The sequence below is a fragment of the Adiantum capillus-veneris genome, chromosome 7, assembly GCF_014529385.1.
Source record: "Adiantum capillus-veneris isolate H3 chromosome 7, ASM1452938v2, whole genome shotgun sequence".
In the NCBI taxonomy this organism is placed as follows: Eukaryota; Viridiplantae; Streptophyta; class Polypodiopsida; order Polypodiales; family Pteridaceae; genus Adiantum; species Adiantum capillus-veneris.
In genome coordinates this window covers 51,118,312-51,262,490 of record NC_140937.1, presented here as the reverse complement: position 1 = coordinate 51,262,490, position 144,179 = coordinate 51,118,312, and the positions used below count along the sequence as shown (strand labels likewise).

Below are 144,179 nucleotides of genomic sequence, written 5' to 3'. Positions count from 1 at the left end.
GGATCACAAAAGTGAGACTTAAGCCAGATTCTTAAAATCAGAGTCGAGGGACACAAAACAATTGATAAACTTGATCAGATTTTGTCCAAACTTCTTGAAACTTGTCCAGGGATTTTAACAGGTTGTATACCTGCCAAACCAAGCCAAAAAGTGCAAAAAACTAGCAAAATTAAATAATCACGATTATTTACTACTGCTACCCAGGGACATCAGTTTTGACTTTTGAACTTGTAAAGTGTTAGACCAGCATAATACAAAGCCACCGGGTAATTTTGGGTTCAATCGGATCCAAATTGGTACATGTTCACTCAGTTTCCAGGTTGAAGATTAATCCTTTGATTTTTTGCTAAAGTCGAATCTGAAAGTCAATTGCTGACTCTCATAGCTCAATTTGAAGTGATACATATAGACCAATCACGACAATTAGCAAAAACTCTATTGTCTTTATAGAAGAATAGCTAACTTGATCAAATTTGTACAGGAATCAGGTTGCAGACGAGGAATTGGCAATTCTGCAGAGGTTGCAATCAAATCAAGTGGAAATTGACGACAAGTTAATCCAAAGGTAAGTACTCTATCCAGGGCTTTACCAGTCTTTATGAACCTTAGATCTGGTCGTGTACTAGGAAATCAGGGCATACACGGAGAAACCTCCAGTAGAGTATCCACCGAAGAAAGCGTGAATCAAGGCAATTCCGTGCACACAATCCTTGAAGAAGTCTTAGACACTTTTTCAGATTCAACATCTGAAATGTCTTCTTACTCGACTCACTCAGAAACCAGAATGACAATGCGCTATAAGCATATACTCTCTTTTTATAGAACTAACCGCCATGGAGCCTAACAAGGAGTATGCTATTCGCATTGATGACCATGGTATTGAGTTCGAAGAAGAGATTAGGGCAAATAAACAAGAAAAAATGTACATGGATAGAAACGGAACTCAGTATGTACAAGTTGAAAACCCTTATGTGATAGACAAATGGGGGTTAGAAATAAACACCATAATCCCAGATATGTCAGCAAAAGAAGGACCACCAACTTTAGAATTCAAGGGATACGATCAAGTAGATTTGAAGCCTTTGAAACGGCTTAGTAGGGATAATCCTAAGATCGGAGTCTATTGTTGGGAGGATAGAAACATAAAAGATCTTCTGTGGACTTTGCATGCCAAATCAGGACAACTAACGGCCATGAAGATCATCTATATCTTCAAGATCAAAGATAAGGGATCAGCAAACCTAAAACCTAGCTGTTTAGGGATTGTTACAACAACTGTTGAAGATGATGAAACACGAAACAGAAGGAAGACAACAACTCAGAGTAGGAAGAAGATGGAGAAGGAGAAGACACAGAGCTTGCGTACGAGATCTATGTAGTCTATCTCTTTGTGTTGGAATAATAGAGTATATAAACTCATAGCTACAAAGCTTATATGAAACCCTAAGAGATAAGGTGTCCTTTCACACCAGATGTCCAGGGGAAAAACCCAGTGGGAGAAAAGTGCCCCTGGTGAAGCGCGTATACACACTAACACTACTACATGTCTACAAATCCCCCCTGTAGTGATAGTGTGAATCCGTATAAGGTAGCAGATCATCATGTGTATGAGAGTAAGCCCAAAGCTTTTCGGAAAGCTTCAAACTTTTCTCGTGATAACGCCTTCGTAAATAGATCTGCAATGTTATCCTGTGTAGGACAGTAAGTTAGTGTGATCTCCCGTGCATGTAGCCTTTCCCTGACATAGTGGTAGTGAACCTCTATGTGCTTTGTTCTTGCATGAAATACTGGATTCCTTGCAACTGCCATAGCACTCTGACTATCAGTGAAAATGGTAGTAGGTGCCTGTTGACACTCACAAAGATCTGCCAATAACCTGCGTATCCATACACAATCAGCTGTTGCCGTGAAATCTGCCCTGTACTCAGCTTCACAAGTTGATGTAGCCACTGTGGGTTGCTTCTTGCTTAGCCAAGATATACATGCATTTCCAAGAAAAAACAATTGCCACTTGTGGAATGTCGTGTGTCAAAATCACCATCCCAATCTGAATCGCTGTAACCAAGAAGCTGCATAGAACTGGGCTTTCCATACATATCCCCCCTTGGAAAGAACATGGCAAGATTAGGGGTACCTGAAAGGTAACGAAGTATGCGCTTCACAGCCTGCCAATGATGCATACCTGGGTTTGTGCATAAATCTGCTTGCTTGTGAAACCCCAAATTGAATGTCTGGACGAGTGTTGCTTGCCAAATATATCAAGCAACCAACGGCTGCTGCATAAGTATGTACATCAAAAGGTTCTCCAGCATCATGCATGCTCAAATTTGATCCAGTTTCTACGGGTGTAGAGATTGGCTTACAATTTTGCATACCAAACTTGTCCAAAATTTTATGCAAATATTTTGCCTGCAACATGTATATGCCATCCTCTGATTGCACAAACTGAATACCCAAGTAATAATGTAGCAAACCAAGATCAGACATCTCAAAGGTTTTTCTCAAAGCATCTTTAAACACTTCAATTTCATTTGCATTATTGCCTGTAAGAAGCATATCATCCACATAAAGTGTTAGCATAATGAGAACTCCATCTTCTTTTTGACATACAAAGTACTTTCTGTTGGACTATTCTGAAATCCCTGGCCAATCAAATAAGTATGTATCTTCTCATACCATGCTCTTGGAGCCTGTTTGAGACCATACAAAGCTTTACGCAATCTACATACCTTTTGCTCTTGACCTTTTACAACAAAACCACTTGGTTGACTTACATAAACTTCTTCCTGCAAATCACCATTCAAAAAAGCAGTTTTGATATCCAACTGATGCACTTTCCAACCATGATGAGCAGCAATTGCAACTAGTGATCTAACTGTGGACGCACGAGAAGTAGGAGCAAAGGTTTCATCATAATCTATGCCTTTCTGTTGCGCATAGCCTTTTGCCACAAGCCTTGCTTTGTACCTGTCAATAGTACCATCTTGTTTCCTTTTTACCTTAAAAACCCACTTTGTACCAATAGGCTTTTTACCTGTAGGCAAGTCCACTAGATCCCATGTATGATTCTTATGAATAGAATCAATTTCTTGCTGCATAGAATCTTTCCACTGAACACACTCTAAAGCTTGTCCAAATGAAGCAGGTTCATCTGCATCACAAAGAGTGCTAAAGCAAGCCAAATCTACTTGCTCTCTGCCAAAAGTAGTACCAGCACGTGTTTTTCGTGGCAACGGTGCATCCAACTTGTTATCCTGCAAAGTTTTCTGAACCCATTTAGGCAAGGTTCTTTCTTCCCTGAGAACTTCTTGCTCTTCACGCACAATTTCCTCTACATCATGAGGTGTCACATGCTGATCAAAAGATTGATCAAGATTATCAACCTGTTGTGATTCTTGATTCTCCACAAAAGAAGGAAGCAAACCTTCAAATACATCATGTGTCTGCATATGCGGTACATCAAAAGCAACCATAGGTTGAGCAGTAGTTTCTGCAAAATTACATCACGACTTTCAAAAATCTTGTTTGTAGCAGGATTGTAAAGTCTATAACCTTTACTTCCACTACTGTACCCCACAAATATACATTTGATTGCCTTATCATCAAGCTTCCCACGTAACTGCTGAGGGATGTGAGCATAAGCAAGACAACCAAAAACACAAAGATAACTACTTGAAGGTTTTCTGTCATACCAAGCTTCAAATGGAGTAATGGTCTTCAAGGCACGAGTAGGACACCTGTTCAAAACATGTGTTGCACAAGCAACTGCCTCCATCCATAGCTTATGAGGCAAACTCTTAGCCTTGAGCATACATCTAGCCGTCTCCATTAAAGACCTGTTCTTCCTTTCTGCAACACCATTCTGTTGTGGTGTGTATGGCATAGTGCATTGGTGTTTAATGCCTTTCTTTCCCAAAAAATCCTTAAATGCACCTGACATGTATTCAGCTCCTCGATCGGTACGAAGAGTCTGTACTTTGCAACCTGTTTCATTTTCAACCATGGCGACATAATGTTGAAAAACTGCAAACACATATGACTTTGCTTTGAGTGGATACACCCAACAAAACCTGGAAAAGTCATCAATGAAGGTCACAAAATAAAGGCTGTTTCCTATAGATGGCGTCCTCATAGGACCACATACATCACTGTGTACAAGCTGCAACTTTCATGTCGCTCTAACTGAACCATCCTGCGAAAATGCAAATCTGTGCATCTTTCCAAGAACGCAACCTTCACATACATGTCTTGGTGGCATCTCCAATAAAGACAAATCATGCACCATATTATGACTTTGTAAAGTCATCAAACTGCCATAACTAACATGCTCGAATCTAGCATGCCACAACTCAGCATCCTGCATGGCCTGAGTCTTTGTTTCTGCAATGCATACCTCAATCTGCTTTTCATAACGATCTAGCACAAATAGTCCATTTTCCAGCGTACCTGTAGTGATAAGAGAATAACCATTCTCTCGATCTCGTACAACACATCTGTCATCCTCAAAAATGACCCGAAGACCATTTTTTGCAAGAGAGGATACAGACAACAAATTCTTCTTGATCCCTGGAACATATAAGACATCTGGCAAGCATAAATCTGAACCATCTGAAATGGTAATCAAAATCTTACCAACGCCTTTGATTGGATAAGAAGCATTATTTGCACATGTCACCTTCTTTCCTGCTGGAGCTGCATCCAATGAACAAAACAAATCCTTCCTTGAAGTAATATGCCTGGATGCACCACTATCAAAGTACCAAATCATTTGTGTCTTGTCAACACTGTAAGCATAAAAATCTGAACATACTACGAAAGCATAAGAATCCTGCACAAAGTTTGCAGACTCTTCTTTAGCTGTAGAAGAATCACCAGAAGCTGAAACAACCAAACTTGACTCTTTCTTCTTTTCTTTAGCAATTCGCTTTTTACACTCACTAATGTAGTGACCAGGTTTCTTGCAGTAGTGACATTTACCTTTCTTCTTGGACTTGTTTGAATCACCTTTAGACTTCTCTGAAGATTGTCCTGCACTAGACTTGGAGTAATGAGCACTCTCTTTACCCTTGTTTTTGTTATGTACAACAAGAGCATGATCCATACCATCCACCTGTAAAGACTTGTTCTTACGTGATTGATCCTCCTGCAATAGCAAAGCCACTAACACTTCAAAATGAAGAGGCTCAGGATTAGCTCGCAAAGACAGAGTCAAAGAAGTCTAAAAAGTCAAATAAGATGGTGGTAGTGAATTGAGTGTTTTGGAAACCAAGTCCTTCTCTGGAATCACTTCATCAATGCTAAGCAATTGCTCTTTAAGATCCCTGATTTTTGTAAGATGCTCGACGATATCGTCACCTTCGTCCATCTGTATTTTGTCAAGTTGTTTCTTCAAAAACTCTATTCTGGCAACGTTTCTTCCTCCAAACATAGCTTGCAGAGTGTTCCAAGCATCCTCAGAAGTTCTGCAAGATCTGATATGTGGTGTGATTGTCCTCTTTATGGTTAAGGCAATCACAGCCATAGCTTGTGCATCTTTAGTATCCCATCTCTTTTGCTCTAGAGTGACTTGTGAGGGTCCTGCACCAACAGCTGCACCACGACCAGGCGTGGCAGGTGCAATGCTACCTGGACGAACTTCATCTCCAGATACATAATCCCACAATCCTTTACCAACCAAAACACTTTTGGCCATAAAAGACCAAAGAGAATAGTTGGTACCATCCAATTTGTCTTCGGATGTAAACGCACCAAAAATCTCTTTCTCCATAGATTGAGCCATACTATGAATGCACACAAGAGAGAAAAAGAACCTCCAAGAGATTCACAAATCTCCTATCCAATCCAAGCAAAAATCTACACAAAATCTCAGCACAAAGCTAAGACAAGCTGCTTCCCAAAAGAACTGTTTACCTGAAGAAAATCTATCAAAAAGCACACCCTCTTGATCTAAACGCCTCCAAAAAGTAACTTCTGCTACAGTGCTCAGAACAAAATTCTGAGGGCTCGAACGGCTTCGAAAGGGGGGTAAAACCGCAGGTCATCTGCTCAGAATACTCCCGGAACGTCGAGGATGCTCCCACGAGCAAATTTTCCGAAAACTGCCTGAAAACTGCGATTGCGCACGCGGACGCGAAAACGCAAGTAGAGGCTCTGGAAATCACCTCGCTCTGATACCAATTGTTGAAGATGATGAAACAGGAAACAGAAGGAAGACAACAACTCAGAGTAGGAAGAAGATGGAGACGAAGAAGACACAGAGCTTGCGTACGAGATCTCTGTAGTCTATCTCTCTGTATTGGAATAATAGAGTATATAAACTCATAGCTACAAAGCTTATATGAAACCCTAAGAGATAAGGTGTCCTTTCACACCAAATGTCCAGGGGGAAAAACCCAGTGGGAGAAAAGTGCCCCTGGTGAAGCGCGTATACACACTAACACTACTACATGTCTACAACAACAACTTTGTTATGATGACTCCTGAGGAGGTAGAACAAACCAAATACCAAGGGTATTCCATAAGGGATTGGATATTGGGACAAGGACCAGAAACAATTCCAAGAGATGAACACCGTGACATATCATCTCAGAGTAATGTTAAGAAACCAGAAACCACCTCATCACGTAGAAAACCGGGTGACACTAAGGCTAGTCTAGGGCTACATGAGTCACTATTTCCAACAGAGTGGTTTGAAGGACTCGGAACAGGACCAACTGCCAGGAGATCGGGAGTTGAACCAAACAGACGCGTCACACCAACTGATTTTCAGAAATGGGTCAGAAAATACAATAGATCAAGAGGTCCATACAACCACTTAGAAAGCTTTAAGCAAGTGCTAAGAGCAGAACATATATTCGATTTCCATACTCAATTCAAGGGGTTTGGAATGACATTAGAAGGAAAAGCATTGACATGGTTCCAAAACATTCCACCAAGGTCAATCATGGACTTGAACACATTAGCCCAAGGATTTGTAGCTGCGTGTTTCAAAACGGGGATCAAACATAATACGATAGCTCAAATCTACAACTTCAAACAGAAACATGGTGAGTCTGTTAGGGATTGTGCAACTCGAATGAAACAATACATTGCTAGATGCCGAAGGCTAGAGATACCTACAGAAGAATGACTCGTATCTTTGTTAGAGGGGTTGCTAAACAAAGAACTTGATGCTATACTTTATAGTAAAAATCATACAACCCTAGAAGAGTGTGTGTCTGATGCTATTGACTTAGGAGACAATTGTGATATTTTTAACGAAGAAGATGTCCCTAAACATAACCAAAGGAAGAAAACAGAATCCATTAAACCAACACAAGTGGGAATGGCTACTGCAGCACCACTTTCATCCATAGAAGATATGCTCAAAAGGATGAACGACATGATGAACAACATGCAAAAAGCACCTATGAGGGGACCAGGACAAGGGATACGTCAACAAGGACAACCAATTAGGTCACAAAAATAGTGTGCAATTGAGGGTAAATGGATCAACCATGAGACCCAGGAGTGCTACTTAGTATGATGAAAATGTTCAGTACGTGCCTATGAGGCCACAAGGACAACCCATGTACAGATATCAGCCTAATATGGTGCAAGCTCAAAGACCACCAATGGGTATGGAAAGACCTCAACCTGTGTTGGGTCAACAACCTCTGTACCCAGGACATAATGCAGTGCCTATAAAGTACATGCACTCCGAAGGAGTCAGATGAACAAGCATTAGTGCTTGTTACACCCTATGCGAAGCCTAGTCCATCCACAGTGATGGTAGAAGAAGATTGATATAATTCACATCCACCACCAATGGAAGAAACCGTGACTTATGCTCCACCAGAGCTCACACCAATGTATTATGTAGTTAATCAAGGTGTTAGACCTCCCATGGTAAGACCCATGATTAAGCCAAGAACAGAAAATTGTCACAACCATGGTGCAGATGATCCTTGAAAAAATGAATGTCCAGAGCCTGACAAAAACCTCAAGCCAGTTGAAGCCTATTGCATACAATGTTGCAAAAAGGGATGACACTTTTCGGAAGATTGTCCTAAAAATCCTTTAAACAAGGGTAAAACAGTAGTAAACGTAGTGCAAGTGATACCTAGTAGCTCATCAGAGAGTGAACCGATTGTTCCAATCAAGGTAATCACTAGAGCCCATGCCAAGAAAAAGAAACACAACTCCTCTGATGATTCGGAAAATACGAAAGTTTCCTCTCAAAGGATCAAAGAGAGCAGAAGCAAAAGGTATGAGATGAGAAAACAAAAACAACGGGTTGAAATCGAGGAGAAAGCAAAAAAGCTATTTCAGGAAAAGGTGAAAGAAACTGGAAGTGAAATCAAGGAAACAACCGTGAAATAGGGAGGATCCATTCTGGTTGATAAAATTTTGAGCCTATTAACGCAACCTTGGAAGCCTATCAAGCAAGACTTAAAGCAAGCCAAAACATGGAAAACAAATGGAAAGACTATCCTTCTCCAGACATGAAAGCAGCTAAGCTGGAAGCTTATCAAAATTTGCTAAGAATCGCGCAAGAAATGCTAGAAAAACAAAAAGCCAAGCTTGAAAGTATCGCAAAACCTGAAGAGCTTGTGATAAGAGACACTAAACATGGCGAGTCCTATGAAGGGCCTGAAAACGCTAAAAAGATAGACCTAGCTGAACCAGGAGAAGAGACTAGACTTGTTTACATTGCAAATGACCTAACAGAAGAAGAAGAAGAGCTCTTGCTAAGATTGCTAAAGGAATATCGAGTATCTTCGCTTGGTCTTACAAGCATCTCAAGGGTGTTGATCCAGAAATCTGTCAACATACCATTCCCATGAGAGATGATGCAAAACCAAGTAGACAAAGACCATACACGTATAATGAAACATTTTTTAGAAAGATAAAAGAAGAGATTGAAAAACTAAAGGAAGCTGAATTCATTTACGAAATTCAACACACAGGTTTGGTGTCTCCAATTGTGGTAGTACCCAAGAAGAATGGAAAATTACAAGTGTGTGTTAATCTCAAAAAGGCGAATGCAGCTACCATTAGAGACAACTTTCCTCTTCCAATCAATGAGCATGTTTTAGAACGAGTTGCAGGAGAAGAAGCTTACAGCTTCTTAGATGGCTTTTCGGAATACAATCAACTTTTGGTTGACCCAAAAGATCAGCATAAAACTGCTTTTGCAACAGAATGGGATATTTTTGCCTATTGGGTTATGCCGTTTGGGTTAACTAATGCTCCAACCACATTTCAAGGTTGATGAGCCATGCTTTTAAAGAATATCTTAAGAAATTCTTAGAAGTATATATGGATGATATATGTGTATATTCATCAATCCAGGATGATCATTTTGAACACCTCAAGAAGGTATTCAAAAAATGTAGAATTTATAGGATTTGCTTAAATCCTGAAAAGTGCACATTCATGGTGGGTAGACAAGGAAAAATTCTTGGACATATAGTTTCTAAAAATGGCATAGCTATGGATATTGAAAAAATTCATGTCATTGTTGAATTGCATAGACCAACAACAGTCAAGGGGATACAAGCCTTCATGGGTCATTGTGGATATTACCGACGATTCATCTACATGTACGCTATAATTGCAAAACCCATGTATAGCTTGATTATACACTTTGAGTGGACCGAGGCATGTGAAGAATTTTTCATGAAGCTTAAGCAAGCTCTCACCTCAGCTCAAATATTGAGAGCACCAGATTAGAATAAGATATTCCACATACATGTAGATGCTTCCAATTTTGCTATCGGTTGTATACTAGCTCAACCAGGAGACGAGAAAATTGACTTTCCTATTTCTTATGCTAGCGGACAGTTGAACATGGCGGAAAATAAGTACACCACCACTGAAAGGAAGGATTAGGAATGATCTATGCCATTAAAAAGTATAAACATTACCTATTGGCCAACAAGTTTGTGTTCTTTGTAGACCACCAAGCTTTGTTGTATTTGGTCAACAAGGCATGCAGCACAGGAAGAATAGAGAGATGGTTCATCATTCTTTTGGAATTTGATTTCACTGTGGTTGTAAAAAAGAGCACTACACATCAACGAGCAGATCATTTGTCAAGGATTATTTCAGGAGAATCACCTAAAGGGGTAGACGATGATGTACCAGATGTCTATTTGTTCTCCGTGGAAATGATACCTCGATGGTCAGAAAGCATGGTGTCATTGATGACAATAGCTCAAGTAGATTCACAAATACCACTTCCTATTACGATCGGATTGATCAAGCAATCGGCTATGTATCAATTACTAGCTAGTAGGCTATACAAAGGAAATCGAGATGGAATATTACTCTTATGCGTTAATCCTAAAGAAAAAGAACAGTACCTAAGTCAAGCACATGTTATTATAGTAGGACTTCACTTTGCGGAAGACCAAACTATGCAACAAATTTTGAGACTTGGAGTATTTTGGCCGACTATAAGGAGTGATGTTCGATCTTTTGTAAAGGATTGTCCTCGATGTCAAAAACAAACACCCATACCTCATGTAACATTGTTTCAAATGTCACCTGTCCCTAAGTGGAGTAACTATCTGTTTACTTACTTATCAAGCAGAACATTTCCTGAGGATATGAGTGAACGCCGTCAAAGAGCAATTGAAACTGAAGCAAGAGACTATAATCTTATTGGGAACCAATTGTATCAGAGAGGTAAATATCAACATTTGCGTCTTTGTGCAAATGAAGACGAGTATATTCAGATTATAGAACAAGCACATGTTGGATTAGCTGGAGGTCACTTTTCTAGTGAAACCACCACAAGAGCAATCTTGATAGCAGGCTTATGGTGGCCAACACTTTTTACAGATGCCAAAGAATATGTTCAAAGGTGTGATGCTTGTCAACGAGCAAAAATGCCAACATGTGTGGATAGAATGCCGTTAAGACCAATGATGGGGACTAGAGATTTCGCAAAATGAGGTATAGATTTTGTTGGGCCAATACAGTCACCTGCTTATAGAACCCAAGCTCAATATATCATTGTAGCTATGGACTATTTGACCAAGTGGGCTGAGGCTAAACCAACTCAAAAGAATGATGCCAGAACCACTGCTGCATTCTTATATGAGTATGTATTCACGTGATATGGATTGTCAATAGAAATTTTCAGTGATCGGGGAACTCATTTCCTCAATGAGGTAATCGAGTATTTGCTTAATGAGTTTATGGTCATCCATAACAAATCAGCTCCCTATCACCCACAAGCAAACGGACAAGCTGAGCATACGAACAAAATATTCTTAGCTCGGTGCTGACTAAAGTGGTTAGTTCAAGAAGGACAGACTGGGACATGAATCTCCATGATGCTCTATGGGCTTATCGAGTTTCATTCAAAACAGAATGCTACACCCTTTAACCTTGTTTATGGTCTTGATGCCATACTGCCAATAGAATTTCTATTGCCGACATTAAGGGTAGCACGGAATCTTGAGTGGACTGGACATGAATTGTCAGAAAGACTTGAAGATTTGGAAAAGCTGGATGAGCAAAGGCTAACTACTGTAGCTTACATCTATGCACAAAAGCGGAAACAAAAACAGTTTTTTGATTCCCATTTAGTCACAAAATTTTTCAAGAAAGGGGACTTAGTTTTAGTCTATTCCCTTAAGCAACACATTCCCAAGTTTAAGAAAAGGGAAAACGGACCGTTTATCATTGAAGATGTATTTCCAAGTGGAGCCATAAAATTGTCCACCCTAGATGGTGAACCAATGGCTAATTGGATTAGTGGATGTCGTTTAAAGAAATACAATTTTCCACTAACCAATGAATTGCTAGAAAGAATGCATGCATCCACGCAGAGGAGGATTAAACGACAACAAGTTATTGATGAAGCCCAAGGAAGCTCAGCTTCGGGTACTCAAACGGAAAGTTGCTCTCGGGAATCAACAGATACCGATTCCCATCAACACTCTGGAAATAGATGACCGACAATGGGAATTACCTAAAGATGCAATTTCAACAGATAATGATTGGTTAGAGGAATGGACCTGCGCATCAAAGTACAGCTCAACAATCATAGCACCAATGCTTTGGTCGACACAGGGGCTAGAGTAAATGCAGTCAGTTATTCCACATACAAGAAGGCAACAAGTCAAGCATTGATAGCAGGAATAGCGACAATCAAAGGATGCAACAAGAACCCAACCCCAACATTGGGAGTAGTAACTTGAACGTGATAGTACATGGATGTTCATGTCCTCATCAGTTTGTATGCTTACTAGATGAACATATGAATGAGACAATGATTCTTGGAATTCTCTGGATGCGGATATACAAAGCAGTACCAGATTGGGATACCAATCAGCTCAAGCTATCACCTAAAGGCGAGCAACTCATTGTTCCAATTGCACCAAGCAATCAGGAATGGAAAGGAAGCAATCAGCAGACCAAACCATGAAGTAATCAATCTTCTCTATCCCCTCAACAAGCATATGCTACAAGTAGCATGCAAGGAGTCAGGCAAATTTGGGTACCAAAAGCACAGCTTAAGGATAAGCCGATTCAAATCTGGGTGCCCAAAACTTCACCAACAAAACAAAATAAGGTTCCAAGGATAAAAACATAGAGACGAGCATCTCCGAGCAATGAACCTAACATGAAATTGATTTGGAAGAAAAAGAAGCACTTATCTTCTCCACAAACCGTAAGATCGATGAAGCAATGGCGAGTTAAGTCCCCAAAGACTCCACCACACCATACAACAACAAACAAACCAAGCTACCAATGACGAGAAAAATCTTGACAACAAACAAAAGTGCTACCAACAGCTCAAGGAATCAACGTGCTAAAGCATCCTGATGGTACAATCAAACAGAGAGCACACAAGCTACAAGATTTGCTCTTTGGAAGACAGTATCAGAAAGCCTCGACATCAGAAACCCTTGAGTTAATTACTCAAGACCCAGCTCACAGAAAACAATAAAGCTATGTTTTTCAATGGATTTTCTTAATTATTGGATTTTCACTTTACTTTTTTAGAGCATTTTGTTATTTTCTTTGATTTTCAATAAACAAGTCAAAAATTAATAATAAATAGCAAGGAAGCTCAGATGGAAAAATGGAAGACACGATGGTGATCAGAAAGACAAGGTGGACGAGCACAAAAATTTTCAATGAAATCAGAAGATGGAAGCGGGAAGCCTAAATTAGGCGGCCAGACCCACTTTTGCAAAATTCTTGCAGAATGAGCTACAGGAATCGGATCAAGGAAATTTTTGAGTCTAACATAGATTTCACGGTCTAGTAGGACTAACAAGGGTCTGGGGAAAATTGGTTCGGGAAGTCTGGGTATAGATATCCAAGGTATGCTAAAACCACCTCATTTTCAGTTGTGGAGTTTGTAGAGAGAGCTTTTCACACACAAGACATGAGGGTTAAGTTCTTTAGTCATCAATGATCCATTTTGTACGACCGGTAGCTAGTCTAAACTCTTAGAAAAAAACCCTAGAAATCGAGCAGTGCACGAAGACCTACGACCAAAAACTGACCATAGCGGCCTGTCAGCTCAACCAAATAAGGTGGGATTCGAACTGTCGCATGCCCTAACATAATAGAACCTTTCTATATCATTAGTTGACCATTCGGCAGGGGTCGAGGGGATCCCCAATAGAAAAGCTAGGTTTTTGGTAGATACCAAAATTTTGATCCGACTCCATAGACAGCTTGCCTACGAGGTTCATATACAATGTATATGATTGGTTTAGTGAAATCAATCAAGCAAAGCCCTCGAAAAGCAAAAAATGGCTCGAAGGCTACAAAGTGTCAAATTCGACATACGGGGTCAAACAGACTCCAAATGAGCAAGAATTGGATGAGTTGCTTCACGACTATGTTGCGGACAAGTCCAAAGCCTCAAAATTGACTGATCAACTCAACAGGCAGTGTAGTCATAGAAATCGGTGATTTCAGAGTCGACAAAGCACAAAGTGATGCCGGCAAGACCAAACTTGACCAAATTCAATTTAGGACTTGTTTTGAGTGTATAGAATGTTTTTAGGTCAAACTTTTTAAGTTTTGCAAAAAATTTATGATTGCTGTAAATAATCGTGATTATTTACTTTTGCACTATTTTTGCTTGAAAATTGTATCATCACCTCACCTATCATGTGTACACACCTATTACATGCCAAAATCCAAGTATGAGCCAAAATGAGCAGCTATAACTTGGAAAATTGTCGAAAAACGCAAAGAAGTCTTTGCAAGCCAATTTTTGGGTTATGGACCACATTTCTTGATCCAAATCACCTCATATCACATATACAAGGTCTACACAATGCCTAGAACCAATTTTACCAAAAAATGTTGATTTTGGTAGAAATGTTAATAATCACGATTATTTACTTTCTAGCCAAAATGGGGGAATTTTGAAATTTTGCCATCATACATCCAAAGTACATGATGTGTTAAGTCCACTAGCCAAGTTTGAACCAATTTGGAGCTCAAAATCTCAAATTTCCATTCTATCTACTGTTTAAGAGACCTAAAGCCAAAATCTAGTACCATTTTCACCCTATGCATCCAAATGAGCCCATATTTCACTCAGAGTATGTATTTGGTATATACTTCAAGCCTGTGATGCCAAGTTTGCAAAATGTTGAAAAAAATACTCAGTTGTAAATAATCGCAATTATTTACAAAATTTTGTTTGGACTTTACAATTTTGTTCCTTGCATGTTTTTATGCATCTATGCTTGTTCAAAAATTGATTTGAAGTAAATTGGACCAAAATTGCCATCATTTTAGACTAAAGGACATTTCAGAGAAAAATCCATCAAATCTGCTAACTTTGACACTCCATTCACTGCACATGAGCCATGCAAGCAGCAGAGAGGGCCAAGAAAAAGCTCAACCAGAAAGAAAAGTTGCAAGAGCTACCCACATACCAGCTAGATCCAGATTCAGTCAAAGCCGCCAACGTAGCCTATCTTTCAAAAGAACAGCTAGAAGAGCATCACACCACAGTGTTCACCGGCAGATTCAAGAGTGAGGAGGGACATCTGGTAGAGTTGCAACTCCTACCGAAAGAAGTGTATGATGTCGCCGCGAAGCCTGAGACCAAAGAAGCCAACCGCATGCTAGGACTAAGAGATTTCTATGAACAGGAGCCGTGCGGTGTGGATTTCCAAAAAGCTTACGAGCTTTTATCCACGATTAAAGAAGATTTCTGACCCTCAAGGGAATAAAGTTGAGGTGGTGATAACCAAGGAAATAGTGGCAGAAGTACTTAGATTGCCCACAGAAGGAATGACAATGAGGGCAGGGGACAGGAAAACAACAGGTACTTTCACCAAAGAAACCACCGCAGCCACCTTTGCAGACCTAATTCACATGCAGGCGGAAGAGCCAGCCAGGTTATACCACCAACATTTCCACTTCCTGGCTAAAAGGCCACCAAGGTGTACCACGCCAAAATCATGCGGTTGCCACCACTTTCACGCAAGTTCTCAAGTCAACAACCAGGCAACCGGTGGACCATGCACAATATGTCTTGACCAATTTGAAAGGCACAAAGAAAGAAGGCACAAAATCATGCGGTTGCCACCACTTTCACACAAGTTCTCAAGTCAACAACCAGGCAACCGGTGGACCATGCACAATATATCTTGACCAATTTGAAAGTCACAAAGAAGGAAAGATTACTTACGTGGGTGCACCAAAGGTATTGACAAGGATTGCATACCATGCCATCGGCATGGCCGACAACCTACCACCTGCCCCAAACCAAAACACTTAGATACTGTCAACTCAACCATCTCCTCAGGCTACAAGATTAGCCAAGAGATCCTATAAATCTGATGAAGAGTCGGCTCAAAGCTCACCGGAAAGGCACAACAGTGAAAGCTCAGATAATGAACAAAAGAGAGCACGAAGAGAGGAAATGAAGAGTGGCAGTGCACCAAGAAGAACCCGTGCAAAAGCAAGCCTGTTTTGAAAGAGAGAAACATGCATACCAACGCAGCCGACAAACACAAGGAAAGGACCCGTAAAAATGGATGCCGAGTGGACTTAAGGGACCAAGGACCAAGCATCACACCAGGAAAGAGGCTGAAGAACCCGCTGAACCACTGGAACATATGTACCAAGAAGCAGAAGCTTTAAAGCTAAAGAAAGCCAAAGAAGCGGCAAGGAAGGCAAAAGAGGAAGAAGAAAAAAAGAGAGCAGAGGCGATCACTGCAGAAGGAGAAGCACAACATGCCCAAGGTGATGTGTATCGTCTCATCTCTTCTCCTGTCTCTGAACACCAAGATCAACCCATGCCGAGCCCACCACCATCACCGGCAGTTAAAGACACCAGAAATGAGCCAACTAAAGAAGCTGAGCCTGAACAAGAGAAAGCAGTCGAAGCTACACAAGAGCCTGAACAGCAAAAGGCAGATGAATCTACACAATAAGCAACTGTAACTACTCAAGAGAAGCCAATAGAGAAGGAGCCAGAGACCAAAAAGGTAGCGAGTCCTGCACACAGAAGAGGACACCACACATTTTGAGCAGCCAAAGGAGCAAAAGGTAGAGGAATTACCCTCTACCTCCACGGAAAAAGAACAGCCACGGCTACAAGAATAACAACAACCAACCATCATGACACAGTCAAAAGACACACAGGAGGCTGCAGAAACATCAACCCAGTTGGCACAACATGAAGACTGGCAATCAAATGACGAAGTCATCCTGCAGGTTAACAAATATGCTAAGCAAATGCAGGAGGTGACTGAAAGACTTCGCTCAACAGCACTTGGCCGTAGCACAAGGGCCAAAGAGTTAGAGATGGTGATTGATGCACTCCAAGGGGAGTTAGACGATAGACTTAATGTCATCATCGATCTTCAGAGGCAAGTGCAGGAACTGAGAGCAGAAGCTGAACAACATCAGCTCGCTAGAGATAAGCAACAAAAAGAAATGGAAGAACTGGGTGAGCTACTTACCAAACTGTCAGATGCGTGCAAAGCCAAGGATGATCAGCTGACGGAAGTTACAAATGAACTCCTCACTACCACCCTGTTAGAAGCTGGACACACCCTACGGAAACTGACTTCTCGGCAGATTATCATTTTTTTGTAATTACTCATTTATTGAGAAAACTCGACATTTCACCTTGTAAATATTGGGGCTTACAGAAGTTTCCAGATTGTATCCGAGTTTTGATAGTTAGATTGAGTAGATGGTTGATTTGGAACTTTAGGGTTTGAGAATTGTAAGGTATTAATACCACTTTTTGACCTTAATGAAAAACCTTTTGTCATTTTTAAAACAAAGTTTTAAGTCTATGAGTGAGCGTACTGTGTACGTGAGAGAGTGTGAGCTTCATCTTGACGTTACGTGTGCACTGGTGGTCGGAATCGAGTGCAGAGAAGTGCAACGTGTTACCCTCGACGAGAGCTACGCGTCGATACCTACATTGCGCGCGTACGGTCCGGTTTTGCGAGCTCCTTGTACGAGCTTCATCTGGTGATTTGGTGAGCATACGTTGTCCGATTTTGTATTGCAGCATATCCACGCCTTCACATTGAGTAGAGCTAAACATTAGGCACTTTAGATTTCGAAAACGAAGACCTACAAATTTTGGCCAAACATCCTACGTGATTATGCAGCAGGTGTTTTGGGTTGGGGTTTTGGTTCATAGACCTTAGGGAGAGCGACCTATTGGTGTTAGTAGGGTCTCCTTCAAATTCTATGGTGTTTCGAGATTGTTTGATAGGTGTTCGGCTCTAGAAAGTGTTGTAGGAAGTTTCCTCTTATGCACTCTTGAAGGCTGTGACTTAGACATTAGGTAGAGACCTCTCTAGGAATTAGTTAGGAGTCGGGCGAGTGTAGGTTGACACCTTATGCTTGCTTCCACGTGCCTACGGGTCGAGCTTCGTCCTTAGCTGACAAATCTTGTTAGGTGAGTTCTCGCTGTGCTGACGTCCGTCGCGGCGTATCCGTCCAACATTGGCACCATTGTCGGGGACGAAAACCTTAGGTAGGTGACCAAGACGTCCTTGAGGATAGGGATTTTTGGCTTGCCAAGAATCTCATTTTTCATTTAGATAGGATCAGAGGGTGGAGGACTGTCTAGGTCTTAGAGGGAGTCTAGGAAGCGTGTGTCTCGCCTAGATCCTTCGACTTAGGTAGATTTAGGTAGACTGAGATAGTTTTAGGTATTAGTTGAGTTCTTGAATACGACTTGGAGTGGTAGAAGCGGTGAGAGGAGAGCTTGAGAGTCTGGAGAGGCCAGAAAGCAACCAAAACACCATTATCACCATTTCACATGATGAGTAGGAGTAGAGTAAGTAGGACATCATGATTCAGGATCTAGAGCACTTCATGCATGTATACTTGCTTGGTAAATTCATCACAAGGTTGTAAAAGACGCAAAAGCGTATTTGAAAGCTGAAGTGAAGTCCAAAAGTTACTGTGAGTGTTTCTGATAGAGCTGCAGAGCATCAGGAGCATTTCTGTCAGAAAAAAATTTAATTTTAAGCCAGGAGACATCCTATGCGTAGGATGTCTATAGGCTAATTTGGTGGGAATTTTGGGATTTTGAGTTGACCAGTGTGTTTAGAAGATGGGGTGTACCCTATTGTCAACTGGAAAGTGGAAATTTGACCATATCTTGGAAGGATAAGGCCAGATAGACTGAAATTGCCATACATCCTACCCAAATTGTACCAAAGCATTATTTTAAGACCAAAACCATATGATGGCTGCATGAGCATGAGCTGCATGATATATTGAGTGGGTGAGAGGGGTTTCATCTCATTTGGGTGAGAAAATTGGGTTCAAAGCAGACTTTAGCACTTTTGACTGAAAAAAGCAAGAACAGCTAAAATTGGGGACTTTTGAAATCCAAACCAAAATCTAAGCATACCACTGGGTTGCTGACATCAAGGGGAATCTGTGGATCAAGTCTGGGGTCAAACAGGCCAAAAACACATCCTACGCGTAGGATGTCTTCTGTGTGATTTTGCACTCCAAACCTAATTTTGAGCATACCAAAGTGATCAGCAAATCAAGGGGAGCCTGTGTTTTGAATTTGAAGCCATTCTGATGAAAAAGACATCCTACGCGTAGGATGTCTAAAGCAAGAAATTGAAGCCAAAAACTGACTGTGGGCATAGCAAGGTGTTGTATAACCTGAGGCAAGCCTCCTAGTCAATTTTGGTCCAAATTGGAGTTGATTAGATTGATCAAGATCAGCAACAGGCTGTCGGAACAGATTTTTGATCCATTGACCAGCTTATAGGTGTCCAAATCAAAAAGTAAAAACAGTTGTGGACTCAGCACATCAAGGGGAATCCATAGTGCAAAAATCCAGGCAAAACAAAGCAAGAGACATCCTGCGCGTAGGATGTCTATTGGGGCCTACTGAAGAGAAAATTTGATTGGGCTTAGATAGTGAGATTCCATTTGACTTAAGGGTTCCATAACTTCTTTCAGAAGTGAATTTGGACCTTGTTTGTCCGTTTGACGGAGCAAAGACTGAATTCAGACTTTTTCACATAAATTGACCAACATCCAAGGGGAGTACAGTTCCAGATTAGCAGACCTAATCCAGAACATCAGCAGTGTATAAAATACAGTAGTGGTTGAGATTAACTCTCCAGTTATACCAATTATTACTAAGATAAACTCTAGCAGATAAATGCTTTGATTCGATTGCCGAAATTAAACGCTTGTGTACAGGTATATTCTGCAGCAAAGCAAGAAGTTGTGCGAAGACTAATCCTTTTCTAGGTGAGTGGTTGGATTTTTGGTAAATTGCATTGATAAGTTTGATGAATTTAAGATTAGGAAGATACATTTTTAGAGACCAAAAGGTGGCAGGTGACCAAGGTAGCTTAGTGTCCACCGAGGAGAGTGTAACTCGGGCAAGGCTAGATCCACTAGCACCGATTATTGAGGAAGGTAGTGATATTGATACTTCGTCAGACAAATCTTTCTTCATGATGGATAGTCAACATCCAAGAGGTTTCACCTATGACGGACCAATTCCAGGAGGAAGCACCTCCCTAAATCCTTTGAATGATTCCAAGCTCACTGTGATCTTCTTAGAGGGAACAAACTCGAGGGGAGCCCTAGTCTATTCCAACTATCGAGGACACAAGTGCATTTGTATCGAAGAAAGGCCGGCTCAGAGATTGGAGATAATTCGAGTCTATGATGATGGAGATAGATTCCAAGACGAAAAGGGGAACCACTATCTGATAGTCAGTAACCCTGAAGATTACAACAGATATAGAGATAACGTGGCGAAAGGGAAAATGGTTTCAGAAGCTCAAGAACCGCCACCAAACATTGATCGACCTGGAGCAATTTTTATGTATGATAAGAAAACAACTAGGGTTTCAACTAATAATGAGAATGTGGGAATCTATAAGCATGAGAGTGAGGGAATAGTCGCTTATTTTCGCTGCAAAGAACTATACTTAAACGAGTTAAGCAAGGATAAGGTTCTTTACTTATTCTCTTATGAAACTGCTATGGGGAAGGGTATAGTTTTTGTTGATAGATACGGGCAAGAATACCAACGTATTCTCCCAGAGGAGGTAGAAAAGGCAATGGTTCCAGGAGCATCAACATATGTCCCAGCCGAAGTGCCAAGAACCACCTACACCCCTAGCAAGTCGACAAATCCCTTTTTAGAAGATTATGACGCTACCTCACATTCTACCCAACCGCAGATGTTCAACAATCAAAACCAACCAGCAACTCAACCATCATTGCAGGCATGGCTTTGACAGAGTGCAACATTGGAACAAGACCGAAACCGAGATAGTTATCAAGCCACACGAGGGCTAATTTAGGGATGCCTTTCGTACAGATTCCCCATCTTTTTGTTTGAATGTATGGATTTGTGAGACGGTATTATAAGCTATCCCCCTTTGTGAGAATTCCTCGATAAATTTGTTAAACACTTCCTCCATAGACTCAAAGTCTCTACGATCTACAGAGTCAAACCAAGTAGCAGCGTCATCCTCTAGGGTTAGTCCAAACCCTGCAAATTGGGTAAGGAAGTCTAACACCTCTTTAGCTCTAATTACACACACAAAGGTTGCTACATGATCTCTTGGATCTCTGTTTCTTGTGTATTTCTTGTTTACCCATTTTTGCACTTTAGAAGGTCTAATCCTAAGATGGTCTACAAATCTCATCATTGAATCTCCATGTCCTAATCGATATACCTCCTCAGGTCTTCTGTAGTAGGCTGGTTCCTCTCCCAGTGGTGCTCCTAAGCCATAATTTGTAACAGTTCTTGCCAGAGATGGTTCATCTCTTCGAAATCGTTCTATGGGTGGTCCTCCAGGCTCTGTTGATCCTTGAGTCTTTGGATTACTCTCTCCTTGATACCTTGAATAGAGTGGTGGTTCTTGCAAATCCCTTAGCCCTCGTGTGGCTTGATAACTATCTCGGTTTCGGTCTTGATACCTTGAATAGAGTGGTGGTCGTCCAGGCTCCATCTCTTCGAACTCGTTCTATGGGTGGTCCTCCAGGCTCTGTTGATCCTTGAGTCTTTGGCTTACTCTCTCCTTGATACCTTGAATAGAGTGGTGGTTCTTGCAGAATGTGATCTTACCCCCTATTGAAGAATTTGAGGCAAGGTCACAAATGAACTTTGAGATACATTCACAAGGGGGAGACCAGGGATCAATTAGTTCGGGGCACAGCCAACCAGACTCGCTGAAAACTTTACCCTCTTACCTAGGAGAGTATGAATCCAAGTCTGAAGTGAGAGCAATCCCATCTCAAAGACTTTCTTCTAACAAAGTGATGGATTCACAAGGGTTGATTGAGTTATTGTCCACCCCGGTGGCATGCACAATCACATTAGCCGAACTCCTAAGGTTACGACCAAACATGTAGGTAAATGCCTAGAAAAATTTGGAGTGAAAGACCCCACCTTGAGGCTTCAGGAAAGGATCATAGAGTTGGAAAGGCCTCAACTAAACACTAGGCCAGTACCATTAAACAAGGTTGGAGAGTATTGCGAGGGAGAAGATGGAAACACCACGCTACCAGTAGAATTCCAAGGAGTAGTTTCCAAAGCTATTCTTGACAGTGGAGCGGGAGTTGCTATCGCCACCAAGGAAATCTGGAAAAAATGGGGAAAACCAGCTTTAAGAGCTACCAGAATGAAATTGCAATTGGCAGATGGGTTCATGGAGAAGCCTCTAGGACTCTTAGAAAAAGTGATTGTCACTTCGTGTGGAATCGAGTATGAGCATACATTTGCAATAGTCGATTTTGACAAAAAGAACAATTATGAGATCATCTTGGAAAGACCATTCATGCGACAATTAAAGATTGTCCAAGATTGGGATTACAACCACATATACCTCAGACATGGCAAGACAACAACCAAAATACACCTGAAAGACCTTAGTTACAAGGATGTGAACCAAACACCTGTGGAAGAGTTTGATTCAGCTATAGTAGCAGGATCGGAACTCCCAGCATGGTTAGGGAAGCAAAAAGAGCTATGGATGTGCGGAGCTTCACATTGTGGAAGCTTAAGAAGGGAGGAATGCGTCTTAGAAAGAGCGATTGACAACAAGGAGTATATCCCGGAACCTTTCCCTGAAGATGCCTTGGAACCTCTAGAATGGGAACACATACTAGCAACATTGGATGTTTGTATCGTTACAGATAGCCCAACAACAAAATTTTGTGATAAGGATGGCTATGATGTGCTACCCTACTACATGGTAAGCATTATACCAGGAGGAGATAAGACGATAGAACCACCGGAAAGAGAAGAGTTTTATAACTCCTCTGAACATCTGGAAGTAAACAATGATGCAGATAATGAGTGTTCAGACAACTCAAGTGAGCGTGGAGGGAAAACAGAGAATAGCAAGTTTTATGATTTTGCTAATCAGCACCCTAGACGCCACGAACACTATTGGAGGAAACGAGCAGGAAACAAAGCGAGAGAGAACCTGATGCCGAGGATAAATGGTAAAACTCACTATTTGATGCTTGTAAAAGCAGAGGATTGTGTAAAAGATCAAATATCAGGAAGATTCTCAAAAGATCGAAGGGAAAGAACACGAGAGGAAATAAAAAATTTATGAAAAGCTAAAACAGAAACAAATCACAAAATCCTCAAAAATCAAAAAAAGAAACAACAAAAGACCAAAAGTGGACCAAACTGGAGCGTAAACAGAAATACCAAGAACTGAGATATGGACTACTGAAGAAGATAGTCATGGTAAAGGGGAGTCAGAGAAGGGAAACATGAATGTACCAGAAATTTACCATCCAGGGCAGAAAAATCATCATGACACCACCAGTCAGGGAAAGAACCAACCAAAAATCTTACGATGGGCCTGAAAATGCAATAAGTATAGACCTCACGGAACCTGGTGAAAAGCCTCAGCCGATCTATATAGCAAACGATTTAGAGCCTGAAGAAGAAGAACGGCTAACACAACTTCTCAAGAAGTATAAAGATGCGTTTGCATGGTCCTATAAAGACCTCAAAGGAGTTGATCCATCGATATGCCAGCATACAATTCCTTTGAAATCAGATGCAAAACCTAGCAAACAACTTCCTTATACATATAATGACACATTTGCTAAACGAATCAAAGAGGAGATTGACAAGCTGATGGAAGCTGAATTCATCTATGAAATTGAACATACAGATTGGGTGTCATCCATTGTGGTAGTTCCCAAAAAGAACGGAAAACTGTGAGTGTGTGTAAACCTCAAAAAGGTAAATGCAGCCACCATAAGGGATAATTATCCCTTGCCAATCACAGAACGTGTACTTGAGCGGATGGCCGGAAAACGGGCTTATTCCTTTCTGGACGGGTTTTCAGGATACAACCAACTGGCAATTGCAAGGGAGGATCAACACAAAACAGCGTTTGCCACAGAATGGGAAATTTATGTGTATTGAGTTATGCCGTTTGGCTTAACTAACGTCCCAGATACCTTCCAAAGGTTAATGACGCACGCGTTCAAAGAATACATGAGAATATTCTTAGAAATATACATGGATGATCTTTGTGTACACTCTCTTCTACGAGAGGAACATATTGACCATTTGCAAAAGGTATTTGAAAAATGCAGGACATATCGAATCTGTCTTAACCCGGAAAAGTGTATTTTTATGGTTAAGCAAGGCCGCATCTTAGGACACATTGTCTCAAGAAATGGCATAACCACTGACCTAGACAAGGTCAAAGTCATAGTAGACCTACCCAGGCCTACTAATGCGAAACAAGTGCAATCCTTCATGGGACACTGCAGATATTATCGAAGATTCATATACATGTATGCGGTCATCGCACAACCTCTGTATCGTTTGCTAGTCAATTTCGATTGGACCGAGGAGTGTGAAACTTCATTCCAAAAGCTGAAGGAAAACCTTGTATCAGCACATGTACTTAAAGCACCATATTGGGAAAAGATATTCCATGTTTACATTGATGCTTCTGCATATGCAATCGGGAGTATTCTGGCTCAACCTGGAGACGGAACAATGGATTTTCCAGTTTGTTATGCAAGCCGACAGTTAAACAGTGCGGAAAAGAACTACACAACCACCGAACGAGAACGGTTAGGAATGATTTATGCTGTAAAGAAATTTTGGCATTATTTGCTCGCAAACAAATATGTGTTCTTCACAGATCATCAAGCTCTTTTGTATCTGGTAAATAAACCATGCAATACAGGGAGAATTGTACGCCGCTTTATTATATTGCTAGAGTTTGATTTCACAATGGTGGTCAAAAAGGGTAAAACCCATCTACGAGCGGATCATCTTTCAAAGATACACAACGGGGAAGCTCTTGAAGAAGTAGATGATGACATATCAGATGCTTATCTTTTCAATATTGAAATGATACACAAATGGTCTCAGTAAATTGTTAGCATTCTTTCCTTAGGCAGTAGGTTTGATAATACGGAATACAGATCCAAACGACAAACAATTCGACAAACAAAAAACTTCCAGTTGATAGCAGGACAGCTGTATCATCTAGGATCGGACAAAATCCTACTATTATGTATAAATCCAGAAGAATTCGAGTGTTACCTTGAAGAAGCACATGTCCAGGATTGTGCATTTCATTGTTCAACAGTGAAAACACACCAGAGACCACGTCCGTATCCTTGGTAGAGGGCAGAAGCTTAGATTATCTCTGACGAATTTGGGTGCCTCTACCAGATGGATTAGGTATTGTGGATACTTAGTCAGCCATGCTTTTCTCCACCTAGGCTGGGAGTCGACTATTAACTTGGCCCCTTCAGGCTGGGAGATATCTGCTGTGTAGAGTGGCACTATTGGCTCTTCTCTAATCCTCTTGTTGATGGTGGCGGCTTCATATTTTAGCAAAGGATATGGGAGAGAGGGTTGTAGCCATTCGCGTCGGAGGTTGGTGGCGTCAATCTTCTGAATGGTCATGGATTCAAAAACCCTCTGCTCCCTTTCCAAGGCTTCCTTGGCCGTTTCTCTGATTTCTGCCTCTATGGCCTTGCGCAACTTCTCTTCCTCTTCTTGCGTCAGATCTTGTGGCTCTTGAGAGGGTCCTACTAGGATTTCCTCTTGCATGAGTGTGTCCACAGGATCTACCACATTCTCTAGGTCTATGCCTTCCATGGCTGCCGGCCATGTGCCTGCTTGCTCTTCTGCTTGTTGTCCTCTCAGCTCTTCTATCTGCTTTGGGAGCATTTGTTTCTCCACTTCGGCTTCTTCTCCCATGTTCACGAGGAGGTGATTCAATTCGGTGTTTACCTTTTTCGCCTCCTCGAGCTTTTTCTTGATAATTTCTAGCTCATCTTGCATTGCTTTCTGCTCTTCTCCCATGTGTGTTTGCATAACCACGGACCCCTCCGCCATCATTAACCTTTGCTTTTTCTCTAAAGTTAACTCTTTCTAAAGCTCTTTCATCTGTTCATCATAGATCTGGCTTTCTGTAGTGGTGTGAGTCGAGCTAGTAGCTCTGACTCTGGAAGGAGATGCCCATAGCTGTTGGATGGTTTGATCTTTAACTTTAAGCTGGTCCTTGAGCTCAAGGACCTCATCCTGGCTAGCCTCCTGGTCTATTTCTTCCTTTTCCTTGGCATTTCTCATGGCCTCTACTTCCTTGGACTCCTCAGCAAGTTGTAGGGTTAGGTTATCCCTTTCCCTCTCTGCATTTGTCAATGACTTGCTGAGTTGTCTATACTCCTCTTCGGCTCCTTGCAGTCTTTGGGTTGCTGCCTGATTTTCTCTTTCCATTTCCTGGCATCTTTGTAATGCCCTTGCCAGACTGGCTTGCAGCTCTGCTTCTCTCTCTATCTGCCTTTGGCTTTGCTTTTGTAAAGTGTCAACTTCCAGCTTTATCTGCACCTCAGTGGCTTTGAGAGTTTCCATTTCACTTTCTGAGGCCATTGACTGGGCTCTTATCTCGGTTAGCTTTGTCATCACTACATCCCAATCATTGGTGGGCGGGTGTAGGTCCACTGTATCAGTGGCCATCTCCTTTAGCTCTACTAATCGTATGCTTTGCATTTGCTCTTTGTTCCCCGTGCTTGACAAGTCGAATGCGACTGTGGAAGCCTCTTCTTTTGTGTATCCGGCCGCTAGCAGGTCTAGAAATGTGTTGTATGACTCATTTGGCTATGGTTGCCCACTTTTAGGCTTAGTCTTTTCCTTTGGTTCCTGCTCCTGGCTTTGCTCTTGCTTGGCCTCTTCTTGTTCTTCTGGTTTGTCTTGCTCCTCTTTGTCTTCTTGTGGAGGGCTACGAGGAGGTGGTGAAGGCGGTGGGCTGGACTCAAGGCTGGCCGGTGGAGTTGTCGGCTTTTTCTTGAAATCTCTGTCCGCCTGGGTCTTCCTTTCTCTCTCTTGGCCCTCCTGCTCTTCTAGCAGTTTCTGTCGGACTTGCTCCACTTCTTCTTCTATAAAGGGCACATGTGGGATATTCTCTGCTGTGGCATCAAGAATCTCAAAATTCTTAATGTTATCATCAAATCTGTCTCTGTGAACCCTTCGGGATGATCCCGACATTGCTTCTAGAGACGGCTTCCATAGCTCGTCTAAATCTCCTTTGAGGGCTCTTTCTGCCCTGAAGCTTTCCATCAGCCGCTCTAGTCGTGCAGCTTTCTGTGATTTCGTTTCTTTTGCTGGCACTTGGGCAGATTATTTATTTCCTTTCTTCTGCTCTGACTGCTCTTCTTGCATGGTTTCTAACCGGCGTTTCAAACGGGTTGCCACCCTTGGTGCTTTTGGTTGCTCGTCTTCTTTATCTTCTTTGAGCCTCAGCCAGTCGTTTTGTGATGGAGGGTCGGTCCATCTTCCCCTGGCGTGCAATGCCCCATAAATCACCTTCGTGATTAGCTCACCCGACACGATGTATGTGGGGTTCTTGTTGCCCATCTTCACCAAATTATCATGTGCATAAGCTGCATAATTGATGATCTTCGGCTTGCTTTTCTGCATTGCCCAGGTCAATGTTGTGGCAATTGCTGCAGGCGGCATCCTGTACTTTTGTGGCCACTTTGTACACATATGGAAATATTGATTGTACAGCTGGCTCATGATTGCCACTTTGGGGTTGGCAATATCTTCAAAGGTATAGTTGGATTTCTTTTTCAGTGTACACCTTTACTTCGTCTCTTCTTTTGGTTACACTATCCCCCTTGTTGGAGAGGTCTAGTGCAGCTGCTACCACTCTTTCTGTGATTAGAATCTCGGTGCCTGGCTTGCCCTGCAGATCTGTTACTCTGGCCACTCCATCTTCTTTTATTGTTGTCACAAATTCCTAGACTCTTTTTATGTCAATACCTGCCGGCACCGCTTCAAAGTAATTGTGGAGATCAATCTTCTCTAGATACTCTGCCATCTTGCTTCTGACGAACTCATTGAGTTCTCGCAGTAACATTGGTAGCTCTATCACGTTTCCATCGGTGTCTTTGAACACTCCTTGGTAAATCTTTAGATCATTGGATTCCAGAAGATCTTCTTGGATCCATGTGCTTGTTGGATTTAGAGTTCCTTCCGGTATGACGAAGGGCTCTACCTCTTCTAGGTAATATTTTATGGTCATTCTTTTCTTCTTTGCCGGTGACTTTGCGGCTGCCATAGATCCTGTTGCACTCTGTGGTCCGAAGTTAGCGTTTTTTCCATATTAGTTGAGAAACTGAGTTTTATCTATCCAAATGACTTGAAATTTGAAAATAAAGCTTAAAAGGAACTTGTGAACTATGCATGTGCTCACACTGCAATTTTGGCCAAAAATTTCCATTTAGACATCGTACGCGTAGGATGTCTTTTTCATCAGAATTGGGTGATACTTGACATTCTGGTAGTCCTTGGCCTGTGGAACATGGCTATGTGCTTGGATTTGGATTTGGGCATCAAAAAGTGGATTTTTGGGCTGATTCAGGCTTTAGGTCACAAATTGGGTAGAAAGTCCAGAACAGATAGCGAGTGATGTCCAAATGGGTTCAAAATTGATGTATGGGCTCATTGCACCATGGTATTGGCTCCCATGATGTCACTCTTTGCACAGAAGTTAAAAAATATGCTGGAGACATCCTACGCGTAGAATGTCTTTTTCATCAAAATGGCATGGGATTTGTTCTGTGGGTAGTCCTTGGCATATGGAACATGTCCATGCTCTTGGATTTTCATTTGGACAAGAATTGATGCTGGTAAAAGCTTGTGTAGTGTTTTTGGGCTCAAAAAGTGTATCCTGAAGGTGTTGGGGATCAAAAAATGATTAAAATGGCTTCAAACTTGGTATATGAGCTCTTGAAGATGATGTGATTGGATCTGGAATGGACAAACACCCTCTGTAGGCCAAAAATGTCAAATAGACATCCTACGCGTAGGATGTCTACTTCATCAATTTTTGCTTATGACCACACAGATTGGTTGGTTATGTGCTTGTGAATGTTTTGTGCAAGTTTCATGTGATTTGGACAAGTTTTGGTAGGTCTATGGCCCATTATTGCCATAGACCTACCAAAACTTGCATATGAGGTCAATTTTGGTCCAAATGTGATGAAACTTGGTGGCTAGCATGTAAAGGTCATTCAGAAAATGTGTGTGATGAAAAATGTTGGGATTTGTGCCCAGAAATGCCCTTGAGACATCCTACGCGTAGGATGTCTCCTGATGATTTTTTCATGGAATTTGTCACTAGTGCCTGCCCTTGGTTCCCCTGAGTCCCTTTTAAGCCCAATTTCAACAAAAAAATCAAATGGATAGAAAGTAACTCCCTGTGTGGATTTCAGAGCCTCCGAGCTGTTTTTTGACTTTTGGAGTGCTTTTTGGCGATGAAATTTCTTGATGTTGGTCTCCATAGCTTCCCGATCCCTTGGGGATCCTTGCGGTATAGTTTTTGTCGACTTTGGCTTCACCGGAGCTTCATTTGGCAATTTGTCGCTCTAGAAGCACCCGCGGTTGCGTTTATATGTCTTCGATGATTTGTGGTGGTCTACCACCATAGGATTTGGTTGTTGATGGTCCAGGAAAGCCGCTCATGAAGTTTGATGGCAAACGGACGTGGGGTTTGGCCGCGAGAGCTATTTGACGCTTTGTGTGTCTGATGCCGTTTCTGAAGTTTAGTGCCGCTTCGGGTCACCTTTTGGTCATGTGGGCTACATAGACTTTTCGAGAATGTCGGGATGCTCCTACCCATGAATTTTGGTAGCATTTGGGCGCCTTTTCGCCGATTTCCCATTTGGTGGCCTCTTGCGGGATTCTAGGAATTAGGTTTTTTCCCGATGGTTTCCTACTGCCTTTGGACATCCAAGACTGGTCTCCTATGCTAGAGTAAGCTGCCGATGAAGTCTCATTACTTTTGGGTTAGCCGTTAGGTGGCCGCTTCTACTTGTAGGTCTCTACTGTCCGCTTTGTGTGTGAACCCTACGCTAGTTTTCGCGACAAAACGACAAACATACGCGATAAGCTCAAGGTGGTGAGCCTCCCTCTCATGTCTGAAGCCCGTCGGGTAGTCGTGTGCGTTGTAGAAGCTGTTGGAAGTTCCGCTCGCTCTAGGTGGCAGAAGCTCTCTCTCAAATGTCAATAGTGAAAATGAGCTAAAAATGAGGTGAAAATTTCTTATATTGGAGGTCCCCGAACCACTTTTCATGAAATTTGACATGTGCTCCCAACTTCTTGCGAGATGCTGTTTAGGCTCAAAAATTTCTTGATTTGGACTCCATTTGCTCTATTTACCAGAAATTTGGCATTTCAGTCAAAATCTGGCTAAAACACGCTTTCCGCTCCAGTCTCATAATTGCACCCCCACTGTACCATAGGTTGTCCTATAGTCACTGATCATCCCTATATTTTTTGTTTTTCATTACAACCGTTTTTCACTTGCTTTTTGCATTTTTGAAGTTTTTCTGTCGAAAATTAGCAAAACTAAAAAGAAAATAGAAAATCAAACCCAGAAAATCCCCAAAAATCATAATAAATCACAAACATCACTGCAAAACATTATATACACTCACATGCAATTTTTATGGCCGGATTTTTCGATTTTACCAACATTTCGCACAAAGGCTATTTCTACTTATATACACACACCTAGGGGCTTGATTTGGCGTTTGGCCCCATATACCTATAGATACATGCTGTATAAGGGCATATGTACTTGGGTTAGTCCAGAAAATTTTGCAATCAATCAACAACCCTTAAAATAGTCAAAAATCATGCCCTTTTTTTGCGCTTCATGTATTGGTTCCGCATTTGAGAATGCCTCCCCTCCTCCTAGCCGGAGTCCTCCCGGATGACCAAGTATCGCCTCGGAGTATGTGCCATGCATAGGTTGAAAAACTTGTGCTAATGCTTGTCCGATTAATGTGGGCCTAATTTATGCATACTCGGTCAATGCATGAAAAAATTAATGCTGTGCAAGAGAAGGGTATAAGCAAGATAATTATTGGAATTCGTCATCGAGGTTTCCTGTTTTCTTTGCAAGTAACAGCTGTAACTCTACTGCTCTCTGTTTAATTGTCTTCCTTGCAAAAGGCAGTGTCTTTGCCGCTACTGTTGATATAGCCGTAGTTGTTTCTGTGGAGAGGATTGGCTTGGCCGGAATGGCCGTGGACCATATTTCTTTTGCTTTCCATTGGTAGCTTGTTTTTGCCGGTTTTTGTAGGAGTTTTTCTACTTCCTGTGTTGCCACTATTTGGTTGCTCATTGGCATCCACAGAAGTCAGTTGTCCTTTTGCAAATGCAATTGTCTGCCTTTTGATGTTGCTTGTACTGAAGGGAGTTCCTTTTGCTTTTGTTTCGGTATCCAAATGTGAGTAACATTTGGGTTATTACTGAGCATTTTCTTTGGGATCCATATCTATTTTATGCTCGTGGTCTTTGGTTGAACTATCTGCTTCGGTTGAATTCTTTCGTTGCATTGTTTTTGGTCTGCCATGTCATTTCTATCCTTCCACATCCATACTTGTTTCCCTTGTTTTGGTAACATAGATCTTTGCACTGCGGTCAGTGACTTCGTATGTGTGTAGTTAGGATGGTTGGCTTTTACCTGCTTGTTAGCCTTGGGTATCATGTTGTTCTTTAGTTGCAGTCTTGCTTTTGGCTCTTTTTCCTGTGATTGCATTGCTGACAGCTGATTATTCCGGTATTGCTGAGCAAAGGCTATTACCTGTTGTTCTTGTGCATGCTGAATTTTGACTGCATTCGCATTCCAATCTATCTGCACATTGTACTCTTTTTGCCAAGGTTGTCCCAACAACATTGGGTGTTGTGTGCTTTCATCATCGACTACATAAAATTTGTGTGGGTAAATATATTGATGTACTTGTACATGCAATATAGTCCAGCCCAATGTTTTCAACGAGTGTGATGTACTACTTTCCAGCATTTGAGGAGTAGGATGAAGATGACCTGTGGACTTGAGCTGTTGGTATAATCCGTAAGAGATCAAATTTGCTTGAGCTCCAGAATCAAGCAATGCCGTCGATTCAAATTGATTGCTCCCCATTTTGACTGCAATTATGGGCTCTACTATGTCTTCATCCAACGTCATTAGTCGAATGGCATTGATTCGCAATGGTGCTTCACCTTGTTGTTGTTGTCGTAGAAGTATTTGTTTTGCAATACGTTCTTTTGCTTCCGCTTGAGCTTCTTCTCGTACTCTCTGTTTCTCCTTCATTTGTTTTTTTCCTTGATGGATTTGTTGAAGCATCTCCTGTGTGAGTGGTAAATGATATTTCTTCAATCGACATCCACTAATCCAATTGGGCATTTCTTCACCTGCTAATGTAGCAAGCTTGACAGCTCCGCTTTGCGATAGATCATTAATCACAAAGGGTCCCATCCCTCGCTTTTTAAGTTTCTTGCCATGTTGCTTCAAAGTATAAACAAGTACATAATCACCTGTTTGGAACTCTTTAGTGCGCACATGCTTGTCAAAAAACTCTTTTTGTCTTCTCTTTTTAGCATAGATCGAAGCTACAGCTCTCAAGCGGAGTTCATCTAGCTTTTCAAGATCATCTATTCTTGAAGAGAGCTCATGCCCTGTCGATTCTAAGCGTTTCGCTACCCGTAGAGTTGGAATTAAAAACTCTATGGGTAATATAGCATTTAGGCCAAACACCATGTTGTATGGTGTCGTTCTTATTGATGTTTTGTAAGCTACCCTGTATGCCCATAGTGTTGAGTGTAGCTAATGATCCCAATCTGTTCTTCACTCTGACACAATTTTAGTGAGAACCGTGCATAGTGTTTTATTTGTGGCCTCAGCTTGTCCATTTGCCTGCGGATGGTATGGAGCAGATTTCCTATGTATGACCATGAATTCCTCTAGCAAATATTCAATGACTTCATTAAGAAAATGTGTTCCACGATCACTGACAATTTCTATTGGTAAACCGTATCATACAAAAAGATTCTCATACAAAAATTGTACAGTGGTCCGTGCATCTGCTTTTTGCGTTGCCTTGGCTTCCGCCCATTTTGTGAGATAGTCTGTAGCCACAATGATATATTGGGTATGGGTGCGATATGCAGTGGGTGAAATAGGTCCCACAAAATCAATGCCCTATTTTGTAAATTCCCTTGCTCCCATCATTGGCCGTAGTGGCCTCTCATCTTTCTTTATCGGCACCTTGGTGCGATGACATGCGTCACAACGCTTTACAAACTCTTCAGCATCCATATGCAATGTAGGCCACTATATTCCTACGGCGGTTAAGATAATTTTTGCCGTCTTATTGCCCGAAAAATGGCCTCCACTTATTCCGCTATGTGCATGTTCTAGAATCAGCAGGTATTCAGTTTCACTTACACAAATTCTAAGTTGATTGTCCTTTCCTCGCTCATAGAGTTGGTTCCCAATTAACTGGAAGTCGCGAGCCTCCAGCTCTATGGCCCTTTTGCGTGCTCTTGTTATGTTCTCAGGAAACGTCCTGGTGGTTAAGAAATCAATGATATATTGACTCCATGCAGGTGCAATGTTTACCTGAAACAATGTGGGGGTGATCCACTAGTCGTTTGACACTACATAATTGGGAACATAAGAATGTGTGTCCGCATACATAGTTGGCCAATAAACCATGCAAGTCGAGGGCGTAGATAAAGACCACCCGAAGTGGAGGTTGAGCTGGCTGAACAAAAATCCAAGATACTTGATTCTGTTCATGAGAGCACTTGCGGCCCTGCAAAAAGATCCAAATTTTTGTCATGTACCACGAGTGAGGACCTGTATAACACATGAGGCACTACTCAAGAAGCAACCAACTTGGCTAAACTACCCCAGATTGCCTATTTCAGAAAAGGGACCAAGAACTGAAAAATACATGGTGAAAACCCTAAAGGGCACCATGTCATTCTTTAAAAGTCTACCTAATTTGTCATGTGCTATGCCATATAAGATCTGTTGAATGCTGCTCACATGCATCGAAGTGTTCAATGAGCCAAAGCAAGCAGGCGCCCCTTGGATGTCTTTCCTCAAGGGTAATAAAGGTTTGTGCTATGATTTTAGTGGCCAACCTTTCGAAGAAGTCCTCTATGGCTTCTACGCCAGATGCATGTTTCTACCTTCACACAATATGCTGGCGTTCGAGGAAGCATTCTACACGGGATTCTTCACTTAGCGAACAAAGATATTTGTGCCAGTAATCAACAACCTCACATCAAGGTTTGTAGGCTACTCAACAGTGGAGCTGAAAAACAGAGTAACTATGCAATTTTTGCAAGTGCCAGATAAAGAAAGGAAAATCAGATACCAAAAGGCAGTGAATGCGCTTAAAGACCGCCTCTCCAAACGCCAGGCCGAAGACTACTTCAGCCCATAAAGCTGTGTCAAGGGACGACATAGGCGAGGAGGGGGAGAATGTTAGCACCAAGCTAACACGGATACCATTTTTCGGAGTTCTCATTGTAAAACACTTATTATTTTGATAAATCGAGAATATTGTAACTCCTATTTTCTTGGATAAACTTTGTAATCAATGAGCCGAGGCTACAAGCTTCCACATTGTATCAACCCGTCATTACCCATCTTTGGTAGAACTCCCAGATTATTAGTTTTGACCACCAAAAACCTTGGCTAAGGTATAAAAGCCTATTTTTTTAAGTTATTCTTAAGTTTTGGATAATGAAATACACAGCGTGAGCTAACGGCGCTCATTCCTCTCCTTCTCACCCTTCGTACTCCCTCCCCGATTGTCACATTGCAGTTGCGTTTGTTGCATTGCAACCGCAGGTAAGAGCTCTACATATTGACGCAAACACATCACAGTATTTTGTAGCTTTTGGCATCGCTGACCCGCGACTTTATTTCATTACAACTAGGAATTTATACTTTTAAATCAAAAACTAAGCATAGGCGGGGTATTGGGACACATTGCTAAGCATTTAGATGCATTCTGGGTCAAAAACGACTAGGTCAAAAATCCACTGCTGTTAATAATCGCGATTTTGAAACTTCAGCTAAAGTGGGTTTGAGACCATAAACATGTGTGCTTAGGTCTTATAAACATGTCCAAGAAGTTTCGTTACGTTTGGATGTCATTTGATGCTGTAACGGATGTGATTTGTTTATCGATGAGCGATTGGCTTTTGGTGATTTCAGCCACTTGAGTGTAGCTTGAGTTAGATGCGAGTTATTAGTTGTTTTTCGAGAAATTGACAACCTCTTGTAGCCTCTATGCACTAGGTGAGCCAGCTTCATCCCATGGATTGCCAATTTAATCTGGTTCTCACTAATACTGCAATAAGCTAGGATGGTGAGGTTAGGCATGCGTCCCACATCTGAAATGCTTGCTTCATCTATAAACCTTGGTAGATATAAGCCTTTATGAGTTTAAGACTTTCAAAAAATCAACGTGATCTTCACACTAAAAGTATGTAGTGCTAAAGTGACACCCAAAATATCAGTAATGGCAAGACTCTTGCTCGTCTAGTAACGTCGATGGGTACTCAACTGGATAGAATTGTCCGATCTTAATAGCAATCACTGATAGAATATAAAGAGATGGCTCTTAGCCATTCAGAATTACCCTTCTAAAAGAGATGGCTCTTAGCCGTTCGTTTTACCATACCAACTTAGAAAGATTTTTGTAAAATCATGCCTAATTTCACTATCTTGCCAGAGAATTTGGAAAGAAAAAGAGAGACAGAATGCTGGGCTGAGGAAAATTCCTTATTCAAGTGTGGTGTGTACCCCCTGCGTATGATTTTGTGGATACAATATCTGACTCGTAGCTTATCTTATAAGCATACAATAGTGTGCTTGTGCAACACTCTCTCATAGAGATGCAACAAAAAACATAAGTCACAGCTTGACCCACCGACCCTTGGCAGTGATCATACTTTTGTGCTTCGTCTTTGAATGAAGTTCGTTTGATTGAATGGTTTTAAAAATTCAATATTTGAATGTATCTTGGACAGACTGGTTGGTTTCATAGAGGAAGCGTAAACAATGATGAGGTGAAATTAAATCCACCATACTGACACGCCATGCATGCCAAGAAAAAAATAAATGATAAGCCCTTCGCTAGAGTGACGGTCTCAATAGAGTGAGCCAAAACAGTAAGTGCTATACACAATCTGGAGTGGCTTGGATAAATCATAGTTCAATGTTATCCTATGGATAATGTGAACTTATCTCTTGATTGCTAAAATCCAAATCGGCACGGGCTAGAAGCCTTGCTTCACGTGAAACTCTTAAAGCACTTTGCTTTGGACAACATAAAATATTTTCCAAAGTAAAGGTTTAAACTTGAAAAAACAATAAAATCTTTATTTTAACTGACCTTGTCATTGTGCTGTGGCCAGTTGTCTCCTGAAATTTTGAGAAAAAAACTATTTTTGAGAGCGAGTTGCAGCCTAAGTTTGTTGTTTGTGCTAGAACTTGGCTCTTAGCCAAATCTTCTGCTAGAGTGAGAGCTGTCATATTTACCATGTATGCTCTCGTTGTTTGTGTGAGACTGACACTTAATAAAATAATTAGCATACACATTGTCCCCCAAGTTCGTATGCTAACGGCATATTCCAAACTTTGGAAGCCGCTATGCAATATGTCTGAAGTAGAATCAGTGCTTCGCATAACAAAAAATCGACCTTGTTTAGTAGTACCTTAAAGTAAACCTTTCTTGGTAAGGGCAACCTTTGTGTTTCGAGTAAATCACTGTCCTATACAAGCCATGCTTGTATTGGATTTTATTAGGAACATGCCTTACAGAAGCCTTGCTTGTGTTGCTTGTGCTGATATCCACCAACCATGCTGGTGCCTTATCGGCTTGAATTGCATAAACATTCAAAAATTTTCATGGTTTCGGACATGACTAGTCCATGGCATAGCCATTCCGGATGTTCTAGAAATTGCAAACAAAAAATAAAAATTTTATTGCATACCTCATCAACTATCTGAAGCAACTTGTTAGGTCGACCCATGATCAATGTGCTTGAGCTTCCTTAATCTTTAAACCGATCATCAAGGTCGTCTTTGCCTAGGAGCCTTGCCCCAACAAAAATTCAAATCCCAGGTGTGGAAGATGGAGAGAGAGAGAGAGAGATTCATGTTGGTGGCTTGAATGGTAACACATAGGCGACCATGCCAAGCATCTGTGCACTATTGCTCAAGGCAAACAATAGGCCTTGCCTTGCAAACAGTTCCAAGTATCCATGATCTTCCTAGAGGGAGATCTATTTTTAGCGAGATGAAAGCATATAAAAAGCTAAAAAACTCATGAAAAACATGAATCTCAAACCTTAAGATCATGTGTTGTCGATGTTCTCTGCTTGATGTCAAGTATGGGAGAAGCCGCATAAACGGTGGATCTACCACCATATTGGCTTGTAGCCGTGCCAAAAACAAATCTGATGGCAATGTCGATCTTCTTTGGATAGCAATTGAAAACTCAAAGAATTCCCTTTAGAGGACTATTTCCTCATCAAGATTGCTTTGAAGCGGTCATTGAAACGACCCTTGCCATATTCATGAGGCCGTATCTTGGATTACTCCCTTATTCTCAATGCATAATCCTCTTTGTAATTTGTAGAGAAACCCCCTTTGGTAGTCTTCGACAAGGTGGCCCTTGCTTCCTTGCCAAAACCGTGTTGCATACAGCACCTTCCTTGCATGTGGCTCCTGCAAGCGGGTGGGGAAGGCCCCCTTGAAAGGGGATGGACAACCACCCAAGCCCCAAAGGGCAACCAATTGGTGAAAAAAAGAAAAAAAGTGAATTCACCTCATCGCCCACAGCGGCAGAGTGATGGCGGCTTGCGTGCGCCGAGCAAAGCAAGAGAGTGAGAGCGTCGGGTTGCTCTACTTTAGCTGTTGCAAAAACAAAAAACGCTTCATGTGCCATGACAATCTCATCTAGGCCAACCCCACCCAATTTGGTGGCGGTAAAAAATGGCACCCCTTGTGTACAAGAGGTCTCTCCCACAGCCTTCACAATCGTCTCAGCCTCCGTCTTCAAGGGGCCATGCCCATGCCTCCTCCTTCATAGCCCAAGCCCGCCCACATAGAGAGAGAGAGAGAGAGAGAGAGAGAGAGAGAGAGAGAGAGAGAGAGAGAGAGAGAGAGAGAGAGAGAGAGAGAGAGAGAGAGAGAGAGACATGCATGCAAAGCCACGCAAGGCAACAACTTTTCCCTTCCTCCATAGCTTCCCCCACCCCTGAGCTCTGATATTAATGTGAGAACTGGGGACTAGAGCATGCAACCCTCCACCCGACTATGCCCTATATAGGCTTAACTTGCTAATAATAGGGCGTCCTTGACTGCATGTTTGTCCTGGCCCTTGGCTTGCCTGGTCTTACCCTAGGCCTGACCAATGGCCTTTTTTTCAAGAGGTAAGTCACAAAGATCTTTTCCCATTCTTCACAATATCATCATACTAAAATTGTATACTAACCAACCAATTTTTTAAATTATGTGCTTTATCAAATGACAAAAGCTCCTCTTTATCGTACATACTAAATACAATCAAAACATAACAATCTTATGCGTAAGTGGCATACTCGAAACAGATTATAGAACTTGCAACCGTTGCTTTCTAGAATGTACTAATAAAAAATACATTTCATAGCCTTTTCATCTAATTTTTAACCATGTTTCTCAAGCATCAAAGCATAAGCCAAGCAACGAAACACATGCAAGTGACCAATAAATGACTTCTTGTCATGCCAAGCCTCATACAGAGTGATAGAGTGCAATGCTATATTGGGACATCTATCTAGTACATATACAACACACATGACATTCTCAAGCCAAAATGTTCGTTACAAAGCTTGAATTTTCACCATACATTGTGATGTCTCCATACGTGGCTTGTTTTTTCTCATCAACGTCATTTTGTACAGGATTATATAGCAATGTACATTGGTGTTTTACCTCATGACTCAATAGAAATGCATTGAGTTCTTTAGAGACAAATGCTCTTGCCTGTCGATCATAATGGAGGTGGTCACACTATAGCCAAAATACACTTTCAGCAATAAACAAAAGATTCTTGAAGCTCATTAACTTCAGAATTTGCCTTAAGCGCATACATTCATGTATGCTTAGAGTAACAATCAATAAAAGTCATGAAGTACAAACAATCTCCAAAAGTTATAGTATGCATTGGACCACATATGTCACTCTAAACAAGCTGCAATTGTACCTAGCCCACATAAAATTATCCGTGGGAAATTTAGAATGTTGCAATTTTCCCCATACACCCTTCATCAACGAAGAGAGTAGGGAAAAGAACAAGAAGCTCCCCATGCACGGAGAATAGCTTGCATCTCACATAGTAAATTCACAAAATTTAGATGACCAAAACGTGCATGCCAAATTTTTGCATATGAAAATGGAGGGCGAATAAATTTTAATGCCACTTCTTGCCATAGAAAGGAAAAGAAAGAGAGAGAATAGTGGAGGGTGAATAAAGTACATAAATGGACACAAGAGGGCACAAAAATAACTTTCAATGCCCCAACTAGATTGAGAACAAGCAGAAACCATGAATTATGCTATTAAAGATAAGTACATTGTACTATTGTACCTTGAAAACTAAAAACAAAATCACGAGAGCAATAGACCCTGTGTGGGATCAACCAATCCAGTTGTCCACTCGCTCTGCTGCTGCCGGCAAAGAGAATCTCACTTAGTCCGAAGCGAGCTAGAACACCTATGTCCCACGTCCCATTGCAAACAAAGCCGCTTCACTTGTCTCCATGAGCTCGAGCTTTGAAAGGATTCCAAAACACTTTTCTGGTGGTAGGAAACCAACACAAACTAGTCAAGTTTAAGTGCCATTCCTCTTTTATGCTACACCAGTTACCAGCACATCAGACCCTCAAACATGTTTGAGCCGTACTATTTGCCACAGATCTTCAATGCCAACCCAACAGTGCAATTCCATTGGAAATCTTTTTAACATGGACACAACGGAGTCAACTCTCAAGGCCTTTTCTTTGTTGTTGTGCAGTATGGATTGCTAGCAATGATGCTGTCTATCAACATAAACACAAGCCCTCTTTGTGCAACACCCATATGCATCAAATAGTTCCTTCCAAAACAACCAATCATGTTGGGTCTCTACCCTTAATTCATTAACCACATGTATGGATCTCACAACTCATAACATCAAATACCATCTCGGCTACTTCAAAGTGACAACAATCATCAACCATACTTTTTGATCAAAAGACTATCACACATCACGTAGATTATTATTCCACCCCTCTTTGACCGATGTGTAGCCAACCATGCAAAGCCACTTTATCACACCATAAGGATGCTGAAATTTAGACAACATCTCTTTTAAAAAAACAAAGAGCCATACTTTGCTAACACAACCATGACCATAACGATTACTATAACCATATGGAAAATCCTCATCCCATAACATAAACCAAATCTCTCTTGAAACATGACTCTTAGACTTAGAGATCAGATGCGCCCACTCTTAGCAGATTTACAATGCACACATGGAAAGATCCATACTTCGCTAACACAACTATGACCATAACCATAACCATATGGAAAATCATCAGTGTGACGTCCCTAGACATCAGGATGGGCACTTGTAGTATGTCCAGCCAGTGTGAACTTGGCCCATAGGTTATAAAGTCCTATAAAGAGGACTTGGGTCTCATTTGTGAGACATCTTGTGTGATCATCACACTTGGACTCTTGGCCCTTGGCAATTCTGTCTGTACACTCGTACTGGTGTGGGCTTGGCGGTATGGGACACCGACCCTTGTGGTAGAGGCTAGCTTGCTTGGTTGAAGGCTCCCAGGCTTAGGGATCACCATGTATTGTCTTTAAGACTGGGAGGTGAGCATGATGTTCACTTACTACATATGTCTAGGTGTGAGTTTGGCTCGTGTCATGTCATGCCATGCATGATGGATCTGACAAGGGACTAACATTGGTATCAGAGCTCCTCTCTACTTGTATACACAACATGGAAATGTGCACAAAACTACTAGATCTCATGGGCTCGTGATGGCCCAGCCTGACGGGCTCTCCCAACTCTTGTATAGGGTGGTATGGGACACTACTAGCAAGCAAGGAGGGCAAAGGGAGCTCATGTCAGTCGGTGGTGGGAATCTGGTGGATTATTTTTATGGATTCTTGTGTGTGGAATTTTATTTGTCAATGGTAGTCACATGGATGCCTTGGTGTGTCTTTTTAGTCTCTCCAAAAATTGAATGTACTTGAGGGTGTCCTCAAGAGCTGTTACTCTGAGGGCATGGAAGCACCCTCCATAGGTATATCACGGTGAGAGTGTTTTGCTCATTTGGATTATGTTTTGCATAGATGGAGGGGTGGGGAATTTGTTTTAGTCTTATCCACCTGTGAGCTTGGTATTTTTTCTTGCACATTAACATTGCCTACATGAGGCTCATCTCAAGCTGCATGGATGATGAGCATCGAACCCTCCACTAGCAACTTGATATGGTGTGTAGGGGTGGCCATCCAAGGTGCTGCTTGAGGCTGTGTACAAGGATGACCAGCCAGGGTGCTATCTCAAGCAGTGTGCAGGGGCAACGTGGCCAAGCACACCTCGTGCGATCGGTTAGCAAGTTACTTTGAAATTTATCTTTCTTGAGTCGGAAGACTCGGCCTCCCTTTTCGCTATGCAAAGGATTTCTTTTTTCTTTTCATGTCATTGTGTCATTTTTTAAGTGCAACCATCCAAACTCTTTATTAAAGTGTGAATAAGTCATCTTATTTTAAAAAAACCCTTGGTCACTAAAGTGTGAAACGTGTCACACTCCTTTTTGCGCACAAGCTCTTAGAATCCTCATGGGACACTTCACCGTTTGAGGCAGTTGAGCCCCTAAGGTAGTTAGTCTTCCCCAAATCCTCTATTTAAATGCACCGACAAGATTGAGCATGATTTCAATGTCACCATAAGATCTCTTGGGCATTTTCCCCAAGAATACTCCTACTACATACTCTCGTATTCTTCTACATATCTATGCACCATTGTATCATTCGAGCTCACGCGACCTGCTCCCAGTGGGTCTCGCTCGCTCTTACCAAGGGTCTCGTTTTCTCTTCTCCTTGTCGGTCGCCTGCTTTTGGGCCTCTTCTTGTCTTGGTACAATATCTTCTTTTGAGCATAGGCTTTTAGTCCAATCGAAAACGGAAAAACTCATCACTTTTGATTCCCTCTCATTATGATCTTCCTATCTATGCTTAACTTGCTTAGTGTATTTGTCTACAGGCACATATGCAAGGGAGCAAGGTTGCAAGTGGAAAACATGCAGACGGCTCTATGTATCAGCCTATTGGCTTGGTACAATCTCTTGTGAGCGCAGGCTTTTAGTCCAATTGGAAACACAAAAACTCATCACTTTTGAGTCCCCTTCATTATGCTCTTCCTGTCTATGCTTGACTTGCTTACAGTGGATTGGATATTTTAAAGAGTGCATCATAGTTATTTATTAAAAAAAGAATAAGCTACAAACAACTCCAAAGACAATCATCAAAGAGAAATCTCTCTTACCACAAAAGAGATCACTATTGGAGAATGCTATTTCCATCAGTGTTTGACCACAATCATTTCTTTAAGTGATATTACCTTTCAATCAAAATTATCATATTAAGACTATTTCTTATTAAATATAGCCATGATCGTAAGAAAGATAGGAAAAGCATTCGCTATCATAGAGGTGGATGTGGGTAGCAGATGCCCTACAACGCTACACGTGGCAAAATGACATCGATGTCAACCATCAGCTTGTATAAGGTGATTGTTGCCATCAAGGTACATCCATAATGGGTTTATCTTCTTTGGGATCCCTCTTCATATATATATGAAAGTGTATAGCATTCAAGTGTATTTTTTAAAGGATAGTTCACATTGTTACTAATAAAAAATGCCACAAAATGGATAAAATGCTCGCCAAAATGCAATCCTGTGTGTCCAATCAAGAGATGCTAGCACCATGAACCCGACCATGCATGCCCAAAGCCTACAGAGGTGAATATTGCAACGCAATAAACAGTGCTTGCAGAAGACATGGTTGATGGCAACATGGATTGCAATGGAGGAACTACGCCTTGGATGGGGGATAGGGGAGGTTGCCACAACAGAGTGGCAAGCTAAGCACAACCCATAGGTGGATAAGTAAGGTGGAATTTTTGCCATCTGCAAACCTCAACCAATGTAGTCTCACCATTTGATGCAGTGTAGAGAGTAAGGGTAACCAGGTGCCCTCCAGAAGTTGTTGTTGAGGGAAGACTTAGAGATGAAGCCCAACAAAAATACCGGAGGTGCCAAGTTACCACGCGCAAGCTGGTCAGCTACATATGGCTGAGTGCCGCTATCGCTTGCAAAGGCCAAAGAGAGGAGCTACTAACTAAAAGGCCAAGAATAGAGAGTGAGGAGCTCCAATAGCCAAGGTGGTGGCAAGGAATCGTCCCCCTGCAAAAATCATGGCAATGTACAACAGCGCGTTACCGAGTTGGCAAGGAGCCCGTCATGGAGCTCGCAGTCGGGACCGAGGCTACAGCAACCATGAGATTCACAAAGGAGAAGGAAGCTAGGAGTTTCCCTTTATGGTGTTGAATGTCTTTCGTGTGAACTAAGAAGAGGGAGAAGGATGTTGATAGTAACATGATGTAACTGGCTAATTCATCATGTCCTCCTAGAGGCATCGAAGGCTCTTCAACTTCACCTCACCCGCATGTCGGCCTCCCACTTTCTCACTAATTTGCACTTTTTTCATTTTAATCGCCCCCTCTCCCAAAAGCACACACATATCTAATCCACTGTAAAGTGTGTACACATACACACACACACACACACACACACACACACGATGTGTTGTGCAGGGCTAGAAGAATAAGTTTTCCCTAACCGTTGAATAAGGGCAAAGTTGAAATTCTCCTGGTTTTTAGGAAGCTTTTGTCGATAATTATACTAAAACTTGTCTAAATTTTCCGATCTTCTTAAAAGCAAGCTCAAAATCTAACCAAGATTTTATAATTTCAATCATTTGAAATATATCAAACCTCGATTTTTTTCTAGCACTGGTGTTGTGACGATAGACCGGTCAAAAATTCAGGGAACAATACAGGTGGGTGTGTAGCCAGCTACTGTTGAGAATAGAGATTGGTGAATGTCTCTACATCACAATAACACCGCTTGTGTGTCTATATATAGACTCTGACAGTGTGTACTTTGGCGTTTGTGTGTGTATGAAAGGGTGTGTGTGTGTGTAATCGTAAGAGAGTGTACATTGTAGTGTGTTGTAAATAGAGCAGGGAAAGCAAAGAGTCAAGGACTCAGGAGGTGTAGAGAGAGAATGAGTTGAGCTTGGAAACTGCACAATGTTCGGGAAAAATCATTATTCCAAACGTACATAATTTCTTTTCTTGAATTTGCCAAGAGCAAATTTAAGAAAGTTAGGTTATTTTTTTGGATTTTTACTCAAATTTACTATGTTTGGGATCTCCTTTGCCCATTGCAATCAATCGATGTTTTTGAAATTGAAATGGCACGATAGATACGGATATGGGGGTGTGCGCAATGGCCGAGACACAATTTTCTCGAACACTGCAAGTTCAACTGCGCGCGTGTGTGTGTGTGTGTCTCTTGTGGGGGAAGAGAGAGAGAGAGAGAGAGAGAGAGAGAGAAATTCACGAATCTGTAGATGTGAAAGAAGCCATTTCATCTCCCACCTCTTCACCTTCTCTCGTCTGCGTCACTGCGCTTTGCTCTTCTCGTTGAATTCCGGCTCCTCAGGACGTGCCCCCTCTGGCGTGAGCCTGGATAATCACCGAAAAACACCTCTCTCTCCTCTCTCTCTTTCTCTCTCTCTCGGCAACTTCGCAGTTCGCACGCTCTCTCTATCATTCTCTTTCTTACTCTGCATTCGCATGCTCTCTCTCTCTCTCTCTCTCTCTCTCTCTCTCTCTCTCTTACTCTGCATTCGCACTCAGTGCCTGAGCTTGCACAGTCCCTGGCGGAAAAGTTTAGCTCTCATTCTCTGTGAGAATTTCTATCTCCCCGTTCGTACACCTGTCCACTGGCCTGGGCTAGTCCCCATTCATTTCCAGCTCGCGACGATCCGGTTCCCCTTTTTGGGTCAGGATGTCGCCTTTCGGTCTCAGTTTCCTTGCTTATTGCCACTGGCACCGCCTGAATAAATCGAGTAAATAGATTCTTCTCAAAAATGAAGGGGCTATCGCTACGTAGCAGGACTTCTAGAATCGAGCAGAGAAAGTCCACATCTAGGTGCCTTCCTCCCCCTACTCCCGCCACTTCCTCTGGGTGAGACTCGGCTCCAAGTAGATTAATCTCTCTCTCTCTCTCTCTCTCTCTCTCATAATAGGTCTTGAGTTCAACTTTCCTCGTCGAATAGATCTTTAAGGTCTCTTGGACGACGTTAAAATTCTCTTCTTCTTCTTCTTCTTCTTGTCGCATGTGGTTGTCTCAACACTCCATGTTTTTCTAGCTAGAGCTGCCTAAATTTTGCCCTCCATAATAGAGTAGTATAGATGACGATTCTCTGCACAAGAATGGCACCGCTAGCACGCATCAACCCATGGCTTTCTCCTCCTAATTCCCCACACACACACACACACACTGAATTTGATCTGAGAGTTCTTATTTCCCACCATTTGCCTCTGATACATCTCTCGTTATGTGCTACAACAACAATTAGTAGAGATGCAGATGCAACTCGTGGAGCTACGCTTTGCATAGGTCCCATTTTTTTCCCGTCACATTGGATACCTTGCCTCTTTAGCTCTATCCCGACCCCTTCAAAGGGGAAATGAAAGAGTGCAAAGAGATTGCTATAGACTCATGGTTGGCAAAATGGACCGCCTTCTTGGATATGCATCATTTTATGGATGCCCAACGTCTTAGGCAGATTCCGTTCATGCTAAAAGGGAAGGCCTACTCTTGGTGGGCTGCATTACGATCGCAACCCACAACTTGGAAGGCGTTCGAACTGATCTTTCATGCCTGCTTTGTGTAGGTCAATATGATTGAATGCTTTAAGAATCTTTTTCGCTATGAGATGGGAAAGAAAACTATGGATGCTTACTCACAAGTCTTCAAGGATCTTCTCCACAAAACAAAGGCACTAAGGTCGTCATGCACATGTTGTTTCTCTTCAAATTTTCGCGAGCATATTAGAATGAGGTTTTACGCAATTTGATTACGTCTATTGAGGACATCTATAAGTTCCCCAAAACCTATAATAATACTTTCGTGGCTTCTGGAGGTGGCCCAATGGATGGGGAGATTCCTTGACGTGGTCCCTCCACATCAAAATTCAAGCAATCAAACACTTTGACAGAAATCATCATACCCTCCTTGGAAGAAACCCAAGAGTGACAACAAATCAAAGGTAGCTTGTATGGTGTAGCAAAAGAAGAATTGTTGTTTTGACTATGACTAGACTAACCACTTTTGTAGTGATAAGGTTTCCCAAGCAAAAGAAAAAGACATCTATCTGCTCTGTTTGGCCCGCACGATCTTCTTCGTGTTAAGGGATAAATCTTTGACAACACTTTGATGGTCTTATCCAACAACAATTGTACTCAAAATTTCATTTCTTCAGCACAACACGTCACCCATTGGCCTAGATATGGACCTAAAACCTAATTTGACCTATTCTAAACCTTCATTACATGATTGTGAGAGCATCTACCAAGTTTCATCCCATTTGAAACTGATCACTTGCTCAAAACTAAGCCATAATCCAATTGCAAAGCCTGAAAGGAGTTCTAATGGTCACAGCTTGCCCAAATGACATCCAATTTGAAATCCAATCATATATCCATGATGTACATAATATGAGCAATGCACAACACTTGGATGCTATATGTGTGTGATGGCTCACAGCATGAGTCTGCACCCAAAATGCACTTTTGGCAACATGCATTGGACCTTAGGCTCTAATTAGCTTATGTTTCAATTTTAAAGTCGTTTGGATAGCTAGAAGCTCATCAATTTCCATGGTTTGTGAAAGATGCTAACTTTTGGAATTGGAATCCGCACAGGATCAATGGAAGCCAGCAAATTGCCTGCAAAGAAGAAGAGACTTTCCTTGAGAGATATATTTGCAGCAATAGAGCCATATACAATGCCCAATGAGACACTGAAGCCAGCAAAGGCTTGGGTGGATGAAGGAACTCTAGAAAAGGAAGGCCTGACAGTTTTCCAAGGTACATTTAGAGACCCATAGGGAAATACCGTGGATATCCCCATGAATCCACAAGAAATCTGGACTATGCTAATAAGGAGGAAACACTCACCCACCTAGAGAGAGCTGACTTGCACAACTTCTTCACAGTGCAACTAGCAGGTGCAGATACACAAAGAGTCTATGAGCTAGCCAGCTCCATTCAAAAAGACGGCAAAGCAGTGATTAGTGCTTTAGATGGCCAGGAGACGAAAGTGATGATCACCCCTTAAATCATTGCCGATGCTTTAGGGCTACATAAAGCTGGTAGCTCAATTAGAGAAATAAGAGATAAAGTGAAGTTCTACTCTCACAAGAAAACCAACCCCACCTTTGACCTAGAGGATCTAAGGGCGGCAAAGATCTACAAGCTATACAACCAATACATTCACGTGTGTAGCAAGTGGCCGTAGAAGTATACAACACCGCCGCAAGCCCAACATAGATTGGGGGGAGCTCCTCAAGACCGCTAGAAGGTCAATTCCATCACTACACTTTGAGCTTATGAAGAATCTGAGAGTAATTGAACAACAAAATTTAGAACCTTTCACTATCGGAGAGGTCCAAGATATCAAAAGGAAGTTGAAAGAGATGCCCGAAACACAAGTGAACGAGGACAAAGAAAGTGAGCAAGGAGGGAGTACCCCACCACTGGAACCTTCCCTGTGGTCTACCTCTCAACCTCCCAGCCCTAAACCCCCGGTATCCCAACAGAAGTATTTACCTAAGAAGAGATTCAAGGCTCAACCAACGCCAGAAGAGAAAGGAAAGGCCAATTGATGCACCTATGAAGACCTCCTCAAAGCCTAAGGATGTGTTTGAGTCTGTATATGACACCTCTATCCGACCATGCGCTGCAAAGGACAAAGAGAAGGTTGAAGAAAAGCTTAGGGACCGCTAGAGGTTATCTTAGTAATGATTGGTATAACTGGAGAGTTAATCTCACCACTACTGTATTTTATACTCCTCCATTAGGTGTCCTACTAAGTATGGGACACCAGGTTCCACTATCTTACCCACTCCCCATACCATCGGCAAGAAACATGGTAGCAACTTATGAAGAAGATGCAAGAGACACTCATTGGATAATAGACAGAATTAGAATGCGATCTCTCACACTAGCAAAGGAAAACAACATGCTTCAAACAAGGGAGGGGAATATGCAAGAAGAATATGACAACCTCACAAGAACTCTACAAGTAACAAGTCATAGAGTCAAGGTGGCAGAGCAAGAGCTTGAGTCTCTCACTAAAAGACTGAGGGATACTAAGAGCGAAAGAGATGCCCTTACACTACAGATGACAGAGGTCTCAAGCAAGATAAAGAGCCTGCATGATGAGAAAGACAAGATAGAAGACAAACTAGAAGCGGTGTAGGATCAGGTACTGGAGCTAAAGGACATGTTAGCACTCCAAGAACTCACCATCCAAAGACTCAGAGCAACCCGAAGGGCTACAAGAGAAAGCATGAGAGCTGATGACTAGGCTGTGCAAGCCTTGGAAGCTAGAACAATGACAAAAAGTGCACATGGCAGAAGGATCTTTAGCAACCAAAGATAGATTGAAATCTCAACATCAAGAACTCCAGAACGAGAATGATGAGCTAAAGAAGCAACTAGAGATAATGAAGGAGCTACTAGTCAATCAAGTAGAAGAGGCTACAAAAATAGATATGAGCTTACACAACAACATCTACTAAAGCTTTGACAAGAAGTAGAGGAAGCAAGGTCACATGAGATGAACCCAAGGCCTAGTGACCTGGGCATCAACGCACAAAATGAGGCCATGGAAATCCCCGAAGGTGCAAAAGATCCACATCACCTAGAGGAATAGGTACAAATGTAGGAAGAGAAGGAACAAACCTTAACAACAAAGGAGGAGGTACGCCGCCAAACTTTGATTGAATAGGTCACAATAGAAGACCATAAGGCATCCTTGAAGTGGGAAAAGCAGATGATCCATTCAGTTAGAGTCCAAGAGCTGGCCTCAGATGTGCTTAGGGAAGAGGGGATGCAACCATCACTCCGCTACCCTCTCCTAAAGTACGAAGTCCTCACAATAAAGAAAAGAATTGAAGCTGAAGGAATGGAGCGAGTGTACGACGGGGATGTCAAAGACCCAGAAGCTACAAAGAAGATCATGGACTCCCAGCCAAAATGGAGATAAGGGTGGCTCCTCAAATATCCGGGATTTTTGAAGTGGCTGGTGGAAGCCCCCAAAAATATAAGGCATGACACTTTGTTTTGTCTAGTACCTCAAGTACGCTCCTCGGCAAACCACGCCAAGATTTTGAAGTAGCATCCTACCTGGCTAAATTACCCATCAATGCCACCACCCAGGAGGGAAAGAGAATAAATGTCTCTTATATGGTGAAAACCCTAAAGGGCATCATTAAGATTTTCATTGGCTCCCCTGACATGACAGTGTGTGATGATCAAAGAAATGTGCAAGACCCTCCTGGCTTGCCTCGAGATGTTTGCACCGTCCAAAGCCACAGACTCAACTCTTTTATCAAGGGTGATACCGTCACCAAAATGATCTACGGTTTGTCAAAGCAGCCATCCCTGGAGGTGTTACATCTGTTCTATCAAAGACTGATGTTTTTGCAAAGCTACAAGCTGCATGCTTTTGAAGAAGCAGTCTACACAAGATTCTCCACTTATGATATCAAGATTTTTGCCCAACGGTAAGCATAGACAACATAGTATATGAATAATATCTAAAGCTGTTGAAACCACTAGGCTTCCATTGAGCAAGGGATCCACCTAAAGACCCAATAAAGACAAAGACTTGTCATGTCAAGGATGACATGGGCGCGGAGGGGGGGAGTGTTGATGGCTACACATTGGAAAGCCCATTTTTGTATAATTTAATTTGATTGACTCCATTATAATTATTTTTTGGGAAAACCAAGTATCAACCTCATCATTAGAGTGTTTGCTCTCTTATGATTCATGTTTAAAATCCTTCCATATGATGTGTTATGGTCAATATATTGTTTGCTTTTTTAAACTAAATTTTAGATCGTTGTCAACCCAAACATTAGGTCGTCGACTCAAAGGAGGCTACCGTGTAAGCTTGTATGATGAGGATCCCATTTAACCACTTATTAACCTTGCTTAGATGTTTTGAAACTCACTTTAGATTATCAATATCATGATTTGAGTGTTTGTTATCTGGAACTCTGGGTACAAGATTGCCTTCTATATAGAGGTGCTACCAAGGGGAGGTACAATATAGACTTGTTCAGTTTCTTGGAGTTTTAGATATGTTTTATGATGTTTTTTGCTCAATAGATTGCACTTGGTTGATCTCCAAAAGGATATGTGTTGCTATAGGATCAAGTGAGAAAATCCCACAAATTGGTCATTTTGCCTCTAGAGACATCATACGCGTATGATGTCTCTTTTGAGATTTTTGGCCCAAATGTGATCTGTAGGATCCCCAAGTGATGAGTAACTCTTTGATCATCTCAAAATTTGATTTGGAGGTGGATTCATGTGGTTGGGGCCATAGATTGTGTCCTAGGCCAGAATTTTCCGTATTTGGGCTCCACCACGTAGAGAGTGGCTAGCCTATGGCCACCCCTTTCAGAGCATTCAGGATCTACCATATACAACACATCTTTAGTAGCCGGGGCAATAGTGGACTAGGAGTAGGCTAGGCTGTCCAGCCAGGTGACTAGTGGCCCTACTCACCAGTTGATTTACTAGGCCACCACTAGCAAATATTTATAGTTTCCTGGGGTTGCCTTGGCTAGATATTTCTAGTAGCAGCAGATATGTGGTGATCGTGCGATGGAATTGGCTTGTGGATATATACAATATCATGTGGACAACTTAGAGAGACAGTCTTGAGAGTTTAGCGAGAGTTTTGTGAGTCTTTCCACAAATCTTGCCATAGCCATGCCACTATGTGTATCACAACCTAGAGCACTCGTCTTGCACTCTTGGGAACTAGCCTTGGAGCAATTCACCTTGGTTGTCTGTAGAGCAAGCCTTGTAATCCTGTTGTCTAGTTACTTTTTTTAGTAGTCTTACCTCCATTGCACTTTAGCCTCTACATCCCCATTGTACCTTGTTGTGTAGTCGTGGAATGGGCAGAGTTGTAGACTAGTCTTGTATGGCCATTTGGTTATGTATAGGGTGTTGGCTTGGAGGGCTTGTGGTTTTCAACTGTCTATTGTTTTGGTTCTTTTTCATTGTTGAGTTCTTTGTCAGTTTCATTTTCATGTTTCTGCATTATCTCTCAGTTTGAGCTAGCTTGTGAGTCCACATGCAAACTGCATCTAGAGCACCCCACTACTAGAGAGCACTGTGTGCACCATTTCCATCTACAACTGCTCTCATTTTTGGCATGCTTGGTGGGATAGCTCTATCGGGTCTTGCAAGCTAGCCCAATCACCTGGGAGTTACATTGAGGCAAGCCAATTGTATGGCCACATTCTAGGGTTCCATAGACATCCGTAGTGGCTCCAATCACCTATCCTAAATCTTACCCTAAATTTTAGGAAATCTTGTTTTTTGCATCTATGCATGCATGTTACTCACTCTAAGTCAAGTGGAGAAGGTTCATCATCGTTGTCACTTGTACTCTTCGTCCACCACCTTGCTTGCACCATTGCCTCTACCTTCACCCAAGCCTTGCCCTCAGCCACAAAGGTCACCTTCATCATTTCCACCATCATTGCCCTTTCCAACCTCTTCTCCAAACCACCATCCACCTCTCTCATCAAGTCGGCCATGGCAAAGGAATTGACAACCCTTCTCTTGAGGGTCAACATCAAGTTTCCTACTTTTAAGGGACTATCTCCTAAGGATGTCGTCAACCATGTGAGGTGGTTCTTGTCACTCTGTTGAAGCTGTGGGCTAAATCGGGAAGATGTCTATATGGTGCTTTTCCCTTCCACCTTGGAGGGATTGACCAACAAGTGGTATAGCGAGTTTGAAGAGGGCCACTTTACCAACTAGAATGCCCTCAAAGCGATTTTCACTATGCTGAGTTTCAAAGGGAGAAGGCCTTGGACCAACCAAAAATCTTGGAGCTGGGTCCTAGGGAGACCTTCGTTGGATTGATGACCCAGGCAAGATCCCTCGTAGCCCGGTTACCCCAACAATCGGGAGATTTCATGATCAAGAAGTGGGTGTTGGAATTCTTTGCCGGCTTCAACTCAATAGAAGCTTTGAGAAACCTTGCGGGTTGAAGCTACGATGGATGATTTTTTTGCAATTGCCACCAAAATAAAAAATGCAAGACTACAATTTTCCGGCTCACCACATAACTCTTTGTCCGAAGTTGAAACTACTGCTGACACCCTATTGGCTCTCAAAAGAGGTTAGAAACCCTCAAGTTGTAGAGGGCACTACAAGATGAAAAGACATCATTAGCAACATTGGCTTGGTCCTCTCCGCAGAAAGATATGGTGGCACAACTCAAAAGGGAGCTAGAAAAATTGAAAGCACAACAAGAGGCCACGACCCATGTATGGTATAGAAACTGCAACAACCTTGGTCATCCACCTCAAGAATGCCCCATGATGGTCCACTATCACTTCTATGGTAAAGGAGTTCATGAGGCCAAGGATTGCTAAATTTTGAAGGGTGTCCACCATATGCACCAACATTTGGCCTCGACAATGCACATGAGCACCGCTCCCATAGTCACCTCTATTGGTTCACCTTGAGCTACCAACTTAAGCCCTAGTACACCCCCACCATTGTTACCATCCCCCACTATACCTGCTGTGTCCCGCTACCAAGTTTCTGATCCAACGACACACCCTCCATGTCCCACCAACCCTCGGCTAGCCAACCAACCTGTGATGTGCTGCATGTGTGGTGAATATGGTCACTAACAAACTAGATGTTTTCTACTAGAAGGAGCTCCACCATGCAAACATTGTCCAAATGCCAAAGATAACTATACAAGAGACTGCCCCAAGCAATGCCCATCTTCTTCTCTCAACATGATCTCGGTAAGTTCTCTACTTATTTCATAGGAGCATGATGTATACACTTTGCCCTCACCATCCACTCATGTCCTCAATCCTCACCCTTCACCTTCACTTGCTACTTTGGCTCAAGAAATAGGAAACATAGCCAGGGGAAGCCACCTCAATGATGGGACCAAAAATGTAGAAACCACCTACAAAAGAGAAAGAATGGGTGACACTAGGACAAGGAGAGGTCCACATGAGTCACATCTATTGAAGAGTTGGTTTCAAGGTCTAATGGGAGAAATAAGAAGCATAGCCAGGGGCAACCACCTAAATGATGGGACCAAAAATGTAGAAACCACCTATAGCAGGGAAAGAATGGGTGACACTAGGACAAGGAGAGGTCCACATGAGTCACATCTATCAAAGAGCTGTTTGAAGGTCTAATGGGAGAAACCCCGGCTAGAAGAGAGAGAGCAGGTGCTGAGAATAACCGTAGAGTCAGACCATCAGACTTAAAAAAATGGGTCAAAAAATACAGCGGATCAGGAAATCCATATGACCATTTAGCGAGCTTCAAACAGGTTTTGAGAGCAAAGCGCATAACCGACTTCTATACATAGTTTGAGGGATTTGGGATGACCTTAGAGGACAAAGCTTTAACTTGGTTTCAAACCATACCTCCTGGGTCAATAATTGATTTACAGCTTTGGTAATGAGATTTGTTGCTTGCTTGTTCTAAAATGGGAATAAAGCATAGTACTGGTGGCACAAATCTATAGTTTCAAACAAAGAAAAGTAGAAACTATCAGAGATAGTGTGAGTTGGATTAGGCAATACATAGAGAGATGTTCGGAGTTGGGATTCCAACCAAGGAAAGACTTGTCTCACTGTCTTTAGAGGGGCTATTAAACAAATATTTGCATGCTATTTTGTATTGCAAAAAACACATGACTTGGGAAGCATGCAGTCTAGATGCAATCGACTTGAGTAATAATTGCAAGATCTTCAATGAGGAAATCAAAGCTAAAGATACACAGAGCAAGCTAACTACATCCACAGTACCAACACAATTAGGACTAGCTGTTGCAGCTCCTGCCAATGCTATAGAGGACAGTCTTAAACGCATGAACGATATGATGACCAACATGCAAAGGATCCCAATGAGAGGCTCGGGACAAGGACCAAATCAAGGACAACCAATGGGACAACAAAGACAACTGAAATGGTGTGCCATTGAAGGAAAATGGACAAATCACAAGACAAACAAATGCTATTACAAGCCCAAATATGATGAAAATATCCAGTACATACCAATGAATCCACAAGGACAACTCATATATAGATACCCGCCAAATGTAGCACCAATGCAAAGATTGTTGATGAATATGGAGAGACTACAGCCAGTATTAGGTCAACAACCACCACTCCTAGGAAATAGTGCTATACAATCAAGTACATGTTTCCTGAGGGATAGGTGGATGAACAGGCTCTAGTACCTATTACTCCATACCCTGAAGCGAGTCCAATAACAATGGGGGTAGAGGAGGAGTGGTATAATCAACCGACACTAGCACCTGTAAAGCCAATGTACCAAGTAGCAGTGGATACAACACCTGTTTACTTCATTGCAAATCAGGGAGCTAGACCACCTATGATCAAGCTAATGCCCAAACCAAAAACTAGAAATTGCCATAATTGTGGAGCATGGAAAAACGATTGTCCTAAACTAGATTTTAAGACTGATAGAGGCATATCGTGGAGTTTGTGGACCCAAGGGTGGACACTTTCCTGAAGATTGGCCTAGGAATCAAGCGAACAAAGGAAAAACCTCTATAAATGTAGTTCAACTAGTGCCAAATAGTTCACTAGAAGGGGAACTCACAATTCTTGTTCGAGTGATGATTAGAGCACAAGCCAAGGAAAATAAACCAAAAAACGCAAGTGGATCTGACAAATCCAGCAATTTCTCCAAAAACTCCAGGAACGAAAGACACAAACGATATGAACTGAAGAGACAAAAACTACGAAAGGAAGTCGATAAATTTTTTGAACCAATCAAAGCGGCCTCGGAAGATTTCCAAACTGGATTAAAAGCTAGTTGAACATTGGAAAACAAACGGAAAAACTATCCAACACTTGATATGGAACAACCAAATTAGAAGTTTATACAAAATCTGGTGCAAATAACGCAAACCATGCTGAAAAAACAAAAGCCTCAGCTAGAAATCATAGAAAAACTAGCAGAAGTTGAGAATAAATCCATTAGAGAAAAATCTCAAGAAAGGGTCAATTGGAAACCTTGGAGAACAATGACATACAATCACCTACACTAATCGTTCCTGATAATGAAGACGGATGGGACGGAGTGCCTATAGTTGAAGAAGATTGGCCAAACCACCTACGGGAAAGAGTTAGAGAAGCAAAAGACAAGAGTTTGATATTGAAATCAACACCAATTGAAGAAATTTGGCATGATAGACCACCTACGGAACTAGATGAACAATCTTTGTATGGATATTGGGGATTAGAGAAATTAGGATCTAAAAAAGCTGGAACATTGCAAAAATTACCTTCTTACCTAGGTGAGAGAGAAATCGATGGTATGCAAAACAACAAAACTAAATAGGCCAAAACAAACCTTGGATATGGCTAATTTGCAATCCATTATGTCAACACAAATTCAGTGCACAATAACTTTAGGGGAGCTACTGAAGTTACCACCACACCTATGGAAAGATTTGGAAACCACCATGGAAAAAATGGGATCAACAGGAGCATCTCAACTGAACTTAAAAAAATTGCACAACAAAGAGGCACGGATTAAACTTGTCAATTCTGTGTCTATGAACAAGGTAGGGGACTATTGTTAATGGAACAAGGGAAACACTACCCTTCCAATACAGTACAATGATGTAACAACCATGGTTATTTTAGACAGTGGAGAAGACACTGCCATAGCGACCAAAGATGTCTGGGAAGCTTGGGGAAAGCCAACAATCAGGCAAACAAGGATGAAACTACAATTGGCAAATGTACACATAGAGAAATGAATGGGATTGCTAGAGAATGTAATGGTCAACTCTTGTGGGATTGACTACCAATAGACTTTTGCCATTGTAGATTTTGGAAAGAAACTCAACTATGAAATCATCTTGGAAAGACCGTTCATGAGACAGATACAATTAATCCAAGACTAGGGCAATGATTATCTCTACTTGAAACAAGTAGGGGAGATGACTCAAGTAAACTTGAAAGACCATTTTTACAAGAATTTCTTGAGGACACCAATATAGGAGATGGACTCCAAGACCTCTACAAAGACTAAACTGCCGTCATGGATACATAAAGACACTCCCATTTGGATGTGCGGGACTTTTGAATCAGGTAGTTTACAACCAGAAGGCTGTGTCTTAGAGAGAGAAGTGAATGATGCAAATTATGTACCTGAACCATTCCCTAAACATTTGTTACCCTTTGAGTGGACCCACATTTTGGCCACAATGGGAATTTGTGTGTTAATGAATCTACACCTACACACTTTTGTGACAAAGAGGGCTATGATATAGTCCCAATCCAAATGGTATTTATCAAAATGATTGAGGAGCGATAGGTCTTCTCTGATCACTACTATGATGCCATAGATGAGTTGGAAAAAAAAACTGATTACAACAGAGGAATCAGACTCGAAAAAAGAGCATGTAAGAGCCAAACTTCTACTCAGGGGAGAAGATTTTTTTTCTCAAGTTTCTCAACCACCAACAAAGATATTGTAGGAAACGAGACAAAAACTTAAGAAAAATCCACAAAACTTGCACTAGAAAATGAAACTCAATTCTTGATGAAAGTAGATGCAATGGACTTAGTCTACATAAAAGACAAGACAACTGGAAGATATCCAAATGCGAATCATTCATAGTGACATAACCAAATGAAACCAAAGTTGCTCAAGCCTAATAAGACCAAAGGGAAAGAACCTCTAATGAAAAAAACGGAGCATAAAGCAAAATGCAAAGAACTGAAATGGACATTGAAAGAAGTGTGGACCACACAGATGGAATCAGATAGCGACAATCCAAGAGAAATCAATATTCCATCTCATTATAAAAAATAAAATTTGCAAGATTGTAGGATCATTGTTGAGAAACCCTCGCGACAATCAAAAGAACCAGGGAAATCTTATGAGGTGCCTAAGAATGCCAAGTGAATTGACCTTGGAGAGCCCGGAGAAGAGTCAAAACCCGCATATATAGCTACAAATCTATCGCAAGAGGAAGAGGAAATTCTGATTAGAATGTTAAAGGAATTTAGGGATGTCTTTGCATGGTCTTACAAAGATCTCAAAGGGGTGGATCCTGCCATCTACCAGCACACTATCTCTATGAGAGATGATTCTAAACCAACCAGACAAAGACCACACACCTATAATTAGGCATTTGCCAAAAAATTCAAGGAAGAGATTGAGAAACTCAAAGAGGCTGAGTTCATTTGGGAAATAGGACACACTGATTGGGTATCACCAATTGTTGTGGTGCCTAAAATGAATGAAAAACTTAGAGTGTGTGTAAATCTCAAGAAGGTGAACGATACCACTATACACGATAACTATCCTCTTCCTATCACAGATTATGTGCTAGAATGAGTAGCTAGTAAATAAGCTTATGACTTTTTGGATGAATTCTTTGGATACAATCAATTGACTATAGATCCCAAAGATCAACATAAAACGGCTTTCACCACAGAATAGGGGATTTTTACTTATCGAGTCATGCCTTTTGGTTTGACCAATGCACAAGCAACATTTCAAAGGAGACTGATGAGCCATGCTTTTAAGGAATATCTATGGAATTTCTTGGAAGTATACATGGATGATCTTTGTATGCACGCCACAAAACGAGAAAGTCACTTTTGAGCATTTACAATGTATCTTTGAAAAATGCTGTCTATATATGATTTGCTTAAATCCTGAAAAAATACGTTTTTATGGTTAGACAAGGCAAAATGCTTGGACATATTGTGTCAAAAAATGGTATAGACACAGACATGTAAAAGGTGGCATTGATTGCTGAAATGACTAGGCCAACAGCAGTCAAAAAAGTTCAGGCATTTATGAGACATTGTGGTTACTATCGTAGATTTATGTACATGTATGCAGTAATTGCTAAGCCCATTTATAGCCTTATCACTTACTTTTAATGGGCTGAAAAATGTGAGGAGTCATTCCAAAGGCTTAAGTAAGCTTTGACCACAACATTAATACTAAAATCTCTAAACTGGAACAAAGTGTTTCATGTGCATGTCGATGCTTTGAGTTTTGCTATTTGCTGCATCTTAGCTCAGCAAGGAGAGGGAACCATGGATTTTCCTATCTCCTATGCTAGTCAACAATTAAACTTGGTGGAAAATAACTATACAACAATTGAAAGAGAAGGTCTTGATATGGTGTATTCAGTCAAGAAGTTCCAACACTACTTGTTGTTAGCTAACAAGTTTGTCTTTTTTGTCGACCATCAAGCCTTACTCTATTTGGTGAACAAACCGTGCAATACAGGAAGGATAGTAAGATGGTTCATCATCTTACTTAAATTTGACTTCACAATTGTAGGAAAAAAAGGCACTACACACCAAAGAGCAGATCATCTATCAAGACTCACCATCAAGGAAGCACCTAAAGGGGTAGATGATGACTTACCAGATGCATATTTGTTCTATGTGGAAATGGTTCCAAGATGGTCAGAAGATCTTGTGTCCTTAATGACCATAGAGCAGGTAGATTCCCAAATACCAATCCCTATTACACCATGATTGATTGAGCAATCCTCCCTATACCAGTTGTTGGCTGGAAGATTGTATCGCAAAAACAGGGATGGAATCCTGCTTTTGTGCATTAATCCTGAGGAACAAGAAGCGTACTTGAGTCAGGCTCATACCACAATAGTAGGTCTACATTTTGCATGAGATCAAACCTTACGACGACGGCTAACTTGGTTGGGAGTTTACTCGCCTACTGTGAAGAGAGATGCTCATCATTATGTGAAAGATTACTCTCAATGTAAATATAGAGCCATCATACCCCATGCCACGTTATTTTAGATTTTAGTGATACCACAGTGGAGTAGATACCTGGTTGAATATCTGGATAACAAAATATTCTCAGAAGAAATGAGTAAAATAAAAATAAGGGCAATAGAGATTGAGTCATCCAACTATACAATGATTGCAAATTAGCTCTATCGATCAGGGAAAGATCAACAACTCAAACTGTGTGCCAATGAAGAGGAGTATCTTCCTATCTTGGAATAGGCACACGAAGTTCTAGGAGGGGGTCACTTCTCTCATGAAACCACAACCAAAGCTATATTGATGGCAAGCATATGGTGTCCAACTTTGTTTGTTGATGCGAAAGAATTTGCTCGACAATGCAATGCATGTCAACAAGAAAAAATGCCAACAAGAATTGATAGTATGCCACTGCAACCTATGATGTGAGCACACACATTTGCTAAGTGGGGTAAAGACTTTGTGGGTCCAATACAACCACTGACATATAAAACTTAGGCGTAATATATTATTGTGGCGATAGATTACTTGACCAAATGGCCCGTTGCATTAGCCACCAGGAAGAACGTTGCTAGAACTACTATTGCATTCTTGTACGAATGCGTATTCACAAGGTAACAACTTCCTATTAAGCTTGTAAGTGATCACGGATTGTATTTCCTCAATGAAGTGATAGAACACCTACCAGATGAGTTTATGGTAATCCATAACAAATCTGCACCCTATCATCCTCAAGCAAATGGTCAAGCAGAACATACAAACAAAATTTTGAGCTCTGTACTAACCAAAATTGTTAGTTCAGGTAGAACAGACTGGGAAATGCATCTTCATTTTGCCTTGTGGACTTATTGAGTTTCATTCAAAACGGCCTTGGACACAAATTCTTTTAATTTGGTCTATGGCCTGGATGCAATATTGCCAATAGAATTCTTATCACCCACTCTCAGAGTCGCAAGTAAGTTGGGATGGAACGGGCACGAGTTGTCACAACGACTTGAGGACTTAGAACGACTAGATGAACAATGTTTAGCGGACAATGTTTAGCAGATATTGCCCATATATACGCACAAAAATGAAAACAAAAACAGTTTTTTGACTCACAATTATTGACTAAAGTTTTCAAATCAGGGGATGTAGTCCTACTCATTGAAACAACAGATACCAAAATTCAAGAAAAAAAGACATGTTCCTTTTGTCACTAAAGATGTTTCATCGAGTGGGGCAGTCAAACTAGCCACCTTAGATGGGAAAATTATGGAAAATTGGATCAGTGGATGTTGACTCTACAAATATAACCTTCCCTTGACTAATGATCTTTTGAAAAGAATACATGCAGCCAAGGAAAGAAATCTTAAACAATTCAGGTGATTGAGGAGGCCTAGGAGGAAGCACACATTTGAGTGTTAGAACAAAAAGCTACAAGACAATCCGTTCCTCAATCTATACCACTCGATACTCTCCAAATTGAACCTTTACAAGAAGATGAAATCGAGACTGATGACGAGTGGATGGATGGTCTTTATATGTGAATCACTGTGAATCTGAAAGAGGATTACAAAGTAAAGGCTTTGGTAGATATAGGGGCATGAGTCAATGCGGTTAGCTATTCTACATATCTGAAAGCAACTACTCAACCACTTAGTAGTGTTGAGCCACTGTCAAGAGATGCAACAAAAGAGTCTCTCCAACCCTAGGGAAAATCAACTTGAATGTTATGGTTTATGGATTCTCTTTCCCGCATACTTTCATATGTATAGTGGATGAACATATGAACGAAGGCCTAATATTAGGTGTCCCTTGGATAAGAACCTAAAATCCAAAATTTGGATGCCAAAACTTTATAACGTACACTTAAAGGAGGACAACTAAAGATACCATTTGCATACAACAAAGAGGAATGGAAAGAAGCTCTCGGTTATTTCCAATCAAAGAAGCATGAGTCATTAGCCACAATTACAACTTTGCTTCACTAGGGACTTCTTCTTATCAACCTATCATGCAGGGAACCAAGAAAATTTGGATACCCAAAAGTCAGCTCATCAACTGGCCTCAACAAATTTGGGTGCCTAAAAAGTTGCTACACACCGCCAAAAAGCCTAAGGTAAACCCATCGTATTCACATTCTCAATAGAAATCGCAGTTACCAAAGATGAAATGGGTATGGCAACCAAAGAAGGAATATACAACTAAGAACAGAAGTCCAAATGCCCAAAGTAGACAAGTCAAAGTATGGGCACCAAAGACTCCACCATAACTTAAGTCCACCTCAATCAGGTACAAAGGGGTACCAAAAGTCAAACCATCCGCCACAATTGTGACCACAGCTTTCAATCATCATACAACGGATAGTACATATCACACAATAAAAGAACAAGCTCAATTGGTACAAGATTTACTCTTCAAGAGAGTTAAATCACAAGATACCTAGCCATCGAAAGCCTTTGAGTGCAATACTCAAGACCCACCTCTTGCATAGCATAGTATGTATACTTGCATTGACATCAATAGCATTTTAGGGCCAATCAGGGCCATGCATAGACACGGCCTTCTAACCCATGCACTATACAACCTGGACAGTCCTTTGTTGTCCCTGAGGACTTGAGCAAGGAGGGGGGGAGACATTCTGAATATGGACCAAAGCGTATAAATCTAGAGAAAAAAAGGCAATGTTTTGAAGTAATTGTATGTTAGCGCGCAATTTTTTTTGCAAAATTAGATTATTTGCCCTAATAACAAGATGAATGGGGAATGCAATATGATAACCCCTATGCGTGAGTATATATTGTACATACATGTCAAAAAGGCCAAAAAAATAGTGCAATTTCTACTTATATGGTGTGTTTTCAAGCCAAAATCATGATCCAAATGGAGCAATCTACAAAAATATGGCCAAAATAATAACATAAGAAGTGTTTTTGTATTTTTGAATGCAGAATGGAATTTTTTTGAGTGATTTAATTAATTTCCTTCATTTTGCCAATAAAAGCTAGTGAAAGCCAAAATAAGTAAAATAAATAAGCAAAAATTTTAGAATTGGATTCCGCCTTCAAACACCAAATCTTGAAGTTCAATGGACTGGCCCAAAATATTATGGAGCAATTCCAAGCAAAAACCTCGGCCGCCACTTCGACTCACTAATCATCCGGAACAAATTGCGACAAAAGGTCCGTGGATGTCAGTTTTCAAATTTTTTTTATCCGGGAGTACATTATTAGGCCTAATAAGCTCATTAGACATTGGATAGGGGGTGTCCAAAAAGTCCAGGTATGTATAGTCTCTTAGGCCATTTTCCCTCTCATTTGCATTCTAGCACTCACTCCAGCCATGAGGGGTAAGTTCCTAACTATGTCTAGAAGCATTTTGATTATCACATTGCCAACCACAAGAGCTGCATGGGGCACAACAACACTTGACAATCAAGGAACTTTTGGGATCCGAAACACTAACACCGGCCACACCAAACATCCAAATAGCACAAAAAATAAACCATGGGCTCATCACTAGTGGGGGAACACATTGCTAAGCTCAAACATGAAAAATATGTCAGGAAAGCTGACCTAGTATCTTCAGTGCACTGAAGATGAAGAGGCCAAATCTGGACTAGACTTTACATATGGGTTGGGGCCATCATGTTAGGGAATTGAGGAGAATTAGGGGTGCATCAAAGTCCTAATCATGAGTATATGGCAAAATTACCGTATCCTCACCACAAAGCGACAATTTTCACCACAATTTAAAATATTGATCCGTTTGACCTCAAACTCAAAGGGGAACTCTATACAATACATTGGACCTTCACCAACCATCAATGGACACACAGCTAACAGTTAGTGACTCCAAGTCAAGCTGGGCTCAAAAGAGGACTGTCAACCTCATCGGGGACAACACCAAGTGCAAGAAACACAACCAAGGGCTTCAACCTTCACAACAAACATAGTAGGAGCTAGATAGGGCAAGATTAGGGCCTAAGTGACAATAAGTTGTAAAGTTTATCTTAGGCACACCAAAGATGATACGCTAGGTTGGAAGCAATTTTTGCAAACATTTTCACATTAGCATGACTCCCTTACCCATCACAAATCTTGCATAACACTAATACACCTTTTTCATGCATAAATACTTTTAAATACACTTTATCGCACCAAAGAGACTAAAAGTGGCCATAATTGACTTTTAGCATGTAAAGTGAGACCAAACTTCATTCAGCACCAAGAATCAACACTCCACAGCCAATCAAGTTGCCATTAGCACAAAATGGCCCATAATCAACCATATGTATCTTAGGTGTGCCTACGATAGAAATGATAAAAGGAGAACCTGACTTTCCATTTATGGACGTGAAAATGTTCATAGGGGTCAAATAAAGCACCTTGACAAGTTTCATCAAGTTTGGCACAAGATAACTCCATCATTCACCAAAAGCTTTGAAAGTGGTAAAGCGGGCACAAATTTGTCCATAACTCTCACCGTAACTTTCCAAAAGCTATCAAAATTTTTCCACATCACTTGCAACTCATACACTTCCTATGCATTCAAACTGACACCAATTTGCATGCACTTACAACCATCTGTATCTTAGGCGCACTTAAAGTAAATTTTTCCAGGATTGTACTTTTTAGTACACTTTTTTACCTCATTAGATATTCTACTTGTTGGGACTTGTTGGAATTGGTCTGACCAAAAACATTGGTAAAAATCTATTCACTCCAATCTACTTCAAGAGCCCCAAAGAAGAAGACCATGAAAGAAAAGCTAGCCGAGCTTCCACCATATCAGATAGAGGAAGACTCATTAAAAGAAGCAAATGTCACATGGCTTGCAAAGGAGAAGCTAAGAGAGTCAACATGTCACTATCTACCATGGCACCTTCAAAAGCGCACAAGGCTCCATGGTCGAAACGTTATTAGGTTGCATTCAAAAGCAGCTCGTGCGACACTATTTGAAGGTGGCTGTTGCTGATCTTTGCTTCTTTACACACACACACACACACAGAGATAGAGAGAGAGAGAGAGAGAGAGAGAGAGAGAGAGAGAGAGAGAGTATTTTCCCCTTGCTAAATTTTCAAGCAGTTATTTTATCGAGTGGTTTTGGCCACATCCTCATTCAAGGCAGTATCAAAAGTGTGCAAAGATTTGGTCATCCGTGCGCCAGTTAGCAAAAACTTGCTTGAAGGAAGGCTTACATAGTGGCCATTCCCTGACCCCTCTCAACAAATCCTTGCTAATCCCACCATACTACTTGCATAGTTGCATATATAGCTCAAATAACTGGTGCACTGACGCTCATGCAAGAGACAGCTATTTCAAAAAGACATTGTTTTCAACATGGAAGCATATGATGGCTTGCAAAGACTTTGCATGTATATGCAAAATCTCACAAATAGTTTTGTATACCATCTTTGCAGCTATCAAGTTGACAATAAAAACTAGAATTTTCTCTGCAACCATTACCCACCTTGTCTTTCCTATATTTCCAACTCTTATCCCTACCATAGAAAATTCCAAGCACATGATTGCTTGGAGACATCTGAGGATTACGATATTGGGTAATAGCAAAGATGGGCTTCATTTGACTTAAAGAAATTTTGAGAAAGGAAATTCCACCTCCTTTTGTGCATAGAGAGATTGATGTTGTGAACAAAAAGAATCGGCACAATGATGATCCTACCAATAGCAAACATACCTACTCACGACTCAATCATCAAACAGAACACATAAGACATCCATTTGTCCACAAAGCTTTTCAGGTAAGAATTTGGAATCTATAAATTCAACAAAACATCATGTAGCTTGTGGAGGGTTCCACAACATCCATTGAGAATTTGCAAGTGGATTGTAAATTTGTGTTCTCAAGTACATCCAATTCATACTTTTGAGAACATGGCTTACAAATATTGAGAAAGGCCTTGGAAGAATGACATAATATTGACAAAGTATGAGAACATGGCTCTCAAATATTGAGAAGATCTTGGAAGAATGACATAATATTGACAAACACTAGGAATCATCATACATCTAATATATGGCATGGTCTTGAAGTATTCACATTTTGTTGAGACATTGGAACAAGCCTTTGTGCCATGTGTGAGTATACTACTACACAAATTTCATTTGTATGAATGCAAGTCCCATGTGTGAGTGGTCTGTTGAAATGTCGAGCTCTACATCTTGAGTTGGCATCGACTACGGGTCTTGGCCGCTTACGGCATTTACTCACTGGCGCGTTAGGTGACCGACACGGAGGATCTCTGCCAGTGATTCTACAGCTGGACTACACTTATAGTGCCAGCCTAGTACGCTTCTAGCAAGTTCACACTTAGTGACCGCATGTACATGTGTGCTACTTTTCAGCTTTAGCATTTAGTCATTTTGTACTCTCTTTTCTAAGCGTAGAAGAAGAAGAAGCTTTCCATCTCTATGTGCTTTGTGCTTGTCTTGTGTAGCTCTTTTGCATCCTCATTCTTTACATGGTATCAAATCCTGGTGGAGGCAAGAGAAGCTAAGAGAGCAAGAGCATCACAATCTCTTCGTTCGCAATCCACGACCAGATGCCAAGTTTTTCGTACAAGTTTCTGAACAGGTCTCCAAAGTGCAGTACACAGAGATTTATTATACAAGTACAGTGGTTGTATGTACGTTTGATTGTGGACACTTGTTGAGTGTAGAAAACGTTACAGGTACCACGTAGCAGGTTCAGCAGATTTGCAGGTTTTTGTAGATTGCAGCTATTTTGTCTTAGTCCTTCAAAATGTCTGACGGTTTCAGTCAGATTGTCACTGAGAAGCTTGAGAAAAATAACTACCCTGCATGGAAGTTCAGAATAACAAATTTCCTAAAAGGAAAAGGTTATTGGGACTGTGTAGAAGGAGACAATGAAAAGGAACCAAAGATTCCCGAGACAAATGCTACAGCAGAACAAAGAAAATCTTTGAGGGACTGGCAACAAGGCCAGAGCAAAGTGATGTATTGGATTTCTATGAGCATCACAGATCGCATGATGGGCTATCTACAGGATGCTGAAACCCCCACCATTGCATGGAAAAACTTAGGCACAGTGTTCAAGGTGAACACCAAGGCCAGGATGCTTCTACTAAAGTCGGAGCTAAATCAGGTTAAGAGGAACAACTTCTCCATCAATGATTACGCCTTGAAGATCAAGAGTATCATTGAGGCTCTTGGATCTATTAAAGTCTCAGTGGAAGACGATGACATTGTACGTGCATGTTTGGATGGTTTAGGAGATGAGTATATACATTTCAGGTCTTCCATGAATACAAGAGACGACATCCCCGTGTTCCAAGATTTGATTTCTATGCTTATTCTTGAGGAGAAGAACCTTGACACATCTTCTTCTCATGGCAGAAATAGGTCTGAACAGGCCTTCTATTCTATCTCCAACAGAGGTAGAGGTTATGGTCGAGGCCCCAAGTGGTTGCACAGGCCCCAAGTGGTTGCACAGGCCAATTTCGAGAAGGTCAATCAAATCATAACAATACAGGTGCACAGGAAACCAGTCTCAAGGCAGAGGGAGTCAAAGAGGTCGTGGTGCAAGATCAAGTAGGCAACAACATACTGCAGATAGCAAAGAATGTTGGACTTGTGGTGAAAAAGGTCACGTCACGTGACTATCCAAAGGGAAAAGCAAGTGGAAAGAGAGAGCATGGCAACTATGCATCTACTAGCAGAGATGAAGATGACAGCAGAAGCGAGCGCATGTTTGTTATGCAGCATGTAATGAATACAATGACTGCAGAGAATTCCACCCAAGCTGATGTTTGGTATGTGGATTCAGGTGCCTCTAATCACATGACGTCTCATGGAGAGTGGTTTAGAGATATGTACAAACAAAATGTGTCAAGCTATGTGCAGACAGAAGATGACATAAGTCACCCCATTGCTCATGTAGGGGACATACCTCTAAAAACAAAGAATGGGAAATCAAAGTACTTAGCAGATGTACTTCATGTCCCAAACATTACAAAGAATCTTGTTTCTGTTGGACAAATGATTGAGCAGGGTTTGCAGGTTCGCTTCCATCCGAATGGCTGTTATGTAAAAGATTTCCAGAATGGCTTTAAGCTGATCACAGAGGGCAAATGTGTGGGCAGCATGTTTACGCTCAATGTAGACATGCCCGAGGTAAAAGCTGCATTATTTGCACATGACACAGGTGTTGTGGCTGATGTTGACATTTGGTAGAAACGCATTGGCCATGTCAATGAGCAGAGATTGCGCACCATGCAATCAATAAAGATTGTAAAAGGTTTGCCCAAATTCAAGGTGGATGCTATGCATAAAGTGTGTGTAGCATGTCAGTTTGAAAAGCAGTCAAAAGGGCTCATTTCCACATGAGCGCACTGTACATAAAAAGCCACTTGAGGTGGTGCACACACATGTTTGGGGTCCAACCGATATTACAAGTATACATGATTGCAGTTACTATGTCTCTTTCATTGATGACCATACAAAGAAAGTATGGGTCTACTTCATGCGTAACAAAAGTGAAGTGTTTGGTCACTTTCAAGACTTCAAAGTCATGATTGAGAAGGACACAGATATGCAAACAAAGACATTGAGGTCAGATGGAGGGGGAGAGTACTTCTCCAATGATTTTTCAGATTTTCTGCGAATGCATGGTATATGCAGGCAATTTACATGCAGATATACTCCACAGCAGAATGGAGTTGCAAAAAGGAAAAACAGGCACATTGCAGAGGTTGCACGTGCATTGATGAATGAGAAGAACATGCGTCATTATTTCTAGGCTAAAGCTGTAAATAAAGCTGTGTATATTATGAACAAGACACCTACAGCTGCGGTGCATGATGTAACACCTGAGAAAAAGTTTACAAATACAAAGCTTGATTAAGCACACTTGACAGTGTTTGGCTGCATAGCTTACGAGCATCTACCAGATGAGTTGCGTAGGAAATTGGATCCTAAAGCAAAGAAATGTATTCTTGTGGGATATTCCCTTGAACAAAAGGGGTACAGGTGCTACAATCCTACTACACGAGAATTACGAGCGAGCAAAGATGTAGTCTTTGATGAGATGAGCATCTGGTACAGTAATGCACATGGCACTATTGGGGCTGATGTAAAAGATGATGTGATTGTACAAAATGTGAGGCCACAGTCTCACAGGTTTTGAGTGGACCACAAGAGTCCTCTTCTCGTGGCTCTGTTGAGAAGCCATGGAATGGTAGACCATGTACGGAAGTCACTCCACCAGCAAGTACAGGGAATGTATCACGAAAAGGAAAAGAAAAGGTTGATGAACCTCCCTTTATGGTTGATGCATCATCAGGTTTTTCATATATAGACATGGATTCAGATGGTTCTGAACAAAGTTTTGATGAGAAATTTGGAATTCCGGCTGTCACGACACCTGGTGTAAGGAAAGTACAAGAAGATACTAAAAGGCAAAGGAGTGACCCAAAACCGCGCGGATCTAACAAAGTCAGAAATCCAGTTCAAAAATTGACTTATGATGGGTATCTAGTGCATCACCAAGCCTACATGGCTAAGGTGATACAGGATGTGGAGCCCACATGTTTTGAGGATGCAGTTGGAATTGTACATTGGGATGATGCAATGAATGAAGAGATGGCTGCATTGGAAGCAAACGACACATGGGAGTTTGTGCCATTGCCAAGTGGCAAGACAACTATTGGTTGTAATTGGGTGTATAAAACCAAGCATAAAGCTGATGGTAACATTGAGCGTCACAAGGCAAAGTTGGTCGCAAAAGGTTATGCACAGACGTATGGCATAGACTATGAGGAGACCTTTGCTCGAGTGGCAAAGATGACGATTGTGCGAGCTATCATAGCAATGGCTGCATCTAGAGGATGGATTATGCATCAAATAGATGTAAAGAATGTCTTCTTGAATGGTGAGTTGCAAGAGGAAGCGTATATGGATCAGCCATCTGTTATGTCGATCCAGGTTACCCAGATTATGTATGCAAACTACTCAAAGCTTTGTACAGTTTGAAGCAAGGCTCTAGAGCATGGTATGACACGATTGCCATGTATTTTGTCAGAATTGGTTTTAGGAGAGCTCATGCGGATCATTCACTCTATGTACGTGAGAGTGATATGGGGATTGTGGTCATTACTATATATGTAGATAACCTTATTATTATGGGTGACAATGCTATGAAGATTGACCATGTGAAAGGTCTTCTCAAACAAGAGTTTGAAATGAAAGATTTAGACGAGTTGCAATACTTTCTTGGCATTGAGGTGATTAGGACTCCAGAGGGTGTATGGCTGTCATAGAGAAAGTATGCTTTGGACATGTTATCAAAGTATGGTATGGCTGATTGTAAGCCAATTTCTATTCCCTTGGATGTGAATGCAAAGCTAAGTGCAGAGAAAGGTGATGTTGTTGAGGATGTGAAGATGTATACGAAGATTGTGGGTAGTTTAATCTACTTAACTATCACGAGGCCAAACTTGAGCTACACATTAGGCTTGGAGAGTCAGTTCATACAGCTTCCGAGGAAGCCACATTTCAATAGAGTACGACGCACACTTCGGTATGTGCAAGGGACTCTTGACTACGCATTGTTCTATGCAATAGATGCGCCATTAGCATTGTATGGGTATACAGATGCAGATTGGACAGGTAGCATTGTTGATAAGAGATCTACGAGTGGCTTCATGTTCTCTTTTGGGAGTGCTACTGTTACATAGAGCAACAGATAGAAACCCACGATTGCTTTATCGAGCACACAGGCCGAGTACAGAGGTGTAGCAGTTGCGACGTACGAGGTAGCTTGGCTACGCACATTACTTGAGGACTTGAGAGTGCGATGGACCAGCAGAATTTCATCCTTTGTGAAAAACTCAGCAGCATACAATTGGCTAGGAACCCAGTGTTCCATATCAAGACCAAGCACATGGAGATTCATTACCACTACGTTCGAGAGCGAGTGTTGACGGACCACATCGACTTGTTCTGCGTCAACACAGAGGAACAGATAGCGGATATGTTTACCAAGGCCCTCAAAGCTGAAAAGCTTCACATTTTCGAACTATGCTTGGACTCTGCGACATGCAGAGCTCGAGGGGGAGTGTTGAGATGTCGAGCTCTACATCTTGAGCTGGCATTCACTACGGGTCCTGGCCGCTTATTGCATTTATGTTTTCCATCTCTCTGTGCTTTGTGCTTGTCTTGTGCCTCTCTCTTGCATCCTCATGCTTTACATGGCCCTTGTACTCTGTAACTTGCCTATAGTTCATTGGGTGGACACCAAGATGTATAGCTCTCTTGAAATCTTAAAAACCACGGTGAGCATTGTTTGTGTTGCATGATGTGCATTGTTTCTCATGAGAGTAATGGACGGCATATATTTTGAAGCACAAACTTGTAAGTGCTTTGGCACTTCATTGGAGGCTCATGGACACTACTTCTCTTATTCGGGAACAAAATAGAAGACTTAAGATGTAACAATGCCTTTTTCGTGTTTTACAAGCAATGCACCATGAACCTCTCTCTTTGGAACACAAGCTCTCTCTCTCTCATGTGAGTGTGTTTGTGTGTGGATAAGAGGAGGAAAATGGAATAACCTTTCTATCACCCGAATGTGGTAGATTGGTTATCCCCATCCCCTCTTCACTAACAGCTCTTGAGTTCAAAACTTGGGTAGGTGTATTAGACCTCTTGGGAATAGTGCTTTACATATAATCACAATATTACAAAATAAGATAATTGTTTGAGTTTGCAGCAGGGGCTTAATGGATGGGAAACAATTGTTCTTAGTATCGGAAAGACTGCAACTTGACAAATAGCACCACAAAGTAGATGACACTTAGCTTGCCTTCACCCCAAGATCTCTATCATCGAAGTAACTATGCCATGTGAAAATACACCGATCTCTCCCGTCATGAGACGATTGTTGCCAACAGCTGCAAGAGCGTTTACCTTCATTCAATTTTCTCTTTGTTTGCTTGCAATTCCACTATCTCATAAAATACATAGGAAAATTCGTCTTCTCCACTTGTCTTTCCAATGCTTTTCCTGGTACTAAATGTTGTGTAAAGTCCTTCACTGACCTGCAGCAATCAATGCTTACAGTAAATTTAATGATAGGGTAGTTATATTTTATTCCAAATATAGGTAAAAAAATAATTATATAAATAAAGATAAATATATGATTACAAAATTTAATAAAAGGGTAGAATATAATTGATAACTAATACAGGAAAAAAATAGTTACATAATATAAAGATAAATATAGCAATAATTGTAAAATGAACAAATTCTAAATTACAAACTGTATTTAGGGTAATTCCACCTAAATTTTGAACTTTGGATATAAACCTCTACCCAACGATATTCATTCTTGGCATACCTTGATTGCAAGGAAAAATCCACTAGTTGATGTGGTTGCAAGGCACTCCTTTCATGAGAGAACGAAAAAGGAACCTGAGACATGAAGACATTCTGAATTACGACCTGCTCTTGACCTTTCTTTTGAAACTTACAACTACTTCCTGCCAGTGCTAAATACATGTTTTTCAGCTTTTGGTCGCTGAACGCCTTGCTCCAAAACAAACTGCTGTTGGATTTCACCAAGAGGCTTCCTTCTTCTCTCAGGGAATAGAGGACCACTAAAGCAAGTACAGATGACATCAAAACTTCAGAGTTAGCCTCAGCTGATCAGTAAAGCCCATACAAAGAGGGAGTATTTGAAATCGTCTACCATACATGTGTGCTACAGCAGGCCATTGTCTTGAACTGTACTCGAATTCCTTGCCATTCTGTTGCAAACTCTGATTTTCATCAAATTCCTGCTTGATAAAGGAAGTCCATTTCATGTAAATAAATTTCTGTTTTTATTTGAAAACAATGAGTATCCTAAATGGCTTTGCCACTCTACTGCCAGGACATCCTAGAATATCCAAGTGTTTCTGTGCCAATGCAGTGTTTGTGTGTGCGTTACCTGATTTCGTTGCTCTTTCATCATAGCATCGTGCTGCTCTGCACGAAGATCAGTGGCAAACTGAAACTCCTGAAAGAGTCAATGTTTCATTCAATATTAGCCAGATATGCAGACTTTCGTTAAGCATGCTTTCTTAAGAAACGCAGCTACATATTGTAACATTGGCCATCGTGATGTGACAAACAAGCTTTTAAGGTTCACCTTAGGTTTTGTAGCTTGGCGCTTTAGAACCGTGTATACCCCCACATCACCCCTGCTAGAAAATATCTGCATCATAACAGAACTACAACCTTGGTGTGTGATAACAGTAAGCACGATAATCCTCACAGTCAATGTGGCTGGCATCATTCTGCAAATATCTATACAATCTTTCTCTTGGCCCAAAACCTCCATAATGTGCCCACCAAAGTAAATATATAGCACACAACAGAGGCAGTTACAAATAGGTATCACCAAGCAAAAAGGGATAGGGAACGGCAACCCCAAGCTGCACAAGAAAAAGATGCATACTCTTTTGTCTAGAGGTCGTGCCTTGAACTTGGGCAGCATTGCTAGCTCTTGCTCCAACTCCCGCGTGCTTTTCATCCTAAACAACAGTGTTGAGAAGTAAATCTCTCTTCTATAGATGTTCAAGCTGTACAGACGTTAAAGGACATGATTAATTAACCTCATGGGCCTTGCAATATCCGGTAAGCATAATCTGTCTCTACTATCAATACCACCCAAAGCCTGCCAAGCAGCCAGCATTAGTGTCAATATCAATCTAAAAGAATTGAAAGCAATAGAAGACCAGTAACAACATCCTTACTCCCATGGACGGTACGACATGTTGATGCATAAGAGCTCGTTCCATAGTTTTCAAGTTAAACTCCTGCATGACATTTAGCAGACCCAACAATCAAAAAGCAGCTTCATATAAGCCCTGTCAGAACATGATATGCACCGATCTTGGTAAAAACTTCCTTAGGTCCTAATAGTTTTAAATTAGCCTACAGAAAGAACCTGAAACTCTGGTAGCTGAGGGATGCTTCTGGTTGGGGGTGGCAAAGTTGGGCCCTGGAGAATCTGCAAAAATGAGGAGACTTTAGGAAGATATAACAGCCAACAGCCAATTAACAATACCTACATAACTTTGATTGGATTGATACCCTTCTGTTTAATGGACGAGCTCTAAATTTGGGTATATTAGCCAACATCTCCTCTTCTTGCTCGACAAAACTTTTCACTCTGCAAAAAAAAGCCCTGATTTGAGTAAAGCAAGATGTGAATTTAACAGACTGACATGATTTGACTCGACTTACGATGAAGGCCGTGCCCTCATTGAAGTTCCAAGGATTGGCTCCTTGGGATTGGTCAACCTTAAACTTCTCTTCCGTGAGACTGTACTCCTATCCTGAGATCATAAACCTCTCTCTCTCTCTCTCTCTCTCTCTCTCTCTCTCTCTCTCAAATCTAAAGGGCGCAGCCTCAAGATAAACTGTACAAAAGCCAGCCACCACAGCAGTGTGATCCCAAAAATGACAATAAGTATACAATAAATGATCAAGACTATTTCTTAATTTTATGATAATTCTCTCAAATCTACTACTGTATACATTCTTTAATGATCCAAGAAGGGGTAAAACCTCCTCGAACTGCATGACAGCACAATAGAATCCCGAGGAACCCTAATGGGTTCAAGAGATGCAAGTGGTATCTCTGCCGAAGAAGATGAGGCAATAAATCTCAAGGAACCCGAATCAATTCAACCGATGCAAGAGGTATTTCTGTCGAAATAAATGGTGCAATAGAAATTAGAATCCCCAAGAACCCATTAGGGTTCCTAGGGATTCCATCGGCATCTCTTCAACCCTAATGGGTTCAATAGACACAGGACCCTAATCGGTTCAAGAGATGCAGGTGGTATCTCTACCATCGAAGATGAAATCTATGAAGGTGGATCCTATGCTGGATTCTGTACCTATTAACTTCGGCTACACATTGTCTGCCTTTCTTGCCTTTGTAATGTGTAGCCGAAGTGATCGATGGTGAATGCTCAGAATGAGTGCTCAAAGTATACTCAAGGTTTCTTGATAGAAGTGCAAAGACTAGAGAGAGAAAAGAGAATGATACTGTGAATAAAGGTTCCGTGTGTGTGTGTGTGTGTGTGTGTGTGTGTGTGTGTGTGTGAGAGAGAGAGAGAGAGAGAGAGAGAGAGAGAGAGAGAGAGAGAAAGAGAGAGAGAATTACAGCAAATGTTGTCAAGTTTCTTGCCGGTTTCACCTTTGGCAGATGGTGATCACATGTCTGACTGGAAGCTTGGGGAAATGCCATTTCGAGATATTTCTGCTGGCCGGGCATATGCTCTTCTGCTGCCTCATCCATGGATTGCTAATCATTGCAACGCTGTTTGGCACATGCATAAATCCGATATTTGGTGGCGCAGGATTATATCTGCACTATGGGAAAGTCGTTTGTCGTTGAAAGAGCGTTTGTTTCTTTGGCGGTGTTTACTTGGTGTGCTCCCAATGGGTTCCTTTCTTCGGATGCGCCATATCCGCTCCTCATCATGTGTCCGTTGCTTATCTGCCGATGAGGATGTCTGTCACCTCTTGTGGGATAGCCATGTCACTCGAGAATTCCTTCGTCGGGTTTCTGCCTCTATGCGGCTACGTTTTCCCACGACGGTCTTCCATAAGCGGTTTTGGATTTTCGGTATCTTCTCGCCAGCGTTGCAGTGCTTTGCAGCCTTCTTCATGTGGGTCAGGTTTTGGGCATACTGGAGCCTGTGGCGGCAACGTAATGGCTATATGTTCCATCGCATTCATACGGATCCACTACCTTTCTTCAAGATTTCCCTTTGGCAGTCTTTGAGGTTTGCCTTGGAAGTTGGTGATATCACAGCAGAGATACATCAGCTTTCTTATGAATGTTTTTAGCTATTCTATACCGCCGAACACTGTTGTGTTCCTTTCCTTGTACATCTTTTTGGTGGGTTTTCCTCTCTTTGAGGTTTCCCACAGATAGCTAAATCAAATTGATTTACAAAAAAAAAAAAAGTGTGAGAGAGAGAGAGAGAGAGAGAGAGAGAGAGAGAGAAGACTAACACCAGATGAGGTCCCAAACCCACATCATAGGGCCCCCCTCTCTATCGCTAGAGAGGTATTGCTTTAGATTGCACAAATGCTCATACAATGGTCCTAGATGACGAGATGCTGATGGGAACTTGCAGTAGATGCTTGGATCTACAAGGCTAAGGGCTGAAAACTGAAAACATTGGGGCTGATCTTGTACTTAGGCTGAAAACTGAAAATGCTGGTGATGATCTCATGCTTGGGCCGAAATCTGCACTTTTCTGGCGATGAAGCTAGGGCTGGAATCTGAAAACGCTGGCTGATTCTCCTAGTAAAGTTGGCAATGGACTGATGGCTGAAAAATGCTGAAGATGCTTGTGCTGTGGGTACTCGATGTTTGTACGGCAGGTACTGACTTATGCTTTAGAAGTGACCCCTAGGGTCATAAAGACGCTTGTGTTGTAGCTACTTCTACTACTGCGAGTACAGCATGATTGTACGGTGGGTACGAACTTATGCTTTAGAAGTGACCCTGGGTCAGGCAATCTCATAAAAAATCCCATGATTTGGTAATTGGTAGATAAATTGTCACTGATTAATAAGTTGATGAACTACAAATAAGAGGTGCTTCGTATGCAATTATTACCCAGGCTTGGTACTAATGGTGTTGTATGGGAACAATCCGCTGTCCCTACACCTAGCAGACACTAGTTGTGCTCATGTACAACCAGAGGGTATGCAACTACTCTAAACTTTAAAGAGCCTGGACATGCACGTCCTACAAAAACGCTCAATAGGGTGCCGAACACTTCCTAGGTTGTCCCAAACCCCAGAGGTAGGAGTTAGCTTGTCCACATGTGCACGTGACGACCTTCTTCGCCTCTTCTTTGCTTCTCTATCTTGGTCTCTCCACCTCCATCCTCCTAGATCCTGATGATACCTCTATCCCTCCTATGAGAGCTTATTGTATTTACCTCTATCCCTCAAGGTATAGTGGGGAGAGAGATAAAATGAGGCGGATTCTTCCCAAGATAGGGGTAAGTAATCAATCGAAGGGTAAGGGTGTATACACCATCAAGCGGTGCACCACCCTCACTCGAAACAACACCCAAGCTATTGTCCCATCTCTGAAATGTGCGGTTGCAACACTAGCAGTAATCCTAGAAATCTCTCTAAAATGTGTGGCTGCAACTCTAGCCATAATCCCGAAAATCTCATCTGCTCTCTCTCTCTCTCTCTCTCTCTCTCTCTCTCTCTCTCTCTCTCTGCGTGGGTGGCGCCTCAGAGCACCTTGAGGGGTTGCCTTCATCCACGAGCCTACCCGACTGTGGGGGCAGTGAGCAGATACGCTGTAACTGAAGAGCAGGTCAAGGGGCAGCAGATAGCACCCTCATCCTTACAGGTTTCGGGTCTGCAGACCTTAGGGCAGCGCCCTCAGCTTACAGGTTGCAGGTCCGGGGACAGCAGGCACGTCCAACAGTGGGGGCTGCTTTCGGGTTCCAAGCTCCAGCAAAGACAGGCCGCTCGCGGGGTTGGTCATCGCACGATCAGCAGGGAGCATTGTCGCCTGTGGTCTCCTCGCACAAGGGGGGGCTTCAGGCCTTACTGTTTACTGTCAGACAGAGGGGCAGCAAGGAGTTGTTCCTGGTTGTCAGTAGTGCCCGTACTGGGCTGTGGTGCAGGTCCTCTTCGTGAGTACACAAGGTGGCAATGGGTCAGGTACACAGAAGAGCCAGCGGGGCTCTGGCAGAGGTGAGGTGTTGCCGCGAGCTGACCCAGCAAGGGGCGGCGAGCTTTTGGATTCCTTCTACAGGTGCATGTGACTGTAGCATAATACAAGGGGCTGACCCTCTGGACTTTTGGGTGAATATTATTTGTGCGCCCGCAGTGGGCTGTGGATGTGAAGGTACCCGCATCGGGTTGTCTAGAGCATCGAGTTGTCTTCGAGGTCTCTTGAACGACAAATCATGGAAGCAATCTCCCCTGCACAGGACCTCGCACAGGACACGGAAGCCGTCAATGTCTCACCTGTTTGCAAGTCACGAGCAAAGGAAACCTTCATGCTCATGAACAAGCGGATGGCGCACATGGAGAGGGAAATGAAGGAGTGAAAAACAGAGATGGAAGGATGGTGGAAGGAGAAGGCCAACCTCCTTCAGATGGTCTTCATTGAAGGCAACAATGGAAGAAGGAGAAAGAGAGCCTTAACGTAGAAATACAGACACTCATAGAAGAAGTCTCAGCCCTCAAACCAGAGAACCCAAACGCAGAGATACGGACACTCAAAAAAGAAGTCTCAGCCCTTAAACAGGAGCTTGCTGATAGAGTAAGCAGGGAACTAGAGGAAGGCGAATTTCAACCCTCGGTAATAGATGAAATCAAGGAAATCAAGGAACAGGTAAGGATGATCACAGAGAAAGGAATGATCATAGAGAAAGAGAAACTGAGTGTGGCAAAGCATAGTTACCCGGAACGCGGAACGGGAACGGTGACGGGATCCCTGCGGAACGGGGGAACGGCACGGAACGGGAGGTATAAAAAACACCCAAATAGTGCATTTTTTAGCTCCTTGTGTTTAAATACAAGGAGTATTAGAGTGCTTTGATTGTAATACTCACAAAAAACTCGTTTTGAAGACCATTCAACCTTGCTATGACTAGATGATGATGATGAGAGAGAGAGAGAGAGAGAGAGAGAGAGAGAGAGAGAGAGAGAGAGGGAGAGACTCGAGAGAGTGAGAGGGAGAGGGAGAGATTTGAGAGAGTGGGAGGGAGAGGAAGAGAGCTTGAAGGCGTGAAGCCTTGAGCCTTGAGAGATCGAGTCTTGAAAGGGAAAGATCTTGAGAGTGAGAGGGAGAGAGCTTGAGCCTTGAGGATTAGCTTGTGGAGAGAAAGGGGGAGGGGGGTGCATTTTATGAGTCCTTGAGGCCTTGCACACTTCAAAAAGAAGCCCAAACATTTACTTCAATTTTTTCAATTTTTGCCAAATTTGTTTGTAGCCGTTGGCCGTTCAAGGGGCATTCCGGAACGTTCCGGGGGCGTTCCGGTTTGCACTGGCCACCCAGAACGTCAAACGTTTCAAAACGTTTCGGAACGTTCGGGAAGGGAACTGCCCCCCGGAACGCTGGAACGGGGGCTAGGGGGCGTTCCACGGTAACTCTGTGGCAAAGACATCTTCATGGAGGAGATGATAACAAGAAGACAGAAAAAGGCGAACGAGCCCGAAAAATGAATTGAGGTCGCCAAGAAAGGGAAAGGTCAAGAAACTCCTTGTACAACGACGCTTATCAACATGACCCTCGAAGAGGAACAAAGAAGACGGATGCGAGCACTGCATGTGAGAGTGACCGGTCTCAAGGACATAAACAATGTGGAGAAAGAGGTCACAAGCCTTACATCCATGATGGGGATGGAGAAGCCTTTGCACACAAAGGCATGGAGGGTAGGTAAGAAAAGTGATGGCATGGGAGAGTCTTCAAAGGGGAGAGCTCTCATACTACGCTTCTCCTCGTTGGAAGAGAAGAAGGAATTCTTGAGGAAGAGGCCTACTCTCAAAAAGACAGGTATTTTCCTTGGTGATGACATGACTCTATAACAGCTCACACATATGAGAGAGGCAATGCCAAAGATTACATCGGCAAGGGAGAAGGGAAAGATAGCCTTCTACAGAGACGGACGGGTGGTGATTTTAGAGCGGCGCACTGCATGACGGTGCGAGACCTATGGGACCACACTAAAGATGGCTACCTGGAATTGTAATGGGTCTATGAGGTTGGACGTCGGTCCATTTGAGGACAATTTCAAAGACAAGGATGTTGTATTCTTCTCAGAGACTCATCAGCCCCTAGACAAGTAATGCCACATGTGGTAGGATACAAATGGAAGACAGCTCACAGGACAAATGCGAGATCTGAGCATGGGAGTAGAGGTTCAAGAGGAGTAGCAATGCTATTCAGAGAGGAACTACAACCATTACTGCATATTGTATGAAAAGATGATCATGCTAGATATATGTGGGTGAGACTGAGAGCTGACACAAGTCGATTCCTATATATTGCCATATGTTACTTTCCTCCGAGTACATCAGTGTATGATGCATCCAGAGGGCAGTCGCCTTTCTCTATACTAGATGATGACATATGGGAGTTTTCTAGGGATGGTGATATCATTCTCCTACGGGACTTCAATGCCCGAACGGGCAACTCGCAGACAGTCTTCTACGACACTTCAGATGAGATGCTTAGAGAGCTAGATGTGGGTGAGTTAGGACTTGACAGATGCTCAAATTCCAGAGAGCAGACGGAGTATGTAAGATACCTCACGGAAATGACGACTACACATGGATTAGCCATATTTAATGGTTTAGAGCGATTTCCTGGAGCACCCGGTTTCACATGCTTTCCACACAGACATGGGGCCAGTACAGTGGACTATGTTATGACACAGCCGAGCTTTGTCCCCTGCATCCAAAATTTCATAGCAAGAGCCAGGCCAGTGGGCATAGCAGTACATCACGCTCTCTAGACACTGTCCGTTAAATTTCAGTATAGTACAACCCAGACATCAGGAGGTAGGACACACACCCGCTATACATTTACATCAGAGACTGAATTCATTTATACAGAGGAGATCTAGGACCATCTATGGAAGGCACATCTGGTACAAATGGTACAGGCCTCTCAGTGGAGGAGTGCACCACTCTACTGACTGAGACAATGCATGGGGCTGCATCAGTGGCATACCCATACACTCAGCCGGGCAAGAGACGGCATTTTGGGAGCATGCCCCAGAATAGTTGGTATGATGAGGAGTGCAGAGAGATGAGAGCCCAACTTCAGAGGAATCTTCTTTTAGGAGTCATCACTTACAGACAGTCTCGGATTGCTTTCCGACGCCTTGTGCGACGGAAGAAGCGAGCTTACCTAGCTCAGATGGAGCGAGACTTATATCAAATGTTCTTGAGTAGGGACTCAGGAGAGGCATGGCGACTCTTCCACGAGCACTCTCCTCCCCCAGTGATTACTTCACCTGATGTGTGGGGCCAATATGCAACATCATTATTTACGGTTCCTGGACAGGAACCCCTTCCACACCCTACCAAGCCTTGTCCAGCTACGACCATTTTCTTTACATCTGAAATGGTACAAAGGGCCATCTATAGGATGAGGACCGGGAAGGCATATGATCATGACGGTCTAGTAGCGGAGCACTTTATACATGCCAGGGATATGCTGATGGAGGTTCTCGCAGTGTTGTTCAATCGTGCCATGTGTCAGGGGTTACATGAGACTTGGAGGTTGTCTAATATTGTGCCCATCCTCAAGGCTGGTGACCCTACAGAGCCTGGGAACTACCGCACTATTATGGTTGGACACACATTGGCAGGGTTGTATGCATCTATCCTGGAGCAACACTTGAGTCATTGGGCAGAGGGCGAGGGTGTACGAGCAAAGGGTCAGGCCGGCTTCAACAGCGGTTTCTCCACTCTTGATCATATACTGACACTCAGGGCCATCATTGAGGAGGGCAGAGCACATGGCAAACAGATCTATTGTAGCTTTGTAGATTTTCGCAAAGCATTTGACATGGTACGAAGAGCTCGATTGATGCGCAAACGATAGGAGATGGGGGTGCCCATAGAGGTTCATTGGGGGATTATGGCTTTGTACAGATCAGTGATGGGACATGTACGCACTCCGAAAGGGGGTATTTGATTTAGTTCACTCTACTATTGGAGTGAAACAGGGCTGCCCATTGTCTCCTACTTTATTTGGTATGTATGTTGATCAGGTGTTTGATTACATTGACAGAGAGGGTGACAAGCGTGTCCAGGTGGCAGGGACGTGGATCCCATTGTTGCTATATGCTGATGATATTGTGCTGATATCTGACTCACCAGAAGGTATGCAACGACATTTGGATGCACTACGCAATTTTGCAAAGGATAGTGGATTGTGTGTAAACCTAGGTAAAACCAAGGTTATGGTGTTTAACACCACACCGCAATGGGTCAGAAGATCAGTACCTACTTTCAAATATGGTCAGGAGATTGTGGAGTATACAAATGCATACACTTACCTAGGGGTGGCCGAGATTTTCTTTGAGAAGGGCAGCAGAGACTAGACTAACTAGGGTTCTGGGAGGAATGGAGAGGATGTGTTCGCAGGTTCAGTTCTAGGAACCTAGGACAAAGTTATGGCTCTTTGATACTGTGGTTGCCTCTACTATGTTATATGGGGTGCAGGTTTGGGGACCTTCTGTAGGCCAGGATGGTTGGAGGCGTATGGAGAAGCCCCTGGTATCTATGATCTCTCGGCTGATTAGAGCCAAGGCTTCTCTACCGCATGATATCATTCGAGCGGAATTAGCTGCCCCCCGTATGGAGATTGAGGCGCTTACCAGATCAGTCTCCTTTGTACACACTCTGTGGGATACTGTCAGAGACAGATATGCCAGGGTGGCTCTAGAGTCCTCCAGACAATTAGCTCTTGATGGAGATTGAGGCGCTTACCAGATCAGTCTCCTTTGTACACACTCTGTGGGATACTGTCAGAGACAGATATGCCAGGGTGGCTCTAGAGTCCTCCAGACAATTAGCTCTTGATGGGGATACATCATGCTGGTATGCGCAGATGGCATCCTGGTTTCAGACACATGGCTTCACCATGGACAGATTGCCTCCTTTTCAATACTCTCTACAGGCACCCTTTAGGTCTCTGACGCGGGTAGAGATTAATAGACTCATTCGTCAGGATCTGATCCAGTTGGACACGCGGAGGACCTGGATAGAGCCGATACAGGAGTTGGGCACAAAGATGGCTTTCTATAGAGACCATCTTCTCCACTTCACGGAGGATGGGTTTGTGATTCGACCTAGCTATATGGACACGCATCTTTCTCATGGTTTGAGTTGTGTCATTGGCCAGATACGCACGTCCTCACATCAGCTCGAGATTGAGACTAGCAGATTCAGAGGGACACCAGCAGATAGCAGGATATGCCGCTTATTTCATCTAGAGCCAGAGACAGAGGTACATTACATATGTCATTGCACAGTGTACTATGAGATACGAGGCCGTTTTCATTGTCTATTCAGAGAAGGTTTTGGACCTCTATCTAGGGTCATCAGTTATGAGGATCAGAGATGTCTTGGGCTATATCTACTTGAGTTACACAGGCATAGAGAAACTTTACTGAGGAGAGCTGAAGAGAGACAACCCCAGAGACAGATCACAGGTTTCTTTACACTAGATATTGTACACCCAAAACAAAAGACAGAGGAACAACCAACAGTGGAGAGGTCTGTCCGCACTACTGGCATTCTCATAGACCGAGCATTGGAGCTAGGGAGATCTAGACGACCCCGATGGAGAAGAGGAGCTACACAGTTTCGAAGGAGGCTACAACAAAGGATTCGAGCCATATTTTTTCGTCCTCCAGAGTGCAGATGAAGATGGATCTCTACGAAGATGGATTCTCTACTTCCCTCCCATATTGTCTACACATTGTACTGCTTAGTTCACACATTTCGCGCCTTTCACCTTTCACACCTATTAGGTTAGTTTAGGATTCCGGAGTATTTATATTCTATTATCCTAGTTTAATTTATTTTGTTAATCTGACTTTATATCAGATACACCGCATTGTAACTTTCTGGTCTCATAGGTCACTTTGGCCTTTTGAACACGTTAATATAACATTTCATTTCATTTCATCTCTCTCTCTCTCTCTCTCTCTCTCTCTCTCTCTCTCTCTCTCTCTCTCTCTCTCTCTCTCTCTCTCTCTCTCTCAACAAGAAAAGTGACTATATATTGTGTACAAATAAGACCTCTACAGATGCTCATAGATGTATCTCCCACAGGATGTACAAAACGGGGAGAACAAAGTGACAACTATGTATATATCAAGGTGATCCGTATCCGGAATATATGCGACGGGTTAAGTTTTTAAAACCCTCACCCCCTATGCCCCTATACCACATCCTCACAGTTCTTTTGGGTGTTTTTAAACTCTAACCCCTTGTCCTGTCGACCCGTCCCTCAAGTTGGGCATGCCACATCACAAACTTGTCACATACCTCGAGCTCTTGAAAGAATTGTAATCGCCCTTAATTACGCCTGCAAAATGGACAAAGGCCCAAAACTTTCTTAAATTGACATTGATTTTATGTACTCATGCACCAGACTACACACTTCTAGCACTTGCACAAAAGCACTAGTCACTGATCAATCACACTTCCGTCAAGGGTCCCGGATAAAAATCATGATAATTCTAACCTATTTAGCAATCACATCCACATTGTGTTGAACTTTCATGAATGTCTTGATCTACTTGTCACGTCACATGGCTCTGTGTGCCACGCGGACAAGCTCCACTGACTTCCAGAGCCAGTTTTCCACCTGGATAGGAGCGTCCAGCATCCCAGGAGGATTATACCGGTAATTTAATTTTGTGAGCCTGTTCACAAGAATTTCGTGTCCGAACGAGTCCATCAGATTAGGTTTTCCGGTTTTAGAACCCTCTTGCATAAATGGATTGTACAAGCGCTTTAACAAATGTTGTTACACTACTGTGGGCATCAAGCATGACGTGCATGTAGTTTTAGGCTAGAGGAATCCAATGAGCCATTCCCCGCCTTAATTGGATTCTTAGGCAAATGTGCGACAGTTTCACCCGAAAACTTAGCCCTTGTCAAACTTATTAACAAATCATTTTAATGGTTTATTTTATACGAAATTGAGAGAGGTTTTGCCCTACCTAAGCCTTAAGAGGTTTAAAACCTACAAGTTTCACCTATAAACAGCGTAACCGCGAAACGTTTCAAGGCCGAAATGTTTCACCCCAAAACGCGGCAGTCCAAAATGAGAGCACAGTGAAACGTGAGACCGAATGGTGCATTTAGCGACTTTGAAACTAAAACTATGGTAACTTGTTGTTAGTGAAACGGCTTGTGTTTCACTTGGTGAGCGAAACGTTTCAAGGCCAAAAATGTTTCACCTGTCCTGACCTCTCGAAACGCGTTTCATGGTGACATTGCCTACAAAGAGAGCAGAGAGCAAGCAATTCCAGTCAGATTGATTTCACCTATAAAGAGAATAGAAAGCAAGCAATTCCAGTCAGATTGAGCATGCGCTACATTTCATCCCTAGCATTTCTGCAACAGCTAGCCCACATCGAGACAGATCCAAAGATGCATCAATTAGCCCCGGAGGCGTTTCATCTTGAAGAGTTATTGTGGCAACATTCCCCATTCGAATCAGTAGAGTCTGCACCTGAGGTATTGCATGTGTACACCTTTGGTTGTAGTCTTCCATGGTCTCCACGGCAATTATTTTCAAGTTGCCCCATTCTCACAAAATCTGAACTTCAATTAGGGAGGTCATATAACTTCATGCAAAAATAGTCTTGAAAGCTTGCTAAGTCCTTGGAGCGTGCGGTGGGTCGCGATTGAACTTCACTACTGCATAGCATATTCTTGAGAAATTCCACAACTCCAGAAATATTTGATTCTTCTGTATAGTTTCCCAAAGCACAGATGTTGTGGAATTATTGGAGGAACTGCAAGGCTTTCTTTCCATCTTCACTCCAGAAAAGGTGAAAAATTTAATTGTCATGTTGACGCGTCACATGTGTCACAAACTGCTGACGTGTCAAGCCACTCAAGAACAGAACCACTGTGCAGATTCCGACTGAGTAGCCTAAGCCCTAAGAATAAGCAAACGAAGAAGAAGAAGTTCCTACGACCTTATGGAACCCCGTCTAATGGGGCCCAAGTGACACAAGAGAATAAAATAAAGCAGGACCCACACACACACACACACACACACACACGCGCGTGGAGCTAATGACGTGGCAGAATTGTACGAATTTTCAGATTTTGCGATGGTTGTGCTGACGTGGCAGAACTGTACAGACTTTCGGATTTTGCGATTCTAACGTGGCAGACTATACGGATTTCTGCAGATTGCGTTGACCATGCTGAGTGGCAGTTGTACGGATTTTCATAAATCACGTTGACTGCTGTTTTGGGCTAGATGTTTTTGTACCAGATGCTTTTGTATTTAAGGCTTTTCATGTAAACTACTTTTGGGCTTAGGGCCTTTAAATATGAGGCTAGGTGCTCTGGCACTCTTCTCGGAGAAGGTGCAGAGCGTGGAGTACCGGCTTGTACTGTGTTGATGCAATATAAAGAAATACAAAAAGGGGCACCAAGGTTTGGGGCGAATACTCTCTAGGGTGGAGTTCCGCCACTTCGTGTCATGTGTCGTCTCTCTCTTTCAATTCAATTGTTATTGAGGTGCTAAAAGTCTATTCAGTCTGTTCTTTTCTATTGGCACGTGGTGCTCGTCTTGTGACACAAACCCCAAATGTGGATAGTCGGGATATCCATAGGGGTTCCAATCATTGTATCCAGGTGGCGGTGGTGGTGGGGGAGGTGTCGAAACGATGGTGGCAGAGGCCGTTGCACTTTATCAAGGTCAGATGGTTGCACCATGTTCCTAAAAACTCCCCTTAATGGAACAGACGGCTCAGAAGGTTGCTGGTTAGCAGCTCTTTTACTTTCTGGTGCAAGAGGAGGTACCACCTAGGCATCAAAGGAGGCAATCAAGAACTGTTGAAAACTTTGCAACATCAGGAGATTATGTTGCGGATGCCACGAAAGTATGTCGCAAAGCTCATCGAGAAGAAACAGCAAGTACTTGCTAGAATTCAGAAACGCTGTGGTGCTCTATATGTTCTTGATAGGACCGGTATGCTTTGAGGAAGAGGTACCACCTAAGCATCAGAGAAGGCAATCAGGAACTGTTGAAAACTTTGCAACATCAAGAGATTTTGTTGGAGGCAATCCAGAAACGTCATGGTGCTCTGTCTGTTCTTGATAGGCCAGGTATGCTTTGAGAAAAGCACGCATCTGGAGCTTTAATACCAGTGTAACGAGAGGGCACCACGTGCCAACGAGAAAGAACAGACGGAACAAACTTTGAGCACTTCAAAATAACTGAGCTGAAAGAGATGCACGACACAACACATTGAGTGGCGAAGTTCCACCCCACAAGAGCACTGGCCCCAAACATTGGCATCCCTTTCAATATTTCTTTATAGTGCTTCAACATGTTATAACTTGAGTGGCTCTAGTCTGCATCTACTCGCGCTATAATGCTAGAGAGAGAGATTTTCTAGGAAGCCAACGACCCAAGATATCAAGAGCTTCGATTTGGAATGAGACTCCTTATTGGATGAGATTTTTCTGGGAAGCCAACAACAAAATATACCAAGAGCTTCAATCTGGAATGAAAAAATTGATTGTCCCTCGAAAAATTTTGCAGCTAACTTAAGTTGTTTTACACATATCCTGTAATCGCAGACGATTACTTTCTTTCAAGAAGGGGGGATGCACTAACTGCTGACGGGTCAAGCCACTAAAGAACGGAGCAACCTCCAGATCTTGGCGGAGGGGCCTAAACCCTAAGAAAAAGCCAAAGAACTAGAAGCAGACTGCAGTAGAAGAAGTTTTACCAACTTGCAGAGTCTCGCCGAGTCGCCTATTTTTCCCACCAACTTATGGGACCTCGTATGATGGCGCCAGGGTCGCTAGAAGATAAACAGCGTCACATTGATGACGTGGCAAAGTTCTACGAACGTCCCGCAATTCTCGCTCACTTGTTGACGTGGCAAACTGTACGAAAGTCTCGCAATTCATGCAAGCATGCTAACGTGGCAGCAGTACGGATTTCCGTAATTTGCTTTGGCAACTTTTGGCGCTAATGATTTTGAGCCCAGATGCTTTTGTGTTTGAAGCTTTTCAGGTAGCTACTTGTCATAAGCCAACGGCCTTTACATATGTGCCACGGGGTCATTCTCTGGCATGCTTTCAAGAGAAAATGCAAAGGATGGAGTACCGGCATTGAACTGAGTTCAAGCAATATAAAGATCCTACTGGGTTAGGGCATATTTGCAAATCCCAACCGAGAGACCTAAACCCTAGAAACAACTGAAGAAGAGTTATCACCAACCTACAGTTCCTTGCCAAGTGGCCCAGTAATTAGAAAAGTCTTTCCGACTTATGGTACCCCGTTCGATGGGGTCTAAGGCCATTGAAATAAAGCGCGCGCACACACACGACTTGCGTAGCAAAGTGATGACGCGGCACGCATCTGTCACGAGACTGGCACCACGTGCCAACGGAAAAGAACAGAGTTAACAGATTTTTAGCACTTCAAGAACAACTGAATTCAAAGAGATAGACGGCACAAGGAGTGGCGGAGGTCCACCCCGGGAGAGGATTGGCCCCAAACCTTTGCGCCCCTTTCGGTATTTCTTTATATCACTTGAACTCGGTACATTGCCGATACTCCACCCTCTGCACCTTCATACTGAAGCGTGCCAAAGAATGAACCGTTCGCACTTATTTAAAGGCCATTGGCCTTAAAAAGCAGTTTGCATGAAAAGCTTGAAACTCAAAAGCAATTGGCTCAAAAGCTGGCGCCCAAAAGCAAGCAGCGCGTTTTGCAGATATCCATACAACTGCCACATCAGCACAGCTAGCGCATATTGCGGAATCTTGTACCGGTCTACCGCATCAGCATGTCAACGCAGAATTTGAAAATCCGTAAAACAGCTACCACGTCATCATCTCTCCACGCTAGTCTTATGGGTGTTTTACTCTTATGCCTTTAGTCCCTTGGGCCCCATTGAACAAGGTCCCATAGGTTGGTGGGAACTTCTGCTGCTTTTGCTTCTTAGGGTTTAGGCTCCTTGGCTGGGATCTGCAAGTTAGCTCTGTTCATCAATGGCTTGACACGTCAGTAATTTCTGACAGTAGCAACAGTACGGACGTTCCGCAATTCACGTTCACATGTTGATGCGGCACTGTACTGATGTCAGCAAATAACGAAAATAAGATAACATGTTAAACGAATACCATCGTGCCCACTCTGTGTCTTCGAGAGATCAAAAAATGCAATCCATAGCAATACTTTCCCAGATGCGGGTGGGAATGGACGAAAGCTATAACAATTCCTCTGCTTTATGCCTGTCAAACTTGACCTTCTAGCATACCAAGCAACTGCGTACAAAATCGTCCACGTCCTTCTTGAATCTCGGCCAAAAGAAATATCACTCCACACCTTTCAAGGTGGTATCAATGCCGCAGTGACCTGTAAATGGTAGACAATGGCATTTGGTTAGAGCCTTTTCCCTCAACGACTGTGTAACGCACAACATCGTTTTCTTCATCAAATAGCCATCCAGTATGGAATATCCCACTACTACCTCCCCATTCTGTATTTGACGGAATTTATCGGAAAAATCAAGATCTGGGACGTACTGATCAACCATGTCCTCGAAGCTTCTATGATGAATCGCTGAATAGCCAAGACCAACGGCTTCCGAGACAAAGCATCTGCCACCAAGTTCTTTTGTCCCTGCACATGGACAATCTAGAAGTGAAATTGTGACAAGATGTTAGCCCACCGCATATGCTTTTCCGATAGCTGCTTCTGTGACAAGAAGTAGTGTAAACTCTGATGATCAGTGAAGACCTTAAAATCGTCTCCAAGTAGGTAATGTCGCCACTAAGTAAGAGCATGGAGAACCGCCAAAAGCTCTTTCTCATAAATCTGTGCTATCAATTCCGGTCTTGAAAACAATCGACTCTCATGGGCAATGACATGGCCTTCTTGCATTAAGACCGCACCCAGACTACAACCACAAGCATCACAATATACTTCGAAAGACTTCTGCAAATCCGGCAAAGTCAAAACTGGTCTCGTAGTCAATTTCTCTTTCAAAGTCTGAAAGGCAGTCACCTCTGTGGGTACCCACGAGAAAGGAACTCCTTTCTGTGCCAAGATATGCATAGGGGAAGCAACCTCTGCAAACTTTCTAATGACCCACCGGCAGTAAGAACATAAGCCCAAGAAGCTTCTAACTTCTAGGACATTCTTCAAACCGAGCCAATCACGTATAGTCTCAATCTTGGCCGGGTCCATCTGCACTCCTGCTGCTGAGACTGTGTCCCAAAAAGTGTATCTCTGATAAGAAAAAATCACTCTTCTTGGCATTGATCACCAACTTGTGATCTCGCAATGCCTGAGAGACCTCTAGCAAATGTTGTCTATGTTCTATCTCGTCCTTGAAGAAGACTATAATGTCATCAAAGAAAGTGCCAACAAAAGATCTGTACTCTCTAAAAATCATATCCATCACTCGGTAAAAAGTCGCTAGAGCATTGGTAAGGCCAAAAGGCATCACCAAAAATTCATATAAACCGAAGGTCATCCGAAAACTTGTCTTGTAGACATCTCTCGGCGCAATTCGGATCTGATGATATCCGCTCTTCAAATCCATCCTGCTGAAACAAGAGGATCCATGTAATCGGTCAAGAATATCATCGGTCCTCGGAATCCGAAATCTGTTCTTGATGGTAATTTTATTGAGAGATCTATTATCAATGCACATTCTCCAAGATCCGACCCAACAATACCGGAGAGAGCAGTAAAGTGAAGTACTCGGCTGGATAAGACCCTTTTCCAAGAGCTCTTTCACTTGGTTCATAATCTCTTCATTCCCGGCTCGGCTCACACGCTAAGGTGGCCGGTTCGGTGGTGTGCTTCTAGGTATCAGATCAATAGTATGATCCTCAGGACGAGCTGGTGGCAACTCGCCTGGCAAGCCCTCAGAAAAGCAATCGCCATGAGTGTAAAGAAAATCTTGGCGTTCTTTTTCGAGGTCAAAACATATTCGACCTTCAATCATCATTCAGTTCTCTCCATTTCATCAAGTACAATCTCTGTGCCCTTTATTTGTCAAAGTCGCTTTCTTAGCCCGATAGTCAACCACGGTCTTTTTCTTGTGGTACCAAGGGATTTCAAGGAGGACGTCCCAACCTCCTAAGGGCATTACGTAGAAGTCCTCGTGTCCTAAACACCCTTGACATTGCAAACGAAGTTTGCCAATGATTGGTGTAATGGCAACATCCCGTCCGGGTGCCGCTAGTAATGCCTCCGCTTGTGGCCTCATCCTGTCGATCGTAATTCCAAAATCGAGACGCTTGTAATTCCAAATCGAGCCGCCAATTCAAGTAAAAGGAGTTGGCCTTGGCTCCTCCATCAAAGAAAATAAAGGCTTTCTGATCTTTCACTTTGCCCTAGGTGCGGCAAAGTTTTGTACTTTCGTTCATCTCATTCAGTTCCGGCCCCGCGCAATGTGGTACGAGTTTTGTTTTCATCTGCCTTTTCTGCCACATTCCTCTGCTGCTCTAGAACTCTCTGGCCTGTCTTCAATCTATTCTTGTTGTGCCTTTCTGGGGCACTTTGCGGAGATGTGTCCAAATTCCCCACAACCAAAACACTTCCCCTCTTTGAGATAGATAGCCCTTTCTCTTAGAGTTTGTCGAGGACGTGTATCTTTCTTTTCTTTGTCTTGGGAGCTCTCTCTCTTTCTACTTTGATTATTAGCAGTCTGTTGAGTTCAGGGTCAAGATCTCATCCGTGGGGTAAGTCAGATTGCCTGAATGTATCGCAAAAACCACGTTTCGCATGACCCATCAATTCTTCAATAGAATTCGACTTTTGTTCCAAGCAGTAGTCTCGGATCTATGTAGGAAGTCTGCAGCAAAACTGCTCAATCTGTTCCTTAAATGAGACCTTAAACGAAGAGATCGGTAGAAAAGAGTTCCAAAATCTCTCGCAATAAGCATATAGAGAACCTCCCTTCGTCATCTGAAGATGATTCCAAGCTGTCCGTATATCTCGTTCGCACTCTTGAGTCAGCCAAGAAGAAATAAAAATCCTTTTAAATTTCAATTATTTATTCGGAGCTTCCTACCTCAAAAGAAAAGTGGACCACCATGTTCGAGCATTTCCCTTTAGAGAAGGCTATGTCAAACTGCTGAATGAAGGCCAAAGCCCTCGAAGCATCTCGGAACCCAGAAAAGGATTCAAATTGAATGGATTGTCCACCTTTAAATTCTTTTGTTTTCTTGCTCTTGGCTTCCAAGAAATCATATTGGTTGGCTCTGTAGAAGTGCTTCTTTTCAAGAGTGCTTGTCCATGTCTTTCTGCGAGTACAGGTTCCGCTTTTCTGCACTCATCTGGCTTTTCGGCTTTCCTCCCTACCTGAGAGGAGAAGCAATGGCCACACGCCATCTCGAGTAAACCTTATCAATCAGGTGTTTTGCCCATCACGCGTCTAGGTACTTAATCAATCTGTTCACAGATATTCCAATCGGCAATTGACGTTTGTACTCCTTTCTGGCAAACTTGTCGGAAAAAAATTTGTCCAAATCTTTATTCTTTTCTCCAGTTCCCGCACCGGATTTTCAACTTCTCTTTGCCTTCCCACTGGAGGTGTCATTTCTGGCAGATTCTTCACGTAAGACAGAGCGAAGAAGACGAGAGCGCGCCCGTTGCGCGATGTATGAAGGGTGGGAGTGGCTAATAAGTCCAGGGGGTCGAGACACGAAGACTCTTTCACAAAAGTCTACGTGTGCTGGAAAAAGGACCGGGTCCTTCGTAGAAGAAGAATCTTTATGTGCTCTGATACCACTGTAACAAACTTGGACACCCCAAGTCAAGATTCTACCGCGACAGAGCATAGATTCACTTCAAAATAGTTCACAATACACACTTGAGTCGACACGGCCCAGCGGAGTTCCATGCCAAGAGATATTGGCCCCAAAGACTGGCGTCCCTTTCGGTATTTCTTTTTCTATTAATCTGTGTTCAAAGTACAAGAGAGTGGATAGGTCCTCACTCTCAGACTCTACGTCCAGATGCTCTCAGAAGTGAGGCCCTACCCACTTATTTATTGTTAGAAGGGATGCCCAAAAGCAGAGCCCCAAAACCAAAAGCTTTAAAGCTTTTTAAAATAAAGCAATTTGTCCCAAAAGCCTTGCTAAATCAGCCAGGAAACTTCGGGGAAATCCGTACGGCAAGCCACGTCAGCACTGTCAGCGTGAAAAGCGCCGCAATTCCGCGTTGCCATGTCAGCATTAGGTCAACGAGTTATCCGATGTCCGTGCTAGTTGCCACGTGTCAGCGTGTGTCCGGATCTGCTGCCCAACTCTGGGAGTGTGTCAAAGGCCATGCCACGTCACCCATTTGTGACAGCTCCGCTTTTGGGCATCCCTTGTAGATAAATAAGCCTTAAGGGCTCACTTCTCTGGGCATCTGGACGCAGAGACTGAGAGTGAGCACACGCGGGCTCTTGTACTTTGCGCACAGATTAATATAAACAGAAATACTAAGAGGGGCGCCAGTCTTTGCGGTCAATACCTCTTGGCACGGACCTCACCGAGCCATGTGATCTTCTGCGAATTGTTTCAAATTGAATCTTTGTTTTGTCACGGTAGAATCTTGACTTGAGGTGTCCAAGTTTGTTACAACGATATCAGAGCACGGCTGATTTCTCTTCTACCGAGAAATCCGATCCCTTATTTTGCAACACTTATGGATTCCAAAAAGAATCGGTCAACTTTTTCTGCATCTGCTAATGCGGGAGGAGATCATGAAGAAGATTAAACCGAATTAACAGAGGAAGAGTACGGGACACCTCAGCCTACTCAATACGAACTTCAAGAGATGGAACGTCGACAGCAAGGGCACGAGTGCACAAAGTAGATGATTCAATTTGCCAAAGATCCTCAGTTTGCAAAAGTTTTGTCTCGGCAATCCATCGCTGAAGTGCACACTCAGTGGCAGAAAGCCACCGAACCACCCATCAAACCGACAATTAAGAAACCTCCTTCTCCCGGATGTTTACAGAACAAGAACTGTAAGAGGTGGTTCAAACCCAAATCAATCAACTTTTGGACGCGAACAATCAATCCAAAAAGCAAGTGAAAAAGCGCAAGAAGGGGACTCACTACCCTGGTTATTTGGGTCGTCAATCTTCTTTTGCATCTGCAAGAAAGGAGAAGAAAGTGTACGCCTTGAAGAACTACCCAGTTCTTCTTCTTCCACTTCTTGTGCCAGTTCTTCTAGCTTTTCTAACTCGAGCGAGGAGGTCAGAAAAGGCAAAAGGCGAAGCAAAAAGCAAAGCTTTGGAAAAGGCAAGAAAAAGGCAAAGAAACTGGAGTAACAGGGAACACGCAGAACAGGCCCCCTCCTGTTCCCAGGACGTAATCCCACTTAGGTTGGGAGGTTGGAACGAAAACGAGGGAAGAACAATGTTCCCATTTTTTTCATAACCGGAACGTGGGCCGAACGGCAGTCCGAACAGCCGGAACGAGCGAAACGGGAGGAGAACGCCTGGCCGAAACGGCACATTTGAATGGTTTAGGGCAGGGGGGCGGGGAGAGAGAGGGGGTCTTCGCCTCTCTTATATAAGCTCCTAGTCTCAAGGTATTTCTTGAATCTTCATACTCCCTAAAGGCAAGAGCTTGAAGTTGCCTCAAGCCTTCAAGGCTCACTCGCCACCTCTTCATCAAGCCAAGGCTCTAGCCTCTCTCTCCCTCCCTTGGGCCTCGAGGCTTTAAGCCTCAGCCCTTAAGGCTCAAGCTTGAGGCTCCACTTCTCCCTCAAGGCTCACTCTCCACCTCTCCATCTCTCCATCTCTCTCGAGTCATAATTCATCACCTCTCTCCCTCTTCTGAGAGTCGAGACTACACCTCTCCCTCACTCTCCACCGCTCCATCTCTCGCTTCCCCTCAACTTTCAAGTTTGAAAGGGCTCTCTCCGTCTCCCTCTCCCTCAGGTCTCAAGCCTCAAGGCTCACGCTCGGAGCTCTCTCTCTCTCTCTCTCTCTCTCTCTCTCTCTCTCTCTCTCTCTCTCTCTCTCTCTCTCTCTCAAGCTTCCTTCCTCTCTCGAGTCTCATCACTTATGACGCAAGCTTCCGCATCAAGTGAACGTGACCCCTTGGGTGCCAAGAAGAAGAAGGATGAAGCATCATGATGGGATGAAATGCATTCCCGAGTGTTGGAAAAGGCCGGTGATGCACGCGCATGGAAGTGCAGACTATGCGGCTTCGAACGGCAATCCGCAACAACCAAAGTCCGTGCTCACCTCCTTAAGCTAGAGGGACAACAAGTAGCAATATGCAAGGTCGTCGGCGAGCAATTGTTGAAGGTATTTGAAGCCAAGGATGCCGCCATCAAAGCCAACAAAGAAGAGAAAGAAGCGGCAAGGCCTAAGCGTCTCGCAATCGACCCCAACAACTTGGTTTTTCCCTCTTCTATACCTTCTTCATCGGTTGGTGGTGATAGTAATGCGACAACGACGGAGATGGCGGCGACATCATTTCGATCGACAGTTTCAATGCTTAATACTACTCTAGTCTCGACTCCCAAATCTCACCAACGCACACTACATACCACTTGGGATCCAAAAAGGAAGGAGGATGTGGATGCAAGTGTTGCCCGCTTTTTCTATCATGATCACATCCCCTTCATAAAGGCTCGGTAAGACTTACTATCATTTTCATAAAATCAATCATCTCGATTTTCACTCTCATCTAAATAGTAAATCCTATTACCTCTTGTGTGCAATGTGTAGGTCGGAGTATTTCAAGACCATGTGCAAGAGGATTGGAGAGTATGGGGCATGCTATGTGCCACCCTCTTCCAAGGCCCTCCGCACTACTCTACTCGATAGAGAGAAGGCCGGTGTGGAGATGGCAACCCTCAACATGAAGACGCAATGGACGAAGTATGGCGTGATCCTCATTGCGGATGGATGGAGCGACTGTCACAAGACGGGCACCACATGCCAATAGAAAGGAACAGACAGAACACGCCGGTGGTGCACGCGCATGAAAGTGCAGACTATGCGGCTTCGAACGGCAATCCGCAACAACCAAAGTCCGTGCTCACCTCCTTAAGCTAGAGGGACAACAAGTAGCAATATGCAAGGCCGTCAACGATCAATTGTTGAAGGTATTTGAAGCCAAGGATGCCACCATCAAATCCAACAAAGAAGAGAAAGAAGCGGCAAGGCCTAAGCGTCTCGCAATCGACCCCAACAACTTGGTTTTTCCCTCTTCTACACCTTCTTCATCGGTTGGTGGTGATAGTAATGCGACAACGACGGAGATGGCGGCGACATCATTTCGATCGACATTTTCAATGCCTAATACTACTCTAGTCTCGACTCCCAAATCTCACCACCGCACACTACATACCACTTGGGATCCAAAAAGGAAGGAGGATGTGGATGCAAGTGTTGCCCGCTTTTTCTATCATGATCACATCCCCTTCATAAAGGCTCGGTAAGACTTACTATCATTTTCATAAAATCAATCATCTCGATTTTCACTCTCATCTAAATAGTAAATCCTATTACCTCTTGTGTACATTGTGTAGGTCGGAGTATTTCAAGACCATGTGCACGAGGATTGGAGAGTATGGGGCATGCTATGTGCCACCCTCTTCCAAGGCCCTTCGCACTACTCTACTCGATAGAGAAAAGGCCATTGTGGAGATGGCAACCCTCAACATAAAGACACAATGGATGAGGTATGGCGTGATCCTCATTGCGGATGGATGGAGCGACTGTCACAAGACGGGAACCATGTGCCAATAGAAAAGAACAGACAGAACAGACTTTTAGCACTTCAATAACAACTAAACTGAAAGACAGAGACGACACCCGACACGGAGTGGCGGAATTCCACCCCAAAGAGTATTGGCCCCAAACCTTGGCGCCCCTTTCGGTATTTCTTTATATTGCATCAAAACAATACAAGCCGTTACTCGAGACTCTGCACCTTCGCAAGGAAGCATGCCAAAGAATGAGCCCTAACATTATATTTAAAGGACCTAGGCCCCAAAAGCAGTTTTACCTGAAAAGCCTCAAACCTAAAAGTTTCTGGTCTAAAAGCAATGTCAAAAAGCTGACGGTATAAATCACAGAATTCTGTACCACTGGTCAGTGCAAAACGTGAAAATCCGTACAATCTGCCACGTCATCATTTCAGCGCAATTTTTGGGTTTTTTTCTTACAGCTGCCACGCCATCAATTGCTCCGCAAGACTTTCAGTGTGTGCGTATGTGTGTCGTGCTTTATGTTTATCCTTTCTGTTACTTGGGGCCCCAGCGGACGGATCACCATAAGTTGGTAGGACTTCTTCTTCTGTTGCTTGTTCTTCTTAAGGTTTCGGCCCCTCGGCCGACATCTGCAAGTTGGCTCCCTTCTTCAGGGCTTTGACACGGCAGCAGTTGTGACATCTCCCCTTCTTGGAAGAGGTAATCGTCCGCGATTACAGCATATGCGCAAAACAACTCGAGTTAGTTCAAAAATTTCCGAGGGACAATCAGTTTGCTCTTTTTGTTACCCAAGCAATCTCATCCGATTAGGAATATTCAATGGTTGGCACATCACAATGCAACACAAATGCTCACATATATATGCATGTTACAAGACATAGAAACATAAAGCCGCCGATGAACACTCCCCCCGCAAATAACCATCCAAGTCCGATCCATGAGTTGTTCAACGACTCTCTCATCACTCCTCCCGCAAAAGGTCCAGGCCATGAGATATAGAGACCTTTTACAAACGAACGCCCCCCAGACCGCAGTCTGCGTCGTTTGGAGGTGCTGAGAGTAACCACTGCTCAGACTTCTTAACTCTCCCCCCGTAAATAACCATGCAAGTTCGGGCCATGTGTCACAAGGACGTGGCAGCTGTTAATGTTAACTATGTCACGAGGACATGGCAACTGCTAACCTTAGTTGTTGGTTTCTTTCCAATGATTTTTGTTTAATTTTTGAGACCCTCTTTTTGAAGTTGCAAATGGTCGGACATTGTATGGCCAATGTGAACGGTAGTTTCACCCGCAGACAGGAAGTTGGTCGGCACTGGAATTCGTATAGTACGAGGATGTCTAGGCTCAGTGCAAGGTCATGTAGGTCTCCCCATCGCACTTAGCAAGTTGGTGGATACTAGGAAGTGAACTCAATAAAGGCATAAAGTCAAGGTGGGATCACCAACAGAAAGTATTCAACAGTTGGGCCACATTGCACTTTTGGATGCGGTCCCAATGAGGATAGATGGTCAGATGACCAGTGGGAGCCCAACAGAAGAATACCCTAAAAATTAGGGAACTGCTATTTGGGCCATGAAATGTGTTTGCGTCATTACCTTCGGTATGACCAAGGGAACATTTTACAACTCTGCCGCAAAGTCACCTAGGCAACCGATCGGGAGATTTTTAGGCTGTGTCACAAACGGGAGCGCATAACAATATAAAATATACTCGGATAAATAGAATTTATCACTTAATATTGAAGCCAAAGGATATAGAAAGAAATAGATAGAGAGAGAGAGAGAGTGAGAAGATCGACACAGTACTGGGGACCAGAAGATGGATTGGTCCCCCCCCCCCCCCCCCCCTCTTAAAGAGAATCCTTTGTTAGGGGGAATCTTTTTACAAGCACAAGAATCGGAGAAAACCCCTCCGTTCTAAATCTCTGACTCGATGGTCGTTCCTTCCCGTAAGGGAAATCCGAGAGACGAGCTCTCAATCCTTTTTCCATCTGTACTCGGAGTCGAGACTCCACACACAATTTCCGAATTCCGTTCCCAGAATTCCCAAACGTAGGCCGAAGCCTTCTCGCTTCTCCTTCGCGATGAAGTACTTGCAAACACACACGCAAACACGCGACAACAATTCGTATGGCGAATCCACAATAGATACCTGTCGCTCTTGCGCGGGAAAAGCGACTTCCTGCTTCGTAGTCTCGCGTGATCTCTTGCGTTATCTGGCGGCAGAGTCTTGTCTTGCTGACGCTGGTAACTCCTTTTTAGTGAGGGCATGTGGTGCTTTTATAGCTCCTTGACCATGGCACGAATAGCTGCTGACATAGGGATCGCGGCCGTTTTGTTCTTTTTTCACCAAAAAAAAAAAAAAAAAAAAAATTATGTTCTACCCAAAGTAGGGAGAGAGAATTCGTTGGCTGGTTTTGTTGCTTTATTTTCTAAGGGGCCGCCCACTTATTAAGTGGACGGCTGGCATATTTTAAAATTGGTCTAAACCTGCCCAAAAACTCAATAAAACCTTATAAGTTTAAAACAATGCCTTTCACAACACTTCCCAGGCGTCCCTGGATGCAACGACATGCAGGAATGCAATGCAAACATAGATTCCTCGCAGGAAAGCGTTTGCTCTTCCCGGAAAACTCGTTAAAAATTTTCCGCTTTTTAAGAAAAGCTTCTCAGAACCCATTTTTTTTATTGTGCTTGCGTCTTTACACGTATTCCTCTTTCCAGTTCGGATTTCCTCTCGACTATAGATATCCCCTTTCCGATGCACCCGTCACCCACCCTGTGACGCATCAAGAATACCCATCACCTAGTCCTTTCCTACCGAACTTACGGTACAATCTCCTTCACGATGCTCTATGTCACCCATCCTATGACGCATCAGAGATGTCCGTTCCCGGATGGTCGGATACTTCTTACTGATGCTCACTGTCACCCATCCGTTGTGATGCATCAGAAGTACCCGTTCCTGGTGGCCTTACAGATATTCCCTTTCACAATGCTCCTGTCATTTCTTTGAATGACGCACTAGGGATGCTCTGTACTCGGATGTCTCCAGTGAGAAAAACCCTCTCACTTAAAATTCCAATAATTCATTTAGAATTATTTTCTTGGTGTTCCAAGCGAGAAAACCCTCTCACTAATAAATCCAATAATTCATTCAGAATTATTTTTCTGTCAAATAAAGCCAATTTAGCAACAGGCGGCAACCCCAAAACGGGCAAAAGCTTGTAATTGTGCCAAGTGGCACATTTCTGCGCACTTTCCTCTTGCATCAAGAAGTGGCAGTGAATTTGTAGCTGGGAGACTCATTTTTTAAGCTTTTATCACAGGTTAAGAGCTATGGAGTGCTTTCTTTCCCTCTCATGTACAGTGTGGTGCTAGGAGTGATGCCCTATACACTACACACTGCTCTCTCTCTCCCCTACGTGCAGTTATGTGATGCCCCACAAGAGGGCTCTTCATTTGACTGATGTACAGTTGTGTGGTTTAATGCTTTTGTGCTGAGGCAAGAGCCTCCTTGAGCACGAACAGGGGTAGCTAACTGCTACTCCAAAGCAGGCACCGGTGAGGGTCATAACCTCACCGTACAGGTGCGTTTTCAGCCCTGTATATGCATTGTAAATTGACTGTGTTTCAACCATACGGACGCCAGACCATTGGGAACAGTGTCCCACTGACAGAGGACAGTTCGGGGACTGTTTAGGGCGAAAACCAGAGAACACAACGTGCTGAATTTACTATTTTTGGGTAGGAATCAGAGGGTTTATGATAGTGGAAGGGAGTTCCAGCAGGGGAATTGGTTTCGCGCAAGTTTTGGGGTTGTTATGTTGCCGAAATTTGGCCAAAACAGATGGTATCTAGCTGGATACAGGTAAGAATTCCCAGGACTCTACTTTGTAATTTACCCTCTCAAAGTATAAAGAAATACCGAAAGGGGCGCCAATTTTGGGGCCTACAGGTTGTCGGTGTCTGCTCGGAGCATTCTAGATTCCAAGCCGTGTGTGTGCATAAGTGTTAATTCCCGTCGCAGGTTACCCTTGCAAAGTGCTTTGTGTGTGTGTCTAAAGTAAAGAATTTCGGATGAAAGCCAAACCCTATCACCCCACGGGCCGGTTTCACCATGAGTAACAACAACAATACTCCCCCCATAAATAACCACAAGGGTCCGGGCCATGAGTAAAAACAGCACTTTTCAATCATTCAATACTCCCCCCGCAAATAACCACAAGGGTCAGGGCCATGAGTAAAAACAGCACTCTTCAATCATTCAATATTCCCCCCACAAATAACCACAAGGGTCCGGGCCATGAGTATAAACAAGCATTCTCAAACATCATTTCTCACCCTCCACTCGGGAGTAAATTCACCAATCATTGAAACCAGTATTAAAGCCAGAGTCAAACATTTCAAATCAGCACCAAGACAGGTTCAAAACAGACACCATCCATTTCAAACAAATTTCAAACAATACTTTCTCAAACAAATTTTAAAAGTATCTAACTATAAAACAACTAGAGAGTTTATTCAGGGTTTTGTTCGAACAACCGAACTTTGAGGACGACTGGCTTGCCCTTCTACATCACGGTGATGGTTCGACGGTGATGGTTCGGTTTCGAACATGGAGAGTCGCATCATTCTTGTCATGCCAAGGCATGCCTCATAGAACGTCACAATTGCCCAACTTCATAATGTGGAAATCGACTTTTCCATGATAATCTTGGATAGTCACTCGAAGAGCACCAATAAGTGGTACCACTTTCTGAGTTTGCCCTGTGGCTAGCTCAGCTTCAATTTCTCCACCCTCTGCATCATAATCAAAGTCCATCTGCTTCAAGAATTGTGGATGGATGAAGTTCTCTATAGCTCTTGGGTCAAAGAAAATTAGGGCTCTCAAACCGTTGACTTTGCCATATGCTCGACACAATTCATTTGTACTTTCAAGGCGTATGCCATAGATGTCAGGTACTAATCCAATGGCCAGTTTAGCTCGTTTGGCTAGAGATGGTCCTGGGTTTCTGTCGACCGTCAACACGGGAGTCAGCTCCGCAGGTCTGTCAGTGCGTTGGGGACAACCAAAATAGTTATGTCTTGTTTGAAAGCATCCAAAACATCAGCCTTCTTGTAGTAAGGTGTCGCGTTGTCGAGGTGTCAAACGAGGCCTTCGTGGTTGACTTTCACAAGACTATCGAGAATTTGTTCTTTGTTGGCGAGAGTTGTGGTTAGTGGCCGAAGGTTCTTCTGTGGTAAACTCTAGCTTTCCCTTCATCAGTTTGTAGCCGACCGCAGCATGATCCATAAGCTCTTGCATGGTAGAGACTTGCTTGGAGAGACAATATTCCTACAATGGTGATGGTAGTCCAATGGTGTAGCGCTCGCACTGGTCCTCCCAGGAAATGAACTTAAAGCAGGACACCGGAAGGTACACGTCGAGAAACCTTTGGTTATAGTCGTCCATGGTTTCTGTGGCAAGCATTTTCAAGTTGCCCCACTCTGCCAAAATCCGGACTTCAAACATAGAAGTCATGTAACTGCGTACAAAAACTGTCTTGAAAACTTGCCAGGTCCTTCGAGCATGCCGTTGTGACGCGATTGAACTCCACCATTGCATAGCATTATTTTTAAGAAATCCTACTACTCGAGAAATCTTGGATTCTTCTGTATAGTTGCATAAAGCATAGATGTTGTCGAATTGCTGTAGGAATTGTAATATCTTTCACCCCGGAAAAAGTGAAAAATTTGATTGATTGTAAAGTCGCCATCCTTGAAATCTTTGGGTTGGTTAGGCAGATATCCCGGGTATCAATAATAAGGGTATCCATATGGGCTCCAACCATTGTAGCCTGGTGGCGGTGGTGGTGGTGGAGGTGGGGGCAACGACGGTGGCAAAGGCGGTTGCACTAGATCGGGGTCAGATGCTGCATCATAATCCTGAAGACTTCTCCAATCAGAACAGACGGCTGAAAAGGTTGCCGGTTGAAGTTGTCGTACTTTCTGGTACCGGAGGAGGAGGTACCCCTTGACGCATCAGCGGAGGTAACATGTAATTCAAAAATTGTTGAAAACTTTGCAACATCGAAAGATTTTGCTAAGGATGCCGCAAAAGAATGTCTTGAAGCTCATTGAGCAGAAACTGCAAATATTCTACTGAATCCATGTCTTGGGTTCTTTATGGCTTATGCCTCGTAAGAGAGAGCAATGAAGACGAGAGCGTGCCCGATGCGCTATGAAGTAAGGGTGGGAGTGGCTAATAAGTCCGGGGTCAGGACCCGAAGATACCTCAAACAAATTCCAGAAGTCTCTGGTTTGCTCTGTCTGCTCTTTTGAGGGACTGGTATGCTTTCAGAAAAGCACACGCCTGATGCTCTGATACCATTATCACAAGACGGCCACAACGTGCCAATAGAAAAGAACAGAGTGAACAGACTTTTAGCACTTCAATAACAACTGAACTGAAAGAGAGAGACGACACGCGACACGGAGTGGCGGAATTCCACCCCAAAGAGTATTGGATCCAAACCTTGGCGCCCCTTTCGGTATTTCTTTATATTGCATCAACACAGTATGTCACAAACTGATGACGTGGTTGCCTTCCACACACACACACCTGCTGTCACAAAGTGATGACATAGCGGACAACAGAAACCCTAATTTCTGCCAGAAACCCTAAAATTCCTACAAACCCTAATTTGTGTCAGAAACCCTAATTTTCGAAAATCGCAGAGGCTTTAAAAATAAAAAAATAAAAAAAAGGAAAAATGATGAGCGACGCGAATTTTGCTTTTTTTTATTAAAAAAAGAGAGAAAAAGATTCTCTAAGAGAGAGAGAGAGAACTGATGCTTTTTATTTTAAAAGCTTTTGGGGCTCTGCTTTTGGGCATCCCTTGTAACCTTTAAATTAGTGGTGAGGGCCTCACTTCTCAGAGCATCTGGACGCAGAGTCTGAGAGTGAAACCCTAACCGCTCTCTTGTACTTTGATGATTGATTAATACAAAAAGAAATACCGAAAGGGGCGCCAGTCTTTGGGGCCAATATCTCTACGCACGGAACTCCGCCGGGCCAGTGCAAATCTATTGTGATCTGTGAATTGTTTTGAAGTGGTTATTTGGTGTTGTCGCGGTTGATTCTTGACTTGGAGTGTCCAAGTCTGTTACAGTGGTATCAGAGCACAGCCGATTTCTCTTCTACGGGAAATCTGATCCCCGAAATTTTTTTCCGCGGCACCTATGGCTTCAGGCAATGATCAGTCGACTCCCTCTGCATCTGGAGATGCGGGCTGGGATCACAACGAAGATTCAGACAGAGAGTATGGCCCGCCTCGGCCTACTCAGGCGGAGCAAAGAGAGATGGAGCGTCGTCAATTGATTGGCGATGCAACAAAGATGATGCTCAATTTTGCCAAGGATCCAAAGATGGCAAAATATATGAACCAGACCTCTTTCGAAGTGGTAGAGACGGAGTAGCAGAGAACCACAACACCACTCCCGAAACCCGCTCTCAAGAAACCTTCTGCCTCCAACAAATATTCGGAGAAGGAACTAGAGACCGTGGTTGATGCACGGATTGCTCAGCTTTTCGACGTGCAAAAGAAAGGCAAAAAGCACGGCAAAAAGCAGAAGAAACGCACTGACTTCCCGGGATATTTGGGTCGTCGGTTGACATTTGACAAGGCAAAGAAACGGAAGAAGCGTGTTACCCAGTTCTTCTTCTTCTTCTTCTGACAGTTCTTCTAGCTCCTCGGATTAGAGCGAAGAAGACAGAAAAAGCAAAAAAGCGAAGCAAGACACAAAGCTTCGGAAAGGGCAAGAAAAAGGCAAAGAAGGCTACATCTCGCCCAGAGACTGACAATTCTACTGAGGACTCGCCTACAGACAGCTCTGATTCCGATACGGAAAGTTTTATGCGAACAAGAAGAATTTTTACAAAGCCAACCAGTATGACTTTCTCGAAGATAAAAGCAAGAAAGTCCGAGAGTTTAAGGAAGGTGATACTCGATCAAGTTTGATACTTTAGTCTTTTTCAGGATACTCAGATGCTTCGAAGGCTTTGTCTTTTATACAGCAGTTTGACATCGCTTTCGCGGGAGGACGCTATTCAGAGCACTCCAAGTTTCGGAGAGCTGCCTATTACTTTAAGGGGAATGCTCGTACTTAGTGGTCCACGCTTCTTTTAAACAAGACTGCGCAAGTTAAATGGCTGAAATTTAAGAGGCTTTTTATTTCTTCTTGGTTGACTCAAGAGTTTGAGCGAGATATACGAGCTGCTTGGAACCATCTTCGGATGACCAAGAAAGATACAATCAATGCTTATTGTGAAAGATTCTGGAGCTCTTTTCTACCCGCCTCTTCATTCAAGAAGATCTCGTTCAGAGAACAGATTGAGCGGTTTACCTTGGGTCTACCTACAGAGATTCGAGATCACTGCTTGGAACAGAAGTCAGCTTCTATTCAGGAGTTGATGAGTCATGCAACGCGGGGCTTTGCCATTCACTCTGGCAGACTGACCTACCCCACAGATGAGGCTATGACACAACGAGCCGAACAGACTTCTGGGAATGAAAGTAGAAAGAAAAAGCAGCAACCTAGAGAAAAATGATCCACGACCCAAGCTTACTCCTGAGGAGAGAGCTCGCTTCACCAGAGAGGGGAAGTGCTTTGGATGCGGGGAACAGGGACATATCGCCGCGAAGTGCCCTAATAAGGCACAGAAAGAACAGAATGATAAAGACGACGACAGGCCTGAGAGTTCGAGAGCAGCTGAGAAATGTGGCAGAAAAGGTAGATAGAAAAGCAGAACTGGTACCACATGGCGTGGGACCTATACCGAATCTAATGAATGAAAGTACAAACTTTGCCGCTTTTGGGGCAAAGTGAAGGATCAGGAAGCTCTTTTGAAGGAGCAAAGGCCAACTTCTTTTCACTTGGAATTGGCGGCTCGATTTGGAATTACGCCCGATAGACTGACGCCATAGGCGGAGGTACTTCGACTGGCACCCGGATGGGATGTTGCCATTACACCGAGCATTGGCAAACTTTGTTTGCAATGATAGGGGTGTTCAGGGCACGTGAGTGATGTTCTACTCGGGATCCCTTGGTACCACAAGAACTACGCCGTGGTTGACTACCGGGCCAAAAGCAACTTTGATAAATGAAGGGCTTAGAGATTGTACTTGATGAACTTCAGTTTCTTACTCATTCTTTTGGAAGAGAACTAAACGATGGATAAAGGTTGAATATGTTTTGACCTCATCAAAAGAATGCCAAGATTTTTCTCCACACTCATGCCGATTGCTTTTCAGAGGGCTAGAAGATCAAACCATTGATCTGATACCTGGAAGCACGCCACCGAATCGGCCACCTTACCGTGTGAGCCGAGTACAGAATGAAAAGATTATGAACCCAGTGAAAGACCTCTTGGAAAAGGGTCTTGTCCAGCCTAGTACTTCACCGTATTGCTCTCCAGTGTTGTTGGTTTTGAAGAAAGACGGATCTTGGAGAATGTGCATCGATTATAGCACTCTCAACGAAATCACCATCAAGAACAGATTTCCGATTCCTAGGATCGATGATATACTCGACAGGTTACAGGGATCCTCGTGCTTTAGCAGGATTGACTTAAAGAGTGGATATCATCAGATCAGGATAGTGCCGGGAGACGTCTACAAGACAGCTTTTCGGACGACTTTTGGGTTATTTGAGTTTTTGGTAAGCCTTTTGGCTTAACCAATGCTCCTGCGACATTTAACCGGATGATGGACAGGATTTTTCGAGAGTACAGGCTATTTGTTGGCACTTTCTTTGACGACATCATTGTTTTCTCAAGGAATGAGGCAGAACACAGAGATCATCTGCTTCAAATCTTTCAAGCATTACGAGATCACACGTTAGTGATTAATGCAAAGAAAAGTGAATTTTTCTTACCAAAGATACAATTTTTTGGGACACATTGTCTCAGCAGCAGGAGTGCAAATGGACCCGGCCAAGATAGAGACTATCCGTGATTGGCCCGATTTGAGGAATGTCCATAAAGTTAGAAGCTTCTTGGGACTGTGTTCGTACTACAGGCGGTTCATACGAAAGTTTGCAGAGGTTGCTTCCCCTTTGCATACCTTGACTCAGAAAGGAGTACCTTTCTCGTGGGGACCCACAAAGGTGACTGCCTTTCGGACATTGAAAGAGAAATTGACTACGGGACCTATTTTGACTTTGCTGGACTTGCAGAAGTCATTTGAAGTATATTGTGATGCTTGTGGTCGTAGTCTGGGTGCGGTCTTGATGCAAGAAGGCCATGTCATAGCTTACGAGAGCCGTTTGTTCTCTGGGCCGGAGATGACAGCACAGATCTATGAGAAAGAGCTTTTGGCGGTTATCCACGCTCTTACTCAGTGGCGGCATTACCTACTCGGAGCGGATTTTACTGTCTTTACAGACCATCAGAGTTTGCGCTACTTCTTGTCACACAAGCAGCTTTCGGAAAAGCAGATGCAGTGGGCGAACATCTTGTCACAGTTACACTTCCAGATTGTCCATGTGAGGGACAGAAGAATATGGTGGCAGATACTTTGTCTCGGAAACCGTTGGTTCTGGCTATTTCCGCGATACATCATAGGAGCTTCGAGGATATGGTCGATCAGTATGCCACAGATACAGATTTTGTAGATATTTTCACACGGATACGGGATGGGGAGACAGTAGCTGGATACTCCCTTCGGGAAGGCTACTTGATGAAAAAGACTATGTTGTGCGTTACACAACCGTTGAGGGAAAAGGTTATGATTGAATGCCATTGTCCACCTTTTACGGGTCACCGCGGCATTGCTACCACCATGAAGGGGATAGAGAAATACTTCTTTGGGCCGAGACTCAAAAAGGATGTGGAAGAGTTTGTGCGCAATTGCTTGGTATGCCAGAAGGTCAAGTTTGACAGGCATAAGGCACAGGGATTGTTACAGCCTTTACCCGTACCCACCCACCCCTGGGAAAGTATTGCAATGGATTTCATTTTTGATCTCCCGAGAACGCAGAAAGATCACGATGATTTTCCGATTACATGGCACGTCTGAGACGATTGTCTCCGACAGAGACCCCAAATTTATGAGTTTGTTTTGGAAGGCAATTTGGGAGAACATTGGCACGCAGTTGCAGTTCTCGTCATCGTTCCACTTGCAGACTGACGAGCAATTTGAGATTGCCAATTCAATGATTTTAGATTTATTGAAGTCTTGTATCTTGGATCAGAAGACTCAATGGGAAAAGAACTTACCTTTGGTGGAATTTGCCTATATTAACACGATACACTCTTCGACGGAGAAGACGCCATGTGAGATTGTTGAAAGTGCTGCAAAGGTTCCATCCTTCCTTAGCACGAAAGATTAGATATTTGAAGCGAATGAATATTCGCGAGATTTGGATACGGCTTTTGCCAAGGTTCGCGAGACTTTGCAGGAGTCTCAAGAACGACAGAAAAAGGCAGCGGATCGCCATCATCGCGACCTGAAACTGAAGGAGGATGATTGGGTGCTCTTACTTTTGAGAAGGCACGCCTAAGAAAGAAAAAGGGAAAGGAGAGGCTTTTTCCAAAGCTTAGTATGTGATACTACGGACCTTTCCACATTACTGAAAAGATAAATAATGTCTCCTTCCGATTGAACCTGCCAGATACTTGGAGGATTCATAATGCATTTCATGTGAGTCTCTTGAACCCTGTTACGGGTGATGTGCCTGATGATGGGGAGCCTGATGAGCAACCCGCAGTGGAAGAACACGAGGAGATCCTTGTTCCTGAACAGATTTTGACACATAATGATACGAAGAAAGGTAAAGTCTGAAGGCGGTTCTGTAGACATGTAGTAGTGTTAGTGTGTATACGCGCTTCACCAGGGGCACTTTTCTCCCACTGGGTTTTTCCCCCTGGACATCCGGTGTGAAAGGACACCTTATCTCTTAGGGTTTCATATAAGCTTTGTAGCTCTGAGTTTGTATACAACAATTATTCCAATACAGAGAGAGAGACTACAGAGATCTCGTACACAAGCTCTGTGTCTTCTCCTTCTCCATCTTCTTCCTACTCTGAGTTGCTGTCTTCCTTCTGTTTCCTGTTTCATCATCTTCAACAATTGGTATCAGAGCAAGGTGATTTCCAGAGCCTCTACTTGCGTTTTCGCGTCCGCGCGCGCAATCGCAGTTTTCAGGCAGTTTTCGGAAAATTTGTTCGTGGGAGCATCCTCGACGTTCCGGGAGTATTCTGACCAGGCGACCTGAAGTTTTACCCCCCTTTCGAAGCCGTTCGAGCCCTCAAAATTTTGTTCTGAGCAGCGTAGCAGAAGTTAATTTTCGGAGGCGTTTAGATCAAGAGGGTGTGCTTTTTGACAGATTTTCTTCAGGTAAACAGTTCTTTTGGGAAGCAGCTTGTCTTAGCTTTGTGCTGAGATTTTGTGTAGAGTTTTGCTTGGATTGGAGAGGAGATTTGTGAATCTCTTGGAGGTTCTTTTGCTCTCTTGTGTGCATCTACAGTATGGCTCAATCTACGGAGAAAGAGATTTTTGGTGCGTTTACATCCGAAGACAAATTGGATGGTACCAACTATTCTCTTTGGTCTTTTATGGCCAAAAATGTTTTGGTTGGTAAAGGATTGTGGGATTATGTATCTGGAGATGAAGTTCGTCCAGGTAGCATTGCACCTGCCACGCCTGGTCGTGGTGCAGCTGTTGGTGCAGGACCCTCACAAGTCACTCCAGAGCAAAAGAGATGGGATACTAAAGATGCACAGGCTATGGCTGTGATTGCCTTAACCATAAAGAGGACAATCACACCACATATCAGATCTTGCAGAACTTCTGAGGATGCTTGGAACACTCTGCAAGCTATGTTTGGAGGAAGAAACGCTGCCAAAATAGAGTTTTTGAAGAAACAACTTGACAAAATACAGATGGACGAAGGTGACGATATTGTCGAGCATCTTACAAAAATCAGGGATCTTAAAGAGCAATTGCTTAGCATTGATGAAGTGATTCCAGAGAAGGACTTGGTTTCCAAAACACTCAATTCACTACCACCATCTTATTTGACTTTTCAGACTTCTTTGACTCTGTCTTTGCGAGCTAATCCTGACCCTCTTCATTTTGAAGAGTTAGTGGCTTTGCTATTGCAGGAGGATCAATCACGTAAGAACAAGTCTTTACAGGTGGATGGTATGGATCATGCTCTTGTTGTACAGAACAAAAACAGGGGTAAAGAGAGTGCTCATCACTCCAAGTCTAGTGCAGGACAATCTTCAGAGAAGTCTAAAGGTGATTCCGACAAGTCCAAGAAGAAAGGTAAATGTCACTACTGCAAGAAACATGGTCACTACATTAGTGAGTGTAAAAAGCGAATTGCTAAAGAAAAGAAGAAAGAGTCAAGTTTGGTTGTTTCAGCTTCTGGTGATTCTTCTACAACTAAAGAAGAGTCTGCAAACTTTGTGCAGGATTCTTATGCTTTCGTAGTATGTTCAGATTTTTCTGCTTACAGTGTTGACAAGACACAAATGATTTGGTACTTTGATAGTGGTGCATCCAGGCATATTACTTCAAGGAAGGATTTGTTTTGTTCATTGGATGCAGCTCCAGCAGGAAAGAAGGTGACATGTGCAAATAATGCTTCTTATCCAATCAAAGGCATTGGTAAGATTTTGATTACCATTTCAGATGGTTCAGATTTATGCTTGCCAGATGTCTTATATGTTCCAGGGATCAAGAAGAATTTGTTGTCTGTATCCTCTCTTGCAAAAAATGGTCTTCGGGTCATTTTTGAGGATGACAGATGTGTTGTACGAGATCGAGAGAATGGTTATTCTCTTATCACTACAGGTACGCTGGACAATGGACTATTTGTGCTAGATCGTTATGAAAAGCAGATTCAGGTATGTATTGCAGAAACAAAGACTCAGGCCATGCAGGATGCTGAGTTGTGGCATGCTAGATTTGGGCATGTTGGTTATGGCAGTTTGATGACTTTACAACGTCATAATATGGTGCATGATTTGTCTTTATTGGAGATGCCACCAAGACATGTATGTGAAGGTTGCGTTCTTAGAAAGATGCACAGATTTGCATTTTCGCAGGATGGTTCAGTTAGAGCGACAAGAAAGTTGCAGCTTGTACACAGTGATGTATGTGGTCCTATGAGGACGCCATCTATAGGAAACAGCCTTTATTTTGTGACCTTCATTGATGACTTTTCCAGGTTTTATTGGGTGTATCCACTCAAAGCAAAGTCAAACGTGTTTGCAGTTTTTCAACATTAGGTCGCCATGGTTGAAAATGAAACAGGTTGCAAAGTACAGACTCTTCGTACCGATCGAGGAGGTGAATACATGTCAGGTGCATTTAAGGATTTTTTGGGAAAGAAAGGCATTAAACACCAATGCACTATGCCATACACACCACAACAGAATGGTGTTGCAGAAAGGAAGAACAGGTCTTTAATGGAGACAGCTAGATGTATGCTCAAGGCTAAGAGTTTGCCTCATAAGCTATGGATGGAGGCAGTTGCTTGTGCAGCACATGTTTTGAACAGGTGTCCTACTCGTGCCTTGAAGACCATTACTGCATATGAAGCTTGGTATGACAAAAAACCTTCAGTCAGTTATCTTCGTGTTTTTGGTTGTCTTGCTTATGCTCACATCCCTCAGCAGTTACGTAGGAAGCTTGATGATAAAGCAATCAAATGTATATTTGTGGGGTACAGTAGTGGAAGTAAAGGTTATAGACTTTACAATCCTACTACAAACAAGATTTTTGAAAGTCGTGATGTAATTTTTGCAGAAACTACTGCTCAACCTATGGTTGCTTTTGATGTACCTCATATGCAGACACATGATGTATTTGAAGGTTTGCTTCCTTCTTTTGTGGAGAATCAAGAATCACAACAGGTTGATAATCTTGATCAATCTTTTGATCAGCATGTGACACCTCATGATGTAGAGGAAATTGTGCGTGAAGAGCAAGAAGTTCTCAGGGAAGAAAGAACCTTGCCTAAATGGGTTCAGAAAACTTTGCAGGATAGCAAGTTGGATGCACCGTTGCCACGGAAAACACGTGCTGGTACTACTTTTGGCAGAGAGCAAGTAGATTTGGCTTGCTTTAGCACTCTTTGTGATGCAGATGAGCCTGATTCATTTGAACAAGCTTTAGAGTGTGTTCAGTGGAAAGATGCTATGCAGCAAGAAATTGATTCTATTCATAAGAATCATACATGGGATCTAGTGGACTTGCCTACAGGTAAAAAGCCTATTGGTACAAAGTGGGTTTTTAAGGTAAAAAGGAAACAAGATGGTACTATTGACAGGTACAAAGCAAGGCTTGTGGCAAAAGGCTATGCGCAACAGAAAGGCATAGATTATGATGAAACCTTTGCTCCTACTTCTCGTGCGTCCACAGTTAGATCACTAGTTGCAATTGCTCCTCATCATGGTTGGAAAGTGCATCAGTTGGATATCAAGACTGCTTTTTTGAATGGTGATTTGCAGGAAGAAGTTTATGTAATTCAACCAAGTGGTTTTGTTGTAAAAGGTCAAGAGCAAAAGGTATGTAGATTGCGTAAAGCTTTGTATGGTCTCAAACAGGCTCCAAGAGCATGGTATGAGAAGATACATACTTATTTGATTGGCCAGGGATTTCAGAATAGTCCAACAGAAAGTACTTTGTATGTCAAAAAGAGAGATGGAGTTCTCATTATGCTAACACTTTATGTGGATGATATGCTTCTTACAGGCAATACTGCAGATGAAATTGAAGCGTTTAAAGATGCTTTGAGAAAAACCTTTGAGATGTCTGATCTTGGTTTGCTACATTATTACTTGGGTATTCAGTTTGTGCAATCAGAAGATGGCATATACATGTTGCAGGCAAAATATTTGCATAAAATTTTGGACAAGTTTGGTATGCAAAATTGTAAGCCAATCTCTACACCCGTAGAAACTGGATCAAAGTTGAGCATGCATGATGCTGGAGAACCTTTTGATGTACATACTTATGCAGCAGCCGTTGGTTGCTTGATATATTTGGCAGGCAACACTCGTCCAGACATTCAATTTGGGGTTTCACAAGCAAGCAGATTTATGCACAGCCCAGGTATGCATCATTGGCAAGCTGTGAAGCGCATACTTCGTTACCTTTCAGGTACCCCTAATCTTGCCATGTTCTTTCCAAGGGGGGATATGTATGGAAAGCACAGTTCTATGCAGCTTCTTGGTTACAGCGATTCAGATTGGGCTGGTGATTTTGACACACGACATTCCACAAGTGGCAATTGTTTTTTCTTGGGAAATGCATGTATATCTTGGCTAAGCAAGAAGCAACCCACAGTGGCTACATCAACTTGTGAAGCTGAGTACAGGGCAGCTTTCACGGCAACAGTTGATTGTGTATGGATACGCAAGTTATTGGCAGATCTTTGTGAGTGTCAACAGGCACCCACTACCATTTTCACTGACAGTCAGAGCGCTATTGCAGTTGCAAGGAATCCAGTATTTCATGCAAGAACAAAGCACATAGAGGTTCACTACCACTATGTCAGGGAAAGGCTACATGCAGGGGAGATCACACTAACTTACTGTCCTACACAGGATAACATTGCAGATCTATTTACGAAGGCGTTATCACGAGAAAAGTTTGAAGCTTTCCGAAAAGCTTTGGGCTTACTCTCATACACATGATGATCTGCTACCTTGTACGGATTCACACTATCACTACAGGGGGGATTTGTAGACATGTAGTAGTGTTAGTGTGTATACGCGCTTCACCAGGGGCACTTTTCTCCCACTGGGTTTTTCCCCCTGGACATCCGGTGTGAAAGGACACCTTATCTCTTAGGGTTTCATATAAGCTTTGTAGCTCTGAGTTTGTATACAACAATTATTCCAATACAGAGAGAGAGACTACAGAGATCTCGTACACAAGCTCTGTGTCTTCTCCTTCTCCATCTTCTTCCTACTCTGAGTTGCTGTCTTCCTTCTGTTTCCTGTTTCATCATCTTCAACAGGTTCTTGGTTTAGTTCAAGAACTTTTCTGCATTTGATGCGAAGTGGATGGAGGAGGAGGACCTAGCAAATACTCCTCGAATTGTGAAACTTTACCTCGATGTTTTGGTTTAGCAGAGTCTACTCCAAATAGACCAGAAACTCAGCTTGGCCGAAGATCTGGTGCAATGGGATGCACAAGAGGGAAGTTACTCCGCTCCTTTGTCAACAGATGCCTTGATTTTGATACTAAAGTCACTAATGTCTCTTTGAGCTTCAGGGATACTGAGAGCTGACAGTATTCTGTTGGATGACTTTATGAAATGGAATTCCTTATAATGATACTGACTTGTTCTTGACTTCTTGTGAGTGCAAAAATTGATAGACGAAATGACTGCAACATTTTGGTCTACTTGATCTCGAATAGACATGGTTGCAATAGGGGTTAGTCAATCGGACATCGATGAGGTCCCGATTGGACCTAGATGTGATTGCTAGCTACATTGCCGATAAAACATGGTCTAAGATCCGAATGAATGTTGAATGTCATGTGATGTCTGGTGATGTCCTGTGATGTCGTGTGATGTGACTGTCGATTTCGTACATGTGCTAGATGTGTGTTCCTAGTACATAGGTACTAATAGTCAGTGTCTACTAAGACGGTTTATGGCTTCTGTCGGTTTTGCAGGCATAATCGCGGTCGATTACAATGCTTTCAAGAGGGGGGTATGTCACAAAGTGATGACGTAGCAGACAGCAGAAACCCTAATTTCTGCCAGAAACCCTAAAATTCATGCAAACCCTAATTTCTGCCAGAAACCCTAATTTCCGGAAATCGCAGAGGCTTTTTTTTTTTTTAAATGGGAAAATGATGAGCGACGCGAACTCTCTAAGAGAGAGAGAGAACTGATGCTTTTTATTTTAAAAGCTTTTGGGGCTCTGCTTTTGGGCATCCCTTGTAACCTTTAAATTAGTGGTGAGGGCCTCGCTTCTCAGAGCATCTGGACGCAGAGTCTGAGAGTGAAACCCTAACCACTCTCTTGTACTTTGATGATTGATTAATACAAAAAGAAATACCGAAAGGGGCGCCAGTCTTTGGGGCCAATATCTCTAGGCACGGAACTCCGCGGGGCCAGTGCAAATCTATTGTGATCTGTGAATTGTTTTGAAGTGGTTATTTGGTGCTGTCGCGGTTGATTCTTGACTCGGAGTGTCCAAGTCTGTTACACCTTCCTTGTAGAAACCTACCCTATAGAAATGATGACACTTGGCTGGAACGGACACCCCCGCAGATCGCGGCGCAAATCCTGGAAGGCTGTACAAACAACCACGTGGGAGGCAACGTACGGAAAAAGCAGAGTACATCAGTTTTTTGGCTACACAAATGCTGGCTAAATTCTACGCAATTTCTTACGCAAGGCTTCAGAGAGAAAGCTTTTGATAATTGCTTTATTTAAAGCCTCTTTTAAAATGGGCAGCTTTTGGGGCTCTGCTTTTAGCAACCCTTGTAACCTTTAAAAGTGTGGACAAGGCTCCCACTCTGCAGAGCATCTGGATGCAGAGTCTGAGAGTGAGACCCTTCCACTCCCGTGTACTTTGAGTTGCAAATTAATACAAAAAGAAATACCGAAAGGGGCGCCAGTCTATGGGGCCAATCTCTTTAGGCACGGAACTCTGTCGGGCCATGTCGAATCAATTGTGAACCGTGAACTGTTTTGAAGTGAATTCCTGTTGTGTCGCGGTAGAATCTTGACTTGGGGTGTCCAGGTTTGTTACAGTGGTATCAAAGCGCAGAAAGATTCTTCTTCTACGGAGGATCCGATCCTTATTAGTCACTCCTACCCTTCATACATCGCACATCGGGCGCGCTTCCGTCTTCATCGCTCTGTCTTACACGGCATAAAGGCATTAAAAATTCCAGATTACACATTGGTTCTGGTAAAGAATTTGACAAAGATGACCTCTCTCAGCGGGAAGGCAAAGAAAAGTTGAAGATCTGGAACGAGAACTGAAGAAAAGAATGGAGATTTGAGCAAAAAAAAATCGGACAAGTTTGCCAGAAAAGGAGTACAAATGTTAACTGCAGATTGGCATGTGTATGAACAGATTGATTACTCCAAGGACCCAAGATTGGTGATACACCTGAAGAATTACCAGAGATTTACTCGAGAGGGCGTGTGGCCATTGGTTCTTCTCTCAGATAGGGAGTAAAGCCGAAAAGACAGACGAGTGCAAAGAAGAAACATATTAATAAAGCCAACCAATATGACTTCGTCGAAAATAAAAGCTAGAAAGTAAAACAATTTAAAGAAGGTGGACACTCGATTTGAATCCTTTCCGAGATGCTCGAACATAGTGATTCACTCTTCTACTGAGAAAGGAAGCTCCAGTTAAATGGTTGAAAGGCTTTTTATTTCTTCTTAGCTGACTCGGGAGTACGAAAGTTTGCCAATGACAGGTGTAATAGCCACGTCCCTCCCGGGTGCCGCTAGAACTGCCTCTGCTTGTGGCCCCATCCAATCGGGTGTAATCTCGAGCCGTGCCGCCAATTCAGGTGAAATAAGGTTGGCCTTGGCTGCTCCATCAAAGAAAATCAGGGCGTCTTGGTCTTTAACTTTGCCCCAAGCTCGGCAAAGTTCTGTACTTTCATCAATCATACTTGGGTCTATACCCATGCAATCTGGAACTAGTCATGCTTTCATGTTGCCTTTTCGTCCCTTTCCTCAGCTGCTTTCAAACTCTCTGGCCTTTCTTCATCTTGTTCTTTTTGTGCCTTTTTAGAGCACTTCACGGAGATGTGTCCATGTTCCCCGCATTCAAAACACTTCCCCTCTTTGATGTAGCTAGCCCTCTCCTGAAGAGTGAGTCGGGGTCGTGCATCCTTATCTTTCTTTTCTTGGGGGCTCTTCTTCTTTCTACTTTCATTACTAGAGGTCTCTTCGGTTCTCTAAGTCATGATCTCATCTGTGGGGTAAGTCAAACTGCCTGAATGTATGGCAGAACCCCGTTTCGCATGACCTTTTTAGTTCTTGAATAGAATCTGACTTTTGGTCTAAGCAGTGATCTCGAATCTCCGTTGGAAGTCCGTAGCAAAACCGCTCAATCTGTTCTTTAAACGAGATCTTCTTAAATGAAGAGGCTGGTAGAAAAGAGCTCCAAAATCTCTCGCAGATTGCATCCAAAGAATCTCTCTTGGTCATCCAAAGATAATCGGTTCCAAGCAATTCGTATATCTCGTTCGTACTCCCGAGTCAGCCAAGAAGAAATAAAAAGCCTTTTAAATTTCAGCCATTTAACTGGCGCTTTCTTGTTCAATAGAAGAGTGGACCACCAAGTTCGAGCATTTCCCTTGAAGAAAGAGGTAGCCCTCTAAATCTTGGAGTGCTCTGAGTAATGCCCTCCAAAGAAAGCTATATTAAACAGTTATATGGAGGGCAAAGCCCTCGAAGCATCTCGAAATCCAGAAAAAGTATCAAACTTAATTGATTGTCCACCTTCTTTAAATTCTCGAACTTTCTTGCTTTTATCCTCAAGAAACTCATACTGGTTGGCTTTATAGAAATGCTTCTTCTTTGCGTAACATTTGTGATCGTCGGAGTCAGAACTATCTGAAGATGAGTCCTTTGTAGAACTGTCAGAAACTGGGCGAAACTTGCCTTTTTCTTGCCCTTTCCGAAGCTTTGCTTTTTGCTTCGCTTTTTCCCTTTCAGTCTTCTTCATAGTGACATAAAAACCCGTTTCAGCCCTCTGAAACGGCGAAATGGCTGAAATGTTTCGACAAAACGTGCGAAACAAGTTGATTTTTTTTTTTTGCCCCCTTTTGACTAGTTAATCTCAAGCCACCCGTTCGGGATTTTTTAAGCCATGCACAAAGGCAGCCTCAAAAAATTGATAGATTTTTTGACCCTCACGCATATCGAATAATGTCTCTCTCTCTCTCTCTCTCTCTCTCTCTCTCTCTCTCTCTCTGTGTGTGTGTGTGTGTGTGTGTGTGAACCTTACACATCATCATGGCCCCCTCGTCTTTGTTCACTCGTGACTCAAGTCTCACATCTAGATTTTGGCATTTCATGTCTTTACATGTGAGTTTGTATGTGTATTCAATGTATAATTGCCGACTTACCTTGTTCACTCGTGACTCAAGTCTCACATCTAGATTTTGGTATTTCATGTCTTTACATGTGAATTTGTATGTGTATTCAATGTATAAATATACGAACATACATATAAAACGAAACCTGTGTTTTGTTTTCTTTGAGCTCCGAAACGAAACGTTTCAAAAACCTCGAAACCCCGAAACGCAAGAAACCCGAAACGTTTCATGTCACACTGGGACTCTTCTTCACTCGAGTCAGAAGAACTAGAAGAACTGTAAGAAGAAGAAGAACTGGATACTCCTTCAAATCGCACGTGCTTCTTCTCTTATCTTGCCAAGGCAAAAGTAGATTGACGACTTAAATAACCCGAAAAGTCAGTTCCTTTCTTCTGATTTTTGTCGTGCTTTTTGGCTTTGTCGTTCGCGTCAAAATGTTGCGTAATCCGTGTATCAACCACCTCTTCCAATTCTTGCTCTGTAAACATCCTCGCAGTAGGAGGTTTCTTGAGTGCCGGTTTGAGGGGTGGCTCTATGGCCTTCTGCCACTGGGTGTGCACTTCGTCGAAGGATATCTGCGTCAACAATTTTACAAATTTCAGATCCTTCGCAAGGTTAAATCATCATCTTTGTTGCGTCGTCAACCAATTGTCGTTGTTCCATCTCTTCAATCTCTGCCTGAGTAGGCCGAGGTGGGCCGTACTCTTCGTGCGAATCTTCTTTGTGATCTCTTCCCGCATCCCAAGATGCACAGGAAGTCAATTGTTCGTTGTTGGAATCCATAAGTGCCGCGAGAAAAGAATCGGATTTCCCGGTAGAAGAGAAATGGGCCGCGCTCTGATACCACTGTAACAAACTTGGACACTACAAGTCAAGATTCTACCACGACACATCAGAGATTCACTTCAAAACAGTACACAATTCACACTTGATTCAACACGGCCCGACGGAGTTCCGTGCCTAGAGATATTGGCCCCAAAGACTGGCACCCCTTTCGGTATTTCTTTTTGTATTAATCTTTGTTCAAAGTACAAGAGAGTGGGAGGGTTCTCACTCTCAGACTTTGCATCCAGATGCTCTGAGGAGTGAGGACCCTACCCACGTATTTAAAGGTTACAAGGGATGCCCAAAAGCAGATCCCCAAAAGCTTCTAAAATTAAAGCAAGTTATCCTCAAAGCCTTGCTAAAATTAAAGCAATAGGCTCACAAAGTAGTCCAGTGCAAATCCTGGAATTTCCGTACGCTGGCAGCGCTTTTTACGGCGCAAAAAGCGGAATGTGCCGTACGATATTGCCACGTCAACATTTTGCGAAAATTATGCCACATCAATATTTCTGTGGATGTGTGTCTTCGGGTCTGCTGCCACTTTGTCAGGGTGTCCGAGCATGCCACGTCACCAGTTTGTGACAGAAAGATAAAAGATAAAGTGATTAGGCGGTTCTTGGTTAAGTTCAAGAACTATCCTGTCACGTGACACATCCCAACCGTATGTGTCTGTGGACAAGCTACACCGTAGCAAGGTTCAGTCAATCAAGTCAAGTCTAGATTAGCAGTGATCTGGCACTTTTGTGAGTCTATTCGTAGACCGTGCATGCCTAGTCACTTAGCATAGATGCGTATCCTCCGGTTATACACAGCATGATCATCGGAATTCCCATCAAAATCCATTAGCATCAGTTAGGGGAATTTTCCAGTACATTTAGCCTATTTTCCTATTTTTGGTTATTTTCACTTATTATTTTTAAGTGACTTTCCAACAAAAGTAGGTAGGGCAATTGTGCTAAGTGAATATATAAGCAAACCCAAGTTAGCAATAATTGGCAGAAGAGGCAGCAGGAGCTTCCAGCTCAACAGGCAACTTCTCAGCAGTAACCCCCCCTCTCAGCACCCCTGGCGTTCTCAACTCTAGGCCATCCCTCTCCCATCCCTTGGCGCTCCCTTCCACAACAGGCCATCGCCATCAACCATCAGCACCCTAGCGACTGCAGGTTTCCATTATCGCCATCAAATCCAGCTTTGCTAGCGTTTTCCCCAATTCAACCATCAGCGTTTTTGGTGACTTCTAGCTAGCGTTTTTGCTAAGCAACAGGCACATCAGCGGTTTTGAGATTCAGCCCAAATCTGCAGTAGATACTCGCAGTTTTCAACCTATGACACAGCAATAGATCAGCCCCAAGTTGGTTGCAAATGTTCCCCCATTTTCAGCCATAAAAACGCAGCCAAAACAGTCATTTTCAGCCACCGAAACAGTCCCGAAATTCAGCGATTAGAAGATCTCAGATTTCAGCCATCAAGTCGTCGTCGCCACCACCGTCGTCGTCATCGACATAGTCCCATTGCATCAGTCCATTGCATTCGCATTGTACACCTTTGTGCAATCAAAGTAGACCACTCTCGCCGACGAGAGTGGGCCTTCGGAGGAGGGTTTTACAAACTCTCGGGTGTCGTGTCTCTTCTCTCTCCTTCTCTCAATCTCATTCACTTGCACGCACAATCCACTCACTTTGTTCGCGATCATAGCACTCTCCATAAGACAGAAGGCTCTCCTTCCCTAAGAACTAAATGGAACCTTGAGCAATAAAGATCACTAATCTTGAGAAAATACAACATTCATTCCGTTGCACCTTACAATCTTGCATTGGATGCGAAGTGGATGGAGGAGGAGGACCTAGCAGATACTCCTCAGAGTTTGGAACTTAACCTTGAAGCATTCGGTTTAGCATAGTCTACTCTGATAAACCCCGACTTCAGCGAGGGTGAATCTAGTGCAGAGGGTTTGCACAAGAGGGGAGTCACTCCGCTCCTTTGTCAACGGATTACCCCGATGTTGAATAGAGTCACTGATGTCCCCTATGGGTTTTAGGGATACTAAAGGGCTGAGTAGTATTCTGCAATATGACTTTATAACAAGAATTCTCGAAAATGAAAATGATTGATTTGTACTTGAATTGTTTGAATGCAGTAGCATTTGAGTCTCATAAATCTCTATAGACATGATTGCAATAAGGATTAGTTAATCAGGCATCCGTGAGGTCCCGAATGGATCTAGATGCCATTACTAAATACGTTGCCGATGGTCATGGTCTGAGATTTGAAATGAATTCGTTTGTGATTTGTCATGGGATGTCCTGTGATGTCAATTAATGTCAAGTGATGTCCAATGATGTGACTGTCGTTTTGTACAAGTGCTAGATGTGTCGTGTCTAGTGCGTAGGTACTAACAGTCAGTGTCTATTAAGACAATTTATGGCCTCTGTTTGTTTTGCAAGCGTAATCAATTACAATTCTTTCAAGAGGGGGATATGTCACAAATTGGTGACGTGGCAGGCCTCCGAACAAACACACGTTGATTGCTGACCTGGCAGGCCCCCGAAAAATGTGCCGACAGGTTGATGTCGCACTGTACGGATGACCGCAAAACGTGTTGACATGCTGACGTGGCAACATATGGAATTCTGTGATTTCCGTTGATAGTACGGATTCCCGCGAATCGTGATGTCATCTTTTGGAGATTAATGCTTTTGAGTTTGAGAAGCTTTTGGAGATCAATTGTTTTTTATTTTGAGTTAAAAACTTTGGGGCTTTGCTCTTGGGCATCCCTTGTAAGAATAAATAAGCCTTAGGGGCTCACCTCTCTGGGCATCTAGACGCAAAGACAAAGAGTTAGCACCCGCGGACTCTTGTCCTTTGCACACAGATTAATATAAAAAGAAATATCGAAAGGGGCGTCAGTCTTTGGGGCCAATACCTCTAGGCACGGAACTACGCCGGGCTAGGTCATCTTCTGTGGACTTATTTAAAGTGAATCTCTCTTGTGTCACGGTAGAATCTTGACTTGGGGTGTCCAAGTTTGTTACACAATCGCATCTAGTGTCACAAATTGCTGTTGTGACAAGCCACTTAAAAACGGAGTCAACCTGCAGATCCCAGCTCAGAGGCCTACATCCTAAGAAGCAGAAGCAGCAAAAGAAGAATAAGCGGAAGAAGTTCCAACCAACTTATGGGACCCCATTTGATGGGGCCCAAGTGACCTAGAGACATTTAAATAAAGCAGGACCACACACACACACACACACCGAAACTCTGGTGTGGAGAATTGATGACGTGGCAGTTGATGTAGGGATTTCCGCAATCTACACTGACTTATGACATTGGCAACCTGTACGGATTTCCGCAATCTACGCTGATGTTGAAGTGGCAACCTGTACGGATTTCCACAATCTGCGCTACCTTGTTGACGTGGTTGTATGGATTTCCGCAATCTGCGCTCACTTGCTGATGTGGCAACTTGTACAGATTTTCGTGACTTATATTGGCTGATTTTCAGCGCCAGTTTTTGAGCCACGTGCTTTTCAGTTTAAAGCTTTTCATCGAGCTGCTTTTGAAGGCCAAGGGCCTTTAAATATGTGCGGATGGCTCATTCTCTAGCACTCTTATTCACAAATTGTTGACGTGTCAAAGCCCTAAAGAAGGGAGCCAACTTGCAGATGTCGACCGAGGGGCCTAAACCCTAAGAAGAACAAGTAACAGAAGAAGAAGTCCTACCAACTTATGGGGACCCCATCCCCAAGTGACATAAAGGATTAAAATAAAGCAGGACACACACACACACTGAAAGTCTTGCATAGCAACTAATAACGTGGCAGATTTTCGGAAATTACGCTAACAGTGCTCACGTGACAGGCTGTACGGATTTCCGCGTTTTGCGTTGACTGCTAACGTGGCAGTTGTATGGAATTCCGTGATTTACGTTGGCAGCTTTTTGGCATTGCTTTTGGACCAGAAGCTTTTGAGTTTGAAGGCTTTTCATGTAAACTGCTTTTCATAGGTCAAGGGCTTGTAAATATGTACTAAGGGCTCATTCTCTGGCATGCTTCCTAGAGAAGGTGCAGAGTCTGGAGTACCGGCTTGTACTTTGATGATGCAATATAAAGAAATACCAAAAGGGACGCCAAGGTTTGGGGCCACTACTCTCAGGGGTGGAATTCCACCACTCCATGTCGCGTGTCGTCTCTCTTTCAGTTCACTTGTTATTGAAGTGCTAAGAGTCTGTTCAATCTGTTCTTTTCTATTGGCACGTGGTGCCAGTCTTGTGACACTCTTCTAGATGAAGTTGCAGAGCGTGAGTACCGGCATTGTACCAAGTTAAACTAATATAAAGAAATATTGAAAGGGGCACAAGGTTTGGGGCCAATGGTCTCTTGGGGTGGAATTCCGCCACTCCACGTCTCGTTTCGTCTATCTCTTTCGGTTCAATTGTTATTTGAAGTGCTTAAAATTGTTCTCTCTGAGATTTTAGGATATTGACAGCTAAGAGTATTTTGCGGAATGACTTTATGAATTGTGTGCACTGAATTGGAAATTTCCTTTATTGAACTAAAAACATGTGCTCTTTCATGTGTGTATTGTTAGAGACATGTAGAGAAAGATGAAATGTCTGCAACATTTTATCTAATGAATGATTTGAACCATCCATATAAAGCCCTCTCACCTAAAAGAAAAAACTAAAAACCTTGTTCCGAATTGGCAAGCACCCCAGTAAACAAGGGAGATGAGGCTTCATGAATGCATTTGATGGATAGGCCCCTAATAGGAGGCACCCCTAGCCGCGAAAATGGGCCAACTCATGATTGGTCAGCCCCATGATAAACGAAACTAGGCCTCCTACCGGAAATATAACTGTAGCATAGCCTGCTAATAAGAAAAAACCTAGGGAGAAGCCAGAAGAATGCCAAGAAGAATCATGTCACTGCAATGCTTGGGTAGTTAACATTCCTACAAAGCTCAAGTGTTTGCAAGCCTAGAGCAGGTCTATTAAACTCTCTTTATGAGTATTGAAATTTAAGGCAGCAGTTCGGATATGATCATATGTGGCACTAGGAAACCCGTGTACATAACGATAAGTATTAAGAAGCCTAGGAAATTAAAAAGGGAGGGTAGATACAAAAATCAAGAAGCTCTGGCTCATGCGAGGATTAAAAAGCAAGCACCTTTTCCAATAGCCTAACTAGCAGAGTGCATAAAAGCTCTTGTGATTAAAGCAGCGTGATATGGGCATGGCAACCTCTAAAGGGCCAAGGAGACTCTATAAAAATGCTCAGTGCCAAGTCCAAACACTTGGACATACAAACAAACAACTGTGCTTTTGAAGCTCAATTTCCGGGCGGGCAGCCTTACTGTTTGATGTGCATTCAAAGTTAACTAGCAGATTCGATCCATCAGTACGTTCTAGTACTACGAACTACATTTAGCACACAATTCATCAAATCAAAAAAAACAGTGCCTTTGCCTTTATAGTTGCTGATACATACTTGCCACTTGAACTCTCCTAGCAGATTCATTTGAAATCTTTGGACCATTTCTGCAATGGGGATGTAAGGCAAGCCGGAGCTTTGAGCCTATGAACCAATCAAAGACACAAGATGTAAGACCTTGATAACTGCAATGAACTTGATTACAAGAACCTGTCTGTTTCATTGCATACTTGCTCGCATTGACCAGTTTCCTTGTAAATATTTGCTCGCTTCTCTGTATGGAAATTAAACCCTTGCGGAACCGTCAAAGAAGAAGCAGCTCGAGGTGTCTTTGTGTGCATCGGCTATGACAGAGAAGAAGAAGATATTTCTTCATACCTATGAGGAAAAAATGAAAGAGAAGAAAACAGATAAAAACATGAGAAGCAAGGTCCAGAATGCTACATGTCCAAACCGTCCTCCCTCAAGCTTTTGTCGCTTGCATGCATGCCTCTCCGCATTCAAACGGAACTGCTGAGAAATGGTCAAAGTAGGTGCCACTTGTGGCGTTTTTCTGTTCAGCATCTAGACAAAACAGCAGACGATTTTCTGATTATACAGAGAGCATTGTATAGGCAATGCGCAATCAAACTTTACTATCTTATTATGTACCTGACATGAACGACCTTCCTCAAGCTTTTGTTTCTTGGCTGCATGAGTTTCATCAACTTTTTGTGGTCCAGTCAAGCATCTCTTGGCAGCAGGTAATTGACTGCCAAAAAACAACAAAGATCCAGTTATCTGGTACCAATGCATCTGCCAAAATAAATGACAACTATTTGAGGTACCTTGGAGCTAGGGTGTGAATGTTTCTTATGGTAGCTTCTTTATGTAGCTCTGGCCGATTGTACTTCGAAGGTATGTTGCGCCCAGTGTTTGTAGGGGCTTTGATGCTCTGAAGTTCAACAAAACGTTCAGGAAATTGTTCTTTTGGAGTGCATGGCTCGTCGGTTGTTGATGGCTCATCAGATAACCCTTCAGCCAGTTTATGGTTGGTGGAGTCAAGAACTTGATTTCATGTCAAGTTGCACTCCACAAAAGAAAATCTCTTACCAAAGGTGGCACAAATTTCCTTCAAGGACAGATCTGACTCTTTACTGAGCACCCTTGTACCCTCTCCAGCTTTAACTGCGGCATCCCCTACATTCTCACTAAATGTTTGGGGAAACATATGACAGGTCAGCATAAGGCAAAGCAGATGTAACAACAGAAATCTGTAACACTAGCGTTCTTCTTGGGACCAAGCACTTGAGAAGAACGCCATTGCAATGCGTAAATAACTAGCCAACTAAAGCATTTAACAAAACATGCACAAACTTCAACATCTTTTGACTGACACGAATCCATTAAGATTCCTTATTTACCTATTGACGTCCATCATCTTCGACAGCTCAGGTGTTACACGTGCTACAAGCTGAAAATAGAGATTAAAATCACTTAAAAGGTTAGACTTTGCAGCTACGTTGCTTCATTATTAAAAGTGGTCAATGGCATTTGGCCCAGAAAAGACAATGCAGATTTAAAAAAATGCAGCAAGGAGTGCTGCTTACTATACAGTGACAAGCAAGCAGCATCAACAATCCTTGGCAGACCTTGATGCAAAGATGTCTGCATTTTTACCGATCATCTTTTTTTGCAACACAATAGCTGCCAACCCCCCAATAGACAAAGGCCCACTTCGGTACGTCAATAATGAAAAGTTTCAGTCCGTAATAATTTGGTGCAGGCCCGTGCAAAGACATCTTGGTCAATCAACATGGCTTTGGATCATTTCATACACATGGATGTTTCAAATTCAAAGTGAGAATATCCAGCACTTGTAGCCGATGGACTCAAATTATGGGAAGAGTTGCATGGGCTTGAAAGGGTAAGTCACCTTTTGCACTTCAATGTACTCCTCCAAACTGCAGCCTGTTGATAACTCCTGAACTGACTTCACTTTCCCCACAAGGGCTGCAATTAAAATCAACAATGGGGGACGTGAAGAATGAGTAGGCGTGAGTCTTGCAGAAAATGTTAGATCTTGAGGTCATGCATGTGTCTTTATATCAACACATTTCTACGTATGAAGACCTCTGCTTTAAATGGCTGCAGATACCCACATTTCTGCTTATGTTGAAGATGCACTTACGTGAAGGAGGATGACCAACAGCCCCCGTGAACCATCTCTCTGCAGCAGCCGCCTCTTCTTCCGTCTCTCCAACAGAGAAGTCAAAGAAGCGGGGGGCACAAAATTCATATTTGAGGTCGATGTGGAACTGCAAAGTTGGAGCTTTTCGAAATTCTGTACCTGTTTCCATACGTATAGTACAACAAAAAGCAAATGGGACTCCTTAGCAGAAACCAGTTGCTCAATAGCCCGTCCTTGACAAGAAACACCTCCTCGCAAAAACCGTATTCGCTAGGAAGCTGCAGCAGGATCGTTTGGATATCCTCTCTGCTTGAAGTTGCTCGGACTCGCTAGTGACTTTCCTTTTTGCCCTATATCTCGATTGGCATCCGGCATTTTTCAAATTTTGAACGTTAGAAGAAACATACTCCAGCTGGTACCCCCTGCTTATGTTGGGCGGCTTTGCAAAATTGTCAATCTATACTATAGTATCTAGGGTAAGCGCACCAAGTTAAGGACCCTGAGATTGTGCACAGCGGTGTGAGAGCTATGGTGGGAAATTTCAAGCTTGGAGTGGTGTAGAAGGTGTGCACAAGAGTCCTTTACTTAGCAAAATAGGCGTTTCTAGTTTCGACGCTGCAGGCAAATTTTTCGATGCATTTGCGCAAACTTCGAGGCAAAAAACGTGCTCAAGACATTCAGGACACACATGAGCACAAAACAAGACAACCAAAAGTTGGGTTTGAACTCTATATTCCTCCATGGAATTGCTCCACGGTGGACGACATACACCAACTACCTGACTCAGCTTGTCCGACTTTTGGGGGGGGATTTGTTTTACTTATGGTGATTGTCCTAGTATTGGGGCTTTTACCCTATACTTCAATATATATCAATCTATAAAAGAGGGAGGGAATCCCCCCCCCCCCACCGACACGTAGCGAAAGCACCTTGATTCGACAATGTTCCCTACGCCTCCGGGCACACAACGAACAGCGAATCTATACAATTATAAAAGTGGGAGGGATCCCCCCCCCCCCACACGTGGCAAAAGCACCTTGATTCGGCAGTGTTCCCTGCGCCTCCACGCACACAGCGAACAGCGAACAGAAAGAGAGAGACAAAGAGGCAGGCGAAGCCCGCCCGCCGATCAAACTAGTCTATACTATGTATGAAGCACAAAGAAATTCCGGTGGCATGTGTCACTGTTTCCAAGGTTTAGGCAGTAGAAGAATTGGAATACGATGCTCCTTGAGTGTTACATATATCAAGCCTCTCAAACCTTTGAAGGCCTTAGAAATCCTCAACAAAGTAGACATCCAGATTTTGCTAAGACCACCCATTTTGGAAGGTAATACGGAAGACTAAATGTCTTCCCTTGGCACCCCAATCTCACGCAAGAGCTTCCTTGCGGTGGCAGCCGCTCTAAGAAAGGATCTCGTCGGATTCCAAGAAGCAAGGATTACCGACCTCAAGGCTCAGATCCAGGAACCCATTCGAGAAAATGAGAGACTCAAGGAACACTTGCTTAAGCTAGAGGAGACGAAGGAAGTAGAGAGACAAGCACTACTCGCAAAAGCCCAAGGTGTTGAAGCCTCTCTTATCGAGACCGTCAAGGCAGTAAAGGAAGTTCATGAAGTGACACACAAAAAGATTAACACCAAGATACGGGCAGTTTTACAAGAATGCCGACTACAAGAATCCCTTGGCCTTAAGGTCAAGATTGGAGAACTTCACTCACCACGGTGCACCAGTGAGAGGACACTCTTGAGAAGCAATCGACAAACTCAATGACATGTTGCAACCTGTTAACATCAAGCCTGAAATCATTTCTTGAATCAACGACACACACAAGCATGTGTCACCCGAGTGTTGTATCCTCACCTCACGGACAAAGAAGAACGGATAAAGCTACTACGTCAATCTCGCCTCCTCAAGGGAAAAATGTTTTGGATCGCTGAAGAATTGACCACAAATCAACTCAAAGTTAAAGCAAGCGAGCTTAAGAAGGTACATGAAGCCCGCAAACAAGGTAAATGGGCAGTCTACTGAGGTGGTAAAGCCATCATTCAAGAATGTCAAAATCCCAAATCGGCTCTCCCCACAGTCGACCCCCCCCTAGGTTTTAATTTCCACTTTTCAATTTGCCCTCCAGATGGACCCTCGATCCTTAACTGATATGTGTCGTTATCATTTGCCTTGATGAACCCCTTGTAATGTTTGTTTCTGGTTCCATAGGTCATATTTGACCTCCGTGGATGATAATTCAATCTCTCTCTCTCTCTCTCTCTCTCTCTCTCTCTCTCTCTCTCTCTCTCTCTCACACACACACACACACACACACACACATTGGCAGGTTGATTTCAAGCAGCTTCAAGGCATCTTAGATAGTTTTTGATGTAGGAAAATTGGCTTTTTGTTCTTAGTCTTTTATGGGTTGCTTATCATAATAAGCTTTTGTTTGGGAGGTACCTTACACCTAGCTTGGTGGCCATGAGCGTATCGGTGCCTAAAAGCTTAAAGGTTGAGCTTAAAAGACTAAAAGCTTTTAACGATGCAATAAAGATTACAAAGCATTAAAACGGAAGCTAGAGAGATTGCTTGAGCTTGGATTGCAAGGTGATGTGAATCCAAAGGTTCCTCTACGCTAGGATGTGGATTTCAAGAGTACCTACAATGAGAAATTGTGTGATTATATTCCTTTTAAAGAGGTACAAAAAGAATCCATTATGGATAAAGAAATGAAGAAGACTACTTGTACATTCCATCCTTGTTGTTTAAGCAGTTTAATGGTGCTACACATGCCAAGGTTGATGCTTCTAGCAATGTGAATTTGTAAGAGGAGATAAAGAAAATACATGGAGGTAATCATGTGTCTAAGGATGATTCTTATGAAGAAGTTTTCCAAGTACATGACATGATTGAGTACATGCCAAAGAGTGATGTTGCAAACAAGCTTCTTGTGGACCTTTTGGATGAACAATTTACCACTAAGTTTTGTGATAATGTTTCACATGAAGATCTGAAAAAGGATGACTTGGTTTATAATAAAAGTTGGGAGGCTTTAGAGGATATGAAAATCCATGAACATACCCTTAGTATGTGTCATAAAATATAATATATAACTTACCAAATGATTTTCTCAATTAAATTGATCATTTAATGTGGGAGAATAAACGGGAACAAGAGTTAGAATAGAGACATGTGCTTCTAGACCTATCTCAACACGGGACCAAAAGGAGAGATGGTTACATCTCAATAGGGGTCCAAAAGGAGATGTTCTATAAAAGAGCAATGTGCAATAAGTACTTCTAGACTTACCTCAGCAGGGGACCAAGAGGAGAGATGGTTACATCTCAATAGGGGTCCAAAACGAGGTAGTCTATCAAAGAGCAACGTGCATCTAATGGAGCTTAAAAGACCTTAGGGTTAGCTTCATTAAAGACCTCCAATGGTTAGTGTTAAAAGTCCTTTGACCTTAGGCAAGCTAGGGCTGAGCTTGAGGTGGGAACCCGACTAAGCTTGAGACGCTTGTCGTGCTTGATGACTAAGGTGCGTGCTTGATGACTAAGGTGCTTGAGGTGCTTGTCATGCTTGATGACTAAGGTACCTGGGGTGCTTGTCATACTTAATGAGGAAGGTGCTTGAGAAGCTTCCCATGCATGGGGGGTAAGGTGCTCGAGTCAAAAAGAGACCCTACAAACTTAATGAGGAAGGTTCTTGAGAAGCTTCCCATGCATGGGGTGGTAAGCTGCTTGAGTCAAAAAGAGACCCTACAAACTTAATGAGGAAGGTGCTTGAGAAGCTTCCTATGCATGAAAGTCCCAAAGTTAGGGGAATCTTTGACTTAACTTTGAACTCACCCAAAGGGCACCCTTTTCTCAAAGGGCATGTCATAATAATCAATATCTAATTCTCCTAAATGATTTTCTCATGTTAAACTGATCATTTAATATGGGGAAGTACTAGGGGAGAAAAAGATAGAATATTGGTTAAGCTAGCAGACAGGCCACAATAGGGATCCAAAGGAGGGAAAATAGGGCCATCTACAAAAGAGCAATGTGCACCAATGGGCTTAAAAGACCCTAAGTTTCAGCCCATTAAGACTTCCAAAATGCTAAGGTTCCAAAATTCAAAGGTTCTTTCCAAAGGTCAAAATCCTAGGGAAATTGGATGCTTTGTGTGTGTCCCAAAAGTCTTCAACCATCCCTACATAGGAGGGGGCGAGCCCTACAAGTAGGACATGAGAGAGAAACTCACACACACACACACACACACACACACACACACACACACAAGCTCCCTTTACACAAAGGGAATGAGGGACACATGTCAGCTCCCTAGCCCAGATGCCCACAAGGTGTACTCAATTCCTATTGGATGGCCTTGGAGGTGGACTAATGAGAATTAAGCTAGAGTAAATCTAGTTATATTAATTTTTAAAAACTTAATAAAAGAACCAATAAGAATTAAGCTCTCTAGAAGACTATTGGATAGCCTCCCAAGGGGTCCAATGAGCATTCAACAGCCCAATGGCTTGTCCGATTCCTATTGGCCAAGAGGCAAAGGGGTCCAATGAGAGTTTAGTTGAATTAAGTAATTACCTAAAGCTCTCACAAAAGGGGAAAGGGGGACACGTCAGAAGACTATCACTTATGTTGCTTAATTTCGATTGGCTAGGCCTGGGGAGGTCCAATGAGGTGTAAGGATGAGCAAATAGAGGGGTCGACCAAGAGAGAGAGAGGGGAATGATGTTGGCAAGGCATTATCACACACACACACTCACACAATCTCATGTGTGAAGCAAAGAATATTCTCTCTCTTTTTAAGTATTGTTCATGCTATCTAACCAGGTGTTATACTTTTTGTTGCTCTCTCCACCCAAGCACTCTTGTTATTCTCATTAGGAAGCTATTCTAATGAAATGCTCACTATGTTCATGCTATTTTCCGCTACACACAAGTTACTAGACCATTAAACGTTACATTGGTATTAGAGCACAAGGTTTCTCTTTTCTTGCTCAAGAAGGGAGGTCCTCAAGCTAGCTATAAATGGTTGGTACTATTAATTTTATGTAAGTAGAATAGGGATTTTTTAGCCTTGCAGTGCGCTTGCCTTTATGCAGTTAATGGGGCATCACCGTCGAGAGCTATGGTCTTAATGGTGGAGTCCTACGGAGCTTGCCTACGGCTTAATCACTATTGAGCTATTAGAAGCTTGACAGGAGCCGGTGCTGTTTTTGTGTTGAACGACCCTCTCTTCTATTCCTTGCAATTAATGGTATTCGAGCCACGGGTACAGTAGCTTGAGTGCTTTTTCTAAAGGGGTAAAGAGGAGTAGCAACTAGGGCTTGAAGTGCCAAAGTACACCTAAAAAGTTTACACCTAAAAGTTGTTAGAATGGCTGACAATAATAAAGAGAGTGAAATTATTGTTGATAACTTTGATTTTGCTAATGAGCAAGCTACTAATGATGCCCCAATGCTTGTTAACTATCTTGTTTCTAGGCTTCAACAAGCCATGGGCAATCCATCCCTCCAAAGTGAAGTGCAACGGCAGCTTCGTGCTCATGGGATTCTCCAAGCTCCCCACCATGACGAGAGAGCACCTAGGAAGCCTCCTTGCGAGACTTCCAAAAGAGGATCCGTATGAAGGGCTCAAAAATTTGCTCCTTGATGACGGATCTCCTTCTCAAAGGAGAATTCAAGAGCCTCTACCGAAGGAACAAGAAAGAAGCGAGTCTCCCGCCACCTCGACGGAGATGGCTCCACGAAGACGGTGGGCTAAACGCTCTCCATCACCACCAAAGCGGAGAAGACCATCATATTCTTCTCCTCACCACAATTCAAAGAGGGATGATAAAAAGCAAGAGAAGAAAAAGGCGAGAAAGAGGACACCCTCTTCTCCATCTTCTTCATCCTCTTCCTCTTATGAAAGTGATGGTGAAGACAAAGAAGATCAAGGAAAGAAAAAGGCGAGAAAGAGGTCACCCTCTTCTCCATCTTCCTCAAATTCTTCATCTTTTGCAAAAAGTGATGGTGCAACCTTTGAACCATCAAAAAGAAGAGGCCATAGGAAATCCTATGCCACGTGGAAGAGGTTGTCCAAGCTCAAGAAATTCAAAGAGGGAGGGAAGAGCATCTCTTTCCTTACCTATGATGGCACTTTTGGTGCTACGGACAAAGTCTTGGCCTTTATCCAACAATTCGATGCGGCGATTGGAGATGAGGGCTTCACGGAATCCTCTAAGCTACGCCATGTAGCTATGCACTTTCAAAAGTCTGCCAGGCAATGGTGGTCTAGCCTAAGGGCCAACGGTGAAACTCCACGAACATGGAAAGCTTTAAGAGCTTCCATTATAAAGGAGTTTTTGGCCACCGATGCCAAAGACAAAGTACTCACCGAATGGCGAAGCTTGAAGCTCTCTCCCTACGAATCCATTCACAAATATGTAGACAATTTTTGGGATTTACAACTCAAAGCCACTGTTTTCAAGAAGTTGGATTTTGGAGAGCAAAAGAACAATTTTGTGCGGGCTTAATTGAAGAAATGGTGGAATATGTCAACTCCCAAAGGCCATGCACCATATCGGCGGTTATACACCATACTATGGTGGCCTCTCGAATCAATTTCCAAACGGGGCTAAAGAAATTCTAAGCCCACGAAAAACAAGGGTTCCAATGAGCCTAAGGGGAAGGACAATGTCCAAAAGTCTCCTAAGGGCAACTCCAACAAAGCTAAAGAGAAGGGAGTTTATAAAGGCAAAAAAAAACTCTCTCCTGAAGAGCTTGAGCGTTATTGCAAGGATAACCGTTGTTTCAAGTGTGGCGAGCAAGGGCATGCGTACCGCGCTTGTCCCCAAAAAAACACCCGCCATGAACCTCCTAGAGCTACCTTGGTCGAAATCCAAGAGGAGGAAAATTCACCACAAAGGATCTCCTCTATGCCATGCTTGGGGAAACGTAAGAGAACATGATGCTTTTATTCACTTTGACCCTGGTTCTACTCACAATTTTATATCTATAGAGTTGGCCACCAAGCTAGGCATACAAGCCTAAGAGATGGGAGATGTCCTACCCGTAGACGGTGCTTTCAAGGGGCAAGAAGCTTCAGTCACTCCCTTAATCAGGAAATTGAGGACCATGCAATTGAACTTCTTCCAGGAAGTTCACCGCCTAACAAACCTCCTTATAGAGTTTCTCAAGCTCAACAAGAGGAGATTATGCGGCAAGTGCATGAGTTAGTTGAGAAGGGCATGGTTAGGCCTAGCTCATCTCCATTTTGTTCTCTTGTGCTACTAGTGCAAAAGAAAGATGGCACATATCGTATGTGTGTCGACTATAGAGCACTAAATAGGATCACCATCAAGAATAGGTTTCCTATTCCACGGGTAGAAGACCTATTTGATAAGCTACAAGGGTCCACCTACTTCAGTAGGATTGACCTAAAAAGTGGCTATCATCAAATAAGGATAGTTGATCAAGACATTGTAAAGACCGCATTTTGCACTACGTTTGGTCTTTACAAATACATTGTCATGCCTTTTGGCTTGACCAATGCACCAACCACATTCAAGCGCTTGATGGAGAAGCTATTCAGGCCTCACCGAACCTTTACTGGAGTGTTCTTTGATGATATCATCATCTACTCTAATTCATTCCACGAACACAAGCAACACCTCCAGTTAATATTTCAAGTTCTAAGAGGGAATAAACTTTATGTTAATCGAAAGAAAAGTGAATTTTTCTTACAAGAGATTCAATATTTAGGTCACATTATCTCTCAAGATGGCATCCAAATTGGAGAAGCTATTCAGGCCTCACCGAACCTTTACTGGAGTGTTCTTTGATGATATCATCATCTACTCTAATTCATTAGACGAACACAAGCAACACCTCCATGTAATATTTCAAGTTCTAAGAGAGAATAAACTTTATCTTAATCGAAAGAAAAGTGAATTTTTCTTATAAGAGATTCAGTATTTAGGTCACATTATCTCTCAAGATGGCATCCAAATGGATCCATCAAAGTTAGAGGTAATAAAAGGATGGCCTAAACCAAGGAATCTTCATGAGTTAAGAAGCTTTATAGGTATGTGCGCATACTATAGACGCTTCATAGAAAATTTCTCACTAATAGCAGGATCATTACATGACCTAACAAAGAAAAACGTTAGGTACACATGGTCTACCAAGGAGAACAATGCTTTCGAAAAGCTTATCTCTCAACCTGTGCTTACACTACCGGATCTCTCAAAGCCATTTGAGGTCCAATGTGATGCTTGTGGTGATTGCCTTGGAGCTGTTTTGGTTCAAGAAGGGCACACCATAGACCCGAAGGCTCGACCCTATTGAGCAAGCTCTAGGCATATATGAAAAGGAACTCCTCGCAGTTCTACATGCCTTAGACTCATGGAAGCACTATTTATTGGGGACTCCTTTCATTTTGTGAATGGATCACCAAAGTAGTAAGTACTTCATGACGTAGACCAAGCTCTCTGACAAACAAATGAGGTGGGCAAACTTTCTTTCACAATTTCCTTTTCATATTGCTCACAGTGCTGGCAAGCATAATCAAGTAGCCGATGCACTCTTAAGACAACCGAGAGTGAATGCAGTTTCCATAGCAACTCACAATGATCTATCTTCTATGATAGATGAGTATGCTATTGATCCCGATTTTAGAGATGTGATTTCAGCCCTTGCATTAGGGAAGAAAGAGGAACCATTTACTTTACAAGATGGTTATCTTCTCTATGGCGATAGACTATGCGTTACTAGCTCACTACGTGAGAAAATAATGCATGAATCTCATGCTCCTCCTTATGCAGGGCATATAGGGATTCAGTCTACCCTAAAGGGGATTGAAACATATTTCTATTGGCCTACCATGAAAGCAAACATACAAGAGTATGTTTCTAAATGTGTGGTATGCCAAAAGACGAAGTTTGATAGAGGGAAGCAACCTGGATTGCTTCAACCTTTGCCCATCCCTAATTCACCATGGGAGAGCATATCCATGATTTTATCTTTGGATTGCCTAAGTCTATCCATGGGAATACGGGAATATGGACAATAGCAGACAAGTTCAATAAACAAGCTCATTTTATACATGTCAAAAAGACTATCAAAGCCCATCAAATGGCAACCCTCTTCATTTTACAAATCTTCAAGTACCATGGCTTGCCAATGTCCATAGTGTCGGATAGAGATCCTAGAATGACCAGTAATTTCTGGAAGGGTCTCTTTGAGAATTTAGGAACAAGGCTAAACTTCTCTTCGGCCTATCACCGGCAAACGGATGGCCAAAGTGAAATACCTAACCTAACAATTCTCGATCTACTAAAAGCCTATGTAACAGAAGTAGATCAAAGATCTTAATGGGAGAAGTACTTACCCTTAGTGGAGTATGCCTACAATAACACTATACATACTTCCACGGGAAAAGCACCTTCTGAGGTAATTGAGGGAAGATCAAAAAGTCCCTTGCTACTTAAGGTACACGAGAAGATCTTCGTTGCAGATGAGTATAGCCGAGACCTACAAGAATCTTTCCAAAAGATTAAGGATGTTATCTCTATCTCACAACAAAGGCAAAAGGCTGCTGCTGCTGACAAGCACAGAAGAGCCCAAGCCTTTAAAGAAAATGATTGGGTCTTACTCAAATTTCCCAAGGCTCGATTAAGGCACACGATGGGCAAGAATCCTACGGGACACCAAAAGTACTATGCTAAGTTAGCAAAAAGGTACTATGATCCCTTCCAAATTCTTAGGCCAATCAATGAGATGGCGTATCAACTCAAGTTGCCCAACCATTGGCTCATACGTGCTTTCAATGTGAGCCTACTAAAGCCTTACAAAGGAGAGCCACCTAAAGAACCAACTATTGAAGACCCACCGGAGATCGAGGACCAAGAAGAGGTGCTGCATGCCGAGTCCATTCTCCGACATGAAGACAAGGTACTAAGAGGCAGTAAGACTATCCGACGATATCTTATTAAGTTTAAGAATTATCTTTTTGAAGATGCTAGATGGATGCAAGGCATACAATTAAAGGATAACATAAACCTTGTCAATGCTTACAATGCTTCCCTAGAGTAAGCAAATGTATAGATGTTAGAAATGAACAAAGTTTTTGTCTTATAAGACTCTCTTTTTCTTTATTGTGCACAAAAATGAAGTAGTATGCATGCTTAGATCAAGTTTGCGGAGACGACGTCTCCCAAACACCAAGTAGAGCTTGTCACTCTACTATGGAAGATTGATATTACTAATGTGCAGACATGCTTGCGGCAGCTTAGGCTCTCAAGCGCCAAATGGACTAGTCATCCATTCTGGAACGATGTCGTAGGGTAACATAGGGATCCTCTACCCGCTAGGAAAAAGGACTAATGAATATGCTTTATCTTCTCTACCCCATAGTCGAGGACGACTATGATTTCAAGAGAGAGTTAATGTCATAATAATCAATATCTAATTCTCCTAAATGATTTTCTCATGTTAAACTGATCATTTAATATGGGGAAGTACTAGGGGAGAATAAGCTAGAATATTGGTTAAGCTAGCAGACTGGTCACAGTAAGGATCCAAAGGAGGGAAAATAGGGCCATCTACAAAAGAGCAATGTGCACCAATGGGCTTAAAAGACCCTAAGGTTCAGTCCATTAAGACTTCCAAAATGCTAAGGTTCCAAAACTCAAAGGTTCTGTCCAAAGGTCAAAAGCCTAGGGAAATTGGATGCTTTGTGTGTGTCCCAAAAGTCTTCAACCATCCCTACATAGGAGGGGGCGAGCCCTACAAGTAGGAGATGAGAGAGAAACTCACACACACACACACACACACACACACACACACACACACACACACACACACACACACACACACAAGCTCCCTTTACACAAAGGGAATGAGGGACACATGTTAGCTCCCTAGCCCAGATCCCCACAAGGTGTACTCAATTCCTATTGGATGGCCTTGGAGGTGGATCAATGAGAATTAAGCTAGAGTAAATCTAGTTTAATTAATTTTAAAAAACTTAATAAAAGAACCAATAAGAATTAAGCTCTCTAGAAGACTATTGGACAGTCTCCCAAGGGGTCCAATGAGCATTCAACAGCCTAATGGCTTGCCCGATTCCTATTGGCCAGGAGGCAAAGGGGTCCAATAAGTGTTTAGTTGAATTAAGTAATTACCTAAAGCTCTCACAAAAGGGGAAAGGGGGACACGTCAGAAGACTATCACTTATGCTGCTTAATTTCCATTGGCTAGGCCTGGGGAGGTCCAATGAGGTGTGAGGATGAGCAAATAGCAAGGCATTATCACATACACACTCACACAATCTCATGTGTGAAGCAAAGAAGACTCTCTCTCTCTTTTGAAGTATTGTTCGTGCTATCTAACTAGGTGTTATACTTTTTGTTCCTCTCTCCACCCAAGCACTCTTGTTATTCTCATTAGGAAGCTATTCTAATGAAATGCTCACTATGTTCATGCTACTTTCCGCTACACACAAGTTACTAGACCATGAAATGTTATAGAGTAATGGGACACATGTCAGACTCTCCCTATGTTTAACCACATAGTGTGCTTGAATGCTATCGGTTGGGCTAAAGAGGGGTCCAATGAGCTTCTAGTTCCACCCAACAAATATCTAGATATTTTCAAGCTCTCTCTCTCTCTAAGGGGTAAGGAGGACACTTGTCCAAAGACTACCCATGTGCTTGAATGCATGCTACATGTGATTGGCTAGGGGGAGAGGGGTCCAATGAGCTTGAAACATGTGTAAAGCTACAACTCGCCCCAAGCAAGCAAGGGGGGTGTTGGGGGATATACACCACACACACCCTCATTTTGTGAATTGATTCTCACTTGGTGAAAGTTGAGGAACTCCACCTCCTTCTCCAAGCTTATGAGAAGTGAGATCCTACACCAACACTCTTGGCTATGGAATGCAAATTCAACCAAGAGCCATGCTTCAATGCTTAAACTTGCCATCTTCTCCATCTTCATTACTATGCTATTATGTATGCTAGCAAGAAGAGTGATGATAAGTGAGGAACTATTTCTTTCTCCTATGGAATGTTTCTTCTCCCTCTTCCCTATCCTCATTCCCCACTAGCTCTCTCCACCTTCGAAGGTGTTTGAGGCCTTGGGACTGAGGCTTGGGATAGTTTATGCTTTCTACAAAGTTTATGTTATGCTTGTGATGCATGAAGCTTTCCATCTTCATTGCATCACCTAGGCCACAAGGAACACAAAGATTGTATTGTACCAAGTCTCTCTTGATGGGAGAAACTATAGTACAAATGCCTATTGGAGAGGGGACCGGCTTTGTATGAATCTGGTCCTCAACTATTTTCATGTTCTCTAAACTCTCTCTCTCTCTTGCAAAAGTATTGTTCATGCCAAGTTAACTAAGTACCATGTCTATGTTGCTACCATCAATTAAGTTCACTCGCTATGCTCACAAAGTAATTTCACAAAAGTGCTTCATCTAATTTCCTAATTCTGCTACTCTCAAATTTCACAGGCCATTGCCATTACAGTATGCCTCATGTGGAGTTGGTTGATCCTATCTTGTTCAACTCTCATATTGAGGTGCACCAAATATGTCAAGAGGATAACATGGTTGAGCTAAATGCTTGCAATAGTATGATTAAAGTGAAAGCAATAGTATGATCAAAGTGAAACATGATCTTGATATTTATGTGGATATAAAATGGCTGAGGTAGAAGTCGAAGACTTTTTGGATGATTTGTTAAAGGCTTCCTTGCATGTTACAGTAATGAAAGGGTCTCTCTATGTGGTATTGTTGAGAGTACTTTATGCCTAAAGAGGATTTGGATTCTACATATGGTTTATGCTTTGATATTGGGATCATTGATATGGGTGGTGTTTTTTCATGAATGTTATGCTTATGTTATATGGCCATTTCATTAAGCGAAAAAATATTTGTGCTTTTGTTACTATTGAGCATTAATGTTCTAGTAGACAAGGGGTGTGGCAAACTATGTTTCACACATTTTAGACACCCCATTTCTTTGTAGATTTTACATATGGACATGATTTTGTGAGTCAAAAGGGTGTGTGGGGTTTCTTTTTGTGTGGGCAAGTCGTTTATCTAGTGCCAGTTGTGTCGGGTTACTGTATGTGCGTGTTGGTGAGTTTTTTAAAGAGTTACTTGTATATGCTTTTTAATGCAGTCTTTTGCCCCCCACTAGCCTTTCCTACATATAGTCAACTCATGGCAGCTTGTTGTTTGTGCAAATTTTGCACATGGAGGTGCATAGGTTTGAAATTTTGTGTCTTAAAAAATTTTGTTGCAATAAATGTAAATAATTTTTGAGGTTTAAAAGCATCCCTTTTGGAATTGTGGTTTGGGAGATATAGTTTGTTTCCCGCATAGTATAGGATAAGGCAACCCACAAGCAATTTGGTGTAGAGTAAGTTGAGAAGGCTTACATGTTTTGTTCTAGTGATTTCAAAAAATCGTTGGCCATTGGGAGTGATTTAATATCAAAAGCTTATAACACATACTCTAAAAAATAACTTTAAAGCTTGGAGGTGAACGTTGGACCTTGGAAGTCTTCAAATGGGCTATTTGTGATCCCAGCAATGTATATCTTAAAATTTGTACTAATGATTTCAAAAAAAGTGTGGTGGTATTTGTGACTAGATTGACAAGCTATAAATACTCTTGGATTCATTTTTTTTAATGTGAATCTAAGAAGATCCCAATCCAAAAGGGAAAAGTAAAAGCAGTTTTGTGTGAATAGTAAGTCAGGAAAGGAAAAGTAAAAGCAGTTTTGAGTGGATAGTAAATGAAATGAAATGAACAAAAAGAAGGGGGGGGGGGGGGGGGGGGGGGGGGGGGGGGGGGATGCTTAAAAAAGGCAAGGGTATGTGCTCACCATGCCAGCACAAGAAGCGGGCACAATGAGGTGGCTAGGATGAAGTAAGTTTAAATTATTACATCTGCAACTTTTGAAATTCATGGTAGAATACATATTGTTCTCTTTGGCTTAGGACTTGAGCTTCCTCCTTCAATAATTAACCCTTAAAAATTACAATTTTGGAGTGTGCATATGCCACAAAACATGTAAATATGTGCTATAAGCTTTTCATATTAAATCAGTCCCAATGGCCAACAAGTTTTTGAAATCACTAGGCTTCCTTGACAATAGTAGGTGGTGCCAGTCTTTTTTCATCTGCTTCATTAAATCTATGGAGATGCTCTTCATAGCTCTGAGGAGAAAACGAGCCAATATGGCACGTGGAGAGAGAGAGAGAGAGAGAGAGAGAGAGAGAGAGACGTGCCATGCATCAACACGAGCACAAACATCAACAAATATTTTTTTCTTTGTTGTGGCTCTATGGGAGGTTGTTTGCAACAAAAAATGTAGACAAAAGCAGTCTGCAAGGTGGCACATGGAGGATATGTATATATATATATATATATATATATATATATATATATGTATATATATATATATATAGAGAGAGAGAGAGAGAGAGAGAGAGAGAGAGAGAGAGAGAAAGAGAGAGATATATTCCTTTTAAAGAGGTACAAAAAGAATCCATTATGAATAAAGAAATGAAGAAGACTACTTGTACATTCCATCCTTGTTGTTTAAGCAGTTTAATGGTGCTACACATGCCAAGGCTGATGCTTCTAGCAATGTGAATTTGTAAGAGGAGATAAAGAAAATACATGGAGGTAATCATGTGTCTAAGGATGATTCTTATAAAGAAATTTTCCAAGTACATGCCAAAGAGTGATGATGCAAACAAGCTTCTTGTGGACCTTGTGGATGAACAATTTACCACTAAGTTTTGTGATAATGTTTCAAATGAAGATTTGAAAAAGGATGCCTTGGTTTATAATGAAACTTGGGAGGCTTTTGAGGATACGAAAAGCCATGAATATGCCCTTAGCATGCCTCATGTGGAGTTGGTTGATCCTATTTTGTTCAATTCTCATATTGAGGTGCACCAAATATGTCAAGAGGATAACATGGTTGAGCTAAATGCTTGCAATAGTATGATTAAAGTGAAACATGATCTTGATATATATGTGGATATAAAATGGCTGAGGTAGAAGTAGAAGACCTTTTGGATGAGTTGATAAAGGCTTCCTTGCATGCTATAGTAATGAAAGGGTCTCTCTATGTGGTATTTGTTGAGAGTACTTTATGCCTAAAGAGGATTCGCATTCTGCATACGGTTTATGCTTTGATATTGGGATCATTGATATGGGTGGTGTTTTTTCATGAATTTAATGCTTATGTTATATGTCCATTTCATCCAGTGGAAAAAAAATTGTGCTTTTGTTACTACTGAGCATTAATGTTCTAGTAGAGAAGGAGTTTGGCAAACTATGTTCCACACATTTTGGACACCCCATTTCTTTGTAGATTCATACATATGGACATGATTTTGTGTGTCAAAAGGGTGTGTGGGGTTTCTTTTTGTGGGTTTTTTAATCTTGCTTTAGCAAACACATGTACATGCAGGGCAAGTCGTCTATCTAGTGCCATCTGTCAGGTTATTCTATGTGGGTGTTAGTGAGTTTTTAAAAGAGGTTATTTGTATATAACTAAAAATCATGTACAAACATAAAAGAAATTCATCCAAATATTGAGATTTTGAATTTTTTGGGTAGTTATGCCTCCTCCATTCTTTTTGATGCAGTTTTTTGCCCTCAGCTAGCCTTTCCTACATAGAGTCAACTCATGGCAGCTTGTTGTTTGTGCAAATTTTGCACATGGAGGTGCATAGGTTTGAAATTTTGTGTCTTCAAAAATTTTGCTGCAATAAATGTAGATAATTTTTGAGGTTTAAAAGCATCCCTTTTGGAGTTGTGGTTTAGGAGATATAGTTTTTTTCCCGCAGAGTATAGGATAAGGCAACTCACAAGCAATTTGGTGTAGAGTAAGTTGTGAAGGCTTACATGTTTTGTGGCATATGCACACTCCAAAATTGTAATTTTTAAAGGTTAATTTTGAAGGAGGAAGCTTGAGTTCTAAGCCAAAGAGAACAATATGTATTCTACCACGAATTTCAAAAGTTGGAGACATAATAATTTAAACTCATTGTGTCCACTTCTTGCCCTGGCATGGTGGGCATGTATCCTTGCCTATTTTAAGCAGTCCCCCCCCCCCCCCCTTTCCTTTTATTTCATTTCATTTACTATTCACACAAAACTGCTTTTACTTTTCCCTTTTGGATTGGGATCTTCTTAGATTCGCATCAAAACAAATGAATCCAAGATTATTTATAGCTTGTCAATTTAGTCACAACAACCACCACACTTTTTTTGAAATCATTAGTACATGATTTAAGATATACATTGAAGGGATCACAAATAGCCCATTTGAAGACTTCCAAGGTCCAACATTCACCTGCGAGCTTTAAAGTTATTGGCTTTCTAAAAGAAACCCTTAGTGTTGGGCTGGGTTAGGGGGATTTTCATAGTTTGCAGTGCATGATGGAGACTTACCTTTCATTTCACATCCTGTCTTTACTTTTCTTGCATTCTATTGTTTTAGAATGCTAAAGTTTCACCTTACATAATTTTGATAAATTTTACGCACACACATATATGTTTTTTGGCCTGTGGAAGACCATAGGGTTCATTGTGCAAGGTTGCTACAAGACTCAGGCCGTTGGATTCTTTGGCTGGATGAGCGCCACATGGCAAGGGTCTTTGTAAAATAACTTTGTTGTCCTTTTTTTTTTCCTTACATCACCTTCTTTGAGAGACAAGTGTCCCTACGGGATTCAAAAGTCTTCTGAATAGAAAGCTAAAACTTTGGAATAGAAAGCTATTCTCCAAAGCAGCATTTACTTTCTCCGCATGCTTGAATGACTTTAGAGATCAAAACATTAAACAAAATATTCATAGGAGTTTGATCTTATGATGCAGTCTTCGAGAAAGTCTTTTTGGCTTTCTAAAAGAAGCCTTAGTGTTGAGTCGAGTTATGCATCCTTCCAATGTTTTCAGTGCCAACGATGGAGACTCATCTTAAATGTTGATGGAGTTTGTCAAATGGGTCCCTTTCATTTCATAGCCTTACAGGGCTTTTTAAGACTTTGCCTTGTTTATTTTTTTTGTCCTTGCTCATCTTATATTATTTTCAACATGAACACACAATTTATACTTGTTCTTTTTTCTTAGGATGGGACTACATTGCTTTTATTTTGTGTACATTTTTATTTTTAAAGCTTTTAAAGAGTAATTTTTTTTTTCACAAGAACAAGCGATTGTGACTCTCTCTCTCTCTCTCTCTCTCTCTCTACCTATCTATATATATATATATATGTGTGTATGTGTGTGTGTGTGTGTATACATATATATATAGTATTTTTATTTCCCTCATATCTTGATTTCCTTTTTGGAAAGCCATCGTGAAATCTCACCTTGTTTGTCTAAGCGGCAAGTTTCCTCCTTATACAAATACAAAATGAAATACTAGTAGAAATTTTTAAATTTGTAAAATATTCAAACTATTTTCTAGTATATTTTATCGGGTTTTTTCTCCTTTGCCATCCTTTGCAACCGGCTAATCTCAATTTTCAATCGGCTTAAGCCTAAGCTCAGACACATCTTTCTCAAACACTGAGGTATTGATAAACGATTCTCTCATTTGAGGATTTTTATAAAAAAATCACTTCACTAAATTGTTTAATTATTTTCTATGCTTATTTAAAAGCATTAAAATATTCTTTTGTTTTGATTTTTTATGTGTCTTTTTATTTTACTTCCTTTTCGTTTTATTATGTTTCAAAATACTGATGTGCAATGTGCACCATTTACCTTATTATTGGGGCTCTTTCATAATATATAAGCCATTTGCGAGTAGTGAGTACCGACTAGAAGAACATAAAAAAATGGCCTGATTGAGACTTACCTTAAATGTATTTTAAATTTTAACTGTTTTCTTTCACATAGCCTTATGTAGACCATAATGAACTTTCACATTGTTTTTTAAGGGACTCCATAAGGCCATTGTAAAAGGGTTACATTTTGGGTGCAATTGTGGACCATTGGTTAAAAAGCTTGTTGATTAGTGATATATGGCAACTAGCTATCTTTTTTAGTTTTTTAAAAGAAGCCTTAGAGATGTGTTGGGTTAGGATACTTTCAATGTGATGATTAGTGATATATGGCAACTAGCTATCTTTTTTAGTTTTTTAAAAGAAGCCTTAGAGATGTGATGATTGAGACTTACCTTAAATGTTATTTTGGTTTTAAAGTATTAAATGGATATTTTTATTTCATCTTAATTCTAGTAAGTTCTATACTACATACATACACATACACACACACACATATATATTAATTAGTTATATATATATATATTTATTTATTTATATGAGCAAACCATGATAAAGAGAAGAAAAATCGGTGCAATGATGTCAAAACTTAGCTCAAAATTCCTACAAATTTTAAAAAATTTACTAGTATATTTGGTTTGCTTCTTTGCAAGGAGGACACTCAATCGCTTAATAAAAAAGACATTCTTGAATAGTGCTTCACCTTATATAATTATACTTAAACTCAACCTAAAGATTTTAATTACTTTCTTATTGTTTTAAAAAGCCATCGTGATCCTTTCACTTGTTTTTTAGAGTATGTGTTATAAGCTTTTGATATTAAATCACTCCCAATAGCCAATGATTTTTTGAAATCACTAGAACATTTAATTTTATTTTATTATCATACTCACAATTGTGAGGTGGGTGAGTTAGATTAAATCAAAAATAAATTAAAATTACAATCGGTGCCATGAGGAACCAAAAGATACAAGAGGTTGCAAGCCTTTGCCTTCCTACACATCTACAATCGAAATGTCGCATGATTTGCTAACAGGGAGCCCTTAGCAAACACTTTCTGAATAGTTAGTGTCCACAAGTGTTTGCTTCTGTTAGGAAATAAGACGTAGCTAAATACATAATTGAGTAGATTACTTAATGGAGAGAGACATATTTACATACACGAGATTATAGAGTAGAGAGAGAGAGAGAGAGAGAGAGAGAGAGAGAGTACACACGATATACGTGGTTCACCCAATGTGGGCTACGTCCACGAGA

The 144,179-nt window shown here is 42.4% G+C and overlaps 1 protein-coding gene across 1 annotated transcript; it reads right to left on the bottom strand.

Annotated features, from left to right (window-relative positions):
- Positions 1-70,744: 70,744 nt before the first annotated feature.
- LOC147453837 (protein TPX2-like) lies at positions 70,745-125,533 on the bottom strand. The gene is made up of 21 exons (XM_086515917.1): positions 125,111-125,533; positions 124,856-124,932; positions 124,344-124,393; positions 124,033-124,130; positions 123,768-123,954; positions 123,592-123,691; positions 123,385-123,504; positions 123,171-123,284; positions 122,998-123,084; positions 73,363-73,454; positions 73,210-73,288; positions 73,064-73,126; positions 72,870-72,932; positions 72,729-72,790; positions 72,572-72,647; positions 72,263-72,328; positions 72,062-72,130; positions 71,827-71,909; positions 71,630-71,729; positions 71,471-71,544; positions 70,745-71,171 (listed from the first exon to the last, which is right to left on the bottom strand). Exons 1-21 carry the CDS (start codon positions 125,277-125,279, stop codon positions 71,078-71,080), a joined length of 1,923 nt encoding a protein of 640 aa, XP_086372043.1. The 5' UTR covers positions 125,280-125,533; the 3' UTR covers positions 70,745-71,077.
- Between the last annotated feature and the right edge of the window lie 18,646 nt (positions 125,534-144,179).

Coding starts and splice junctions, on each gene's coding strand:
- LOC147453837 (XM_086515917.1), bottom strand. CDS start 125,279: ATGGAAACAGGTACAGAATTTCGAAAAGCTCCAACTTTGCAGTTCCAC. Junction 71,730..71,826: donor TGGCCTGCTGTAGCACACAT/GTATGGTAGACG, acceptor TACTTGCTTTAG/TGGTCCTCTATTCCCTGAGA. Junction 71,172..71,470: donor GATTTTTCCTTGCAATCAAG/GTATGCCAAGAA, acceptor TGATTGCTGCAG/GTCAGTGAAGGACTTTACAC.